General features: G+C 39.7%; 1 pseudogene; it reads left to right on the top strand.

Moving 5' to 3' along the window:
- Nucleotides 1-12,277: 12,277 nt before the first annotated feature.
- LOC149170645 (protein argonaute 4B-like) lies at nt 12,278-112,333 on the top strand (annotated as a pseudogene).
- Nucleotides 112,334-144,179: the final 31,846 nt, after the last annotated feature.

The following is a 144,179-nucleotide window of genomic DNA, read 5'->3' on the forward strand; positions in this document are numbered from 1 at the left end:
TGGCATAAGGTTATGTGAAGCTCCTGAATCAAACATACAATTGTGCAAGAGGAAATCATGAATTAATAGAGGAATGTAGAAAGGAGGGGTTGAAGAATCCACCTCCTCCACATGTGGACCAAAAACCACTATTGGTTTATCTTCTTGCAACATCACAGTGTCATTTACACTCACATTCTCTCTAATACTGATAAACTCACCAATCTCTCTCTGATAAACTGGTGTTTTGACCAACTTTGAGAGGGGCGCTTGAATTCTGATTTTCTCTAATTCTTTAGTTAGTCTAAACACATGACCCTGTTTAGTATTCCTTTCATTTTCATCTTCACCTCTCTTCATGACTGAAATATCTTGTGGTATGGAAACAAGTTTTTCTAAAGCAATTTTTTCACTTTTGTCTTGAGAAGACTCACCTTGAAGCATTTGAGTCTTGCTACTTGTATTCTGCTTCTGCTTTCCTTTATTCATTTGAGTCTTGCTACTTGTATTCAGGCTGTGGTTTTTGTGGAGTCGTCTTCTGTAAGGGAGCTAGAACTTGATGCTCACCTTCATCTTCTTGACTTCTAGACCTCTTCCTTAATCACAAGTCATATTTCTTATGTAGTTCTGCCTACATAAAATCAAAAAACTGCTTCCAATACTCATCAATTTCATTCTCATCATAAATGGCACCTGTTTCAACATATTCATATTCTTCTCCCTCAAAACCTAATTTATCTTCATCTACTGCATACAATGTGGAAATATGATCATCATGGTCCTTGGAATGCTCTGGTATTTCATCAGGATATGCTTCTATATACAGTGGTCCTTGAATCTGATCTTGATCTTTTCTCTCCTTTTGCAAAATTTGCAGAGGTTGTCTTCTATATTGAGGAATAAAATTTCTATTCTATTGTGCTTGCCTTTGAGAATTCTTACTCTTCAACTCTAATTTAATCAATTATTCGTCAAAGTTTTAATTACATAACTCATATCCTCTAATGTTTGACTTGGAGAGGACTCTACTTTAGCATTTCCCTTATCTTGGATACGATGTGTCTCTAGTGTTTTACTTACAGCCACCAAATTTTCTTCTATCTCTAATGCATCAGTTTGGATCTAATAGAGGGTTGCAGATATTCTCTCCCTCACTGTAAATCCAAAATTTGACTCAAAAGCCCTGCAAAAGTTATTTTTGCACCAGCAGGAGGGGGCTTAATCTCCATTGGAAGACTGTTGTACAATTTATTAAACCTTAATTCAACAACACTTTCATCATACTTATTCTTGATAGCATTAAACTCTGTGAGTGAATACCCATCGTCTCTTTTCTCTCCCCACCTCTGGGTGAACACGCACTCCATCTCTTCCCATGTAGGAATAGATTTATTAGGAATCCCTTTAAGACATTTTCTTGCTTCTCCATCCAAGGATTGGAGAAAAAGTCTTAGAACAACATCCAGGTGTTCAACATTTAGGTTTTCTGCAAAATTACAAAATACCGATATATGATTATGTTAGGTCCCTATAATACTAGTGATTACACCATTACTATTGTAATTGTATCCCTTATTAATATTGTTGTGCCCCTATTGTCCCCATATTGTTATTACTATGCCCCATAGAATCTCTCTATTGTTTTTTTTGTGCCTTTATATTATTATTGTTAGGTCGGCTGGGTTATATTGTGACTCCTTAGACTCCCATATATAGAAAGGAGGTTTTGCCATTTGAATCATCAAAGAATCATTCATTTGTGTAATGTAAAGGAGGTTTCCCCCTTGAAGATGCTGAATTCTAAGGCGTTGATCTATATTTTCTATCTTTTTGTGAGTTGGTTTCATAACATTTGGTATCAGAGCTTTGAATTCTAGGGTTTCGCTGCTCCAAACAGGTCATCGTGGAATTTGCGCTATAAATTTTTTTCTATGACGTTTCAGATGCTAAAAACAAAACCCATTTGGGCCAAAATCATTCTGAACCGTAGGTCCAAATTTCAGAGCCTTTCACACTATATTTGCAGAGATATGATCTGAGGAAGTTGGCATTTTTGCAGACTCACGAATTACATTCCAAACAGGTGACCTGGGGAAAATAGTCATAACTTTTGTTTTGTGCATCAGATTGAAATTTCGTAAGAAGTTATAGAAAGATGATGGACTTTAGTTTCCTGTGTATATTTTTCAGATCATAAGGTCAAAACAGTGACACATGGAACTTCCTACAAGTTCACTCTTTTGAAAAGGTCTATAATCAGGTCATCTTGGGAGATTGTGCATAACTATGCCTTGGAGAATCTAAATTCGATCCGAATGGTGGCATTGGAAATAGGACATAGAGGGCTACTGTAGATCATAATTTCAGAACTGGATGATCTGAAATAATAGAGATACATCAGAGGCAATATCGAGCTCCTACAAAGTGAAAAAATGTGTGTAGATTTTTTTAAATTTTTGCTTAAGCTTGGTTTGAAAAATTATTTTGAAGGAATTCAAAGGGAATAGTAGAGCATTATTATCAGTAACTAATGCCCCGAGGAAATCAAATGCAAACACCTAGTAAGCAACCTAAAAGCTCTATCATGACTTATGAAGAAGAGGAAGAAATGCAACATGATATATCAAAATTACGAGACCAAGTGCAAAAAATGTCACTGGCACAAAAAGTAACAGAATCTAAGATGGATGGTTTAAATAAAGATGTAGAAGCTAAGATGAATGACGTGGAAGCTAAGATGGATGATTTGAAGATAGATTTGAAGACAAATTTGAAGACAGGCATGACAGATTTGAAGACAAATTTGACAAATTTTCGACAAGAAATACTTACTAATGGTGAAAGGGTAGTAAAGGAAACTCATGATGAGAACAAAAGAAATGTTAATCATGATTTCATAGACTCTAATGTTGGATCGACCCACCATATTCCAAAAATCGATATGAGGAAGTTTGATGGCAAGGATCCCGCAACATGGATATTACAGATGGAACAATTTTTCAATCTCAATAATGTGCAAAACACATAAAAGGTACGTATTGCAACTTTATATTTGGAACCAAATCAATTTGTATGGTATCAATGGCTTTGTTGTCGTAAACAAATTATCACTTGGGCAATTTTTATGGAAGAATTGACAACACATTATGAGGATACAAAAAGCAACACTTTTTTTAGCCAATTGATAAGTCTCAAACAAAAGGGTTCAATAATGGATCACATTGAGGAGTTCCAAAAATTGAACATAAGGGTAAAAAATATTCCAGAGGAGCATATGATCGATGTGTTCATAGGGACTTTAAAGGATAATATCCAACATGATTTTCTCCTTTGGGAACCTGATTCATTAGAGAAGGCATTCAGGTTAGCAAGAAAAATGGAAAGCAAAATTATGGCAACCAGGAAGCATACCACTCACAACTATAAAGATGGAAGTGTTGTTGCCCCTAGTATTCCACAACCTATAAGGCTGAAACCACAACAATTGGAAGAAAAAACAGCAAAATGGCTTTGTTACAGTTGTGATAGCAAATACACCAAAGGTCATAAGTGTGTTGAGAAGAAATTATTCTACATAGATTGTGAAGAGGAAGAAGAGAAGGAGCAAGAAAGGTCAAAAGAAGAGGATATACTCCAGGAACAAAGCCTAGATAAAGAAGAAATGAATCCGACCATATCTTGTAATGCATTGGCTGGAATTACCACTCCTCAAACCATCAAGATAGAAGGACAAATCAAGAAGAAAAAGGTAATAGTGTTGATTGATTCAGGAAGTACCCACAATTTTATTTATTGTAAGATAGAAAAAGAATTGAATTGCTTCCTATATCCAGCACTAGAGTGTCAAGTGATGGTTGCAAATGGAGGAACGATAAATTGCTCTGGAAAGTGCCATAATATCAAGATATCCAAGGGAGAATATGTATTTATTAGCCCAATGCTTTCCATTCCAATGGGAGGTGCTGATGTTGTACTAGTAGTCCAATGGCTACAATCCTTGGGTACAATAGCTTTTAATTTTCAAGAAAATTTCATGAAATTTTTTGCGGAAGGAAAGGAAGTTGAATTAAGGGGTATTGTAGGGAAACTGAGAAAGATAATCAGCGCTAACGGTATGACAAAGCTTCTAAAAAAGGAACAAAGAGGTGTAATTGCACAATTATGTTCGCTAGATGTTTCCACATCGAAATCATCTATTTCTCCAGATATCCAAAAAGTCTTGGACAATCATTCCAAGGTATTTGAGACTCCCAAAGGTCTCCCACCTATTCGTGATCATCACCATGCTATTCATCTGATTCTAGGAAGTGTTCCTCCAAACATCAGGCTGTACAGATATCCCTATGCCCAAAAGAGTGAAATTGAACATATGGTTGCAGAAATGCTAGAGGATGGTATAATTCAACCTAGTCAAAGTTCTTTCTCTGCTCCAGTAGTGTTGGTGCACAAGAAGGATGGATCATGGTGCATGTGTCTGGATTATAGGGAGCTCAACAAGCTCACTATTAAAGATAAGTTTCCCATTCCTGTCATTGATGAATTACCGGATGAATTGCATGGATAAATTTACTTCACCAAGTTGGATCTTTGTTCAGGATATCATCAAATCAGAATGAAGACTGAAGACATTATGAAAAGAACATTTAGAACTCATTAGGGTCACTATGAATTTTTGGTCATGCCTTTTGGCCTTACCAATGCACATTCTACATTTCAAGGTTTGATGAATTCCATTTTCAAACCCTTCCTTAGAAAATTTGTGTTAGTATTTTTTGATGATATACTAATCTATAGCAAGTCTTGGAAGGATCATGTTGAACATGTTGACAGGGTGCTACAACTATTGGAGGAGAAACAATTATATGCAAAAAGATCCAAATGTTTCTTTGGAGTACAAGAGGTGGAATATCTGGGTCATATTGTATCTCATGAAGGAGTTAAGGTAGACCCTAGCAAAATTAAAGCCATTAAGGAATGGAAAATCCCCACATCCATAAAGCATTTGTGAGGATTTCTCAGGTTGATAGGTTATTATCGCAAGTTTGTTAAGAATTATGGGAGAATAGCAGCACCTCTAACAACATTATTGAAGAAAGATGCATTTTCATGGACTCTAGAAGCAACAAAGGCCTTCGAACATCTTAAAGAGGCAATGTGCCAAGCACCGGTCTTAGCTACACCAGACTTCACAAAAACCTTTATTATGGAATGTGATGCTTCAGGAAATGGAATTGGTGCTGTTTTAATGCAATATGAAAGACCCATTGCTTTTGAAAGTCGTCCAATCAAGGGAAAGTTTTTACACAAAACTATTTATGAGAAGGAAATGTTGGCAATACTACATGCACTTAAGAAATGGCGACCCTACCTAATGGGAAGACACTTCAAGGTAAAAATGGATCATGATAGCCTTAAATACTTTTTAGAACAAAGATTATCCTCTGAAGAGCAACAAAAGTGGGTCACAAAGATGTTGGATTATGAATTTGAAATCATCTACAAAAAAGGGAAGCAAAATGTTGTGGCAGATGCACTCTCAAGAAAGGATGAGGATGTGGAAGCATTGTTGTGCGCCATTTATATTATCCAACCAGATTGGATAAACGAAGCAAGGGAGGAATGGAAGAATGATGAAGAAGTGTGGGCACTTATTCGAAAGTTACAACAAGATTCTAGTACATCTGATACATTTAGCTGGAAAAATGATTCATTATGGTACAAAGATCGCTTATACCTCTGTAAGAATTCCCAACTCAAACAAAATATTCTTATGGAATTGCACACTTCTCCCTTAGGAGGGCACTCAAGATTTTTAAAAACTTACCATAGGGTTAAGAAGGAAATTTTTTGAGATGGCCTTAAATCAGATATTCAAGAGTTTGTGGTGGAATGTTTGGTTTGCCAACAAAATAAAGTTGAAACAATTAAGACCCCGGGTCTATTACAAGACTTATCCATTCCAAGCCAACATTGGGAGGAGGTTTCAATGGATTTTATCACAAGTTTACCCAAGTATGAGGGAAAGAATGTCATCATAGTGGTAGTTGAAAGACTTACCAAGTATGCACACTTTTGTGCATTATCACATCCATTTAAAGCCAGTATAGTTTCTACTGCATTTATGGAAACAATTCAAAAGCTACATGGAAACCCAAAGATTATTGTAAGTGACAAAGATCCCATTTTCACTGGAAATTTTTGGACAAAATTATTTTCTTGTCCTTGTACTCAGTTAGCTCATAGCTCATCTTATCATCCTCAATCTGATGGGCAAACTGAGATAGTAAACAAATGTTTGGAAGGATATCTTCGTTGCTTTGTATTTGATAAACATACACAATGGGTCAAATGGTTGCCTCTGGCTGAATGGTGGTATAACACTTCCTTCCATATAGCAATAAAAATGACCCCATTTATGGCACTTTATGGATATTAGCCACCATCCATCACATCATATTTAAGAGAAAATTCTAAGGTTCAAGCAGTGGAACATCACATCGAGCATCAACAACAAGTACTACAACTCTTAAAGGATAACCTCATGTTGGCACAAAATAGAATGAAACAAAAGGCAGATCAACATCGCAGCGAAAGAAGTTTTGATGTAGGTGATTGGGTATTCCTACAGCTACAACCATATAAACAAATGTCCCTCAATCAAGCTAAGAAGGATAATAAATTATCACCAAAGTATTATGGTCTGTACAAGGTGTTGCAAAAGATTGCTACTATGGCATACAAATTGGAGCTTCCTGCAGCTTCTCGAGTGCACCCAGTTTTCCATGTTTCATGTTTAAAGAAGGTTATAGGTGATAAGCTCCCAGTTCAAACAATATTGCCAGAACTTGACGAGGAAGGAAAAATTATATTGGAACCGGAAGCAGTCACAGAAACAAGAACTCGACAGCTATGAAATCGATCAATTTCGGAGTATCTCATCAAGTGGAAGAACTTATCCGCTGAAGATTCCACATGGGAGGATGAGAATTTTATACAGAAGCATCCAGAACTACTCAAGCGTTGAGGACACCACTTTTTTGAAGGAGAAGGGCATGTTAGGTCCCTATAATACTAGTGATTACCCCATTACTATTGTAGTTTTATCCCTTATTAATATTGTTATGCCCATATTGTCCCCATATTATTATTACTATGCCCCATAGAATCCTTCTATTGTCATTTTTGTGCCTTTATATTATTATTGTTAGGTTGGATTGGTTATATTGTGACTCCTTCGACTCCTATATAAAAAGGAGGTTTTGTCATTTGAATCATAAAAGAATCATTCATTTGTGTAATGTAAAGGAGGTTGCCCCCTCGAAGAGGCTGAATTCTAATTCGTTGATCTATCTTTTCTATCTTTTTGTGAGCTGGTTTCATAACAGATTCTCTGCTGTCTATTCATCCTCCCCTGTGAAATGAGGAAGAATCTTCAAGTATTCTTGTGGCATTTGATTCAACTGTTGTGGAAATTGAATAGGTGCATACTTATTCATCAAGAATGCAAGTGTTACCATGTTTTCTCTTGAATTTACTGAACCATGATTACCAGCAGATGTGGAACCTGACTAATGGATTGTGCAGAGGTGGTAATGTAGTTATAGGTTTAGGTTGAATAACTATAGCAAATATTGAAAAAGAAACAGAATCTAAAGACTATTCTTGATAGTTGGGTTCTTGAAATGAATTGGATGTAATAGGTGACACTTGGTCAATAAAAGATGAATATGAAAGATGTGATGAACTACTACCTGATGCAAACAGTGTAGGACTTGGTGTAAGTGGAGTTTTAGGCCTTCCAACCCTCTTGGAAGCTAGCCTCTCAGGATCTGAAAGGGCTTGAACTTTTTGTTGTGAGGTATATGACCTTGTATGGGGTCTCTTTGGAGCTAGATTTATTATAGTTTGTTCAATACAGAAAAATATTTCCTCCTCATCGAACAACCAGAGGAAAATATTAAAAGCCCAGGGGAAAGTATTCTTGTCTTCTCTCCCCGGCAACGATGCCAATTAATGTTGTCCCTTAAGAAACCAATTCCCTGGTTGTGTAGAAATTGTGCTTAAGACATTAATGTTTTTGATTATTGTCACTTGTTTGTCACTTAATTGTATGTTGTATTCTCAAATGAAGGACCTGAAAGACTTGTTTTTAACCCTTACTACTTAGGTGACATGAAAATCTCAAAATCCCATTTGATTGCTGAATATAAATGATGAATGAAGAAAGCTTGAAGAAGTTAGAGACAATATGATGTTTTACACAGAATCTACTATCTTTGACACTTGGAGAAGTTAAATATAATATGTTGTCTTACACAATAACTACTATCTGTAACTTAGAAAAATTGCAGAGGTAGGAACTTCAAATATAGGAGCACTCTTTTAAGGGATTTTAACTTCATTTACATAAGCAAATAAAGACCTGCAACTTCATTACCATACTTAAAGGAAGAAAACATATGATGACACATAATAGAGAAATAAAAAAATCATACCCAACAATGTGTGGAAAACTTCTGATTCTTTCATTAATCAACAATTTTATCAAGAATACAATGGCCTAGTCTTCAGGTTCTCCAAAGTTCGAACCCTTTCTTTGTAAATTTTCCTCTTTTTATACATTATGAGACAGTTGGTAATCACCAAAACTGTCAAACTGCTTAACTATCTACTAACTGTCTAAAGTAAAAATCACTATAGAATATTACATTAGAGGGTAAAAGACACCTCATTCTCAAGAAAATAAAATAACAAGAAGTAACAAAATTTAGAATGGTTGTTCGCTGTTCAGATCTATGACTTGGCTGCTGATGAAGTTTCTTTGTAGATGTTCTGATAATGGTTAAACTATTTTAACACAACAAACTACATTTTGACAAAACTCCATGTGTGGACTTGGGCCCACGTATGTATCGGGAGTGTTCCGATTGGTGGAAACACAAAGAAACCCGACCAATTACCATTGCCTTTGGAATTTTAGTCGTTCGTCTCTAACTTTGGTTATTTTGCTAAAACAACAAAATTGGTTGATTTATGTGAAATATGGCAAATCACGGAACTGAAAAGGATTTAGACTCTAGTTCATAAACTTATCACGTCCACTTGAGATGTGCGCAATCACCATCTGATCACCTAGTCAATGGATGGTCCGATCCTTCAGAATTCAACGAAACTTTAAACCTATTGAACAAAACCTTATCGCATCCATTTTTTCAACAACCCTTTGACTCTCACACAAACCTAATAAGAAATAAAATTGCCAATTAAAGATTTATCGGGTCCGATTTCAAAAATAAAACCTGATTACTTTTCGACCCAATATCCATCGGATCTTGTCCCTTTCGATGGACGACTACGATTGATCCGGACTTTAATGGATTAAACTGCATTTCGTACACCATCGCGTCCGATTTCCAAAATAAACTTCATTCTAGTTACTCACGCGATTTCCATCGGATCTGTTGCCTTTCGAGCTGATAGATCAGATCTTCTCGCGGGTTTCTCACATTCAAAATCCATTAATAATATAAAATAAGTCGTTTCTTTCAAATTTCCGCATTTCCTCTTATTTCCACTATAACATAATATTTGATTTTTTTTCCATCTTTGCAATAAAACTGAGAATAAAATTAAAAGGACAATAGATGCTACAAAAATACCAACGCACATGGGATGAAAGTCTCCCTTATGTCTAATACAGCTACAATAGAGCTCTCCACAGCTCAACAGGCCACAAACCCTTTCAGGTAGGGTTGGGATTTCAACCATTATACCCCATTGATATGGCCATACCATTTGCAGCCACTCACGTAGATTCGACTCACGTGCAGTCCGAAGCTGAAAGGGCTAACAGCTTCATTGAGTGCATTCAACACATCTGCAAAAGGTCCATGATATATTAGACATATCCAATGCTAAGTACAAGCAAGCGTCATGATCAACATCGAGTGCCACACGATTTCTAGGTGGGCGACAAAGTTTGGTTACATTTGAAAAAGGAGCGCCTTGATGGACCCCACCGCAAGCTTCTCTCGCTCTGATATGGGCCATACACCATCACCAATGCCGTCGGTGAAAATGCCATCAAGCTCAGCATCCCACCATTCCTTGGTCTGCACCCAGTGTTCAGTGTAGATCGCCTTCGGCCATACTTTCCACCATTGTTGGACACATCTTACATTGTAGAACAATTCAAACCAGTAGAGCTCAACTCGGAATGCATGGAACATGGCACAACTGATCAGATCATGGAAACATAGATCAAGAACAATCGGAAACAGAGGATACAAATATATCGAGTTGTCAAAGGAGGCCAACTCCACCAAGGCAAATGGCTCACTAGAGACCAAGTTCAGCAGAAGTTTCCTCATCTCATGGAGGAACTCAATGCAATAGGGACCATTGCTTCCTAAGGGGGGAGGACTGATCCAGGTGGATATTGGTGGCCACCTAGCTATTCCACTTGGACCCCCACCATTGTTTTTTTCAGTTTTTTAGTTTCATTAATTATAGCACAATTTACTATTTTTGGCAGTTTTTCGGGTCGTGAACTTCCAAAGCTGTTTTGAGGCCCTAAACAACGTTTTTTGGCAAAATTCCAGCAAGAATTTTTTGGGTAATCAGGTTAATATTTGTAGTTCTCGGAGAGATATTTCCAACAAGGTATCATACGTGTCAAATAAAGATAATATGACCAAGTTATGACCCCGGGAATTTGGCTACCCAACTAATCCCAACGTGGCCCATAAACTCTTGGTGTTACATCTCCTCTGGTTAGGGTTTTGGTTGTTTAGGGTTTTCTCTTATTGCTTAATAAAAAAAGGCCCTTGAGCCTCATTGTAACTTAGTTCAGAGGCATGTAGCCGCCACAACTCTTCTCCGAGATAAGCTATCATCGCCCGATCTATGTTATTTCCATTTTGTTTGTAAGCATAGTTCAATATTTTTCTATTAATGAAATGAAGTATTTTTCTGGTGTATCTCTATGTTTATGAGTATATCTGTAAGTTGTTGCATTCTTGTTTAAGTTCAGATCATCTTCATACATGAATGTCCTTGAATTTTTCCATTCTCCAACCAACAAAACAATGGCGCCCTTCTTGTTTTTCTTCTCCATGGCTACTTTCAGGTCCACAACAAGTCCGCAAGATTCAAAATATGACAGATGATATATCCTCAAAAGTTACAAAGTATTTATACATGAATGTCTACTTAAATTTTCCATTCTCTAACAAAGTAGTGGCGCCCTTCTTGTTTTTCTTCTCCATTTCTACTTTTAGGTCCGCAAGATTCACAGTATGACAAATGATATATCCTCGAAAGTTACAATGGATTTCAAGGTTATGCCGGATGCAGGTTCAAATCCCAGAGCCACCACAATGGTAAGGAAAAGGTGCAATTTTGATCTCATTCCTCATTCGTTACAAGGTTTTTCCTTCCTCTATACGGGTCCATTTATTCCATTTAGAAGAATAATAGGGTTTTGATGAGTTCTTTAAATTAAATTTAGGCTTTTGCGAGTTTTAAAAATTAAATTTAGGATTTCTATGAGCTTGTTTGTCTCACTTTTTTGATGGGTTGAGAATTTTATGGAAGTTTGATGTGTAAAGAATCATTGCCAGGCCGATATCCTTTTGCAACAAGATCATTTGTTTAATTTGCACGGCGGCTGTCAGAAAAGAAAACATGTACTAAGTAGCTATTGCCAGAAGTTTTCAGAAAAGTTATCCTTGCAATTATCTTTAGGAAATTATCAACACTTGCAATTATACTTAAGCATGCATCCTTCCAAAGATCCGCCTTGCTTAACTTAGATTGAAATCCTCATGCATGAGTGTTTAGGGAAATATCCCCTTTAATAGTGCATGCAAAACTAATTAAAGAAAAAACTCAGAATTAGGAATGAATTGATGATTTAGGAAAACATATAGTCTGGAAATTAAAAAAGGATGGCATGTTCATGCCAAAACAATGCATGCCCCCTCCATCTGTCTATCTCCTTTATAATTTCTAGTGTGCCTTCGTAACTGCTCTATGAACTGCTAAAAGGATGATTGTTTTACTACAATTCAATACTCTGCTGGAACAAGAAAGGTTTTTTAAGCTACAGACAGCTAAACTAACACTCTGGTGGTGGAAGTCCAAAAGCAATTTTGAATTTGTGAATTAGCACTACAAATCAAGCTTATAACAACTCTGAATCAACACTTGATCTACTAAGGAACACATTCAAATCATCTTTAAGAATCACTTTAAATTAATCCCAAGATCACCTTAAAAAATCAATTCAAGAAGTATTATGGATCCCAATCAGTCAAGAAACAATCCAAATCAGCCCAAGAAACACTTCAAATCAGAGCTCCTGATTGCCATTATAAGAGCTCCTGTTAAAAACTCTCAGGTATTTTCCATAACTACAATTTTTTCATAAGCTAACAAACGTTCTATGAGAAGCCAAAAGGATGTGATCCAAACTAAAAGGTGCAGTTGTTCATAAATAGGTTAGGATTAAGGTTTAGAAAGGGTCAATCACTCCTTTTTTTAATTTTTTTTGGGAGGAAGTGTGGATCGAATAAATTAAAACAAAAAAAAGATGATGCCCAGTCTCTAATGTAAAAGAAATGCTAGTGTAAAGATAAACTAGTGTAGATCCATCTTAATATCAGATATATAAGTGTTGAGAGGTTATCACATGTTTTTATTTTTATCCCTTGCAGTTCAAATAGATTCGAGTTTAAGAAGGTTCTATTCTAGATTTCAAAAATTTGTAAGCATCCGATGTTGACCTCCCTAGCTATAGTGAGAATGCGGGTGCCTAATAAGCATGGAGTTACTTCTGTGCCCTGTGCTTAGCCCCAAAAAAACCCATATTAATATAGGGCTTGCATTTGGAATTTGAGCCCTAAAAATTAATAAAAAATATCTTACAAGAATTATATTAAAAATAACACTTGTGGTGATCTAGGCCCTAGGGTACATGATTTTGTTTTGTAACTAATTTTGTAGGAAAGATATGCGTGTGTATACAAACACACACACACACACACACACACACACACGTATATATACGTATATATGTATATGTATATTTTTTTACCATGTAACAAAGCACCCCACCCTCAAGCTCATGGGCAAGGGTGAGATATTATTTAGGGCTCACGATCATACAACAAGAAGGATTGAAGTCATTCCAATAATATACTCTATATGAGCTCAATATGTCACCTGTGGGAATTGAACATGGGGTGAGGAAGATAACAATCATTCATTAGAACCACCTATATCTCTCTGGGAATTGAACATGGGGTGAGTAAGATAACAATCATTCATTAGAACCACCTATATATCGAGAGAGAGAGAGAGAGAGAGAATGTCACCTGTGGGAATTGAACATGGGGTGAGGAAGATAACAATCATTCATTAGAACCACCTATATCTCTCTGGGAATTGAACATGGGGTGAGTAAGATAACAATCATTTATTAGAACCACCTATATATCGAGAGAGAGAGAGAGAGAGAGAGAGAGAGAGAGAGAGAGAGAGAGAGAGAGAGAACAATCATTCATTAGAACCACCTATATCTCTCTGGGAATTGAACAGAGAGAGAGAGAGAGAGAACAATCATTCATTAGAACCACCTATATCTCTCTGGGAATTGAACATGGGGTGAGGAAGATAACAATCATTCATTAGAACCACCTATATATTGAGAGAGAGAGAGAGAGAGAGATGTCAATTGTAGGAATTGAATTGGTGGTGGGGAAGATAAAAATCATTCCTCCCAACCACCTGAGATGAACCCAATTAACACAGTATGTCATATATCTATTTATCTATCTTTATTCCCAAGGAAAATATCATGGGGAAATCAAAGGGATTCTTCCCCACCTTTACGCATTGTATCCTTAGTAAAGTCATTGGCATAGACTAGTCCACCTTTCTAAAGTGAATTCTATGTGAACACTTGTTGGCAGGGAAGTAACCAAATGATCAATTCTGGCAACAACTAGTTGAGAAAATGCCTTGGGCTTACACATACACATGAATGATGAAATAGAACTAAGTTACTGAATAGGTATGAACTTTTAGGAATAATAATGTGCCAAGTGATGTAATATGTGAGACTCTGAGAATTAGGGAAGAATGGCGTCACAAAAGGAATTTGTGCATAGATATATGTCACCAAAGGAATTTGTGCATAGGTATACTTGAGATTCTCAATGAGAGTGAAATGAAGCATGAAATGATAGGATTAACTTAGGTTAGGATTTATTACTTAGGTCTTGCTTCTTAGATGAATGGGATCCATGTTACACAAGTGGCATTATTCATTTTTTTGCCATTTTTTAACCCAATTAGAAAGCTACAACATGAGGGATGTCTATGAATTTGTGCATAGGTATACTTGAGATTCTCATTGAGAGTAAAATGAAGCATGAAATGAGAGAATTAACTTAGGTTAGGATTTATTACTTAGGCCTTGCTCCTTAGTGAATGGGATCCATGTTATACAAGTGGAATTATTTATTTTTTTTCCAGTTTTTAACCCAATTAGAAAGCTACAACAGGAGGGATATCTTTGAGTTGAAAAATTGAGGGATGTTGGGGTAGTCCCCAAAAATCCTTTGACTCCATAATAGCATCCCCACTTATTTCAAGATGTTTGCAATGAGTACCAAAGTTCGTGCAATGCTGGCTTAGTTGGGACCCAAGGTTTAAATGTAGGGACACATACTTGTGCAACATAGAAAAATAGTTATTATCTTTGGCTAGACATGACTAAGGTCAAATCCTAAACTTCTTGGATGGGTTGATTAGGTACCCAAAAATTCCCTTAAATTTCACCATGAATGTGGGGATGGTCCCCTAAAAGTGCTCGGGTCCTAGACAGTATCCCCACCCATTTTTGGGATGTTTTCAAGGAATACAGAAGTCCTCAAATCACTGGATTGATTGGGACATGAGGTGTAAAGGTGCTAACCCTCCATTTTGCAACATAGAAACATAGTTGCTATCTCCGGCGAGACATGTCTCAGATCATATCTGAACCTCTTGGATGGGTCAAGTTGGTTTGGGCCTAACCTCTGAACCTTCCCTTGAAAATGCAAGAAAGAAGTCTAAAATATTTGATTTAAAAGCAAGGAAACCTACTTTTGAGTCCCACATTTAATACTGAGGCATTAGATGAAAATCTTGACACATGTTATGATTTTGAAGCAGGTCTTGGTGTCACAAATGTTTAAATATTCGTAACTCTTAGTTTAAACTATAAACTATGGATAATGCTATTATGTTATTGAGAGTTATGTATCTCTTTTTGGAATTATTGTTTTTGTGTGTTCATATATTATGTTGTGATTATTTGAATTACTGTGTAATTTATATAATTTTATTTGTTCCATATTTTTGAAAATTTTATTCAATTTTTGTGAAGTTCTTTCAAAATCTTGAACTTTTTTGAACATGCTCCACTTGACTTACCAAACTTTTTGAACCTTGTAATGTTGCTTCATGTAAACATCTCCTTGTAAATTTCTTAGACAACAAATCAAGCATGTTTTCAATCCTTGGCAGAATAGCTATCCATTGTTTGAAACCTTGTGGTCAGGGCTTTGCTGATGATTAAATTTCTTATTAGCTCTTTCTTTCTAAGGAGGATAAAGTTGCATTTTTTTCTTCCTGATGTATTTTGTCTTAGTTGGAATGATATTAAGGTCTATTTAGTATCTTCTGTAAAGATTGAGATTAATCTAACTTTATACATCCAACTCTCAAGAATATCTCATAGGAAAACTTTATTTTCTCTGCCATCAAGACACCATGTTTTGTTGCTTGTAGTAGAACCAATTATAGTTAATGGTTTGTTGTATATGCTATTTAAATGTTGAGTGAGTGTAATATTGCAGGAAGAAGAGAAAATGGGACCGCCAGGTAGAATCATTGATATCTGCTGGATTAGGCTGTCCCAATAATGCTACCATTTGTTGGGGCTGGAGCTTTGCCTGGAATTGGACTGCTAGGCATGGTGTCTCCACTTGTTGGGATGATTCCATCAGCTACCATGCAGTCTTCTTTCATGTCAACACCCCAGGTTTCACTATTAATGATGGGTGAAATGGGTGCAAAGTGTTGGTGTGATAATTTATTATTTCAAGTCCTAGCATTAGTTGCAGTTATAGGACTAAGGATCATACATGATTTTTTGAATGCCATACTTCTGTGCTCTAGTGTTAAATTTCGGGTAGGTTGGGATGACAGTGTAATGTTGATGCATTTTGTTCATTTTAATTGCCGTGGTTAATTAATTAAGCCTATAGGAAATGGACGCTCCAGTAAGATTAAGCAGTAAAAAAGAAAAGAGAAGATATAGGGGAGAAATTCAAGGTAGAAATCACATTTTCTGCAAAGATCTCAGCGAAAGCCTTGTAGGCTGTTATTCAAGGAGAGGTTTTTGATAAAGCCCAAAATGCATTGAGGGTTTTAGATATAGTTTTGAGACAACATGTCTCTAGGAAGTATGCACTTGTTCATCTTCATTTGATTAAATAGGTTGAAGGGTTTGCTTTATGTGTGCCTTGTTTTGAACTGATGTTGGTATGCCAAATTTTTTGCATTTCATATTCATAAGGGGATTTAACATGCACATTTCAAATTGGAACCTTCTGTTGTGCTCTACAACAACCCCCCATTTCATAACATTTTCATTCACAAAAAATTAACATATGGAATGGGTCCCTTTTAAAATTTAATTGGCATCAATGCTTTTGTGTTCAAAAAGGTATGACAATCAAATGAGTTTATGTATTTAAGCCTTTTTGAATAATAGTGTTCCAATAATAAAACAATCTTTTGTTATTTTTATAAAGCGATCGCAAGATCACATATCGCAATGACATGAGAAATGCATTAGAATGGCACCTTGGTCTCCACCGATGCGATATCGCTGTCGGCGATCGGCGATATTCCATGCACACCTAATAAGGGAACATAACTCACGCCCCGACGCGACGCGATATCGGTGATCGGCTATCGGCGCTACCGCTTGTGGGAAAAAACGCTTTAAGTTATAAACCCCGACCCGATGCGATATCGCTATCGGCCGTCGGCAGAATCCCATGCACTTTGATAAGGTGCTCGGGTCTAACCCCCGATGCGATGCGATATCGCTCATCGGCGATCGACATTCTCAAAAAGTCATCGCTTGAAGCCTTAAAGTTATATTGATATCCGGTTGATAAAGCACAAATTTCAAAATGCCGTTAAATGCAGGGATAAGGTAATGCATGCGTATTTAAAACTTTGCCCCTTCGATTAACGAACACTTGCGTTTAACCACCAAAATATCTGTTGCATGCTTAAGGGGGTCATTCAGCCAGATAACGGTGTAATAGTCATTTAATGGGTAGCAGGCCTTAAATCACCATTAATGCATCTGCAATATCTTCCTAGTGATTGGATCCGCAGCCACTTTTGAGAATTAATCTCACCACGCTTCAAATGATATATCTTTCCCGTTATGAATTGTCATTGTTATTTCCTTGTTACGATTTCTCTTGCATTTGTGTAGAATTCATCTGTTGAGAGAAGCCTGAGCATGATGGTGAAGAAATCCAAGAGGATTACGGGCTACGCTGATACATCTGTTGCAGGACAAGCTGCCACAGATAAGAAGAAAGGCCTAATTTCAGACACTACGTGCACTGGTCTCACTAGGACTTCATGGTAGGGCACATATAATCTATTAGAGGCTGAGCAACCGAAAGTGACAGTGACAGAGGCTAGTGTGGATGTACTAAGGAAGTCCGATGCTACTCTCAAAGACTTGGCCGACTCCTTTCTGCACAAGATAGCAGCCAGAGAGCAGGTCCTTCCCTACACTGATGTAGTGCGCTGGGCAATCGAAGAAATTCCAATCGTTGATAGAACGTTTCACACAAGGGATGGAAGGATTTTCGGGTCGTTCAAGCCAGATAACCTAAGGCAAATGTACCATTTGCCTGAACTAGAGCAAATCTATAACAAAGCCTTTGTGGAGAAATTTGCAGCAGAAAAAGAAGTACCATCTGAACCCATCCGGGATTGGAGGCAGAATCCGGCCAAACACAAGCACGAAAGCTCGGGTAAGTACTCCGTCGATTCTTTGGCTTCTCCCTATTGCTATGCGGGGATTATGATGTGTAGACTATGGGGGTTGCATGACTCTGCTAATTTCAACATTGAAATGGTTCCCCTAATGGAAGCAGCTGTTAATAGTATAATCATGGATTGGGCCACCATTCTTTCTGATAAGTTGGTCGTAGCTGTTCGTGACTTTAGAGCTAAATCCGTAGTCACCGAAAGGAAAATCCCACCATTTTATTATACTGCTTACATTATGGATACCTTGTGCTTTAATTCTGAGTTTCCCATCCTCGGTTGGAGGTGGACCACACAAGACCCTTCACCCATTCATTTGTACCATCAGAAATTGTGGAAGTCCTCTTACAAGGACCATTTGTATCAAATTTGCAATGGTTTCATGGTGCCCATTTACTATTCCATTTATGACAAACCCATCCCAAGAATTTCCTATGAAGCTTCTTTTGACTTACCAGCTGTAGCAAGTTGGTTCGGGGAAGAACATTTCACCTATATCAGAGTTTTTGGGAGCCAGGCCAGGCCGCATGTTCTCCCTTTATATGTTCCAGACAAATTGTTGGCCCGAGAAATCTCCTACCAGATTATGGCCGAGAGTGTCACACAAACTCTCAAGGAAGAAAAGAAGAGGGGCTGGCCCTCTTTTCCCTTGAGAATTGGTATTTTTAGTCTGCATAATCTCAAGCATGCAGAAAAAGAGGCAATAAAGATGCAAGCTTTATCCCTAGCCACTATCCCAAGTAGACTATATGATCCAAACAAAACTGCCTACACTGCCCTAGAACAGGCCAAATTAACAAAAGTTGACCATCAAGAGGATATGTTTGATGACCTGTTCGTCGCCGCCGATACATTAGGCCATGCCAAAGAGCTTGCTAGAATGAAATACAATGATGAGACGTTAACTGAGTTCAATAAACTTAGAGAGGTTCAATAAACTTAGAGAGCAGAGGTTGCAAACTCTGCCTCTAGATTTATTATCAACAACCCTAGCGTCTTCCTCAAGTGAACCTGGTCGGCAACAGACGAGCCAACCTCCTGTTACAACTAAGGAACAAAAGAAACAACAGGAGGAAAGGCAAAAGAAGCTGCAAGCAGAAAAGCAAAGAAAAGAGCAAGCTTAGAGGCAGAAGAAGGAGCAGATAGAAAGACAGCAAAAGGCGCAGAAGGATCAAGAACAGAGAAAGCAGAAAGAGATAGAGGAACAGAGGAAAAAGGAATTGGCAGATAGGCAGAAAAAGGAATTGGCAGATAGGCAGAAAAGGGAGCAAGAAGAGAGACAAAGAAAAGAGATAGAGGAGCAGCAGAGGTTAGAACAAGAAAAAGAGCGGAGCAAATCCGACACAGAGCAACATAAACAGACCTCCATTGATCCTGAATTGATTAAACAATGGAACCAATTCGATTCCATTATCAGTGGAAAGGAAGGCTCCAAGGACACAAAAACCTCTAAAACAAGTGATGCACCAGATACCACTTCTTCTCAGGTTCTAAGCGGAGCCAGCGGCCCACCCATTTCAAAGGATGTCGAAGTAATTACTAAAGACCCTTCTGATCAAATTGTTCTCCAGGTGGAAGATATTCCTCCCCTGGATGTTTTCTACAGCCCAAAGCATAAAGCCGTTGTTAAGCGCTCAAAGAAGAGACGAAGGCTTGATCAACCTTCTATCTTTCCTGAGCAAACAGTCACGGGCAATGTAGTCTGGAAGGAGGAATTGGACCCCTCCGATGATCTAACAAAGCTGTCGCAGTTTGCGGGAGCTTATTCTGCAGCGACTATTGACAAGGCATCGGAGGTAAGTCTTCTATTGAAGACTAAGGACCAGGAGATTTATGCATTACAGGCAGAAGTAACCGAGGCGAAAAATAAGGCAGCGCAGGTTTAATGCCAGATTTAATAAACTCCTGAATAAAATCCCTACCGCTTCTAAACCAAGTGAACAAATCCGAAGCGAATGGTATATTACTACCCTACCTGCCAACATAGCTATTTTTGTAGACAGGGCTGGGAAACCTACCTTAGCTGAAAACATGAAAGAAGCACTTGCTGTTGAAAAGCGCATCAATGCTCTAGAAAAGAAAGCTGCTTTGGAGGATAGAAAAGCTAAAAAAGTCTCGTTTAAAGAAGATTCCAGAAGAAAAACCCAAAGGACCCGTATGACATGGAAGGTTTGCAAAAGGTCCATAAAACATTGTCTAACGAAATGGTTGAGAGAAAGAAGCAGGTGGCCAAAACCTCAAACAAAAGACCATTTAGAACTTATAAGAAAACTGAATCAAAGCCGCCCAATGTTATATCTAACGCAGATTCAGAGCAAGAAGAAGAGGAAGAGGAAACAACTTCACAAACCGATGATGAAGAAGAAGTAGCTGAATGCCATGGAATGTGGGATTTTATACTCCCAAACTCTGATACCGAGAATGAAGAAGAAGCCTTTCCGGTTACTACAAGAAGTAAAAGTACTTCTGAACCCGCCCAGGCAACTTCAAAGAAGAGGAGCGCAGGTGCTGCTACAGCAAAGGAAAAAGTTCCCCCTAAGAAGTTGCCTGTAGTAGTTCCCCAAAACCAGCCTTCAACTTCTAATTCTCCTTCAACATCCAAGACATTAGTGATATCTGATTCAATGGAGTATAACATTGTTGATGACATGAAGAAAACTAAGGCAAATATAACCATGTTTGAGCTTAGCAAATTAAAGCATCAACAAAAATTGCTTCTTAAAGAATTAAATGTTGTTCCCTCTACTCCCCTTCCTAGTGCAAGAGCTGCCAACGATTTAGGCCAGCCTCCTGCAGGTATGGTTGAAGCTACCGATTCAGTTCTAATTGGAGATAAATCAAATTCTCACACTCCACCCTTCCTGCTGACTTATGAGATTTATAATAGAAACCTGCACAACTGTTTAATTGATTCAGGGGCTTCATCTAATATAATGCCAGCTTCAGTTTGCTCTAAGCTGAACATTGAACCCCAGAAGTCTGCCACTCATATTGTACAGTTGGATAGGAATAAAGTGCAGGTTGTGGGAGAAATTAATTCTGTAACCATCAGGTTGTCTGCCGACCCTAGGGTTGTACAGATAATTGACATTTTAATTGCCGACATACTTGAATTTTATGGTTTAATTTTGAGCAGAGATTGGTCCGAAAAACTGCATGGGTATATTTCCACAGATTGGTCACATATGTGGCTTCCCTACAAGGGAAAGCCAAATCAAATAAGGATCGATCGAGAGAAGCATATGACCCACACAGTTACTGAATTTGAGCAAGAAAACCAACCTGTGGCATTCAACAACAACATTTTGGGGAACTATTCGTCAGAATCATTCTTTGGCAACTTTGTTGCCCAACCATCTCCTTTTTCAGTCAATCATTTTACATCTCAAATCGAAATTTTTTCACAAACTGATAAGTCCAGATGTTTTAATGATGCTGAGAAAAATGTAGATATTTTTGTTAATACTCCTTTATTTTGGTCTTTATATTTTGATGGCTCTAAGTCCACTAAAGGCTCAGGAGCAGGTTGCATTTTGGTTAGTCCGCAAGGAGAAAAGACAATGCTGTCTTGTAGGTTAGAATTTGAGTGCACTAATAATACAGCCGAATATGAAGCTTTAATCCAGGGATTATATAAAGCAATCGGCCTTGAGGTGCGATATCTAAAAGTATTCGGCGATTCAGAAATCATTGTCAAACAAGTTAGAAATGCAATTCATTGCCTTTCGACTCACCTTAAACATTACCAATCGTTAGTCCAAGAGCTTACCTCACACTTTTTGGCATTCAACATTTCCTCCATTCCTCGATCCCAAAATTCGGCAGCCGACCTACTAGTCAATGTAGCTTCTAAGCTTCTACCTTCTGAAGACTACAGCCCTGATAGATTTTCTGTAGAATTACTTTTTAGGCCTTCAATTCCTAACAATGTCACTAATTGGAGAGTATTTAATCATGATGATGATATTTTACAATTTTTAACTTCTGAGAAGTCTTATGATAATCAAGTTATTGAGGAAGATGATCATGATTCCCAAATGAAAGAAGCGCCCCAAGAAAATTCGATCCCTAAACCAGTGGTAAAGCTAGAAGATCTTTATGATATCAAAGACAGGTTTAAACCTGTAATTAATGCAAAGCTTCAAAGTTCTACCCTTAGGTTTGAATTAATAAATCTAGGCACCAACAATGCTCCTCAAAACATCAACTTAGGAATAGGACTTTCCCAGGAAGAAAAGGAAGCATTTATTAAACTGTTAAGAAAAAACAAACAGGTCTTTGCGTGGAAATATGATGACTTAAAGACATATGACACATCTATTATCCAGCATACCATTCCTATGCTTCCTGATCAGAAACCAATTCAGCAAAAGTTAAGAAAAATACATCCAAATTTGGAGAGCCAGATTAAGTCAGAGCTTAACAAGCTCTTGAAAGCCAAGATTATTTTTCCGGTCCGACATTCAAACTGGGTCTCTAATATGGTGCCAGTCAGAAAGAAAAATGGCGACATTCGAATCTGTATTGATTTCAGGAACTTGAATAAAGCGAGCTTAAAAGACAATTTCCCATTGCCTACTATGGAGCAAATTCTCCAATCAGTGGCAGGCTCTGAATTGATGTCCTTTCTAGATGGTTTTTCAGGGTACAATCAAGTTCTGGTTCATCCTGATGACCAGCTTAAAACTACATTTAGAACAAAATGGGGAACCTATGCATATCAGAAAATGCCTTTTGGACTCATAAATGCGGGAGCGACATTCCAGAGAGCCATGGATATAGCCTTTAAAGGGTTGATTAATCGATCAGTAGTCATCTATCTAGACGATATTACTGTGTATTCTAAGAAGAGAAATAATCATTTGCATGACTTAAATCAAATCTTTCAGCGATGCAAAAGATATGGTATTTCTCTGAACCCAAAGAAGTCTTTCTTTGCTCTTGATCAAGGAAAACTCTTAGGCTTTATAGTATCCAAAGATGGCATTTATATTGATCCTGATCGGATTAAGGAAATTTCTGAAATCCCTTTCCCACACAATAAAAAATCAATGCAGTCATTTTTGGGTCAGATTAATTTTGTCAAACGATTTGTTCCAGATTTTTCTCAAATTGTATTACCACTTCAGACAATGATCAAGAAGAATTCAGTCTTCAAGTGGGGATCAGAAGAATAGAAAGCTTTTGATGTTATCAAACAATCAATAATCAATGCCCCAGCCTTGAATACTCCAAATTTTTCTAATCATTTTACATTGTATACTATCGCATCCAACTCTTCATATGCTGCAGTACTCACACAACTGAATGATAACAACTTAGAAGCACCCATATCATTTTTTAGCTCAAATCTTCAGGGTGCCGAATTGAATTATTCCGATGTGGAGAAACAAGCCTTTGCTGTGTTCAAAGCAGTCAAACATTACAAACCCTTCCTTTTGAAAACTCACACAAAAGTCATAGTCCCTTTCCCAACGGTAAGGCAACTATTAATTCAGAAAGAATTGGGTGAAATAAGGGCTAACTGGGTTACAGCGCTTCAAGAGTATGACTTAGAAATAAAGCCATCAAAGATTGTTAGGGGCCAAGGTTTTTGCAGGATATTGGCAGGAGCATCAAACATCCCTGAATCAAGCGATATGGATCAGACTGAATCAATCAATCAGATAAGTGTCACTGATTCTGAATCTCAATATGCAGATTTAATATTTTATTTGAAGAACGGTTATGCTCCTCCAAATTTATCTTACAAAAATAAAAGGGCCATTAGGTTAAAAGCAAAGAATTTCACTCTCATTGATGATGTGCTTTTTAAACAAAATTATGATTCTATCCTGTTAAGATGTCTTGAGAAACCTGAAGCTCAAAAGGTTTTGCAGGAGCTACATGATGGACCAGCAGGAGGACATTTTGGAGCAGACACAATAGCTCACAAGATTATTCATGCTGGATATTATTGGCCCACTCTATTTAGAGATTGCCACGAGTATGTAAGGAAATGCCTTAATTGCCAAACATCTAGTGGAAGACAACGGAAATCAGCTTTCCCTCTGCAACCTGTCAACATTGAACAACCATTTGAACAATGGGGATTAGATATCATCGGGGAAATTACTCCACCATCTTCCAAACAACATAGGTATATCCTCACTGCTACCGATTATTTTACTAAATGGGTAGAGGCTATTCCTTTGAAGGCAGCGAATTCAGAGGCAATCATCGAGTTCATAGACCAATTCATCATTACCAGGTTTGGTGTCCCAAACACTCTCGTTTTTTATAATGCTTCCTATTTCTCAGGAAATGCTATATATGATTTCGCTATTAAGAGGGGGTTTAAACTGAAGTATTCTGCTAATTATTATCCCCAGGGAAATGGTTTAGCCGAATCTACTAATAAGAATCTCATCAAAATCATTAAGCGAACTGTTGAACAGAATCATAGAAACTGGCACAAATCTTTAGTATTTGCATTATGGGCTGATAGAATAACACAAAAGGCTTCTATAGGAACCTCTCCTTTCAATCTGGTGTATGGAAAAGAAGCCGTATTGCCTACGAATCTTGTTCTTCCCTCTTTAGCCCTAGTACAGTACATTGAAGAGACTCCTTCTTCTTCTATCCAACTTAGACATGACCAAATTCTCAAATTAGAAGAAGAAAGGGAAAAAGCCAGAATCACTCATGCCAAACATCAACAAATCATCAAAGCATCCTTTGACTCAGCATCATCCGGTTCCAAACAGCTTCAAGTTGGTGACTTAGTTCTCAAATGGGACAAGGCCCATGAAGATAAAGGTAAGCATACCAAATTTCAGAAAATGTGGCTTGGACCATTTCAGATCTGTGAGAAGATAGGCCATTCAACCTTTATATTGCAAGACTTATCAGGGTTGAGAGATTCTCTCCCTGTTAATGGCCTGATCCTGAAGAAATTCTTTAATTGAGAAGGTAATCCCTTCTCCTCTTTGTAGATTTGCGTAGTTTGTAGGATCGGTAGGAAATAAAACTGTAAAGTATCCCCATTGACCTTTTGCTGTGTTTGATGAAGCTGTCTCACAAAAATAATATGAATATTTGCTTTTAGATAATAGAACCCTCAATCAAAAGGAATAATTTTTAGGAAATTAGATATCCTTGTGTTCTGAAACTACAATCTAACTTTTGAAGACTCTTCTCAAAAGGTAAAAGTTCTGTGAATCATTTTCTGTTTTCAAAACTGGTCTCCAAAGGTTATCCATTTTAAGATAGAAACTAACCCATTTTCAGCATCTTCAACTCTTCACCTATCATCCATTTGCTCTTAAGGAGAAGATTGTTCACCCCATTCACTAAAGTTTATGGTTACTCAGAGTGTAATTCTAAAATATAAAAGATTAAAGATAAGAGGTCTTATTACAAGCCTGCTTACCATGTTCATAGGAAAATAGGTTGACTGACATTACCAATACTGCCTACCAAAACAGGGTAATGGCTTGAAATTTCAAGACAAGAGGTCTCATCACGAGCCATCTTGCTCAGTTAAATTATTACCAGTGAATGGCATTGTCAATAGCTGGCCACCAAACCAGGACAATGGCTTTTTATCTTATCAATAACAAAGAAAAACAGATGAAAAATAAAATATGGGAACATATTTTGGATTCATTCTGTTAATCACACTCTTATGTGAATGGAAAAGTGGACAATACTATGGTTAAAAGGTATCCCTGTCGAGACTATAAACGTTTGCTGGCAACAGAGGCTCTACCTATGACAGAGGGGTTAATTATAAAAGCTGATTTGGGAAAGTTTTCTGTTTTATCATTATAAACCAATAAAAGCCTATTTTAAAAACTTAGAATGTATTTATTTTCTTGAAACTAAATGGGAAGAAGTTAACAGAATAAGTTCACTTTGGTCAGAACGCATGAATATCCAGTTATATTAGAAGTTTCCCCTTCTGATTGAGTTTCTATTTTGGAAAAGCTTAAGTGTTTGTATTAGTTTCAGAGATATCTGGTCCTTCCAGCGAATCGCCAATTGTTGTGCTCTACAACAACCCCCCATTTCATAACATTTTCATTCACAAAAAATTAACATATGGAATGGGTCCCTTTTAAAATTTAATTGGCATCAATGCTTTTGTGTTCAAAAAGGTATGAAAATCAAATGAGTTTATGTATTTAAGCCTTTTTGAATAATAGTGTTCCAATAATAAAACAATCTTTTGTTATTGCGATAAAGCGATCGCAAGATCGCATATCGCAATGACATGAGAAATGCATTAGAATGGCACCTTGGTCTCCACCGATGCGATATCGCTGTCGGCGATCGGCAATATTCCATGCACACCTAATAAGGGAACATAACTCACGCCCCGACGCGACGCGATATCGGCGATCGGCTATCGGCGCTGCCGCTTGTGGGAAAAAACGCTTTAAGTTATAAACCCCGACCCGATGCGATATCGCTATCGGCCGTCGGCAGAATCCCATGCACTTTGATAAGGCGCTCGGGTCTAACCCCCGATGCGATGCGATATCGCTCATCGGCGATAGGCATTCTCAAAAAGTCATCGCTTGAATCCTTAAAGTTATATTGATATCCGGTTGATAAAGCGCAAATTTCAAAATGCCGTTAAATGCAGGGATAAGGTAATGCATGCGCATTTAAAACTTTTCCCCTTCGATTAAGGAACACTTGCGTTTAACCACAAAATATCTGTTGCACGCTTAAGGGGGTCATTCAGCCGGATAACGGTGTAATAGTCATTTAATGGGTAGCAGGCCTTAAATCACCATTAATGCATCTGCAATATCTTCCCAGTGATTGGATCCGCAGCCACTTTTGAGAATTAATCTCACCACGCTTCAAATGATATATCTTTCCCGTTATGAATTGTCATTGTTATTTCCTTGTTACGATTTCTCTTGCATTTGTGTAGAATTCATCTGTTGAGAGAAGCCTGAGCATGATGGGGAAGAAATCCAAGAGGACTGCGGGCTCCGCTGCTACATCTGTTGCAGGACAAGCTGCCACAGATAAGAAGAAAGGCCTAATTTCAGACACTACGTGCACTGGTCTCACTAGGACTTCATGGCAGGGCACATATAATCTATTAGAGGCTGAGCAACCGAAAGTGACAGTAACAGAGGCTAGTGTGGATGTACAAAGGAAGTCCGATGCTACTCTCAAAGACTTGGCTGACTCCTTTCTGCACAGGATAGCAGCCAGGGAGCAGGTCCTTCCCTACACTGATGTAGTGCGCTGGGCAATCGAAGAAATTCCAATCACTGATAGAACGTTTCACACAAGGGATGGAAGGATTTTCGGGTCGTTCAAGCCAGATAACCTAAGGCAAATGTACCATTTGCCTGAACCAGAGAAAATCTATAACAAAGCCTTTGTGGAGAAATTTGTAGCCGAAAATGAAGTACCATCTGAACCCATCCGGGATTGGAGGCAGAATCCGGCCAAACACAAGCACGAAAGCTCGGGTAAGTACTCCGTCGATTCTTTGGCTTCTCCCTATTGCTATGCGGGGATTATGATGTGTAGACTATGGGGGTTACATGACTCTGCTAATTTCAACATTGAAATGGTTCCCCTAATGGAAGCAGCTATTAATAGTATAATCATGGATTGGGCCACCATTCTTTCTGATAAGTTGGTCGTAGCTGTTCGTGACTTTAGAGCTAAATCCGTAGTCACCGAAAGGAAAATCCCACCATTTTATTATACTGCTTACATTATGGATACCTTGTGCTTTAATTCTAAGTTTCCCATCCTCCGTTGGAGGTGGACCACCCAAGACCCTTCACCCATTCATTTGTACCATCAGAAATTGTGGAAGTCCTCTTACAAGGACCATTTGTATCAAATTTGCAATGGTTTCATGGTGCCCATTTACTATTCCATCTATGACAAACCCATCCCAAGAATTTCCTATGAAGCTTCTTTTGACTTACCAGCTGTAGCAAGTTGGTTCGGGGAAGAACATTTCACCTATATCAGAGTTTTTGGGAGCCAGGCCAGGCCGCATGTTCTCCCTTTATATGTTCCAGACAAATTGTTGGCCCGAGAAATCTCCTACCAGATTATGGCCGAGAGTGTCACACAAACTCTCAAGGAAGAAAAGAAGAGGGGCTGGCCCTCTTTTCCCTTGAGAATTGGTATTTTTAGTCTGCATAATCTCAAGCATGCAGAAAAAGAGGCAATAAAGATGCAAGCTTTATCCCTAGCCACTATCCCAAGTAGACTATATGATCCAAACAAAACTGCCTACACTGCCCTAGAACAGGCCAAATTAACAAAAGTTGACCATCAAGAGGATATGTTTGATGACCTGTTCGTCGCCGCTGATACATTAGGCCATGCCAAAGAGCTTGCTAGAATGAAATACAATGATGAGACGTTAACTGAGTTCAATAAAATTAGAGAGGTTCAATAAACTTAGAGAGCAGAGGTTGCAAACTCTGCCTCTAGATTTATTATCAACAACCCCAGCGTCTTCCTCAAGCGAGCCTGGTCGGCAACAGACGAGCCAACCTCCTGTTACAACTAAGGAACAAAAGAAACAACAGGAGGAAAGGCAAAAGAAGCTGCAGGCAGAAAAGCAAAGAAAAGAGCAAGCTTAGAGGGAGAAGAAGGAGCAGATAGAAAGACAGCAAAAGGCGCAGAAGGATCAAGAACAGAGAAAGCAGAAAGAGATAGAGGAACAGAGGAAAAAGGAATTGGCAGATAGGCAGAAAAAGGAATTGGCAGATAGGCAGAAAAGGGAGCAAGAAGAGAGACAAAGAAAAGAGATAGAGGAGCAGCAGAGGTTAGAACAAGAAAAAGAGCGGAGCAAATCCGACACAGAGCAACATAAACAGACCTCCATTGATCCTGAATTGATTAAACAATGGAACCAATTCGATTCCATTATCAGTGGAAAGGAAGGCTCCAAGGACACAGAAACCTCTAAAACAAGTGATGCACCAGATACCACTTCTTCTCAGGTTCTAAGCGGAGCCAGCGGCCCACCCATTTCAAAGGATGTCGAAGTAATTACTAAAGACCCTTCTGATCAAATTGTTCTCCAGGTGGAAGATATTCCTCCCCTGGATGTTTTCTATAGCCCAAAGCATAAAGCCGTTGTTAAGTGCTCAAAGAAGAGACGAAGGCTTGATCAACCTTTTATCTTTCCTTAGCAAACAGTCACGGGCAATGTAGTCTGGAAGGAGGAATTGGACCCCTCCGATGATCTAACAAAGCTGTCGCAGTTTGCGGGAGCTTATTCTGCAGCGACTATTGACAAGGCATCGGAGGTAAGTCTTCTATTGAAGACTAAGGACCAGGAGATTTATGCATTACAGGCAGAAGTAACCGAGGCGAAAAACAAGGCAGCGCAGGTAGAAGAGCAGTTGCTGGCACAACAGCAAGAAAACAATGTATTAACCCAGCAACTGCAGGCCGAAAAGCAAAGGATAGACCAGAGCGCAATCCAGAAGCAGAAAGAATTGTCGGAGGCATTGTCACAGTTGAAAATGACAATGAGCTGATGATGAAATCAAAAGATGAGCGAATAGCTCAACTATCAGCACAGCTCGAAGATATCAAGGGCACCCAGAATGTGAAGGATTTCAGAGTAGAGGCAGCTCAAATAAATAGCGCATTAATATCTCAGATCAGACTCCTATGCCGACAACTTACTGAGGCTGAGCCATTATGCGAAATATCTACAGCAGTATGTCAGCAGATAGAGAAAGCCAGAAATGAGCTAGATCAGGCCGAAGAAACCATATCCGAATATCTTGAGTGGCAAGATTCTGATGAGGGGAAAGCGGCGAATTTGCCCCGAATCTATGAAACGTACAAGGACATACTCTTCACGGAATGGAACACTCAGGTGATGAAAGCGGAAAGGGCAGCTTCAAGGTGTAAAATGATTGCCAGCAATATGATCGATCTAGTCAACGACACACTCTATTTGGCAAACATGATCTCCCAGTGCACACCTGGAAGCATAACAACAGCAAACATGATTGAACAAACAAGTTATCATGACTTGGAGGAACAGGGAAGGTTAATCACTGGAGTAAATACTTTAACCTCCGATGCATATTGGCTCTTTCTAATCAAGCCACACACTCAAAGGTCGGCCCTGAAATGTTTGACAAATGCTCTCGGATGCCTGATCCCCGACATTCAGGATGCCACATATGATGCCCAGCTCACTTCGCGTCTCAACACTCCACCAGAAGTAGAGCCAATGCTGGCGATATGTCAGCTAAGGTTTAAAGGCAAAGAGGCCACCTAATGAAGCATTGCCGCCGACTGCCAGATCGCCAAGGAAGATGGAAAAAATATTTATTGATGCCAATTTAATAGCTTTTCAGTTTCTTAGATATTTAGATTAGCTTAGTATTTATAGACCCTTTCATTGTTTTGGAAAGGGTCGTAAAATTTTGTAATAGACTTAAAGGTTGAAGTTTGCACTACTGTGCTTCAGCCTATATTATTTTGTGAAACTCGACCGATGGTTCTTAATTTAACTAGAAGGCTGTTTTATACAATTGCGCACGATTGTCTCTTGTTTGGAATGCTTTCTGGTTTGAAGGAAGGACTGCGACATAGCGATTGATATACTGGATTGTTAAGCAGCTTACATGGTACTTTTATCTGCATCTGTATTCTTTCCTCTTATATGAATTGCTGTGTTATTATTTTTGCTATTGTTGAATACATGTATGCGCTATAACAGCAAATCTTCATTTCGTTCCACTATTGGATGTTTTGTGATATGCCCTCTCTTTTAATCATGCATGTAGCAATGATATGAATGAATAAGTGTAGTAATTCGCTATTATCGCTCTGCATAACTAATTATGCAGAGCAATCTTAAATGGTTTAAACATCTATGCTTTAGCGTTAGAGTCATCTATATGCCTGCCTTAAAGCACAGATTATCAAACGCTACGCTTTAAAAATTGATAAGTCCCGGGATTAGACTATAGTTAGTATATTTCGCCGATAGTTTTAGTTGTTCGCTTATCACCATCCTATATCATAAGTTACTCATCCATCCCGTTTACTTATAATTCTTGGGAAACTGGTCCCATTATCCCCAGTCGAAGCCACTATTCCAAACGGAAAAGGAGCTGTACTAAGGTCCGGACCGGGTGATTTCCCCAATGTTGTTGCAACGATTTTCGGGGCATCAACACCTTCCTAGACCCCTAATAGCTAGTTGACTCCCTTAAAACTTTGACTAGAAACGTTCCCTTTCCTTTGGCCATGTCTTGCTTGATTGGAGTGTTTTTCTTGGAGAGGCTACTTTTCAGCTCGCAGATGCCCACAAGTTGTTGTTTGATTATGTTTGATTTAGGGAGTTACAACTACGACACCTTACTAGTCACTCATGTTGGCTAGGAGAGTTCAAATTGCTTGCATGGAGCTTGAGATTACCACAGGGCCTCCACTGGGGGAGCAATACCATACCACGTGGGTTCATATTGGGGGATATTTATTGAGGAAAAAATGACATAATATATTGGGGGATATATAGGGGGTTGAGGGTTTTTATATTGGCATGTATAAAATGGAGTCCAAAGTTAATGAAAATATATAAAGGAGTATAAAAAATGTTAATGAAAAAATGAATACCTACAATATCTTGTGAAAGTAGGGGTTTTTAAATTGGGAAAGTGTATTGGGTTTGTATTGGTAGGGGGTTAAATAATGTGATTTTTAGAGGTATTTTCCAATATGTAGTCAAATTAAGGGTATTATTTAATATGCCACGAACGTACGTGATATGTCAGAGGTTCATTGACTGAAGCCCCCATGGAGATTACCAACACCCCTATTCTTTTGAGGTTGAAAAGGTTTGCATGCTTGATAGGAGGCCTTATGAGCTACATTCAATTTAGAATACAATGCATGCAATGTCTACTTTATTTGCCACCTTTATTCCCATGGAATATATTATGCCCCTACTCCCATTTAGATCTATTGGATTAGGCTATGAATTGGGTGCAAAGCGTTGGCGTGATAATTTATTATTTCAAGTCCTAGCATTAGTTGTAGTTGTAGGACTAAGGATCATCCATGAGTCTTTGAATGCCACACTTCTATGCTCCAGTGTTAAATTTCAGGTAGGTTGGGATGACAGTGTAACGCTGATGCATTTTTTTCATTTTAGTTACTGTGGTTAATTAATTAAGCCTATTTGAAATGGAAGCTCCAGTTAGATTAAGTAGTCAAAAAGGAGAAGAGAAGATATAGGGGAGAAATTCAAGGTAGAAATCACATTTTCTGCAAATATCTCAATGAAAGCCCTGTAGGCTTTTATTCAAGGGGAGGTTTCTAATAAATCCCAAAATGCATTGAGGGTTTTAGATATAGTTCTGAGGCAACATGCCTGTTGGAGAGGTAAATCCCCTCTACGGATAGAGGCGATCCCTACTAGCCCAGAAAGGGTCTAGCAACAATCAGTCAATGCTACTACGCAAGTTCCTAATTGCAAATAAAAGGTAGGCAAAGAAGACCTACTTGGATTCCAACGCTTATGTTTGGTGAAGAGACGTTGTCCTCGCTCCTTCGCTTTGGCGGGTCACAATCCTCCACGATCCTTGTGAATAGATACCTGCACACACGAAGAGAGATACAAATACAAGCGTGAAATCTAATAAATGCAATTATACATCAGTCAGAAAGGACATAACTCACATTAACCATTGCAAAGACAAATGAGAGTGGAACCATAATAGTAGTCATCTATTATTAATAATCAACAAAAGAGAATACAACCAATGTTCTGACGTTGAGTCCTCCTTTGGCTGGGTGCTCAGCTACACAAGTCTTGCAAAGCATGAGGGGATGGGGAACAAGCCTCTCTCTCTCTCTTTGGTAACAAGATCTCCTTGCTTAGATTAAGCTTTATGGACACAAGGAAAGCTCTTGCAACTCTTCTTGATATCTTGATATCTTCCTTACAGCATGAGTATCACCAGTACTATTACCTCTACCACTACTGTAACTAGCTTGCTCAAGGCATGGAGACAAGCTTTTATAGATGAAGGAGGAAGAGATAAGATCAATCACATTAATCATGGATTTGGCTTTATCATTTGGAAACTTCCATGGAAAGGTGGCAAACTACTTCCCATTCAAGGAGATTCAAAGCCAAACCATCTCCACTTAACATGGCTTTAGTTGGTGAATGACTTGGAGAGAACTTTCGGAAGTTGTTTTGTTAAAAACTTTGCCCAAGTAGGTTGGCGCAATTGCGACTCTGGGATAGAGCGCCAATTGGCGCGCCCTCTTTAGAGGATTTCCCTCATTGGCACGAGCAGTACACAAGGGACCCGCGCCAATGCAAAAAGGGCTATTTTTATGGGAAAGCTGCAGGAGATGTCTTCAGGTCACATGAAGCTTGTATTCAGAGGGGAACAATGCAAATGGTTTCAAGTCTTGTCACTTCTCACAAGTCCCGGGATGAGTCCTCCAAGGTGCAGGAGAGAGATAATGGGGACGGTGACAAACGGTGACAAATTACTGTGTAACAGATGCCCCCTAAAGCATGAGGCCCGAGAGTGAGAGAGGGGTGAAGTGCTTTACAAGAACATGCGTGACTGAAACACGGCCGCCGGAGAACCTGCATGGAGAAGTACAACTGATATCTCATGATACATGATATAAGTGGTATGGGCACAGCCATCCATCGCAGAGTACATAATAAGCTAGATCCAAGTCATGGGCGCAGCCATCCAGTGAGGATCAGTAAAAAGACTCAGGCATGGTCGCAGCCATCCAGTGAGGATCAGTAAAAAGACTCAGGCATGGTCGCAACCATCCAGTGAATGAGTCATGTAATGATCATAATAATCCACAAATAGCAACCTGGATCAAAACAGACTGAATCCAGGGTCTTGCGCTCCATCTCGACCCGAACAGAGTACAAGTTCAAGCATGCGAATACATGAGTTGAAGTCGAACATGCATGAACATCGTCTGATTACCAGTCAATGATGAAAACTATTAACATACGCGAGAGGTACCACCAATAATGACAATGGTCCTCAAGGTACAATCCATGGCGTGCGAATCAATGAGCTGGCGTCGAACACCCGTAGAATCATCCGATCGAAGGCCAATGACGAAAACCTCTCGTCGAACGCGAAGAACCTGCCATTAAGGCATGCAGGCTCTAAGGTACCTGAAGGGAGTCTCTAGATCAGCTTCTTGGATAATGAGCTGAAGTCGACAGGAAGTGACCTTGATCGAAGGTGGGCCATAATGTTTCCCACATCATCGACATGAGACAGAGGTAAAATTTTTTGTGTGAGATATCAGAGGAGGTTGCACTGTTGCAGAGGTCAACTTCTCTTGAACATATCGGCGGCACGACAGTGGACTTTGGCAGTATTTGACATCAACGGATCAGAGGTCATGATGACGAGGCAATGAGCATATGAGAGGTCAAAACGGGATCACCCAAACCCACGGAGGCCAGTGAAAAGCAAGATGAGATATCCCCACCCAGACACGAAAGCAGAGAAGTGCCATGTTTAAGAGCGACATACTAATGACTCGACAATGATTACGGTTCCGTTTCCCCACCATTTCTGGCGAGTACCCCGGTTATTTTTAACAAGCTTGACGGGGATAGCATATGCTTATGAAGATCCGATGTCATCAGAGTTTAACGAGTCTGACAAAGGAAGAACTCGGCGTCTTTTCATGTTTAGAGAGTTTGAAAAGACAGTGGAAAAGAAAATACCAGGGGGGTCCTTTTTCGTAAAGTTGTGTCTCTCGAGCCTGAAAAAGTATAAAACAATGCTCGAAAGAACTGCCCGACCATTACGATCGAGGAGTACTTTTCATGAGTAGTGACATCGACCTGAAAAAGTAAAAAAGCGATTGGTATCACGTCGTTTCAGAACCGTTAATGAGCCGGAAACGACAAGGGCTCGACAATCTTTTTGCGTTTATACGGTCGTAAAAAGAGTTTTAAAAGCGACCGCCCCTTATTAACTTTTAACGAGTCAAGAGGAATAACTCGGCAATCTTTTCGTCTTTAATCGGTCAGAAAAGAGCTGAAAGGCGACCGCCTCTTATTCCATTTAACGAGTTAAAAGGGAAAACTCGGCAATATTTTCATCTTTAAACGGTCGGAAAAGAGCTGAAAGCAGACCTCCATTTTTATTCTCTTTAACGAGTCAAAAAGGGAAAAATACTCGGCAATCTTTTCATTTTTTATGAGTCAGAAAAGAGCTTAAAGGTGACTCATCCTAGAGGAACGAGTGGTATAAAGGGTAGCAACTGGTTCCGGCAATGGTGGAACTGCTCAAAACATGTAATGGTCAAGAGGATGGCTAACAAAACCACTCATAACTGTGGTCCCTCAGGAAAGGTAAAACAACCAAGTGAAAGCATATGATCGGCCAAAGAGATGGTGGCGAGGAATGAAAACAACCAAGGCTCATGTAGCAGAATTTGGCAGATAAAGACAACAATCACGAGATGTAAAATGGGTATGGGTTCATTTTTACACAAGCTTGAACCATGGAGAACTTTGCTTGGATTCAGTTTCATGTTTACACAAGCTTGAAATGAAAAACTATGCTTGTTATGAGTTCGCATGCCCCCAGCATAATGACGCAAATCGAGGTACATGCCCCCCAAGCTTCATTGCATTCAACGAGGTGGATGGAATGAAGGTTCACTCTCGAGATCGATGAAAGACTCGACTTGTATTTTACGAGATCTTAATCAAAAGACTCGATTTGGAAAGGGAGTTGTTTCATTTTTTAACGAGGTTGACACAGTAAAAGAACTATCCTCATAACCCTTGTTTCATTTTTTAATGAGCTTGACACAAGACAAGGAACTGTGCTCTAGACTCTTTGTTTCATTTTTTAACGAGCTTGACACAAGACAAGGAACTGTGCTCCGACCAAACCTAGTTTCATTTTTTAAGGAGCTTGACATAGGAAAGTGAACTATGCTCCAACCGAACTTCATCATAATGAACAGGAAGTCGGGGCTTCCAAGCTTACCACTCCCGGTGGAAGGGAAACATCTTGGAAGTCAGGACCCAATGCCCCTAGGACACTATGCACGACGGCGGCATCACTGGATCTAGGCACGGGATAGGTGGCCACGTAGTTGATCTGTGGTGGGGCAGATACAACTGGTGGATGAAAACTAGGAGGGGACGACAATTACACAGGAGGCATCGGGGGACTAACGAATGACACTTGATCGATAGTGACAATTCTTCCATCGTGTGGAAAGAAAACCACACGGAAAAGTGAAGAGACAAGGGCCCCCATAGCATAAATGTAGTCGCGACCAAGGAGAAGACTGAAATCTAAAACACCTTGGGTAACCAAGACGTCTATATAGATGGTTTTGCCTCCCAAAGTAATAGGGAACTGCGGGAGAACTCCTAGAGATGGACAGGCTCCTCCGTCGAAGGCCAACCGATTCTGAGTGACGGGCCCAAGCTGCGGGGAACCTAAAGCTTGCCAAGTAGTGTATGGCATAAGACTGACAGACGCCCCTTCATCCAGAACAGTGCCAGGTACTACCTTAGCACAGGCATGTACTGTGATCTGGAAAGGCATATGGGATGGAAGGCGACCCACGATTAGGCGATTCCAATCAAAGGAAGCAACCAAACTACTTGGTGGGGGAATCGTATGATTGCCCCCATGTGCTAAAGGAACCGAAGGAGAACCTTCGGGAGCAGCTGGGTTAGGAGAGTCATTTCGGGACTCAGGAGAATCTGAAGAGACGAGAAGAACATGGGCGTGATGCTCTTCCGAAACAGAGTGGTCGACGAGTGGTGAACTCGAGTCGACACTCTTTCCGACCAATCGTTGGTCTGGAACAGGTTTGGTAGAGCCAGGTTCAGGAAGAGGAGGCTGGACAAGAGAGAAACTTGAAGCAATCTCTTTGTCACCAGGGGGACGATCTACAGCTGCAGAGAGACGTTGATAACCAATGGGAAGTTGGGGTGAAGGGGCTGTAAGACTTTCCAAGACACTAGAGGCTTTATCCATGAACGGACAAAGGTGAAGGGGATGATGGCCTTCACAAAGTCGACAGGGGAATCGAATCTTCCCTTTTCCTTTACCATCTCCAACGAACAGGGTAGCATCATCGTGAGATCCAGAGGACGATGAGAGACGAGCCGGATCGCGGGACCATACCTCTAGGACCCTGGGAATGCCAGGACAATCGCGAAGAAGATGGTCTTCCTTGCATAATCGACAAGGAAACTTAACCTTCCGCGGAGGAGCAGAAGGTGGCCCGAATTCAGGGGGACTCGAAGGAGTAAGAGGTGCACTTGCAACCTCCCCCTTAGGAGACTTCTTCTTCTTGGTCTTCTTCTTCTTCTTCTTAGCCACCTGGTTACTCGAAATGAGACTCTCACTAGGCGAAGTACAAGAGGAAGATGTAGAAGTAGGCGTCGAAGGGGAGAGATCGACCTTAGGATCAACATGATGTTGTTCAGGTGGAGGGACTGATGGACTAGCAGCCGATACGGCAGGGACCAATGAGGTTGAAAACAACCAAACAGGCAACCCGACAGTTAACCCCGGAAGGGATAACGTTGCCATATAAGGAGCACCAACATTCCCGAGAGGAGGGAAATGACCAGGATTCCTGTCAGGAGGGGAACTTGGGTTGGTGAACCCCGGAAAAGTTGCCATGGAAAACGAAAAGAAACCTACTCAAGCTAACGCACACAAGATCGAACCAGGTAATGTTTATCGTGGCCAAATGAATTTTAAGACGCAAAGACACAACTTGACCTTTTCATGTTTTAAGAGTCGAGAAAAGGACAAAAAGGTGAATCTAGTCACCTTCGAATGTTTTGTGAGCCCGAAGTGACAAACTGCTCAAGTGAGCCTTTTCTTTTAAGGAGTCCGAAAAGGATCAAAAGTGACTACTCTGGAGACTCTAGGCAAAGGGTTTACCAGACAATCCGTAAAACTGCTTATACACCTTGGCAATCATATGAAAACCAAGCAATTTCCGTATTGCAGTCAATCTTCCCGAATGTTGTGTTCGGTGCGTTACGGCTTGCAAGGCGGTAGACACGGCTTCCTATGGATAAAGGATGATAACCTAGTGGGGTCTCCCCTATATATGTGACGGTACGTGGGAGCTCAAGTCCGTGCTAGACAACTATCGAGTCACAAGAGGAGGAATCACCCAACCGTAATGTGAAACAACAGTGACTAGGTTTAACGACGCTGGAGCACATTTCTAGCCTAGACCTCTAAAATATGAGCGTTATGTTCCAATGCATTTTTAAGTTCATTCAGTTCATTTTAGGGTTGATCTTGAATTAAGTTTCGGTTTCAGGTCCTACCATATGATCTCTCACAATTGCTTAGATGCAAACTACATGCCAAAGAATACCATTTCGTTTGATGAATTCTAACTATGAGAGGGTTAAGAATTTTCAATCAAACAAAATGAACACAATCAATCAAACAATCCAATGCAGCTAATGGCAAGGGAATGAAACTTTTTCTTTTGAGAACACAAATCAATGAAAATCTCTTTTTCCCATTAACTATTGAATGCAAAAGGTATTAGTTTGATTTCCTTTCCAATGGCACAATGCACTTAAAATGAATTTTGAGAGACAGCAACACCGAGTAAAAAGAAGTAAAATCACTCAATGAAAAGCACGACAAAATCCCAAAACACTACAACAGTTCTCCAAATCAAAGGAAAACAAAGGCTTGTAAGGGCTATGTGATCTAAGCCCAACAAGGAAAAATGAAATCCAAGCAAAAAGAAACAAATCACTCGGAAATCAACTAAAAATACTTCAACAATCGCTGAGCAAGTGTAAAAAGCAATCACAAAGTTGGCTGGGCAATCGAGAAAAACCCAAGACTCCCGCGGAAGGCTTGACACACACGGCCACTAGATGACCTAGGGCTAAGGTGTGAAATCAATAGAGAAAAGCAAACACCCGGAGGATAGGGGTTAAAACCAGTCAAACACGGATCAAACACACTCCAACAACTGTAAAAATGTGGCAAGATACAAACCAAGCAGGCAAACAAGTGTACTGGCGAGGTTTACAGGCCTGGCGCAACTGTCAGGCGGAAACTTGCGCTATAAATGAATTGGCGCGGGTTGTAAGTTAGCAACATGCGCCAATTGGTGCGACTGTCTGAGAAAAAGTCGCGCTAATAAAGTTTGCCTAATTAAAAAGGAAACAGGTGACCCTAAGCTCAGTTTGCAGTACCTGGGTGAGCCAGGAAGGAAGAGACAGCAAGAAACAAGGTCCAGAAAGCTATCTAATCAAGCAAACAAGAAAAGCCAAAGAGACAAGACTCTTCCCCAGCGGATTCGCCAATTTGTTGGAGAGGTAAATCCCCTCTACGGATAGAGGCGATCCCTACTAGCCCAGAAAGGGTCTAGCAACAATCAGTCAATGCTACTACGCAAGTTCCTAATTGCAAATAAAAGGTAGGCAAAGAAGACCTACTTGGATTCCAATGCTTATGTTTGGTGAAGAGACGTTGTCCTCGCTCCTTCGCTTTGGCGGGTCACAATCCTCCACGATCCTTGTGAATAGATACCTGCACACACGAAGAGAGATACAAATACAAGCGTGAAATCTAATAAATGCAATTATACATCAGTCAGAAAGGACATAACTCACATTAACCATTGCAAAGACAAATGAGAGTGGAACCATAATAGTAGTCATCTATTATTAATAATCAACAAAAGAGAATACAACCAATGTTCTGACGTTGAGTCCTCCTTTGGCTGGGTGCTCAGCTACACAAGTCTTGCAAAGCATGAGGGGATGGGGAACAAGCCTCTCTCTCTCTCTCTTTGGTAACAAGATCTCCTTGCTTAGATTAAGCTTTATGGACACGAGGAAAGCTCTTGCAACTCTTCTTGATCTCTTGATATCTTCCTTACAGCATGAGTATCACCAGTACTATTACCTCTACCACTACTGTAACTAGCTTGCTCAAGGCATGGAGACAAGCTTTTATAGATGAAGGAGGAAGAGATAAGATCAATCACATTAATCATGGATTTGGCTTTATCATTTGGAAACTTCCATGGAAAGGTGGCAAACTACTTCCCATTCAAGGAGATTCGAAGCCAAACCATCTCCACTTAACATAGCTTCAGTTGGTGAATGAGTTGGAGAGAACTTTCGGAAGTTGTTTTGTTAAAAAATTTGCCCAAGTAGGTTGGTGCGATTGCGACTCTGGGATAGAGCGCCAATTGGCACGCCCTCTTTAGAGGATTTCCCTCATTGGCGCGAGCAATACACAAGGGACCCGCGCCAATGCAAAAAGGCTATTTTTATGGGCAAGCTGCAGGAGATGTCTTCAGGGCACATGAAGCTTGTATTCAGAGGGGAACAATGCAAATGGTTTCAAGTCTTGTCACTTCTCACAAGTCCCGGGATGAGTCCTCCAAGGTGCAGGAGAGAGATAATGGGGACGGTGACAAACGGTGACAAATTACTGTGTAACAATGCCTCTAGGAAGTACGTACTTATTCATCTTCATTTGATTAAATAGGTTGAAGAGTTTTCTTTATGTGTGCTTTTTTTGAACTGATGTTGGTATGCCATTTTTTTTTGCATTTCATATTTATGGGATGCTTTAACATCAACATAACCCTTGTTTCATTTTTTAATGAGCTTGACACAAGACAAGGAACTGTGCTCTAGACTCTTTGTTTCATTTTTTAACGAGCTTGACACAAGACAAGGAACTGTGCTCCGACCAAAACTAGTTTCATTTTTTAAGGAGCTTGACATAGGAAAGTGAACTATGCTCCAACCGAACTTCATCATAATGAACAGGAAGTCGGGGCTTCCAAGCTTGCCACTCCCGGTGGAAGGGAAACATCTTGGAAGTCAGGACCCAATGCCCCTAGGACACTATGCACGACGGCGACATCACTGGATCTAGGCACGGGATAGGTGGCCACGTAGTTGATCTGTGGTGGGGCAGATACAACTGGTGGATGAAAACTAGGAGGGGACGACAATTACACAGGAGGCATCGGGGGACTAACGAATGACACTTGATCGATAGTGACAATTCTTCCATCGTGTGGAAAGCAAACCACACGGAAAAGTGAAGAGACAAGGGCCCCTATAGCATAAATGTAGTCGCGACCAAGGAGAAGACTGAAATCTAAAACACCTTGGGTAACCAAGACGTCTATATAGATGGTTTTTCCTCCCAAAGTAATAGGGAACTACGGGAGAACTCCTAGAGATGGACAGGCTCCTCCGTCGAAGGCCAACAGATTCTGAGTGACGGGCCCAAGCTGCGGGGAACCTAAAGCTTGCCAAGTAGTGTATGGCATAAGACTGACAGACGCCCCTTCATCCAAAACAGTGCCAGGTACTGCCTTAGCACAGGCATGTACTGTGATCTGGAAAGGCATATGGGATGGAAGGCGACCCGCGATTAGGTGATTCCAATCAAAGGAAGCGACCAGACTACTTGGTGGGGGAATCGTATGATTGCCCCCATGTGCTAAAGGAACCGAAGGAGAACCTTCGGGAGCAGCTGGGTTAGGAGAGTCATTTCGGGACTCAGGAGAATCTGAAGAGACGAGAAGAACATGGGCGTGATGCTCTTCCGAAACAGAGTGGTCGACGAGTGGTGAACTCGAGTCGACACTCTTTCCGACCAATGGTTGGTCTGGAATAGGTTTGGCAGAGCCAGGTTCAGGAAGAGGAGGCTGGACAAGAGAGAAATTTGAAGCAATCTCTTTGTCACCAGGGGGACGATCTGCAGCTGCAGAGAGACGTTGATAACCAATGGGAAGTTGGGGTGAAGGAGCTGTAAGACTTTCCAAGACACTAGAGGCTTTATCCATGAACGGACAAAGGTGAAGGGGATGATGGCCTTCACAAAGTCGACAGGGGAATCAAATCTTCCCTTTTCCTTTACCATCTCCAACGAATAGGGTAGCATCGTCGTGAGATCCAGAGGACGATGAGAGACGAGCCGGATCGCGGGACCATACCTCTAGGACCCTGGGAATACCAGGACAATCGCGAAGAAGATGGTCTTCCTTGCATAATCGACAAGGAAACTTAACCTTCCGCGGAGGAGCAGAAGGTGGCCCGAATTCAGGGGGACTCGAAGGAGTAAGAGGTGCACTTGCAACCTCCCCCTTAGGAGACTTCTTCTTCTTGGTCTTCTTCTTCTTCTTCTTAGCCACCTGGTTACTCGAAACGAGACTCTCACTAGGCGAAGTACAAGAGGAAGACGTAGAAGTAGGCGTCGAAGGGGAGAGATCGACCTTAGGATCAACATGATGTTGTTCAGGTGGAGGGACTGATGGACTAGAAGCCGATACGGCAGGGACCAATGAGGTTGAAAACAACCAAACAGGCAACCCGGCAGTTAACCCCGGAAGGGATAATGTTGCCATATAAGGAGCACCAACATTCCCGAGAGGAGGGAAATGACCAGGATTCCCGTCAGGAGGGGAACTTGGGTTGGTGAACCCCGGAAAAGTTGCCATGGAAAACGAAAAGAAACCTACTCAAGCTAACGCACACAAGATCGAACCAGGTAATGTTTATCGTGGCCAAATGAATTTTAAGACGCAAAGACACAACTTGACCTTTTCATGTTTTAAGAGTCGCGAAAAGGACAAAAAGGTGACTCTAGTCACCTTCGAATGTTTTGTGAGCCCGAAGTGACAAACTGCTCAAGTGAGCCTTTTCTTTTAAGGAGTCCGAAAAGGATCAAAAGTGACTACTCTGGAGACTCTAGGCAAAGGGTTTACCAGACAATCCGTAAAACTGCTTATAAACCTTGGCAATCATATGAAAACCAAGGAATTTCCGTATTGCAGTCAATCTTCCCGAATGTTGTGTTCGGTGCGTTACGGCTTGCAAGGCGGCAGACACGGCTTCCTATGGATAAAGGATGATAACCTAGTGGGGTCTCCCCTATATATGTGACGGTACGTGGGAGCTCAAGTCCGTGCTAGACCACTATCGAGTCACAAGAGGAGGAATCACCCAACCGTAATGTGAAACAACAGTGACTAGGTTTAACGACGCTGGAGCACGTTTCTAGCCTAGACCTCTAAAATATGAGCGTTATGTTCCAATGCATTTTTAAGTTCATTCAGTTCATTTTAGGGTTGATCTTGAATTAAGTTTCGGTTTCAGGTCCTACCATATGATATCTCACAATTGCTTAGATGAAAACTACATGCCAAAGAATACCATTTCGTTCGATGAATTCTAACTATGAGAGGGTTAAGAATTTTCAATCAAACAAAATGAACATAATCAATCAAACGATCCAATGCAGCTAATGGCAAGGGAATGAAACTTTTTCTTTTGAGAACACAAATCAATGAAAAGCTCTTTTTCCCATTAACTATTGAATGCAAAAGGTATTAGTTTGATTTCCTTTCCAATGGCACAATGCACTTAAAATGAATTTTGAGAGACAGCAACATCGAGTAAAAAGAAGTAAAATCACTCAATGAAAAGCACGACAAAATCCCAAAACACTACAACAGTTCTCCAAATCAAAGGAAAACAAAGGCTTGTAAGGGCTATGTGATCTAAGCCCAACAAGGAAAAATGAAATCCAAGCAAAAAGAAACAAATCACTCGGAAATCAACTAAAAATACTTCAACAATCGCTGAGCAAGTGTAAAAAGCAATCACAAAGTTGGCTGGGCAATCGAGAAAAACCCAAGACTCCCGCGGAAGGCTTGACACACACGGCCACTAGATGACCTAGGGCTAAGGTGTGAAATCAATAGAGAAAAGCAAACACCCGGAGGATAGGGGTTAAAACCAGTCAAACACGGATCAAACACACTCCAACAACTGTAAAAATGTGGCAAGATACAAACCAAGCAGGCAAACAAGTGTACTGGCGAGGTTTACAGGCCTGGTGCGACTGTCAGGCGGAAACTTGCGCTATAAATGAATTGGCGCGGGTTGTAAGTTAGCAACATGCGCCAATTGGTGCGACTGTCTGAGAAAAAGTCACGCTAATAAAGTTTGCCTAATAAAAAAGGAAACAGGTGACCCTAAGCTCGGTTTGCAGTACCTGGGTGAGCCAGGAAGCAAGAGACAACAAGAAACAAGGTCCAGAAAGCTATCTAATCAAGCAAACAAGAAAAGCCAAAGAGACAAGACTCTTCCCCAGCGGAGTCGCCAAATTGTTGGAGAGGTAAATCCCCTCTACGGATAGAGGCGATCCCTACTAGCCCAGAAAGGGTCTAGCAACAATCAGTCAATGCTACTACGCAAGTTCCTAATTGCAAATAAAAGGTAGGCAAAGAAGACCTACTTGGATTCCAACGCTTATGTTTGGTAAAGAGACGTTGTCCTCGCTCCTTCGCTTTGGTGGGTCACAATCCTCCACGATCCTTGTGAATAGATACCTGCACACACGAAGAGAGATACAAATACAAGCGTGAAATCTAATAAATGCAATTATACATCAGTCAGAAAGGACATAACTCACATTAACCATTGCAAAGACAAATGAGAGTGGAACCATAATAGTAGTCATCTATTATTAATAATCAACAAAAGAGAATACAACCAATGTTCTGACGTTGAGTCCTCCTTTGGCTGGGTGCTCAGCTACACAAGTCTTGCAAAGCATGAGGGGATGGGGAACAAGCCTCTCTCTCTCTCTTTGGTAACAAGATCTCCTTGCTTAGATTAAGCTTTATGGACACAAGGAAAGCTCTTGCAACTCTTCTTGATATCTTGATATCTTCCTTACAGCATGAGTATCACCAGTACTATTACCTCTACCACTACTGTAACTAGCTTGCTCAAGGCATGGAGACAAGCTTTTATAGATGAAGGAGGAAGAGATAAGATCAATCACATTAATCATGGATTTGGCTTTATCATTTGGAAACTTCCATGGAAAGGTGGCAAACTACTTCCCATTCAAGGAGATTCGAAGCCAAACCATCTCCACTTAACATAGCTTCAGTTGGTGAATGAGTTGGAGAGAACTTTCGGAAGTTGTTTTGTTAAAAACTTTGCCCAAGTAGGTTGGTGCGATTGCGACTCTGGGATAGAGCGCCAATTGGCACGCCCTCTTTAGAGGATTTCCCTCATTGGCGCGAGCAATACACAAGGGACCCGCACCAATGCAAAAAGGGCTATTTTTATGGGCAAGCTGCAGGAGATGTCTTCAGGGCACATGAAGCTTGTATTCAGAGGGGAACAATGCAAATGGTTTCAAGTCTTGTCACTTCTCACAAGTCCCGAGATGAGTCCTCCAAGGTTCAGGAGAGAGATAATGGGGACGGTGACAAACGGTGACAAATTACTGTGTAACAATGCCTCTAGGAAGTACGTACTTATTCATCTTCATTTGATTAAATAGGTTGAGGGTTTTCTTTATGTGTGCTTTTTTTGAACTGATGTTGGTATGCCATTTTTTTTTGCATTTCATATTTATGGGATGCTTTAACATCAACATTTCAAATTGGAACCTTCTTGGACCCCTAATAGCTAGTTTACTCCCTTAAACCTTTGACTAGCAATATTCCCTTTCCTTTGGCCATGTCTTGCTTGATTAGAGTGTTGAAAATAACAAGAAGAAATGCTAAAGATAACATTGCTATAGATAGCATTTCGGGATACATTCCAATTTTAATTAGTCCCTAAATTAAAATTGTGAATTAAAATTCGAATTTGAGCTCAACAACAGTTTGTAAAATAATTAATTAATTCATCTTGAGTTAATTAGTTGGAGAAAATCAAACATGAAGTCTATGTGAAGACATGCACCAATTATCCCTTTGATTGAGGAAGTTATCCCTTAATTAAGTGATCAGGATGTGTTATACTTTGAGTTGTAATTAGTTAGCTCAGTTAACTGAGTTAAGTCCAGTTAGATTAGTTCCAACAGTTTGTGGAACTGATTGTGAGTTCAGTTAGTCAATGCATGCATGCATGCAACTAGTGTACTTCATATAACTAAATATTCTCTCATAAATAACTCATGCATGTCAGTTCAGACAGAGACCCAACTGAGATCAAAGGATGGGACAGCGTACTATCAGTTGCAGATATATTCTCATGAGGATATCTCTTGCATGCAGAAGGAATTCTTTCCTTGAGGATTGCGCAATTATTTTAGAGGTTAGTGTGTAGTGTGTGAGGTAATTACACACAGGTGGCAGCTTGAGGACCCAGGAGAAACTGCACAAGGAAATAGGAGGCTTGGAGGACTGAAGGAAGGCATATGTGTTGTCTATTCTATCTATGAGCAGTAGTGAGGGATTGTACTGAGAACTGGATAGCTTATGAGCTAAAGCTTTGTGTAATCCTGAGATATTTTCACTTGTATGATAATAAAGATAGCGCTTTTTTTTAGCTGAAGCTTTCCCTAGAGTATTCTTTTGTGTTCATGTGTGATTGATTTCTTCTTCATCTGTTATATGTGTTCTATTTGATTTTTCTCAAAATCGATTAAGCTTCCACAAGTTTGATTGTAGAAGTAGATTAAGTATTTTGCTTTAGTACATTGCATAATTAGTTAATCTACAGTGAAATTTCTACATGGAATTGGAGCAAAGGTGATCAAAGTAGAGAACAATATACAAAGAAGTTCGAAGTTCGAAGTTTGAAGTTCTTGATTGTAGAAATCGAATTCTTATCACATCTTAAAGTTCACCAATGGCGTTCAATGGTTTGAGACTCGAGTATGCCCTGGATGGCAGCTCGAATTATATAGCATAGAAGGATGACATGGAAGTGGTATTAGAGGAAAACGGTTTGAAGGAATTCATTGATTAAGAAGTCCCCAAGCCAGTAGTAGCTAATGCCCAAGAATTGGTGGAATGGAAGAAATGTGTGGCTAGAGCGAGGAGGATTCTTCTGGAGGGAGTTCGAGACCATATTGTCTCAAGTCTCCATGGGAAGGAGACACCATTTTCAATGTGGAAGACATTGAAGGATCTATATCAGAACAACAACGATCAGAGGAAGCTAGTGCTGAAAGACAAGCTTCGGAAAATCAAGTGTGAAAAGGGTGACATGATCTATACATACATTAACAAGCTCACCACCTTATGAGCTTGGAAGTGTAGGAATCACGAAACACGATGATGACATGGTGAGTCTTGCTCTCCTCGGTCTTCCTCAGAGCTGGCATATCTACCAAGACTCAATGAATGGAAAAGAGAAATTTCCAGATTGGGAACGACTGTGGTTAGTGATCTAAAATGAGGGTTTGAACATCTTGTCATGCTTACAAAAACCTCCCACTCCAAAGCTTAAACAAAAATGATCTAGCTTATGTTGACAATTGTGGAATTATGTACTTGAAACATGTGTATGTGTTAGTTTGTTTTCATCTTTTTAAGTGCTTTAACTTGATTTGTTTCAGCTAATATTAAACATATATATCAGACATATAATGCAGCAAATAAACATCACACATAACAAGAAATTTAATAAGGAGTTCACCACGATCTAGTGGGCTACATCTTCGTGAGCTCTTGTCAACTTGACTTGGCTCTTTGGGATTATGGCTTGAATTCTTTTACAAGTTCCACACTCAACTCTAGAGGTTACTGAACTGAACCAATGGGCTCAGAAAACCATCTACATCCCTATCATGGATGTCCTCATTGTGCAAGCAGATCTAGGCTCCCTTGGACATGATTCCTTCAGCAGGTGCATTGAGCTTCCCTGGTCTTCATAATGGAACAAACTCCTTCAGAATGCTTCAAATGTCTCTGAAACCTCTACTACTATCTCCAACACATATTTGACATCAACAAATGACTGTTCATTTGCTCAAAATGAGCACTGCATCCCCGATCTAGGCCTTCCTCCACGGATGGCACTCGGCTGCCTGAAACTTCCCTTCAGCATATCGACATTTAGAAGTCTCCAAATACTTTTGAAAACACCTTAATTAGATTCAAAAGGTTCATTACAGTCGGGAACGACTATTTGTTTGATGAGAATGGATACTGGTAGCCCTACAATAGCCTCCAACCCCTGGTGGCCCTGAGCTCCAAAATCTCCCTGGATGAAAATCTCCTTGAAGATGGCTTCTTCAACTTCAATGGACTGTTCCAATGGCTTTAGAAGGCCCAAATTAGTCTAGATATACTCTTTTTTTCCTCTCTTGCCTCAATGCCTTTGATCAGCCTCTCCTAGGAATCCTCCACTAACTTTGGCAAACTGGCAGTTAACTGCAGTTAAAATTGGCATATTCCGCTAATTTTGGAGGTCTGCCAGTGAAACCGCCGGGTTAACTGACCATGAACGCTGGTGGATTGGCACGCATGTGACTATATTTTCTGGGCGGTTAACATTAAACGCTGGTGGGTTAACTAACCATTTCGGTCGGCGGTTTTGCTAGCATGTGAACACGTGGACCGCTAGCGGTCCTTACCCCCACACCACAAATAGTTACAGTTTAAATAAAACACATGGCCATTGCATGTTAAGAACCACTCGTAGCACAGATGGTTAAGGCGCCTGGCTTGCCCGCGGGAGGTCACGGGTTCGATCCTGCTCGACCTCAACAAAATTTTATAATACCAATCCAGGGAACATGGCGGCCTCCGGGCTTGCCATGTGTTAGCTCCTGATTGGTCAACCTAGAAGGAATATTAAAAAGAATATTCTATGGAATATTCCTCGAAATATTCTTTTTTTAATATTTCCAAAAATCAAAAATTTCTTGAAAATTGCAATTTACTGGGCATTTTTAAAATGCAATAACTCCTCCATACAGTGTCAATTTTTCGAACCGTTCGTGGCGCCGGAATTAGGAAGACAAGATCTATCCACTAATTCAAGTTTGAAACACTTCTGAAAACTTTGAAATTTGAGCTATCATTGAAGTCTTGGATCAATATCTGATCAATCCTCCCCATTAGGAATCTTTTGGACCCCAAAATACTCATATATTGATTTGAATAGTAGATGAGAGTACAACGCCCTCTTCTTTCAGCCTCCATACACTTGCCCTGCATAGCTAGTGCCTTTCAACAAAAACTCGAGGTAGTCAACACTTCCCTTCCTGTATGCGCTTGTCCCCCTGTCAAGAAATGTTTTCCTTGAACTCATTCAGAATTTACAGAAGTTAGATGAACATCGCTTCCAAGCCACTTCCATGAAAAGTCACAAACTTAACCATGGCGACTTTTGCTGCTGCAATATTCGTCTATAGATGATGTCGAAAGAAGAAAAGAACTTGACGAAATAAACTGTTGTTTCAACAAAAAAAACAACTTTCACATCCTATGAATCATCATCGGGTCTTTACATCATGTTTACAAATGATCGACTAAATCACAAGTCGACAAAATCATGCCTTTCCAACATTTGACTCTTCAAGTCAAGCATGTACAAAAAGAATTTAAACGATGCTTTTACAAAAATGAAACACTTCATCATTACCTCCCTTTTACATTCTTGGAGATCAAATCAACTTTTCCCAGTCAATATTACATTACATGCATGTTTAAAATAAAGTAATCAACCCTTCAATTTAATCACACATACATGTTCAAAATACTACGAAATCATCATCCTTGTGCTCATGCATATCATTCTCATGCATGCATTTCATCCTTCAACTTTCTCTTAAGTACAATCATAAGTAGAAGATCCTTGATCACATGTACATGTACTTTCAAATTTGAAATGAATATAACTTTCGTTGCAATAAAGAGAGTCTCATACTCAACTTTTCCATCCTGCAACTTGCATTCCCTTAGCAAAGAAATGCATTTAATCAAAAGACATGAAACTTTAATTGGATAAGAATTCTAACCATTTATTACCAAACCATTTCAAAGGCGCTTCATTTAACTGCACATCAACATCAACATGTGGATCACCCTGACACATAATGATGGAAACTTCCTTCCCATTCTTGTCATATTCTTTCTCCACTTTCTGCAAATTTCGTGGAAGCATTGTTGGATTCACAGTCCAACACCTTTCAGCAGTATGTCCTTGCTTATGGCAATAACTACAACACATGTGCATCTTCTTGACAGCATGATTTGCATTGTTCAATGGAACTTTGGCTTCTTGCCTCCTTTCCTTCAAAAGTTTCTTGTCTGTGGCCATTGTTTTCCAACATCTAGAAATACTATGGTTAAACAAACCAAAAAAAAGAACATGCAATTATTTTCCCATGCTTATGTGGAAATCCACCATGCTTTACATGATCAAAGGAAATATGATTAAAATCAGATTTATACCTTTCTCTTTCACCTTTATTACCTTCATGAGGAGGTGAATCGAATGAAGAAGAAGCTCCCTTTGGAACACCATCAACTCCTTTAATGGTTTTAGAGCTTTCACAAATCTCTTGTTCAAGTGCATGCTTATGCACACCTTCTTCCTGCAAGGTATGTTTCAAACTATTGCATTCCCCAAGAATACAATATTTACCAACTTGAGGTAGGGAACTTGAAATGAAACTCCTTCTAGGAACTGTTTCAATTGCCTTCATGGCTGCTTTGGAACTTTCTCCATAAGATTGTCCATAGCCAAGACCCAAATACTTAGGCCTTTCCTCAACCATTATTGGCTCAACAATACCCTGTGCATGTTTGCCCAATCCTTTTCCTTCATATCCCATTTTGGACATTAACTTGGACCCTATGCCTCTTGTATGTTTCTTAAAAGAACCAACATAAACATTCTTATAAGAATTTGAAGACGAACTAGAATTGTTTACCTCTTCTTCAAGCTGATACTTGGCTAAGGCTTCTTTGGCAACAAGGAGTTGTGTCTCCAACTCATGCATCCTTTCTAGATTCATGTTTGCAATATGAAGTTGGCTTTCCATTTCCTGCAATTGGTTGGAAAGAAACTATTTCTCTTCCCTTATGGAATTCAACTACTCTCGAAGTCTAGTGCTCTTCCTTTCATCCTCGTGCATTTCTCTCACCATATTCAGTGTGATGAAAAATTCTTGCTTCAAGCCTTCATAAAATAATCTTGTGAAGGAGGATGATTTTGAAAACGCACTTGTGGAAGTTTTCATTATCAAAATGAACAAAAGAACTTCAACAAAATTTAGAATCTATTAACAAATTCCCAAATCAAATGATTGCACAGTCAATCCCTTATTCAAACAACCTGTTTTGCATCAAACCTCTTGTGCTTCAAGGATTTCCTTGAGGTCCTTGGGGTAAGGAGAATGCCTTCAGCCCTTCTTCCTTCTTGTCCTCTCCTGGACTTAGCTAAAAATAGCTTTCACTTCACCTTTGCAAACTCAAACAATAGTCAGTTTACAAATAATCAATCAATAGAATTTGATTGTCCTGCTTAAACACCTTTCAAGTCAAACAAGCAAATAGATTTCTTTGTCAATCAAGCATCCTACTCTGATACCATCTGATCTGAAATGAGGGTTTGAACATCTTGTCATGCTTACAAGAACCTCCCACTCCAAAGCTTAAACAAAAATGATCTAGCTTGTGTTGACAATTTTGGAATTATGTACTTGAAACAGGTGTATGTGTTAGTTTGTTTTCATATGTTTAATTGCTTTAAATTGATTTGTTTTAGCTAATATTAAACATATATATCAAAAATATAATGCAGCAAATAAAAATCACACATAACAACAAATTTAATAAGGATTTCACCCTGATCTAGTGGTCTACATCTCCGTGAGCTCTTGTCAACTTGACTTGGCTCTTTGGGATTATGGCTTGAATTATTTTACAAGTTCCACACTCAACTCTAGAGGTTACTGAACTGAACCAATGGGCTTAGAAAACCATCTACATCCCTGTCATGGTTGTCCTCATTGTGCAAGCAGATCTAGGCTCCCTTGGACTTGATTCCTTCAGCAGGTGCACTGAGCTTCCCTGAGATTCTTAATGGCAAAAACTCCTTCAGAATGCTTCAAATGTCTTTGAAAACTCTACTAATATCTCTATTACATATCTGACATCATCAAATGACTATTCATTTTCTCAAAATGAGCACTGCATCCCCGATCTAGGCCTTCCTCCACGGATGGCACTAGGCTGCTTGAAACTTCCCTTCAGCATCTCGGCCTTTGGAAGTCTCCAAATGATTTTGAAAACACCTTCATTGGATTCAGAAGGTTCATTACAGTTAGGAAAAACTATTAGTTTGCTGAGAATGGATACTGGTAGCTCCTGCAACAGCCTCCAACCCTTGGTGGCCCTGAGCTCCAAAATATCATTGGATGAAAATATCCTTGAAGATGGCTTCTTCAGCTTCTCTGGACTATTCCAATGGCTTCGGAAGGCCCAAATTAGTCTATATAGACTCTTTTTTTCCTCTCTTAGGTCAAAAATTGCCTCCTCAATGCCTTTGATTTGCCTCTCCTAGGAATCCTCCACTAACTTTAGCAAACTTGCAGTTAACTGCAGTTAAAATTGGCATATTCCGCCAAGTTTGGAGGTCCACCACCGAAACTGTTGGGTTAATTGACCATGACCGCCAGTGGATTGGCGTGAATGTGACCGGATTTTCTGGGCGGTTAACGTTAAATGCTGGCGGGTTGACTAACTGTTTCGGTCGGCGGTTTTACTAGCATGTGAACACGTGGACCGCTGGTGGTCCTTACCCCCACACTGCAAACAATTAAAATTTAAATAAAACCCGCAACCATTGTATGTTAATAACAACTTGTAGCGTAGACGGTTAAGGTGCTTGGCTTGCCCGCGGAAGGTCACAGGTTTGATCCCACTCGACCTCAACAAAATTTTATAATACCAATCCAGGGCCACGTGGTGGCCTCCAAGCTTGCCACATGTCAGCGCTTGATTGGTCAACTTAGAAGGAATATTCTAGAGAATATTCTAGAGAATATTCTAGGGAATATTCCAAGGAATATTCTCCAGACAATAATTTTTTTTAATATTTCAAAAAATAAAAAATTTCTAGAAAATTTCAATTTACTAGTCATTTTTAAAATGCAATAACTCCTCCATACAGTGTCGGTTTTTCGAACCGTTTGCGGCATCAGAATCAAGAAGAAAATATCTATCTAGTAATTTAGGTTCGACACACTTCTAAACATTTTGAAATTTGAGCTATCATTGAAGTCCTAGATCAATATCTGATCAGTCAGATCTGATGCAGGAGGAGATCAAGAGAAGCACTAGAGATGGTTCTTCATCAAAGCATGATTATGAAGAAAATCTAGCCTTAGAAAGTAAGGCGAGGAAAGGGAAAGGGAAGGCTTCCCATTCCAAATCGATTTCTTCCCATGGTGAGAAGAAGGTTGACAAATCTAAAGTGCGATGCTTTAATTGTCATGAGGTGGGCCATTATGCAACAAATTGTCCACAGAAGAAATCCAAGAAGGGATCCTCGAAAGGATCAGATGGTGAGGCACTGGCCTCACAGTTTGAATTGGATTTTACCCTCATCGCATGCATGGTTTCATCGATAGTGGGTTGTGCTTGGTACTTGGATAGTGGAGCCTCATTCCACATGACCGACGACAAAAGTTTATTCAGTACCTTGGAGGAGAAGGACCTCCAGATGTGCATAGAGATGGGCGATGATGGAAAGTACCATGTTTTAGGTGAAGGCACGGTTGTGTTTTAGAGGGAGCATGGAGCTCCTCTCACCCTGACTAATGTAAAGTATGTGCCTAGATTGAAGAAGAACCTGGTATCCATCGCAATGTTGGAAGACAAAGGCTATGACGTATCTTTAGTAAAGGAAAGGCATTCCTGAGACACATTGCCATCGGTCAGACCAAGAGGATTGGGATTCGAGTAAAGAATCTCTACAAGCTGGAGGTAGATGACTGTGCTACATTGAGTTCCAAAGCAGAGTTGGTGCAAAGCCAAGATATTTGCAACTTATGGCATAGAAGATTGGGTCACTTGCATCATGGGGCCTTGAAGATCATGCAACATATTTCTACCGGACTTCCCAAGGGTAAACTTGAGCAAGTAGATACATGCAAAGGTTGTACCTTGGGTAAGTATGCAAAATATTCCTTTTAGGATCGAGACAGTCAAGCTGAAGCAATCTTGGAGCGAGTTCATACAGATGTGTGTGGACCATTCTCGACAGCCTCCACCACTAAACAAAGGTACTATGTTATTTTTATTGATGATTTTTCTCGTAGATGCTAGATCTATTTCATGCAGAAGAAGGATCAAACCTTCTCAAGGTTTTGTGAGTTCAAAGCCTTGGTTGAGAAAGAATCAGGAAAGAAGATCACGGCCTTGTGAAGCGATAATGGTGGAGAGTGTATCTCTCAAGAGTTTAAGGACTTTTGTGCAGCAGAAGGAATTAAACGGGAGTTGACGACACCCCATAACCCACAACAGAATGGGGTGGCCGAAAGGAAGAACATAACGATTGTGGGAGCATCTCGGGCGATGCTGCATGACCAAGGCCTACCACTTCACTTGTGGGCTGAGGCATGCAACACAATGGTTTACTTGCATAAAGAAGCCTGCATCACATACTTGGGATGAAGACACCAGATGAGGCTTTCTCCGGGAAGAAACCAGATGTGAGTCACTTTAGGATTTTTGGCTCATTAGTTTATTGCCATGTGACCAAGGATGCCCGGAAGAACCTAGAGCCAACAACAGAGTTGGGGATACTTGTGGGGTACACTGATACTCCCCACAACTATCGGGTGTATTTGCCTACCAGTCAGAGGATAGTGGTTTGCAGAGATCTTAATTTTGATGGGCTGAAGGCCATGCAAGTTTCCCTTGAGAGGGAGCTCAAGTTACATGCATAGGAGGAACTTTTGGTTCCTAAGGAGGAGGAGCCTCAGACTAATGTGGAGCAGCCACATATAGAGGATCCAGGAGTGGAGACATCCACTCATGTAGAGTCTTCCAGAGATGGGCGGAAACGCTCAAGGGAAGCTGATAGATTGTTGATGGATGCGAGAGAGAATGTGGGAGAGACATCTTCTCAGCACAGACAGAGGAGGTCACCTGAGCGGTACACTGGTTACATGGCCCTTGTTGGGGCTTGTATGGAGACCGAACCATCTTCCTTCAAGGAAGTAGTGCAATAACCAGTCTGGGTTGATGCTATGGTGGAGGAGTATGATTCCATAGTTTGGAACAATGTTTGGGTTGTTGTTCCAAGACCAGAGAACAAGTCAGTGGTGATTTCCTGTTGGCTTTACAAGGTAATGCAAACAATTGATGGTAGTGTGGAGAAACATAAGGCAAGGTTTGTTGCCCGTGGTTTCTCACAGGTCGAGGGGATCGACTATGATGAGAATTTTGCTCCTGTAGCAAGGTACTCATCTATCAGATCAACGTTGGCACTATCAACACAGATGGGTTGGAAGATCCATCATATGGATGTGAAGACTGCATTCCTCCATGTCAAGATTGAAGAATATGTATACATAGAGTAGCCGGAAGGATTTCAGACCTTCGATCATGAGTCGCATGTGTGCCGACTCAAGAGAGCTTTGTACGGGCTGAAGTAAGCACCTTGTGCTTGGTACACTAGGAGTGACAGATATTTCATCAGGTTGGGCTTCACAAAGAGTCAAGCGGATGTGAACCTATACCACATCATGCTAGAAGGTAAGCCATTGATCATTTTTCTTTATGTTGATGATCTAATATTAACAGGTGATGATCAATTGATCAAGTCTTGCAAGGAGGACCTTGCAAGAGAGTTCGAGATGAAAGACATGGGTCTCATGCACTACTTTCTAGGCATGGAAGTGTGGCAGAAGGATGGGGAAGTGTTTGTGTCTCAAGGCAAGTATGCCAATGAGATACTCAGGAGATTCCACATGGAGAAGTGCAAGCCCATGCAGACTCCTCTAGCAGGTAACTGGAGGAAGGAGGATGCTACTTCAGGTGAAGTAGTAGCTGCTACTGTGTATCGAAAACTTGTGGGTTCATTGATGTATTTAGTGAACACACGACCAGATTTGTGCTTTGCGGTGAACCAACTGAGTCAAGCTATGGTTCAGCCTACCAAGCTGTTTTGGAAGGCAGCTAAGCATGTGCTGAGATACCTCAGAGGCACATCTCAGTATGGATTATGGTACAGACGGATAGAGGGAGTGAAGCTTCAGGGCTTCACAGATGCAGATTGGGCAAGGAGTCCATTAGATTGGAAGAGAACTTCAGGAGGAATTTTCAACCTTGGTTCAGCTGCAGTTTCTTGGTACAATAGGAAACAGAGGTCAGTTGCACTTAGCTCAGCAGAGGCTGAATACATGGCTGCAAGCCAGGCAGCATGTGAGGCCATTTGGATGCGGAAAATTCTAGTTGGATTGTTTGATCAGAGGATGGATCCAACTGTGATCTATTGCGATAATCAGAGTTGTATCAAACTCTCTGAGAATCCAGTATTTCATGATAGGTCGAAGCACATCGATTTCCGATATCATCATCTTTGAGACTATGTGGTGAAGAGGATCATGTTGTTGCAGTATGTTTTGACCGAGGAGCAGGATGCAGACATTTTGACTAAGGCATTGTCAAAATGAAAATTTGAGTTCCACAGAGACAGGATCGGGGTGACAGATAATCCCTTTCTTGTTGAGAGGGAGTGTTGAAAATAACAACAAGAAATGCTAAAAATAGCATTGATATAGATAGCATTTCAGGATACATTCCAATTTTTATTTAGTCCCAAAATTAAATTTGTGAATTAAAATTCGAATTTGAGCTTAGCAGCTGTTTGTAAAATGATTAATTAATTCATCTTGAGTTAATTAGTCGGAGAAAATCAAACATAAAGTCTATGTGAAGACATGTAACAGTTATCCCTTTGATTGAGGAAGTTATACCTTAATTAAGGAGATCAGGATGAGTTGTACTTTGAGTTGTAAATAGTTAGCTCAGTTAACTGAGTTAAGTCCAGTTAGATTAGTTCCAACAGTTTGTGGAATTGATTGTGAGTTCAGTTAGTCAATGCATGCATGCATGCAACTAGTGTACTTCAGATAACTGAATATTCTCTCATAAATAACTCATGCATGTTAGTTCAGACATAGACCCAGTTTAGATCAAAGGATGGGACAATGTACTATCAGTTGTAGGAATATTCTCATGAGGATATATCTTGCATGCAGAAGGAATTCTTTCCTTGAGGATTGCACAATTATTTCAGAGGTTAGTGAGCAGTGTGTGAGGTACACACATAGGTGGCAGTTTGAGGAGCCAGGAGAAACTTCGCAAGGAAATAGGAGGCTTGGCGAACTGAAGGAAGGCATATGTGTTGTCTATTCTATCTATGAGCAGCAGTGAGGGATTGTACTGAGAGCTGGATAGCTTGTGAGCTAAAGCTTTGTGTAATCATGAGATATTTCCAGTTGTATGATAATACAAATAGCGAGGTTTTTTAATTGAGGCTTTCCCCAGAGTATTCTTCTGTGTTCATGTGTGATTGATTTCTTCTTCACCTGTTATATGTGTTCTATTTGATCTTGCTCAAAATTGATTAAGCTTCTGCAAGTTTGATTGTAGAAGTAGATTAAGAATTTTGCTTTAGTACATTGCATAATCAGTTTAATCTACGACGAAATTCTACATGGAGTGTTTTCCTTGGAGAGGCTACATTTTAGCTCGAGGATGCCCACAAGGAATTGTTTGATCTTGTTTGATTTAGGGAAATACACCTATGCCACCTTACTACTCCCTCATGTTGGCTAGGAGAGTTCAATTTGCTTGCATGGGGCTTGCGATTACCAGTGCCCCTCTTCTTTTGAGGTTGAAAAGGTTTGCATGCTTGATAGGACGCCTTATGAGCTACACGCAATGTATAATACAGTGCATGCAATGTCTATTTGATTTTCCACCTTCATTTCTATGGAATATACTATGCCCTTGTTCCCATTTAGATCTTCTGGATTAGGCTATGAAATGGGTGCAGAGTGTTGACATGATAATTTATTATTTCAAGTCCTAACATTAGTTGTAGTTGTAGGAGTAATGATCATACATGAGTCTTTGAATGCCATACTTCTATGCTCTAGTGTTAAATTTTGGGTAGGTTGGGATGACAGTGTAATACTGATGCATTTTGTTCATTTTAATTGTTGTGGTTAATTAATTAAGCCTATTAGAAATGGAATCTCCAGTCAGATTAAGTAGTCAAAAAAGAGAAGAGAAGATAGAGGGGAAAAATTCGAGGTAGAAATCACATTTGCTGCAAAGATCTCAATGAAATCCCTGCAGACCATTATTCAAGGGGAGGTTTCTGATAAAGCCCAAAATGAATTGAGGGTTTTAGATATAGTTCTGAGACAACATGCCTTTAGGAAGTATGCACTTGTTCATTTTCATTTTATTAAATAGGTTGAAGGGTTTGCCTTATGTGTGCTTTTTTTTGAACTAATGTTGGTATGCCATCTTTTTTTCATTTCATATTCATGGGATGATTTAACATGCACATTTCAAATTGGAACCTTCTTGGACCCCCAATAGCTAGTTGATTCCCTTAAACCTTTGACTAGAAACTGATCCAAGTGGCTCCAGAGACACACAGGGTTTATGAACGCTCAAAAATCAAAGTGTTTAGAAGGATGTTGACCACAGACCAGAGCGTAGATCTCGTCATCCTGATCGCGGATGTGTGAACGGTTCATCAATCCAAGCTCGTATGAGGGAGAACGAGCCAGCCAAAGTTTTTGTCAAAGTTGGGCTATGGGCCAGGTTTAAGTGTCCTACAATTTGACCGACCCCGAGGCATGAAACCTAGCTCCCGAAATCGGTCAAAATTGTGGTCTCGTTAATTTTCCCAATAGCCTTTATGTTATAAAGATTTGAAAATTTCTCTGTGTTATATATATATATATATATATATATATATATATATATATATATATATATATATATATATATATATATATATATATATATATATATATATATATATATATGCTATGGTGGTGGGCCACCACCCCTGCCACCCCCAAATCTATCACATAGAAAAATCAAAATTTTTGGGCTGACGGGCCATCACCCCTACTAGCCCTCCCACAACCACCTTAAAAAATTAAAATTAAGTTTGGCTCGACGGCCATCACCTCGCCTAACCCTCCACCATACACATAATCATTATTTTAATTATGGGGTGGGCACGAGTCACCTCTAGTGGACCTGGCCTACACCCCCACACTTTACAACGCCATATAACATGTAATACGGGATCGACGAGGGTCGAACCTGCTTGGCCCACGTGGCTGGCCCCCAAGTGGGCGGCCCCAAAAACCAAACACTCCCCATTAATACGTAACCACACCGAAACTTAATGCGCCTCCAATGCACCATTAATAACGCATGTTACGGGGTTATGGGGGTGGGCCGCCCAATGCGAACCCGACCCCCCATTCACACATATTTTGCGTTTTGAAACTATAATGTGGAAAAAAATAGGAGGGGTGGGGTTTGACCACTCAACCCCTCCTCAACTAATGCCTCAATTTACCACAATGCCAAAACCAATTTCTTGTTTAATCCGCCCTCCAAACTTTAAAAGAACCCAATTTTCTCAGTGCATGGGTAGATGGAGGAACCAGGAGCGGGCACGAATTTCAAGACAGAGGAGGTAGAATCTTGGCACGTAGTTCGAGGCAGCGTTTTGCAGGAGGGGTGAAATTTCACTTTGTCAGATTTTGACAAATTTTATATGGTTTCAGCACTTCTCGATGCCACGAACGCAATGGTGCTGTCCGTGTCTCCATCAAAGTTCTACATTTTTCGGCCATTTTCAGTATGAGGGTGGAACCATGATCGCTGCAAAAACAGGGAGCGGAACCATGATCCTTGCAATTTTCTTGAGGAGGTAATTTTTCTCCATGTCGGAATATAGTCAAGTTTATAGTCATTTTTCATGGTTTTCTGGAGGGATCGCAATGACAAAGTCAGATCTTCCTTTGGAGTTGCAGATTTCCAGTCCACCCATGGAGCAAAATCTTTGATGAATCTAGGGGGAATTTAAAAGATTTCTTGAGACCCAGATTCTCAACTTCTCAGAATTCAGATTTTGGACAATCGATTTTGCACTATTCGACACCACAAATTTGATGGTGCACTTAGATTTCTCATTTTCTCATTCTATTCTTCAGCTGCTTTTCTAAGTGGAATGCAGGTGTCAACATTTATGTGTGAGCAACCATTTCCATGCGATTGATACCGTGAGATCAATGGCACAAACAACTTCAGCAGTTTGACATCCACTTCTTTAGATAGCCCTTGGTTGTGAGGCATATGCAGTGTTCGTGTACTTATTTTGCTATGAACTATGCTGCATAGGTCCTTGATTGATGTTTGATGTGGGATCCTGTTTCTTACTCATTTTATGATTCCTGCTTGATGTGACGTGGAATCACCTATGTGATGTACTTGTTGTCATGATTCATCATGTTGTGTTTTGAGATCCCTTTGTTGTATGTTGATGGGATACTCTTGTGTCACCATGCATGTTTTCTTTGAGATCCCTTTTATGCCATGTTGGTGGGATGCTCATCATGCATGAGTTTTGTGTCATACTGATAGGAGTCTTTTGACTAAGATTTCCTGTAGTGGAACATCTCTTAGAGGCACTCCTACGTGATGGAATTTTCCTTGCATGATCACTACATCATCTCTTGTGTACATCATTACTATTGACAACACTTAATGCAGTGGCCTACACCATCTTAACGCCGGGGCCTGAAGACGTAGTCCCTCCTGGACGAACTCCATTATCAATGTCTTATGTTTTTATGTTGCTGATGATTGACATGTTCCTCTTCTTTACAACATGCACATGTATTCATTTATGTTCTTTTAAAAATGCAATTTAACACATCATGAAAGTAAAATGTCTTGGAAGGGTCCTTCGTCACACCTGGACCTGGATCAAGTGGTATCAGAGTAGTCTTTACATTGATGTGAATTGCAGTGTGAACAATGGAACATGCAGCGACAGAAGATGAAAAAGCGATGTACGAGACCATGCTTAAAATTTCCAAAAGGGTAGAGATAATATATGAAACTCTATAGAAAGGGACAGAGGAAAAGGAGTGATTGCAGCTTCAGTTGCAAGCTATAGAAGAGGCCAGGGCAGAACTAATGCAAAACAAACATAATCTTCAAACAGAGAATGCTGAATTGAAGATGCGTCTACATGAAGAGAAAGAGGAAAAACATAGTCTGCTACGACAACTACAAGCAAAGGACGAGGCCTTGGAAAAGCTGCACCGTGACCCATGTGAGGTAAAATCTAATTCTCCAAATTCATGTATGTGTCCTCGTGACGATTTCACTGTTTTCGAAAATCATACCACAGGAATTAGCTCCAAACTGGTGAAGAAAATGGGGTATGAAGGAAAAGGCTTGGGCGTTAATGGCCAAGGCATTATCAACCCCATCAAAGTAGAAGAATTACCCTGTCAAATAGGACTTGGATATGTCAGGAAAGAAGTTGGGGAATGCGCCATGATAGTTAGCGAACCACCAACAACAGATGATTAGCAACCCTCATCAGTTCTTTCCAAATCGACAGAGGAGGTAAAAGATGTTGATTTCCTTTCAGTTTTGTCATCACATAGTATGATTTCTGTTGGAGATTTGGAGATCCAAATTATAGGGACAAACATGAGGCTCCTTACCAGGACGAGGCACAGGGAGGAAAAAGAACTTGGTGTTAATAACCATGGCATAGCTCAACCTTTGGAGGTTGTGCATAAACATCAATTTGCGGGCTCGAGATACACTAAAGGAGAATGCTCAAAGGTGTCAGAGTTGTCCGAGACATCATCGAGGAAGGAGAATGATGGGAAAAAATCCCCATCATCCCATGGCAGTTTCCATTGCAGGGAAAGAGCTGAGGCAAGCTATCATCGCCATACTTACACCAGAGACAACAAGGAAAGGTATAACCACTTTCGACATGCGAATGTTCATTTCGATTTTGATCATGTGTTTAATGATGAACATAAAACATGGCATCGAAAAAAATGTACCTTTTGTGGATTACATAACCATACATTTTCTAAGTGTTGGAAAATAATGGAAGCACACAAAAGGATGAGGCATGAAAGATCCTCTCAACAGCAGGTAAAGAAAAATGTTAAGAATATTTGGAGGAATAAAATCTATTGCAGCCATTACGACAGAAATGACCATTAAATAGCCACTTGTTCGAGGGTCCATCCAAAGTAACGCCTTAAAGACAAAGTGTTAGTGCATGAACCAGGTGAAGCAGTCGTTCGACAAGCAAAACTGCCACAGGGAGGTGACCCATTCACATTGATAAGTGAAAAATGGTTTCTAGACATGTTATCATTTCATTATCATGCTTTTGTAAATCATTTGTTGCATTTTAAGATGTAAAAGTGATGATGTGTTTTCAATCACTTGTTCGACAACAATGATGTCTGGTCTTATTTGGTGTTGCATGTTAAACTGTAAAAGTGATGTTATGTTTCCATCACTTGTCAAAACAATAGTGTTTGGTCTTATGTTTGTAAATCATGTGTTGTAGTGATGATGTGTTTTCCATCACTTGTTGAAGCAACAATGATAGGTTGGCCTTGTTGTCATAGCTGAGGTCTTGTGTCCATCTTAATGTACACTTGATCACCGAGTATGCATTATAAACTCGTGGCAAGTGTGGGACGTTTGGGTCATTAGTTGGTCATGAAATTCAAGCATATAATTTGCAAAACAATTTACTACAGGTTGCAGAGGTGGCAGGTGTTGGCTCATTGCTTAAGGCTTTGAAGAACAAAGGTGAAAGAGATGGAAGTGAGGCCTTTTCAGGATGCTTGTGTTGCAGACAAGGTACAAAGAAAGTTACAAATTATTTTTCATGCTTTTGGAGGACCAAATGCTCCTTAGTGGGGAGGATTGATCCAGGTGGCTCTAGAGACACACATGGTTTATGAACACTCAAAAATAAAAGTGTTCAGAATGATGTCAACCAAGGACAAGAGCGCAGACCTCGTCGTCCTAATTGCGGAGGTGTGAATGGCTTGTCAATCCGAGCTCAAATGAGGGAGAACGAGTCAGTCAAAGTTTTGGTCAAAGTTCGGCTGTGGGCTAGGTTTAAGTGTCCTACAATTTGACCGACCCCGAGGCATGAAGCCTAGCTCCCGAAATCGGTCGAAATTGTGGCCTCGTTAATTCGCCCAATATCCCTTATGTTCTAAAGATTTGAAAACTGCTCTATAGGTTATAATATATATATATATATATATATATATATATATATATATATGTTATGGTGGCGGGCCACCACCCCCGCCACCCCCAAATCTATAACATAGAAAAATCAAAATTTTTGGGCCGATGGGCCATCACCCCTGCCGGCCCTCCCGCAACCACCTTACAAAATTAAAATTAAGTTTGGCTTGGCGGCCATCACCCCGTCGAGCCCTCCACCATACACATAACAATTATGTTAATTATGGGGTGGGCACGGGTCCGGACCACACCCCCACACTTTACAACGCCATATAACATGTAATACGGGACCGACGGGGGTCGAACCCACCCGGCCCACATGGTCAGCTCCCAAGCGGGCGGCCCCAAAAACCAGACACTCCCCATTAATACGTAACCACACCGAAACTTAATGCGCCTCTAATGCACCATTAATAATGCATGTTACGGGGATTATGGGGGCGGGCCGCCTAATGCGGACCCGACCCCCCATTCACACATATTTTGGGTTTTGAAACTATAATGTGGAAAAAAATAGGAGGGGCGAGGTTTGACCACTCGACCCCTCCTCAACTAATGCCTCAATTTACCACAATGCCAAAACCAATTTCTTGTTTAATCTGCCCTCCAAACTTTAAAAGAACCCAATTTTCTCAGTGCACGGGCAGATGGAGGAACCAGGAGTGGGCATGAATTTTGAGATAGAGGAGGCAGAATCTTGGCATGCAATTCGAGGCAGCATTTTGCAGGAGGGGTGAAATTTCACTTTGTCAGAATTTGACAAATTTTATATGGTTTCAGCACTTCTCAATGCCACGAATGCAATGGCACTGTCCATGTCTCCATCAAATTTCTACATTTTTCGGCCATTTTCAGTATGAGGGTGGAACCATGATTGCTGCAAAAATAGGGAGCAAAACCATGATCCTTGCAATTTTCCTAAGGAGGTAATTTTTCTCCATGTCGGAATATAGTCAAGTTTACAGTCGTTTTTCATGGTTTTCCACAGGGATCGCAATGGAAAAGTTAGATTCACCTTTGGAGTTGCAGATTTCCAATCCACCCATGGAGCAGAATCTTTGAGGAATCTAGGGGGAATCTAAAAGATTCCTTGAGCCCCAGATTCTCAACTTCTCATAATTCAGATTTTGGACAGTCGATTTTGCACTATTCGACACCATAAATCTGATGGTGCGTTCAGATTTCTCATTTTCTCATTCTATTCTTCAGCCACTTTTCTAAGTGGAATGCAGGTGTCAGCATTTATGTGTGAGCAGCCATTTCCATGTGATTGATGCCGTGAGATCGATGGCACGAATAGATTCAACAATTTGACATCCACTTCTTTAGATGGCCCTTGGTTGCGAGGCATATGCAGTGTTCATGTACTTCTTTTTATATGCATTGTGCTGCACAGGTCCTTGATTGATGTTTGATGTGGGATCATGTTTCTTACTCATTTTTATGTTTCCTGCTTGATGTGACGTGGAATCACCTATGTGATGTACTTGTTGTCGTGACTCATCATGTTGTGTTTTGAGATCCCTTTGTTGTATGTTGATGGGATACTCATGTGCCACCATGCATGTTTTCTTTGAGATCCCTTTTATGCCATGTTGGCGGGTTTCTCATCATGCATGAGTTTTGTGTCATACTAATATGAGTCTTTTGACTGAGAGTTCCTGTAGTGGAACATCTCTTAGAGCCACTCTTGCGTGATGGCATTTTCCTTGTATGATTGCGCCATCATCTCTTGTGTACATCGTCACTATTAACAACACTTAATGCAGCGACCTACACCATCTTGACACTGGGGCTCGGAGATGTAGTCCCTCCTGGACGAACTCCGTTATCAACGTCTTATGTTTTTATGTTGCTAATGATTGACATGTTCCTCTTCTTTACAACATGCACATGTATTCATTTATGTTCTTTTAAAAATTCAATTTAATACATCATGAAAGTAAAAGGTCTTGGAAGGGTCCTTCGTCACACCTAGACCTAGATCAGCAATGTTCCCTTTCCTTTGGCCATGTCTTGCTTGATTGGAGTGTTTTGCTTGGAGAGGCTACTTTTCAGCTCGGGGATGCCCACAAGCCATTGTTTGATCATGTTTGATTTAGGGTGTTATACCTATGCCACCTTACTACTCCCTCATGTTGGCTAGGAGAGTTCAAATTGCTTGCATGGGGCTTGAGATTACCAATGCCCCTCTTTTTTTGAGGTTGAAAAGGTATGCATGCATGATAGGAGGCATTATGAGCTACATGAAATGTAGAATACAATGCATGCAATGTCTATTTTCCTTGCCACCTTTATGCCCATGGAATATACTATGCCCTCATTCCCATTTAGATCGACTGGATTAGGTTGTGAAATGGGTGCAAAGTGTTGGCGTGATAATTTATTATTTCATGTTATAGAATTAGTTGCAGTTATAGGACTAAGGATCATACACGAGTCTTTGAATTCCATATTTCTATGCTCTAGTGTTAAATTTCGGGTAGGTTGGGATGCCAGTGTAATGCTGATGCATTTTGTTCATTTTAATTGCTGTGGTTAATTAATTAAGCCTATTGGAAATGGAAGCTCCAGTCAGATTAAGCAGTGAAAAAAGAGAAGAGAAGATAGAGGGGAGAAATTCAAGGTAGAAATCACATTTGCTGCAAAGATCTCAATGAAAGCCCTGTAGGTTGTTATTCAAGGGGAGGTTTCTGATAAAGCCCAAGATGCATTGAGGGTTTTAGATATAGTTCTGAGACAACATGCCTCTAGGAAGTACACATTTTTTCATCTTCATTTGATTAAATAGGTTGAAGGGTTTGCTTTATGTGTGTTTTGTTTTGAACTGATGTTGGTATGCCAACTTTTTTGCATTTCATATTCATGGGATGCTTTAACATGCACATTTCAAATTGGAACCTTCCTGGACCCCTAATATCTAGTTGACTCCCTTAAACCTTTGACTAGCAATGTTCCCTTTCCTTTGGCCATGTCTTGCTTGATTGGAGTGTTTTGCTTGGAGAGGCTACTTTTCAGCTTGGGGATGCCCACAAGCCATTGTTTGATCATGTTTGATTTAGGGCGTTATACCTAGGCCACCTTACTACTCCCTCATGTTGGCTAGGAGAGTTCAAATTTCTTGCATGGGGCTTGAGATTACCAACACCCCTCTTCTTTTGAGGTTGAAAAGGTTTGCATGCTTGATAGGAGGCCTTATGAGCTACATGCAATGTAGAATACAATGCATGCAATGTCTATTTGCTTTGCCACCTTTATGCCCATGGAATATACTATGCCCTTGTTCCCATTAGAGATGAAATTCACCTTGAAATATCATCCTTTTGCTAAAATTTAAATGTGGTGTGTCAAGTATGCCTCTTGCTGATCACAAGGAGCCCTTATTGAATTTTGGAGTGGGGACCCTATGCATTGGGATCCATGAAGTGCCTTGGGAAATGTGAAAATGGAAAAAAATAGTCCTATCTCTAGTCTGGACTCTGATTTGCTAAATAAAAGTGAAGAATTTGACTATAGGTACCCCTGCTGGAAGGAGGGGTAACATGTAGCATGAAGAAAGAGTCTAGTGGGCATCCTAGCAGAGATAATGTTTTAGGGTTCAATGATGGTTGCTTAGGCAAGTTATACATCAAGCTACAAATTCTACTTTCGATGTGAAAGTGATGGAAGACCATTAGAGTGAATGAAAAAGAAGAGTTCTGGAATTGCAAGATAAGCTGTAATCAACTCGAGATTGTTATCCATCACAAGTAAGAAAAATTTTGGGAGCTTTCGTGTGATAAAATTTGTGTGTTGAGGGGGATGTTAGAATTTAGAATAGTATCAACCTTCAAATAAATATGCAGATATGTATATGTTGGCCAATATGTGGAGTCTATTACATAGAGTCACAATAACTTCCACATATTTGTATAAATATATGTATTCAAAAATCTGTAAATACTAAACATCACTGCACATTAACAAAGCACATTTTATTATATGCCTTCTTTCTGTTTGATAGTCTCTTCTTTTAAAATCCAACAGTTATGCAGGTGCTAGCAAAAAATCCATTTCTATTCAGCAATTTGTTTGTTTTGTTTTGTTTTTTTGTTTTTGTTTTTGTTTTTTTGTTTTTCGTTTTTGTTTTTGCTTTTTTTTTTTGTTTTTGTTTTTGTTTTTTTGTTTTGTTTTGTTTTGTTTTTTGTTTTTGTTTTATTTTGTTTTTGTTTTTGTTTTTTTGGTTTTTTTTTTCTCCTTTTTTTGTTTTGTTTTGTTTTTTGATGAAATTATTCTTTGTATAATTTTCCATAAATTTTGTCAGCCTTCAATAATTCTATGTCTTATAAATAAGCACACAGCAAACTATTGGTACAATCTCTGACTTCTGCAAGAGTTAATAAACCACTTTTATCTGATAAACATACTAGTCTCACCAGTGATGTTTTTGTCACCATTGTTCCAATAGAAAAAATGCTCTTTGTTTGAACTTGGATCTTTCACAACAAGGCCTAAAACTAGAAGCCATAATCCAATAAAGATCTAAAGAATATAATTTTACATGTGCATGACCTAGATATTTATATGTTATCTTCTTTCCCAATGTTAATATTTAGTCCACCTACGTCACAAAAGTTTTTGTCTGATGGGAGATGCTTACTTCTGTCTATATTTTACATGAGATACAGTTAAACATTGGAAGTACGCTATCCTGGAAAGGTGGTTCTTTCAAATTCTTTCATGGATGGTTTGAATGCCCATTCGTAGCTTCTGCATAGTCATGTGATTATTTTGTTTAAACTTATGCTGAGGAAATTTGTTATTTTTAAATGTAATAGGATGAAGGATAATGTTGTTGGCATGGGGACTAATATGGAACAACTTCTGGAGAAGGTAAACTGAAATGATAGAATTGAAATTTGATTTCCTGTTAGTGCTTCTAAGTTTTGATAACATTGTCAGTAATGGTCATTTCATGCTAAACACGTACAGACAGCTATAGGCATTACTTATGCACAAACTCCCTGATATTTCATGTGATTTCTTACTGCAAGTAACATTTGTTCAGTCAAAAAGTGATAGTGTGGACACATCTGTGTGTGAGAGATGAGAACACATAGAAGATCTGAATCGTACTAACAATCTTCTTTGTAAAGGGAAGGTATGTTGGCATTTCAATGGAAGTATAGATTCTATGCTTGGACTTGCATGATACCTGCATGATGTTGCTATTGTTTATCTCCAAAGAAATTCCAATCATCCTTTACTTCGCAAATCCCAAAGAAATTGTACCCACAGTTGAATGCACTACATCACATCTTTGTGCTTTGAATGCTGGGAATCTGCATATTGTTATGAAATCAATAATATTTTAGTTACTGGATTCAACAGTTTGATAGATACTTTTCAAAACTCTTTGATCAAGTAGACATGAATTATCTCTATTTGTGAATTATTTTTAAACAAAGAATTTATGTCGTTTAAGAATAAAGTAACTTTTTACTTGAGCTTTTGAGTCATGCACCTGTGTTCACAAGTAGAGCTGTTTGTTTTATATTTCTTGAAAGATAGAATTTAGCAGTCATCTTTGTAGTTTGTGGCATATGGTCATATGTTTGTCAAAGCGTTTATTAGTACTGTGGTTTTGAACTTTTTAATTTATAGTAGGTATACAAAATGGTATTACAAACAAAACTTTACACTGATTCCCTTACAGGTACAGTTCCTTGGTTTTTGTTTGTTTGTTTCTTTTGATTCTATAATGTCTATCACTCTTATGTGTAGGTGTATGGATAATCATCTTTTGAGACGTGCAGAAAGGAATCTGAGGAAGCTATTGGTACAGTCATAAAGCTCCTTCAGGTGTGTTCTTGCTTTCGAGATGTGAACCTAAGCATTTGGATGAGTAAACATAGAGTCATGTACATGGAGGGTTTTAATGTTCATGCATTGGCATTCAGGATCTCTATATTTTAAATATTTTCACATGTTCTCAAAATATTGAAATTTTCCATGCTAAATGTATCTGTTCGTTTTGCAAAAAGTTGTGGAATGCAGCTGCAAATCTGACATTAATAATAATATATTTTTAAATGGTAGAGCTAGATTTTTTTTTTGCATTTCCAAATTAAAATATACTTAAAATATAATAGAAAATGTATTAAGAAATCACATATCTTTCTGATTCAAAATGCATCATATATTTCAGTAAAAATCAATAAAGATGTGCATGAATATCAACATATCCAGTAAACAAATAATTGACACAACAGAATCCCTGGCCTGAGCTCCAACATTTCTGCTCTGGCTCCAAGTGACAGTCTATATCCTTCTTGAACATGTCAAGCCTTGCTGAAACCTGGAGAGACAAATATTATAGGAATGTGGAAACTTCTCTCAAACTGAATGGGGATAATGGCTCATGAAATTTTGTGCGACACCAAGTTTGATGTGAGAAAAATAAGTGTATTTATGGGACCTTATCACACATGTCCCTCGGAGTATATTAGACCATCCATTTATTAATTATTTATGAGCAAAACTCCCTTCCAATAAAGCAGAGCAACAAAAAGGATTATGGTAACTGTATCCAATAGAAATCAAAGCCCCAAATGTGTGGGAAATTGAATAATTCCACATCATATGCATAACCATTTTAGGCTTGTGATGAAATAAATGATGTCCAAGTAAAACGAGAGTGTTGTGACCAGTTCTTGATTGTGAAACTATCATGGAGAATGAGCCATCCCAATATGTGTGTCTGAAAAGGAAGAATGAGACTTTTAGATGCCTTGGCAGTGTTGGATCCACCCAACCTCAAAACTATTGACATGAAGTTCCACTTCATATTTAGATGCTTTGCTATAAAACCAGATGGAGTGATACTCCATAGGTATCCATAAAATCATTGTCTTTTCAAATGGGTAAGCGATGGAAATTAAAATTCAACTTAAACTAACTTCTTTCTGGAATTAGTTGACATAATGCAGTAAATGAAGGGTGATAAATAGTTTGAATCTGATAAGACCAATGCAGCTACTGCCAGGATAGCCACTCACCTTTCCCTTTATCCTACAAAACACTCCTAGGTGTGAAATCCTTTTTTTGCCAAGTGTTTGCTTGTAAAAGGGGAAAGTAATGAATAATTTTTCCTGATAAATAAATTTCTTTGGGACAAACAAGGTGGAAAACATGAAGCCTCATCTCCTTACCAAGAAAGTAAGGCTAACTAGGCTTGATTGATATCCATGCCTGAGGAACTATATTAGTGGTAAAATGGGTTGCTTACACTGTGATTGGTAACGAACCTTGGAAGTCACATGTGCCATCATCTTCAAAATATTAATAGCTACACACATCCATGGAATCTCTGTTTCTTCCTGTTGAAGAAGAGTGTGATTAGGCTCGGTATTCGTCAAAGTAATTTTGATCTTTTTACTTGTCAAAATAAATAAATAAATATTATTTTTGTAAATTATATGAATGAGTTTCTTGCTCATTCCATAGGTCTAGGAAAGTCAAAGAGTCAAAATCATGTTAAAGAGCTCTTCTTGAGCATATTTGTAAATGTATATGAAGCTACCTAGTGTCTAGAACAACCCTCCAAGACTAGCACAATCGTCTTGAAGACAAGCAAGCAGAACAATGAAAGACTCTGTCACGTCGGCCAGCAAAATAATGTAAATTGAAGTCATGTACGCTAGCTAAAGAGACACAACAAATCACTTGGTTATGTCGGCTCATTATGGAGGCATGACCACTATATATACCCACCTAGGGTCACCGCAAATAAGATGAACAGAAACTCACACTTCTCTCTGAAGCAATTCGTTTGGGTATAGGAATTTTGGAAGTCTGATACAAGGCAATGTTTCGTATGGATCTGCATTATAGGAGGAAGACACCTCTATTTCTTTGATGAAAATTACAGTGAAGTATCTCGGCCTCCTCATATTACAATGATCTCGGCATACCTCTGAAGTTTCAGATGAAGACACAGTTAAGAAAGATACCTGAAGCTTTTCGGGTGGCATAATAACTTAGAATTTTGAGTGAGTAAAGTAATCATGTGTTTCTCGGATGGTTATCATGTCCTGTAGCAGTTCCACAGAGATGAAAGTTTTGGCACATTGATAATTATGATCTCAATGGAAGAAAAACACAGTCATAGTCTCAATGAAAGGAAGAAGAGGGATCATGGTGATCATTGTTATGAAAAGGATCTAATTAATCCTACAGTGATACTCTGTCTCGAGATGCAACACCAGTCAAGATCTCGGTGGTGCAAGCATAGTGATGATTTCAGAAAAGGCGCCGTGATAATGATGATCTCAACAGTATGAAGAAGAGGTATGAAGAAGAGGATTGGTGTCTTTGTTTTGGAGTGGCTCAATCAATTAAGGGTCATGGTCTTGGTGTTCATCGATTGGAATTTCTATAAGAAGAATTGTGTATGGGTTTTCCTCTCCAAGAGAGAGGTTTTGGCCCTGGTAGAATGCCAACATATTTTGTTCTTCTCTCTTTATTATGATAGCTATTTAATGGTCTAAAGAAGACACACTAATGTTAAATAATATGATAACAAGTTAAACATTAATAGTTATGATGTAAAAGAAGAATCTCATTAACCTCGTGCCTGAGATTCTTCAACACTTCCAACTTCATAATCAATGTAGTTGAAGCCTTCAAGATTTCTGGATCTAGTGTTCTTAGAAGAATGTGGTAGGCTTAGAAGTTGGTGTCCAAGAAGTTAATCACCTTTATCACTGACCAATTGGTTTTCCTATTTTAGATTACTTTCAAGATTTGCTTACACGCCACAAACAAAAGAAGGGATTGTAAAGACAATCTCTCTCTGTTTCTAAAGGAAAATAATTTATAGATAAATTTTGATATTTTTGTAACAGTTTCCTTGAGAACATTGCCAGAGAACTCATAATCCATTGCAGCATTTGCAAATGACGCATGGCACTGATTCTGAAGTATTTCTTATTTGTTAGAATGACCTAGGTCCTATAAAAGGTAGGTCTGTCAACTCAAAATTTCCTTACACAACTGGAGGGTTAATGCAGCTAGATTCCATCATGCTGGTTCCATTACATTAGAGGCTATGTTGCACGGGTTCCCGCACCCGGGGGTGGGGTTCTCGAACCCGTCCCGGGTTCCCGCACCCAAGTACCAGATTCTGGTACGGGTTCTTCTCAGAAGAACCCAAAAGAACCGGGTTCTTACATGAAGAACCGAGTTCTTCAAAAAAAAAAATTGGGTTCTTGCGTTCTCGGGTTCTTCTGGTTCTTGGGTTCTTGGGTTCTTTGGGTTTTTTGGGTTCTTCAGGTTGGGTTCTTTGGGTTCTTCATAAAAAAAACTATATTCTTAATTTAATGATTTATAACTTGCAACATCGGACAGGGCATAGCTCAGTTATTTGATTGCCCTAGAAACAAATATATGCACATTTCAGCTACAGGAAACCACATTCAAATGAATCCAACTATACTCTTCTTGAGTACCTTTAGTGCCTCATTGTTAAATCGAACCATATCACTGTTAAAATAAGATCAGTGACCTTAATACTACATCTATAAATCAGACATTTGTTGAATAAGCATTCTTAAATTGCTGAAATTACTGAACTTAGGATAGTAGACCGTTTTACAAGCTTGCTGTGGTGGAATGGGAGCCTCAAGAGCGTATTACTGCCCCTAACTATGTATATGACATATGTAGTGTGCCTGGTTATCAATACCATGATATATAACGTCCTAATCTAAAAGGTTGGTAGGAACAGGGCTCAGAATGAGTGACTAAGGGTTACATAAATATAGATATGATATAAATACCTGTCTAGATGGAGGAGATAAAAACCAAGTGACTGACAGAAACTAAGAAATATAAAGATACGTAAATATTCCTGCATAAGGATCAGCAGATAAATTTACTGGGTGCATGGACCTTGAGTTTGGTTAACTCCTGTGTTAAGTGTAACTAAGGCACCGAGTAAGTTGGCCTTAATGAAATTATTGAGCGGTATTATTCATTGTGTGGATTTTACTTAACCAGATAGGTGCTGGCTTGATACCTCACGTGTTAGATTTTACATTGTTAAAAAGGAATGGGAATGGTAATTATAACTCTGCCTTCACTGCATGGAAGAGTTTCAAAGTTGGAGAAAGTGGCTCCATCCCTGGCGATGTGAACAGGGTTCTTATGCATAATGAAGTAATGTGCTCCTGACCAGCAGCGCCATGCTGCAGTGCGCAGGTAAATGACAGAGCATAGATTAATGGCAGGATAATTCAAAGTTCAAAGTTATTCAGTTATTCACAACTAAAACAGTTCCTTCATGAAAATCTTCACAGCTAGCCATAGGAAGGGATAGCAGAAAAATAAACATTACTTCATCCAATTAGTTTGATAGCCACTACCATGGCCAATGAGAGAAATAGATTGAGGCATTTTGAATGCCTTTTGAACCTGCAGTAGAGCTAAAACACTTTTTAAAATCATGAATCTATGAAGCTTACTTTGAGACATATGTAGGCAGTGGGCAAGGTAACTTCCAGGTGCATTTTGAATTTTCAGTTTTAGTAGTAGCCTTGAGCTCTCTCACATAGCTGTCATGGTTACATAGAAAAGATTCAAAAGAATGTTATGCTGTCATAAAATATAGCTTAGTCTCTCATTAATATTTATTATTAGCATCTATTAACATAACTTTTACTTTGAATTTTGTTAAACAGATTCAAATTGTCTTCCAAAATTTGCAAAATAAAAAATGTCTTCAGCAAGTCCACACTATCCACTTTGGAAATATGTGGATAGGCATTTTGAAATTTCATATATGTTATTAATTATAATTTATAAATTTATAATTTATAAAATATATTATTAAAATTTAATATTATTATATTACCCGACGAACCCACGCACCCTGTTTCCAAAAATGCCGTCCCCGTCCCCGTCCCCGTCCCCGAACCCACGTTTCCTGGCAACATAGATTAGAGGTGTATCTATGTCTTCATAGTGATAAGGTCTTACTACAGAGTCAGTTTCAATATATTCCCATAAACTGCTATTTTTTGTAGTTTTCGTTTTACTAGGAATAAGAGTTCGAGGGCTCACATGGCAGAGATACTGGTATTTACAACAATTTTCTTTTCATGGCTTGCATGTAATTTCTAAGCATGCATTTGGTTATGTACAAAAAAGTGTGTCTATTGAGATTGGTTTCATCAACATACGAGAATTTTCTCTTTTGAACAATGTTTATTTTAAAACTTGCTATGTTTGCAGTAATCTCACAGTTGTTACCTTCCTTTTCAGTCTTCCTATTTTTTTTCACTTTTTGGGAGCTAGACTGCTTTTTTGGCTTGTCTATATTTAGCAATTTTTATTTGTGGCAGGTACAAGGTGTGATGTCATGGTTCCAAGTGTGGAATGTTAGAGTAGTTTCAAGGATTTCGGTGGGTGAAGGGTGATGAGTCAAGTACAATATTGAGCTGGTGGATGTGTGTTTTTATTGTGACAAATGGAAACTAGTTGGAAGGTTTCTATGAGTGAGAGATTCTAAAATTATCTTATGCCAAAACCTTAAATTTCTTTCCAAAGCCTTACTTTGAATTGTTGGTTTAGTTGTCATTCTTGCTGAGTTTGAATTTTCAAAAGCCCTAATTCACCTTGCCAATTTGGTCTAGACAAAAATCCTAAAGTGATTTGTTAACTTAGGCAAGTCGAAAACCCTAATTCATATTGCTACCCATTCCAAACTAGTTGAATTGCTACTTGCTAATTCCACCGAGTAAAACAACCTAAATCAATGTTTTGCACATAATTAGTAATTTAATAGTTGTGCTAAGTTTATCAAGCCTAAAAACTAACTGATTTCTTTCTCCTACCCTTGCATAGTAACTAACCTTATCTTCTTGTGTTCTTTCCCATGATTGGAATACAAATTACCTTCAAGGAGAATTCATGGTGTTATGGTATGGGGTTGAATTTGCTGCAATTTGTCCTCTTCAAGAATCATACAATTTTTGAATCATATGGCTATGGATTTTAGTGATGGTGCATTGTTTATAGGGTGTTTTCATCAAGTTATTTGATTCTTACAATGGTAAATTTCATGTGGTATTTGAAGGATTTTAGTGATGGTGGATTGTTTACAGGGTGTTTGCATCGAGTTATTTGGTGCTTGGAATGGTAAATTTCATGTGGTATTTGAAGGAAGGTGGTTGTGAATTTTCAATTACTCGTGGTATTTATTTTTAGAGAGGCTATTTGTTGGCGAGGCAAAGTTTCTTCCATTTGAGTTTTGCTCCTTTGGTTGATCTAGGAGGAGGTGTTACTGGGTGCAGGGGATATCATATTAGCTTCAGGCCTATGCAAAGTGGGCTTTCTCTTAATATGGGTAAGGGTTCAATTTCTTCCTATTTTTCTTTGGGTGCTAATTTGATGTGTATACTACCATCCATTTTTAACAAATATGTAAAATTTAAATAACATTTAATTAATTATATTCGTTTCCTTTTATACTTATCCTTTCGAGAATAATGGTCTGCTACAACATTTCTTTTTAATTGGTTATAGAGACATAAGCTACTAAATGCACATACAGATATACCTATCTAATACATACTAACACTTGTGTAGGTTTTAGGTTATATATATACACACACACATAATAACACTTGTGTAGGTTATATACACACACACATACACAAACAAAATATTGAATTTAATCTCAATTGAGTTAGGAGGAATTATCCTTTGCACCTAATTTCAATTTAATCTCAATTGAATCAGGAGGAATTATCCTTTGCACCTAATTTCATTCATTCAATATATGTATACAAACACACAATTGGGTTTATCTTAGTTGGGTTGGGAAGACTGATTGTTATCCTCCCCTAGTTTATTCAAATTATTCTTGTAAGTGACATGTTGAGCTTGTATTGAGTGTATTGTGGTAATAGCTGTGAGCCTACAATACAAACCAAAAAGCTTGCACCCAAATCTCATAGTTTACAAGTAAAACTTCGTTTTCTACATCACCCCTTTCCTGTGTAGGTAGAAACCCAAAAAAGTACAACCCAAATTTGAAGAGCTCCATATACTCCACCCAGAGTTATTCTTAAATCATGAGTCAATCTTGCAAGTTCACTCAAAGAATTACTTGTCGTAAAGTTTAAGTTGTAATAACATACTTAGAATTGACTTCTGTTGACTTGCATTTCTAATGGACTTTTAAAATATAACCTTTGGTGTTATAGTTGAGGACAAGAAGACCTAGTACTTTGTTTTCATTTCCTATCATGTTGATTTTAATCTGTCAATAAGGTGATTGAGTGTGTCCAATCCCAAAATGATACTTGTAGTTCTTAATGTACTGGTCTTTAAATACAATATTCAAGCATTGGCCCTAGATTGACTGAGATGCATAACCTAGTTGACCTTCAACAAATGATGCATAGCCCAGTTGACCTTCAACAATATCCATAGCCCCTAAATTTTTTAACTCTTTGGATAAGGAATGGTAGATCTTTATTTATCATCTATCTAGTTAGTGTATCATTTTTATTTTTTAAGTTGTGGTGCATTCAGTTTTGTTAATATGAGTTATTATGCTGTACACCATTTCCAGTCACATTAAGTTTTTTATCAAAAATTGTATTTAAGGTTTTACTTCATTATTTCCATTTTGTGTTGATGTGTACAATGATGGTCATCGAAGAAAGTGTTGTCGTTAATATTATGTTAGCAAACAAAAGTGCTAACTTTCCACAGAAGATTAATTTGTCTAAGGTAAAATGCGACACAAAATATGTGTACCTTGGATTTTTGTCTTGTAATATTTCTTTCAAGGTTTGGTTTGTCACATTATGTGACTTTCTTGTAGGCAAAGTTGGTGCTGAAAGGAGTGTGTATTGCAACAATGCACACTAAAATGGAGTCTAAGATCATAATTGAAAATGTGTGATTGGTTTAATTGAAAATCCCTGCAAAGAACAACTGAATTTCTACATGTCCTTTATGATTTGTTCTTTTTCGTTTCTCTCTATTTTGGGTTACATTTTAAAAAGTTAATGTTTTGCATTAATGCTATTGATTGGGATTCTGAAATGAATTATGTGGGTTGCTTCTTTGTAAATCTTTTCAATGAAAGTACGAAACCAAGGAAACCAAGAAGAGCCGCTTCAAACAGTGGATGGCGGTGTATGATTACTTTGTAAATATGAAACAAACTCATTTGCAGTTTTAAGGTGATCTTCCATGCTTGGATATAGGGAGAAAAAAAACCCATTTATCTTCTGATAGAGGTTAGTAATATAATGTTTCTGGGTGTTTAGCCTTGAAGTGAACATTTCTGGAGAAAAACATTTTTATCTAATGGGTGTGTTTTCTCCATCCGTTAGCTTTGTGAAATGCTCCTAGGATAGAGATATACTAAATATGTTTCCATTAAACAATGCACATCGCTTGTGGAGCAATCCAGACAAAACCTAGATGAACGAATAAAAGTGTTACTGAAAGCAACTATGGTTTTGTTTGGAATCTGGAGTTGACTTGGTTTCTTGAACTTGCCAAATAGAACATGACAAAATGTTTGATGGTGTAGGCAATGAAGGTCAATAGTTACAATGGTGACCCATTATTAAAGGTTTGCAATATCAATATGGATAATCAGGTGGTACGTTTAGAAGGTTAAATTCTTGTTCCACCAATTGTAAGCCATTATTTCTCTTTTGTCTTAAATGTTATCATAATGTAAACTATATTATAATCTATGTTGAATATTTTGTTACAAACCCACATGTTGATTAACTAGGTGATGATTATGGATAAAATGTACATATTCTGTGTTCTGTAATCAGTTTGTTTGATTTTCTCTCCCAACCTTGTATGTGTTCTATAATTGGTTTGTTTGAATACCTGTTTTTCCCTACCTTATGGGGCAACCCAAAGGATGCTTCCCCACATTTGTGGATGGCATTCTTGGTAAACCTGGTCTGGAATAGTGTTGTGTCTTATCCAAGGTGGTCTTGAATAGGACACCTGATGGTGCAAGGCTTTTTAAGTACTTAGAAACATTCGCCATCGCCAGTTCAGTAAAACCATCGGGTTTGGTGTTGGTATTATGACATAGGCTTGGCACTATGGCACAGATATTGTCCTTGATGGAAACTCTTGGCAAATCACTCAGATGATAGTTTAGGCTCACAGGCTCTCAGAAAAAAGGACAAGGAGGTATGTGTAGGTTTCATTGACCAAGCCACGTACACACGCGGATTCACAGACCAAAAGGTGCGTATGCATATACACGCACTTTCATGCACAGAAAAGCACGTACAGTTTGGAAATCTTGGTTTTTTGTCCTTGGTATTTGGACCTATGGTTTTGGACCATGGTATCTCGTCCGAAGAGTTGAACCCAGGTATTGGTTCTAAGTGGTTTTTGACCATGGTATTGAGTAAGGCCTAAGACTATAAAAAGGGAGGGAGATCATTAGGAAAGGTCACTCAATGATTGAATATCTTATGAAGAGCAAGATCTAGAATACTCGTCATTGGGTTATGGTGCATAGCTGGATCTGAATCAAGGAGGAACTTGAGCACTAGAAGAAGGATAAGTTCTACTGATGGGTCAAGATCTTAAGGCTTGAAGAGAAGTATCTTTGTGTGATTTTGATCTTTTATATTTGGCACATGACTTGATCTATAAATCTGATGATCTGGGTATAATTGATGTTTGAATAGTTGAAAAGGGTAAATTATCTCTTACAGATCTATACGCAGGTTCAGCATAGCAAAGGCGCGTATCCACGCTGGTTTGGAAATTCAAAACAGCATATACGCAGGTTTGCCTTAATATAACTGTGTATGCACACAAGTTCTACATATTGAAGTAGCGTACATCTCATAAAATATGTTTTAGATACTTCTGTTTATTGCTGCAGTGTTCTGGGTTCAGGATTGGTTTTTCGTTACTATTATTGTATTATGGCTATAGAATTCAGAGAAGTGATTGTTTGATTCAGTTTTTGGTTGGTGCAAAGGAGATTGGTTGATGCAGATATATTTGATGTTTGATTGATGTTATTGATGGATCTAGTTTGAAAATTTATGAAACGTGGTCCCTGGAAGAAAAGAGAAGGTTGTAGCCTTTTGTAGGTCAACACCTACATACTAGTACATCAGCTAGTACAAGAGTTAAGGGGGTTGTAGCTCCCTTCCAGAAGAAGCTGGAGGACGAGAGAAGGTTGTAGCCTTCTGCAAGTAGAAGCCTGCGTACTGGTATAAGACTACACCAGTACAAAAACATTGTAAAAAGAGGTTTCTTATCAACAGAAGATAGAGACGAATTGCAGCAGGTGGTTTTCACCCACATTAGGTTTCCACCTTATATCTTGTGTTCATGTGTGTGATTTCCTGTACTATTTATTGCACTTGATTAATATTTTATGGTTCTGATACACAGATTAAGATTAGCTAACTAAATTAGAAGTCTGCAAGATATACGCATTTTTCTCTAAACACAATTGCGTATATACGCAGATTGAATTAAAAAAAGTAGCGTATATCAATTTGTTTATGGAAATGAAAAATTGTTAAATTGCTAATACTGATTCACCCCCCTTTCTCAGTATTATTTCCAACAATTGGTATCAGAGCAGGTGCTTCATAAGAAGCTTGATCGCTTGAAGGAAGATCTATCATCATGAGAAACTACGAAAAAGAGGTATCCATTAGGCCACCAATCTTTGATGGGAGCAACTTCGTCTATTGGAAGGTAAGAACCACAACCTATCTTCAATCTCTTGGTACAGAAGTTTGGGATATTGTGGAAGGAGGATACACATTTCCATTAGCAACTCCTACAGATACGGCTGGTAAAAAGTAGTATGAAACAAATGCAAAGGCTGTCAATACTCTATTGGGGAGTTTATCTCAATCAGAATTCGTCAAGGTTATGCAACTCAAAACGGCCAAAGAAATATGGGACAATATCATTCTAAGATATGAAGTAGACGATCAGGTGAAACGTGCAAAACTACAATCTCTCAGAATTCAATATGAAACTCTCAGAATGCACAATGATGAAAGTGTGGCTAATTATTTCTTACGTATAGATGAGATTGTTAATCGCATGAAAAACTTGGGTGAAGAGATAAAAGAAGTTACTTTATTTGAAAAGGTTCTAAGATATTTATCTTCTAAGTTTGAATCAAAAGTTTCTGCCATAGAAGAAAAGCAGAATATTCAAAGTATTACTATGTCACAGCTGCACAGAATCCTAACTGCTTTCGAAATGAGAGAAGGGGATCCATCAGACATGAGAGAAGCCACATTCAAAGCTTAAGGAAAAGGAGAATACAATGAGTCAGGGCATACGTCAGAAGGAGAGGAAGAATCAAACTTTGTCAAGAACCTTCAACGGGGTTCTAGAGGATTTAGAGGTAAGCTACCTTTCAAATGCTTTGCTTGTGGAAGAGTCAGTCACTATGTAGCCAAATGTCCTCATAAAGATAAGCTTGATAAAGGTAAGGAACCAGTTACATGGAATAGAAAACAGAACGTAAGTAAGAAGAGCTATTATACACATGAAGACAACGATGGATTTTCAAATACTGATGAAGATGAACATGGTAATGATTATAGACTTTTGATGGCTCTTGAAGATGATGATTTATTGCATGCTATAGATGAAGATGGTCCCTATGAAGAAATTTCTAAACTTAAAATCTGTTTAGAAGAGAAGAGTATGATTATAGATACTCTGATATTCCAACTTGCTGAAAGGGAAAAACACAATGAAAAGTTAGAATGTGAAATTGTGGGACTCAGAAAATATATTGAGAAAACATAGGCTCTTAATCTTAGATTTTCTAAAGGATCTAAAACTTTAGATGAGATTATCAAAGTATAGCGTTCTCCTCTAATCAAGACAGGCCTTGGATACAATGAAGAAGCATCTCAAGCGCATAAAACATCCACCTCCAAAAGTTATCTTGATGCAACAAGGAGAAGTGAACAGGTTGAAAATCGTCAGCAAAGGCCTAAAACGGATCACCAGGTAAATCGGGGTCAGGATACTTCAAGGATTAACAAAAGATACAACCAACCACAGGTAAATCATTCTCAATTTGCCTCAAGAATGAATGTCAATGGAAACTACAATCACCTGGTCGGTAGATTTGATAATCGCAGGAATTTCTTTAACGGCCAATGTTTCTCATGTCATAACTTTGGACACAAAGATGCTCAATGTGTTGCCTACAAGACTATCATGACTAGAGAAGCACAAAATCAAAGGAGTGTGGCTGGGATCATGAAGAGGACCTAAAATAGCTTTTCTACTCTTGAAAATGAAATACAATGCTCTATTTGTAACAACTTTGGTCATGAAGATTTTGAATGCAGGAGTAAGTTTTGGCAAAAGGAGCAAGCTTCATTGGATCCCAAAACATGGAGAAAGAAAGAACCACAAATAGAAAGATGTGGTATAGCCTTATATGCGTAAGGACAGGAAAATCAGTGGTACATCGACAGTGGATGCTCGAAACATATGACAGGTGATAAAGAAAAACTTCAGTCATATAGTGCCTTAGAAAAGGAAAGGAAGGTCTCATTTGGAAATGACACCCTTGCACTCATAAAAGGTAAAGGCTCTGTTCTTTTAAAAGAAAAGGTAAAAGTTGGAAATGTTATGTATGTTGATGGTTTAAAGCATAATCTATTGAGTGTTAGTCAAATGTGTGATCAAGGAAATGAGGTAGTATCTCGAACAAATGGATGTATTGTTCATGAGCTTGATACAGGAGAAATAGTGTTCAAAGGCATAAGAACTCCAAATAATTTATACATACTCAAGGGAGGACAGCAACAATACTATCTAAGAAAAAATGATGAACAATGGCTATGGCACAAAAGATTGGGGCATCTAAGCTTCCCTCAGTGTTGGAGAGAAATGTTCCCCTATGGATTTTTGGGTTGAAACCCTAACAGACTGAAAGTTATCTATTCAAAGAAACACACATTCACACAGCCATTATGCTATTATAAGCAAATTCTATTGTAAAGGGTACATACCTTAGGTCCTATGTTTGAGAAGGCCCTTAGGGTCCAAACCCTTCTTGGAGTTCCCTTCTTCTCTTTTGTCCTGCACAACAACCGATTCCAAAGAACACAACAGTATATGGACAATACTTTATAAAGAAACCATCTTCATGTTATAAATAAAGGTAGTTAGTTATGAAATCCAAACAACCATTTACATATGAATTCTAAACATGAATATCATAAACATAAAGAAGATTTATATCGGGAACCAAGACATGTGTTTCTTTTATTATAGACAAATAAAGTACATAAAAAGGAATAATTTCACTTGAGTCACCTTCAGCAGGCTCCAAGCAAAGCTTCCTTCCGGATCCGTTCTAGCCTCAAGCCTCTAACAAACTCCTTCCATGACTCACTCCATGATGTCATAAATGGTGGATGAACATCAACACACAAGGAAACAAGGGTTTCCTGTACAAATGGGGGAAGTGCAGAAGGCACAAGGGACTTCAGACCTGGTCAAGGGAAAAATCTCAGCATAATAACCTTTCTCTTTCTTCTCTCCTCCCTTAGGCCTTCCCTTTGAGGTCTTTTTATACCTCTCCCAAAGTAGTTTTTAGTTGGGAGTTGGTTGGGAACAGTTGGGCCACAGGCACTAATAGGTGATTAGCAGGTAAAACCTGCGATCTCCGCCTGAAAATAAGGAGTGTTATATTTTTTTAAGTGTTTTAATACATATATGCGGGTTGGGTATACACAGATCCGCGTATACACACATTTAACTCAGGGCAATGTCGCGTATAAGGGATAAAACCCTGTTTTTTTAAATTTTAGGACCAGGTCTAGAAGGAGGGGTTGCCTTAGGCCATGAGTGCAGCATCACAAACCATAAGAGATGCCCCCTAATATATGAGGTCAAAAGGGGTACATGATGGCTGAAATGTATTATGAAAGTACATGGAAAGGAAGTCTGTCAAAAACCGAGGAGGACTTCACCAGAATTCAGTCTGCCAAGCCACCAAAGGAGATCAGAAAGAAACACTGTCTGAGGCGGGCATACCCATGCTCAGAAAAATTAAAGCATGTCCGCATATCAAGTAAAAGCGGATCCACTAAGTATACAAGTATAAATGACTAGAAAATACATAATGGATCATCTGATCATGATGAACAAGTACATATCTGAATATCACATATAATACTGTCAATGATGCTGAAAGATGCAATGGATCACTGATATCAAAGACTGATCCCAAAAGGCACCAACTAAACATGATGGAATAGGATGGTACTACACTGCAAACTCAGGTGCCAACATATAGAATGTCGCCATGACTGATTGCAACATATAAGGTGGAGTGGTATCAACTAGCAGCAATAGAAGCAACTGTCAAGTGAACCAATGAATGCTGATACAACCTGAGGTCTTCACCGACCGCCGTGGTACATTTCTACACCATGGGAATAAATGATTTGAAGTTGACCATGTGAGAAATCGTTTGATTACTGGTCATTGATGCATACCGTTAACAAATGCGAGACTACTCACCGATAATGATAATGAGCGTCAAGCTACCCAGTACAATCTAACAAGTGTGAATAGATGAGCTGGAGTCGAACACCTGTAAGAATCTATCGATCAAGAGACAATGATGGCTTCCCACTGTCGATAGTGAAGGCTTTGCCACTAATGACTGCAAACCCCAAGGTACTGCCAAATGGACTCTAGATCTTTGCCACAGAGCGATGAGTCGGAGTCGATAGGGAAAGATCCACTAGAAGGAAGGCATTAAGGAATCCTTCATCAATCTAGCGCGAGTGTAACCCGTAGGCCAATAATGTGGAAGGAATCGGATGAAAGAGATGTAGTAACTGAACCGAAGTACATTTCCGACGTACACAATATGTAGCTAGCGCACGACAGAAACCCTCTAAACCAACCAATAATGAAAGCTGACACAGAGGCGAGGTATCCACCAATAGGGTCAAATGGAAAGCAAGGTACTGCATGAATCCCAATGTGTGATAATGTAAGCTGATGTCGAACACAAGGGAAACCACTCAGTCAAAGACCCATGATACTGATCGATGCTGAGCACAAGGTGACCTATCAATAATGAAAATAGGGCCAGGGTGCAACTCTAGGACTGTCCTCAGAGCAAGATGTCGTCGTCGATAAGGACAAGACTTGCCAGCAAGAAGTCAATGGGGACCTTCTCAAACCAGCACGAGTAAAGGACCAATATAGCTAATGTGATGATAGACATGATACTGACAACCAGGGATGGCCGACTGAAAAATGAGTCAAGAGACACCGTAGAAAGGCCGAATCAGGCTAACTTCCCTTGAATAAAAGCACGACTCAATGTGACTATGTGGCAACATATGATGACTCTGTATAAGTTTGTCATGCAGGAGGCACGAACGAACCCTCCATATGATTGGAAGAGATAACCAATCGGGGGAGAACTGACTCAATAACAAGGTTAAGGCGTACCTAAGTCAAACTAAATCCCGCCCAAACGGAGGAGACTTTGTTTTGAGTGCTTTGTTCAAGGGCGACACGACTGACTCTAGTTGCCAACAATAAAATGGAAATAATGTCCCGTTCCCTCTCTTTTTTTGGAATATTTAATTTTTTTGTCTTTTTCTGTTAAGCTTGAAAAAGAATAAAAGAATGCTATGGTATAGTGGAAAGAACGATTGTCAGTGAAACAGATGATCTAGTTCTTGGGAATGGAACATTCCTATGCTCAATGTAGGGAGGTGAAAACTGGTCAATGACACTCAAAGGTGTGTTCCTTCCACGGGTTAAGGTGTGTCAAGTTGCAGAAGTCAAAGTTATGCAAGGTTTATTTTGCAGTTGTCATGGTCAAAAGTTGGCTTAAAGACGAGTCCAAGTGAAGTCGGCTCTAGGCCAAAAGGTGCAAGTGGTCAACATGCAATGCGGTAGTGCAACTCAACACGAAGGAGCCTCTAGGGTATAAGGCTAGAACGAAGCGAAGAAGCAAAGAGGAATGAGTCTTCAATGCATAAGTCATGGCGGGACTACAGAGGACTCCCGAGCCTACACAAATTGGAGCAGCATGGGCAAAAAATGTCAGTGAGGTGCTAACTACGATGCCCATGTAAAGGATGGCTCTACCATCGTGTCATGATTTAAAGAATCGGCGAGTGAAGATGGCTTACAAACCATAACATGATGGGGTCAACCCTATGGCAAATGTATCGGCAAATGGAGGCTAGTATGCATAATGCAACGGAAAAATGGTGTCCCTAACCTATATGCCAGTGAGAAAACGATACCTGCCATGACGAGTCAGCAGTCATGGAACTGTCTCGAAACTGAAAAACGTCCAAAATGTCCTGAAAAACAAACCAATCTCGACATTCCAAGCTCCCAAGTTAAAAGTCACATGAGGCAAAAAAAAATAAAATTTTGAAAAAATTTTGCATTTTCAAAACTTATAAAAGAGATTTTGGACTCACCATTTTTACCATTTGAGTTTGAGAGCAAAGGATTTGGAGCAAAAGGAGCAAACTTCCCATAGCCAGATTCAACCGTTCAAATTCGTCAAAAACCTCCAGGTAACTCTTATACTTAGCTTGCAATTGATTGTGATTGGTTTTAAGATTTTTGATTAATGTTTCACCGTTGAATTTTTTGCCCAAAACTTCTCCGCGGCGTATATGCGGGTTGGTAATATGAAAAACTCATACACACGGGCCCTATACGCGTCTGTGGGCACAGGGACCCGCGTATACGCCGCGAACAATTCTTAAACAAAAAACGGTTAGAAATCATTTTTTCCTCAGGATGCCTGTCACGTGGCGTGAAAGAGAGCACGCAACGGTGGATAATGAAGTTATGAACAGTCCAGAAGCTTTAGCCGCCCTACGGGGATGCGGTTTGCTTAAATTCTTCAAGTTGCCAAATATGAAAGCAAACACACGTCTGCTTGAGATGCTCATTGATTATTGGGATGTTGAGGAGGAAGCTTTATGTTCGATCAGATGCCACTCCGGGTAGAAGTGGAGGATATCCATTTCATCACGGGCCTTTCCCGAAGGGGAGAGGTAGTACATTCCCAGGGTAGGACATGGAGTAGTCTCACAATAGAGGACTATGTACAGATGTATTGCCTGGGACATCCCAAGAAGGTTGGGAGCCAGATTTCCATCACACATGTGGCGAGTTTATCGTTGGGGATAATCCTGTTCACCATAGCTCGAGTGAATGGATCGTCCTCTCTACATCAGGCTTCACAGCTGACCATGAGTGTGGCAGTTGACTGTCTCACTACTATGTTTGACTGGTGTACTCCTCTTCTGGCCAACATGAAGAGCCAGCTCACTTCTATCAGGAGGGGACAGACCAAAAACTTCGGATATGGGACTATCCTGTGCACTTTCGTTTTCGAGAAGGTTCCCGCACTCCACCCCATGGTAGAAGTTTCCATTAGCACCCCATGTGATCCACGCATGGGTCGGTGGGCTGATCTGATGAAACGTCTGGGGGGTGGGGAGTGTAGAGCCTCTACTTTGCACTTGATTATCCATCATTACCTACAGTTTTCCCTCACTCATCCCTCTCTTTTGCTCATTTTCCTTGCAAACCAACCCAGATCATTACATTTAATGTCTTTAAGCATGATTAAGTGAACTTTGCTAATGTGTGACTGTTTTGTTTAGATTTTGACATATTTACAGAGATTCCGCAGCTGTCTGGCAATTCCGCAGCCATTCAGCGATTCCGCAGCCTTTTTGTTAATCTCAAGGTTCCACGTGTCATTTTGCAAAACGAGCCACATGGGCATGAAGGAATAAAGGTGCTCAAGGTTCCTGTGCCATTGGTTCGATCAGCCACATCATCTACACCTCTGGTCAACGAGGGTCAAGCCACGGTCAACAAAGGCAGCTTAAACGGTGTTACGTAAGCTGTTGGGTCACGTCAGTGCAACTGGTGATTTGTCTGTGTTACGCAGGTTGTGGGAAACATAATCCAACTCTGGATTCAATTCCCATAACGACCAGAACCTCCAGCTCATCCACGAGGCTTATGACGTGTTGTTGAACCTTTATTACGCATGACAGATTAGTTAATTTTCAGTTTCTAGCTTTACGCATTAGGCAATCGTTTAGATGCCTATAAAAACTAGCGTTTGCATACGCTTAATGTTACTTTTTGATTGCTGTGTTTTATGAACTTGATATAATTTTAGTGCATTTCAAGACTCTGTTTTAATAGTGCTGTTCTAGCACTCTTGACTGTAATTTTCTGCATATGGAGTAATAGAAGACAGCGCTGTTCTGACGTTTTCAAATCCTTGAGTCTTCTTTGGGTTGTATGAATGGAGGGCCCCCGTTCATGATTGCCCTTGTATAGTATTTTATGTTCAGCATTTCCTTATTTTCCATTCAGCATTTCCTTTTCTTTGAAACATGTACAGCTTGATTCACTTTCATGTTATTTCATTTCCAGCCTTTATTTTAAGCTGATCAGTATTGTTCTTTTGCAGGTTTTTAACCCGGGATTGTTTTTGTGTTTATGTATTTGCTTTATATCTAGTGGTAGTTTCAGTTGACAGATTCAAAGTTGCTGCCTTTACTTTATTTTCATAGCTGATTTTTAGTTTAATTTCTCAAAGTTGTCTGCTAACATATGAATGGTCTCTTTATCACAAATTGTCTATCTTTTATAGATCAGAATACTAATAAATTACAGCTAGCTTTGAGTACTTTTTAGACTAATCTTTAACTACTTTCTAATCGTGCTTTACATAGTACCATATGATAGAAGCAGAGAGTTAGAAAGAGCTGAACATTATAACTAGTCTTTAAAGTAGATTTTTCTCATTTTTGATCACTTTTTAAACTCATCTTTAGCTACTTCCTAATCATGTTTTACACAGTACTATGTGTTAGAAGCAGAGAGTTAGGAAGAGATAAACATTATCATTGGTTTTAAAGTGATTTTCTTACCTTTTATTTGCAGCAGCATGGATGGTGTCTAATGCCATTAGAAAGTGGTTCTTTGCTTTCAGTTCATTTCAAGTTATTCATTTCTTTCAAGCTTTTCCTTTTCAGCAAGTAGTTAAAAACCACTAATCACACACTCTCACTCATCTAGAATTCACCTTACACACACTATCACTCATCTGTTTATAAAATCACCACTCCATCTTAGGAAGATAAATTAACCACAAACAACACCCCAAACGAAAAAAAGCTCTAAGAGGTTGCTTAAGTACATATAGTACACCTTCACTTCATCAGCTTACGAGCCCCGGGTTGACAATTAATGACATCAATTTAGGAACACTAAATTGACTAAACAGGGAGGTCCCAAGGACTGCCTTCGACGATGACTTCTTCACCTGGTGGGATCAGCAGATCATCGCTGTGGATGACTACCCCTATGTTGGGCTGGATTTCCAAGGAGATCCTGATCTAGCGTTACCACCGAACGCAGCATGGGGCGAGATTGGTAAGAATTTTTTGATTTTATGATTTTTTTTGGATTTTTCAAATATAATGATGAATTTTGAAAAATATTTTTGATGAGATTCAAATGACTGATATGATGATCATGTTCCAAACATTGGGCCGGTACGACCAGATGGGTTCCCGCGGCATGGACGGCGTGACCAAGGAGCAGAAGAGGTGGTTGCTGATACAGAATGGACTCTAAACAACGTCCAACGACACTTGGCGAGACTGAGCTGCCGAGTACCGATGGCTGCCATAGAGGACCTTCCTGAGGATATGCAGCGTCATGTGGTTGGCATGCCACGTGACTGGGTTCGCACTTTTCGGCGTGTGGCCAATGCGATAGTTACATACTTAGCCGCTCATCCTGAGCCGGGGCATTAGATATGCCAGACATGATTATGGGAATTTGAGTCCCAATTTTGTATATTTTTGGACACACATATGTACACTCGAGACACTTTATGATATATATGTGTCCCAATTTTGTATATTTTTGGACACACATATGTACACTCGAGACACTTTATGATATATATATATATATATATATATATATATATATATATATATATATATATATATATATATATATATATATACAGTTTGACTTTTTGATGCTTGATTTTATTGTGATGAATGATTGATGTGCCAGTCTAATGCCTGATTAGCGATAGAATCAGCTAACCAATTATGAGATCTTGGAATGTGAAAATAATTAATATAAGTAAATTATCTTTGAAACAACCTCACCCTTAAATACTGGCAATATAAATATGGATCCCTTACCCGATAAATGTTATTTAATTGAGACACTATCAATTGAGAATCAAGATACACTACCAACAAGTCGATCCCATGAGAGATTGCCTCGGATAATAAATTAATAACGACAGTATACTCAGCCATATTGTTTGAAGCAGGACCGATGCATATGCCTCTTGATACCATCAATTGACCAGTTGGATAATAAAGTACCCAAGCTGCGGAAGCGAGATTTTGAGTGTGCCGACTAGCACCATCAGCGAACCCAAAATAAACCAAGTCATCCATCAACACCTGCCACAGCAGACCAAAAAGTGCTGATATCAAAAAAACTCGATGATATATGTACAAATATACATAAAATACAAAGAAGCCATTGCCTGGCGAAAACTAAGCAAATTACTTCTTTAAGTAGAGCCCGTTTCGGGGCTCCGCTAGCTTGTTTCCCTCAAAATCGATTAACTCATACGACCCTTTTTCTAAAACTCGTTTAATAATGAAAGGACCGTACCACATAGGCTTAAACTTGCCTGCCCCCCAAGGTGTCTTTATCTTGGTCATAGACCAGGACAAGGTCGCCTTCAGAAATGACTCGAGCACAGACAGATTTATCATACTGCGTTTTAACCCTTTTCTTATGAGCCTCATTCACTATGGCGGCATCTCGACGCTGCTCATCGAGATGTTCCAAGTGAAGTAGGCGCTCTTCGAGACTCGAAGTCTCTGGAAGGAGCTCAACAGCTAATTTAAGAGATGGAATTTCACATTCAACCGGAAAGATAGATTCCATCCCATAAACCAACTGAAAAGGTGTAAAACCAGTAGCCGTTTTCACGGAGGTTCGGTATGCCCAAAGAGCTGAATACAACATAACGTGCCAATTGGATCGATTTTTGTCGATTATCCGTTGGAGGATCGTCTTAAGAGTTTTATTGACTGCCTCGACCTGTCCATTGGCTTGAGGATAATAAGGAGACGAATGCTCCTGCTGGAAACCTAATTTGAGGGCCAATTCAGACATCAGTTGATTTTGGAAATGACTGCCATGATCAGTGACAATCTCTCTCAGGATACTGAATCTTGAGATAACCTGATTGAAAAGAAACAATGCTGCCGTGTCACTATCGTTCTTATAAGTAGGCATGGCTTCAGCCCACTTCCTAAAGTAGTCTACAACCACGATAATGTACCTGTGATTCGTTGCTGAAGGTGGATTACAAGTCGTAAAATCAATGCCCCACTTAGTAAAGGGTTCGATGGTGACAACGGGAAAAAGAGTAGCTGGATGCGTGTGCACCTTCTGAGTAAAAATTTGACAAGGGTGACAACGTTTGACCACTTCCACACAGTCTTTAAAGAGTGAAGGCCAAAAATAGCCGGCACGTAAGATGCGCTGGGCTATAGCAAGCCCTGACAGATGACCACCACAAACTCCACTGTGGCAGTCATTGAGCATAGACTCCGCTTCCTCTAAGGTTAAACATTGTCGAAGGATTGAATCAACCCCTCGCCGGTATAATGTGTCACCAATGATAACATAGTTTTTAGCCAGGTGACGTAATTTGCGACGTTCATCCTTGGAGAAAAGAGAGGGAAACTTCGAAGTCTGGATATAGACAATGATATCTCCATACCAAGGGTCGAGTGAAGAGATGAGGAATAAATGTTCGTCGGGAAAACTTTCCTCATAAACAGTGTCCTCTCCACAAGGTAGCTTATAAATTAGCTCTGCGAAAACCATGGATTTCTTAGACTTTGCAGACAAGAACTCGAGATCGAATTCTTGAAATGTTACTATCCATCGATTATATTTGCCCCCAATCACTTTCCCACTAAGGACAAATTGAAATGGATTGACTGCCGCTAAGACAAAAGTTTTGCATAGCAGAATATAATGACGGAGCAGCTGGACAACATGGACAGCTGCCAAGGCCAACTTCTCAACCAGAGAATAGCGAAGTTCAGGACCTATTAAGCCTCGGCTCAAATAATAAATCACATGCTTGGTGAGAGCATCATCTTCCTGAATGAGAACCATACCAATGGTTGATTCTGCTGCAACGAGATATAAAAGGAAGTCTCTACCATAATCCGGTGGACTCAAAAGCAGGGCAGAGACTAATGCCTTTTTCAAAGCATCAAACGATCACTGTGCAAAGTCGTCCCATACAAATGGAATTCCTTTCTGTAGCAAACGCATGAACCCTTTAGTGATCTCGGCATAGTTTGCTATAAACCGTCTTAAGAAATTAGCCTTCCCTTGAAGACTTTGAAGTTGTCGGATCGAGGATGGGGGAGGCAACTGAACTATTGCCTCAACCTTGAAGGGATCAACCCGAATCCCTTCATTAGACATGATGAACCCTAACAACCGACCGGACGTAACCGCGAAAACGCATTTGTTGGGATTCAACCGGATTTTATAAAAATGACATCGCTCGAGAACCAATTGAATATGACTAGGGTGATCAGTTCTCTTTTGAGAATGAGCAGCGAGATCATCCAAGTATGCCTCGATGACATGTTTGATGTCGTGGAAAGCATATGACATGGCCCGCTGAAAAGTGGCTCCAGCATTTTTAAGACCAAAAGGCATCTTTCTATATGCAAAGGTACCCAGGGACATATAAAGGCTGTCTTATGTTGATCTTTAGGACGGATAGAAATTTGATTATAACCCGAAAAACCATCCATGAAGGAAAAAATCTCATTACCCGCACACTCGTCGATAATTTGATCAATGAATGGCGTGGGGTAATTATCTTTTAGACAAGCCTTGTTTAAGTCCCTAAAATCGATGCATACTCGGATTGTTCCTTGCTTTTTATCCACAAGGACTAAATTAGAAACCCAATCAGTAAGAGGAATAGGGTATATGAAACCCGCCTTTAGCAGCTTCTCAACTTCAGCCTTGATAGCTACTGCTTTCCTAGGGTTAACCGGTCGAAGCCTTTGACGAACTGGTTTGGTGTTCTCATACGTCTTGATCTCATGTTGAAATATAGAAGGATCAATGCTAGGCATTTCCTCATAAGACCAAGTAAATACATCTCGAAATTCCTTAAATAGGTCGGTGTAAATTTGAATTTCTTCAAGGGAACATTCAATTCCGATGAAGAGATTCTCAATTACGTTAGGGTCCCTAGAGATGTTTATAAGTATCATTTTTGAAATCGCCGACATATTACCTTCGGCACGAATGTGTGCAGGAGCCAAAGGATTTGACACCGTACAAACATCACTAGTATAGAGCTCGGAGAATCTAGATTCTACTTCCTGCAATGGAGGAAGAAAGTATGAACGATGGTGTAAGTCTTCCCAAGGTCGATCTATACCCATCATTACTTCGAGGATTGCTTCTTTAGAAGGTAAAACTGAATCTAAGCAGTCCAAAGCAGAGGTAGAATCAAGGCTTCAACCCAGGGCCACATCACCATCTAACTCCTCTTCGAAAAAAGGAGCAGAGTGGTTGTCTGTAGAGTCTATGATAGACTGATATCTAAGCTCAGCTGCAGATATAGGGAATGCCATTCCATTTACTTGTCCTTCAACTAATGTGGTCGTAGGTGAAGGCAAGGTCCAAGGGTCTGAAAAATAACGAGTTCGGAAGAACTCTTCTCGAGGAGACTCCTTAGATGATGAAACAACATTGATTTTAGCGAAAGGAGAGGGAAGATCAAAGGTACCCATCAATGAGGAATACATTCCCACTCCTAAATTCTCAGTAGGCGGGTGAGGGTTATCCACTAAAGGAACAGTAGAGTCAGAGCTTGCTTGAGGATCGACTGGACAATAATCCATTTGATCAACCTTAACGATTTTCCCCTCATGAGGAAAGCAAATGACACGAAACAGAGTCGAAACAATGACATCCATTTCGTATACCCAGTTCCTTCCTAATAGGAGATTATAGTCTAGGTTAGCATCTATGACTTCTACTTCAATATTGACGACCTTCCCCCCAACACATATAGGAAAGGCTGGGATAATCCCATGCAGCTTATGAGAATGACCATCAAATGCAGCCAAGACGGTGGGTAAAGGAATAGCCGAAGGCGATCCAATAGCCTTCCAGCATGACATCAACATGATGCACATGGAAGCTCCTTCATCTATAACGGTATGAAAAATGTTGATTTTCTGGTATGTAGACTTTATTTGGAAAGCCATATGATGAGGGAGTTGCTTTTTGACATTTAACATGTCAAAAGTGAGCACTAAAGAATTAGTTGGATCGACTGCTCCATTTGCGGAAAGTAAAGCACTTCACTGAGCCGGACACAACTGGAGAACCTCTAAAGCAGACATGGCGCATGGACTCTGAGCCAGATCCTCCACAATGGAGTAATTCTGGGCGGCCCTGGCATTAGGATTAATAGTCGCGCGTTTAGCGGAACCTTTCAGTATCCGTGGTATAGTCTCAACAGTGTGTCGCTCAATATGAAGGTCAGTATTTCTGGGAATAGTCTTGTCCTTGGAAGTCTCAGCTTCACCATAATCACGTGACTGAGTAGTCACATGGACGTTAGAACCCATCATGAAAACATTCAATGATTTTTCCCCTTCCTGGTTGCCTCGTGCGGAGGTACCAGGATTTGAATTCGCGCCAACAAGAAGTTACTGCCCCTGGGGAAAAGGGTTTGTTAACATAGGCTGAGAACTAGAAGTCCCTTGCTGTCCTAACAAGCGCTGAGCATCTTTAATCTTAGGGCAGAGATGAGTTAAATGGTCTCCACTGCAAAACTTGCATGGAAACTTGACTTTCTTTCTAGACTCATTTCTACCACCACCAGCGTTGTTGCCGGACTTATTTGCATCAGGCTTCCCATCTTGGTTCTTTTTCTTACCTTGTCCTTTATTTTTCCCATTGGAATTTTGATTTCCTTTGGGGTTATCAAATTGGACGACATTAATTGAAGAAGTTTGGGAAGCCGGAGGATTAGACGATGTGACTTGGTTGTTAGAAGCAATTTGTAAGGACAACTGCTGCAATTGGTTCAACAAGTTCACGGTAGTTGTGTCTACCGACCCAACGATACCATCCGCGTGGGGACTTGGCTTCGACTTAGCTATGTCAACCTTAGACCCAGGAGCATCTGGCAAGCATTTTTGAAGGATCCTAGACTGAGAGTAGATTAGTTCTAATTGTTGGGCCCAAAAAATGGCTTGCTCCTCAGAATAGACTCCGGACATGGAGACATCCTTGGAGATCTCGGGTTGTAAAGATTTCAAAAACCATTCGAGACGGTACTCCAAAGGGATTTCAGCTTTAATGAGCCTCTTTCTCCGTCTCCATTCCTGAATATGGTCAGAAATGTGAGTTGCCTTATCCTGACGAAAAGTGGCCAGAAGTTCAGTTCCGGCATCATAACGGATAGGCAACTGGAAATGATTTAAGAAAATATTGGCTAAGTCAGCGAAAGATGTAAAGCTGCCCCCTGGCAACTCTATATACCATTTGGCCACATTACCAGTCAAGGTGCATTGAAAAAGTCTCAACCTGATCGAGTCATCGATAAGGGAGTTAGATGAGCACCACAAATGGAATGTGGTTACATGGTCGCCTGGGTCCTCACCACTCTTCCCTTCGAATTTTGGAATGTCCGAAGGGAGTTTGGTTGGGACCGGAGGCCAGGCCGGATTGTACTTGATTGGATCATTTGTTAACTTAGTGAGATCTGGCAAGTTCAACGTTGCCAGAAACGGAAGCCTAGGAGGACCTTGGGGATTCCACCCAGACTGGGCGGAACTCCCAAAGTTCTGAAAAGATTGTCCTGGGTTTTGGAAGGCACCAGGCTGCCCGAAGTAACCAGTAGAACCAGCTGAACCAAAAGGTAAGCCTTGTGATCCAGCAAAATTCGGAGTTTGACCAACTTCGGCCGCAAAGCCTCCATAACCAGCAAAGTTTCCTCCTAAAGGATTATAAGGAGTTGATAACCCCTGATACGGATTCCAAGCCGAAGCTAAGGGAGGAATACTTTGAAACGAACTAACCATGGAGTACGGCCTATTCCCTTGTTGGCCGATAAACGGATTCCCAGTTCCTGCGCCACTAACCCCAGGGTTAGTCCAACCTTGGAAAGGATTACTACTTTGTCCTACAGAAGAAAAAGGCATGGATCCTATCGTCGGGTTGGAATGTGGTATATGACCACTTCCTAAAGGAAAACCCAAGAATGAAGCCGATTCGCCCATCATGGATGTAGCGGCACTAAATGGAACCGATGAAATACCCTGTGAGTGGGTGACAAATGGGAAGAATCCAGTACCAAAAGCATTGGTTTGGGCATTTCCACTCATGGACGGAATGGAGGTAGACCCAACTAAAGATGTGCTAGCAAAAGATCCAAACAAGGAAGTAGAGGAGATGGAAATCGTTCCTCCCCATTGCACCGATGTTGGAGTTTGCATAGTCGTAGCACTTGTAGAAGCCATGCTTCCAGTAGTGGTCATCGATGGTAAGCGCGTAGCGTAACTTAGACTTGACGGTCTATGCGTTGGAGTCCCAACGTATTGTAATACATCTGAATGACTAGATGGTAGTGGAGAATTCAGAGCCGCTAACGACTCTGAGAGTTCTTTTACCTCTATGTTATTCTATGCTTGAAAGAGAACTCGAGAAAGGATTGGAGTGTCCCTCTCTTGTTCGGAAGTGCCAGGCCTTGCTTGAACACTAATGCCCCCGAGAGGAGGATCAATCCCCGATGCGTCAATTGCCATGGGACGAAACCCACCAGTAGTATTACCTCTGCGCCTTCTAGGAGAAGGCTCTAAACTTGGTGGTGAAAGACCACGAAGTCTTCGAGACCGTCTGGGAGATCGGTCAGCCACTTTGAATTTTTTGTTATGATCTAACTAAAGACTCAAAAAATTGAAAGCTAGGCCAACTAAGAGCACAGAGCACACACTATAAAGTCCCTAAAGATAACAGCCAGTCAAACAACTTCCAAGTATTTCTGCTCTGGGTGATTAGGACCGGACACCAAAATACAAGAAAGTGAATTAAGGGGCCTTCCGAAGATAGTCTGGGATGATGAGGGCCCAGTCCTATCAGCGAAGGTATCAGAGGAAGTTACGCTGACCTCCTAATAACAGCTTGCGCTGGTGCAAGCCCCCAAGCTTCGCAAGGGTGCCCTCCAGTAGTACTATCGAGAGTGATGCAACGTCGACCTCAGGTCCCACGGGATTCCCCTCCGCAGCCACTTGTGTAGATCCCTAGGAGTAGCAACTATGGATACCAAATCGTCGCAGAAGCCAGGCGGAACAGTCGTGAGGTAAGTTCAGACAAGTAGGAGAGGGGGTATCTCTCTTCCTTGTCTTCACAGACCCTCGTGCTTAACTCCCAGATCCAGAGCTTTCCTGGTCTTCCTAACGCTATTGGATTTTCTCTCGTTATTCAGTCTCCTATGTTTGATGTTTAAATGGCCTTGGAGAGTTAACTCTCCACTCGCCTAATCCAAGGCCCTAAAATCATAAACTTGTTGGTGTAACTGACTTAAACAAAAAGTTCTAGTGAATTTTAGTTAGCGCTTGATTTTAAAATAGGCTTTTGTTTAAGTCACAAGGTAATGGAAGTGAAACTAGTGGTGTTTTTTGACGCAAAAGAAATTAATAAAAAATTAACTACATGCACATGCACTTTTTTCGTTTTTCGATGAAGAGCAATTTTTACAGGGTTCAGAGGAACTTCTAATAAAACAAAATTTTCTTTTCATTAATTCACGCTTCACACTCACAAAAGTTAACAAAACTATGTAGGCCTAAAAAGGTATGCAAATCTATCCTAATGCAACAAATATATGCCAATGCAAGATTCGAAACTACTCTAAAAACAAAAAATGAAAGTTGCTTGCTTATCAATCTTTATCTTGCCACTTAAAATGTCTAGATGGAATATGAGATGCTACCATTCATTTCATCTAAACACTAAAAACAAGTTCTAAGACAAACATAAAGCACTTTCATTCACTAAAAGGAAACCAAATGAAAACTAAGTTCAAGAAAGAAAAACTAAGTTTTTCAAAAAGATTTTATCCAAACGCAACAACAAAAAAGTCTTTACAAAAATGCTCTCAACAACACTGAAACTTGTGATTGAAGAATAGGCAAAAAACACTTTTGCAAATTGACACCACACAATGGATGAAAACTCAACAAAAATAGATGTGTTTAAGGATGCTCTTAACAATCAAAAGCAGCAATGAAAGCTTTGGCAACAATAACCAAAAAGATCAAAAAGACAAATTTCAAGAAAGTGTCAATCAACAACTTTCATGAAACAAAGAAGCGGATGGTCACAAAAGCGGTTTTGCCAAGCAAACAAAAAGTCACCAAAAGCAAGATTTGACACAAAGATTGAGAACAATCTCTCTATCTTGATGAATCAGAGCAGCTAAGATTGCAAACAAGAAATCTTGCGTGTTTGAACAAGAAAAGATGACGCTCGCAATAACAAAAACAAGACCAATACTCCTTATAATCAGAGAGAATTCGGAACAAGATGCTCACTGTAAAAACAAAAACTGATACTGGAAAGTGACTGTTTCAGACTGACTCAAACTACCAGACAAACCTTCAGAGACAAAAAGATTTACCAATCTTGACAATTGCGAGATATACGCGATTGTACTTATGTACAGATTGCGTGTATACACTACTGTAACTAAGGAAACCTGTGTATACGTGGTTTCACTTAAAGAAACATGCGTACATACGCTTCTGTAACTAAGAAAAACAACGTATATAAAAGGTTTCAAGAAAAATAAAAAACAAACTGAAGAAACTGGAAAAACTTCAAATTCAAGAACAGACCAGACAGTAACAGCAAGCAGACAAGGTAGTTGAGCCCTGATTGGCTTGAAAACACCCAAACTAGGAACAACAAGTATGTTGTCCCTAGTGGAGTCGCCAATTCTGTTGGAGGGAAATGTTCCCCTAGGGCTTTTTGGGTTGAAACCCTAGCAGACTGAAAGTTATCTATTCAAAGAAACACACATTCGCAAAGCCATTATGCTATTATAAGCAAATTATATTGTAAAGGGTACATACCTTAGGTCCTACGTTTGAGAAGGCCCTTAGGGTCCAAACCCTTCTTGGAGTTCCCTTCTTCTCTTTTGTTCTGCACAACAACCGATTCCAAAGAACACAACAATATATGGACAATACTTTATAAAGACACCATCTTCATGTTATAAATAAAGGTAGTTAGTTATGAAATCCAAACAACCATTTACATATGAATTCTAAACATGAATATCATAAACATAAAGAATATTTATATCGAGAACCAAGACATGTGTTTCTTTTATTATAGACAAATAAAGTACATAAAAAGGAATAATTTCACCTAAGTCACCTTCAGCAGGCTCCAAGCAAAGCTTCCTTCCGGATCCATTCCAGCCTCAAGCCTCTAACAAACTCCTTCCATGACTCACTCCATGATGTCATAAATGGTGGATGAACATCAACACACAAGGAAACAAGGGTTTCCTGTACGAATGGGGGAAGTGCAGAAGGCACAAGGGACTTCAAACCTGGTCAAGGGAAAAATCTCAGCATAATAACCTTTCTCTCTCTTCTCTCCTCCCTTAGGCCTTCCCTTTGAGGTCTTTTTATAGCTCTCCCAAAGTAGTTTTTTAGTTGGGAGCTGGTTGGGAACAGCTGGGCCACGGGCACTAACAGGTGATCAGCAGGTAAAACCCGCGATCTCCGCTCGAAAATAAGGAGTGTTATATTTTTTTAAGTGTTTTAATACATATACGCGGGTTGGGTATACACAGACCCGCGTATACACACGTTTAACTCAGGGCAATGTCGCGTATAAGGGATAAAACATTGTTTTTTAAATTTTAGGACCAGGTCTGGAAGGAGGGGTTGCCCTAGGCCATGAGTGCAGCATCACGAACCATAAGAGTGAGATTTGGAGCTATAACACTCAGATAAGGAAAGCATGCAAATATCAGGCTGTTCGCGATCTTCCTAACATCAGAATTCCAAACAATACAATATGCAAATCATGTCAGTTTGGTAAGAAAACCAGAACACATTTCCCTGAGAAGGAAAGATCAGCTAGTAAGCCACTTGAACCTATCCATACTGATTTATGTGGTCCATCAAGGAAAAAGTAACCTCGTGGAGAAGAATACTTTATATTGTTCATTGATGACTTTTCCAGGATGTGTTGGATAGGACTTCTAAAGCATAAAGACGAACCTTTCGAAAAGTTCAAGGCTTTCAAAGCCTTGGTTGAAAATGAATCAGATCACAAAATCAAATGCCTTAGGTCTGATCGAGGAGGGGAATTTACCTTGGATGAATTTTTACACTTTTGTGAGGAACATGGAATAAGAAGGGAATTCTCTACTGCAAGGACTCCTCAACAAAATGGAGTGGTAGAAAGGATGAATATAATAGTTAAACAAATGGCTCGTGCTATGCTTGATGAATCTAAAACTCCTGCAACCTTCTGGGGTGAAACTGTATTCGCTGCCATTACTATTCTCAACAAAACAAACATCTGGGTAAACAACACTAAAACTCCTCATGAACTTTGGTATGGTAAGACTCCTACTGTAAAATATTTCAAAGTTTTTGGAAGCAAATGTTACATCAAAATGACTGATGAAAAGATTGGCAAGTTTGAACCTAGAGCAGATGAAGGCATTCTCCTTGGTCACTCTTCCCAAAGTAAAGGATATAAGTGTTACAATAAAAGACTTGGAAAAATTGTTGAAAGTATTGATGTGGTGGTTGATGAAGCAGGCAACAATCCAAAGCAGATAAAAACTGAAGATTTTGAAGATGATGAGGACTATCCTTCAACATCAAATCAGACTAATGTTGAAGAAGAAACTTATGAGGCACCAGAAGAACAGATAAGGGTAGAAGAAAAGACTCCATCTAGGTATGTCTAGAAGAACCATCCAGAGACTCAAATTTTGGGGTAGAAAGAGGCAGGTGTACAAACAAGAAGAACTATTACAGAAGCTTCAAGCTATCTAGCATTGCTCTCCTCTGTCGAACCACGAAATATAAGTGAAGCATGCAAAGATGAATGCTGGGTCAAGGCCATGAATGAAGAACTTGAGCAGATTGAAAAGAATAACACTTGGGAATTGGTTCCTAGAACTAATGATAAGAATGTCATAGGGACCAAATGGATATTCAAAAACAAGCTAAATGATAATGGAGATGTTATTAGAAACAAGGATAGACTTGTTTGTAAAGGGTATGCTCAACAAGAAGCTATAGACTTTGAAGAAACTTTTGGACCAGTTGCCAGACTTGAAGCCATAAGAATGTTCCTTGCTGTTTCTAGCTTTTAGAAGTTCAAAGTATATCAAATGGATGTGAAATCTGCCTTTCTAAATGGAGACTTAGAAGAAGAAGTGTATATTGAGCAACCAGATGGATTTATCCTTGGAAATGATCCAAAACTTGTATGCAGACTTAGAAAGGCTCTCTATGGTCTTAAACAAGCTCCAAGGGCTTGGTATTATTGTCTGGACAAATACCTCCATCAACAAGGTTTTTCAAAAGGATTAGCATATAGCAATATATATATATAAATTAATTATGATACATTGCTAATACTTGTTGTGTATGTTGATGATACCATCTTTGGTAGAAATGAAGAAGCCATGAGTCAAAATTTTGCTTTAGTGATGCAAAAAGAATTTGAAATGTACCTGCTTGGTGAGCTCACATACTTTCTTGGTTTGCAAGTCCAACAAAACAAAGACGATATCTTTCTATCACAAACCAAGTACCTCAAGTAGATCTGGAAGAAATATGGCATAGAAGATTCGAAACCAGTATGTACCCCTACCATAACAGGATGCAGCCTCAGCGCAAATGATGAATCAGCAGTAGTACATCAACCAACCTATAGATCCTTGATTGGTAGTTTGCTCTATTTGATAGGTATCCGACCAGACATCATGCACGCAGTGGTAATAGTTGGAAGATTCTAGGAAAATCCAAAAGAAGCACACCTTCAGGCAGTTAAAAGGATTTTCAAATATCTTCAAGGAACACAAAATTGTGGCTTATGGTATCCTAGAGATATAGATCTCACACTTCATGCATATACATATGCAGATTGGGTAGGAAGCGTGGATGACAGAAAAAGCACTAGTGGTGGTGCATTCTTTACGGGTTCCAGGTTAGTTTCTTGGTTCAACAATAAACAAAGTTCAATTGCATTATCGACAATTGAAGTAGAATATGTGGCTGCTGCATCTTGCTGCATACAACTCCTTTGGATGATGCAAACATTGCAAGACATTCAAATCACTTGTACTCCACCTATCTCCATTTTATGTGATAATACAAGTGCAATCAGTATTTCAAAGAATTCAGTCATGCATTCAAAGACCAAGCACATACCTATCAAATATCATTTTCTCCAGGAACAAGTGCTTGAACAAAAGGTCAAATTGGAGTATGTTCCCTCCAAGGAATAGGTTGCTGATATATTCACCAAACCACTGTCCAGGGAGACATTTTAATACCTCAGACAGAAGCTGGGAGTAGTTGATGCATCATCTTGCTGTTGACACTTATCTGTTTCAGAGAAAAGTGGTTGTTCGCGAGTTTGATGAAGAGCATCCGCCTACATGTTGGCATTATGATTCTGGTATGGCTTTATGATACATATGTTGTACTTGATGGCAACCCACTCATCTCAGATGATAAATTATAGTGTAGAAAATTTCTCGCACTTATATTGAGAGAAAAGTTTATTCTATGTAGAAAAACGTTCATGCACTTATATGCAGAGAAAAGTTTATTTCATGTAGAGAAAATTTCACGCACTTTTATGCAGAGAAAAGTTTATTTCATGTAGAGAAAAGTTTATTTCATGTAGAGAAAAAGTTCACGCACTTTCATGTTGAAGAACTTACCTTTGGTCCATGGTGGTTAGTCCTTGGTATTATTGAGCCCCATGTTTTTGGGCCCCTTGTATTGGTTATCTATGGTATTGATCCATGATTTTAGGAAGAAGCTTGCCTATATAAAGCAAAGGAGATCACTTGGCTTATTCATCCTTGCAATTGAATATCCTAAGATCTGAAATATTGGGTTATTGTTTTGAAAGTTTGATCTATGAAAGTGAAGTTGAAAGCTAATCTGTGAAGGGTGATCTCTCGAGCGCTGCAGCTGCGGAAGTGCGGAGGCGCCACAGAAGGCATAGTGCGGAGGTGCCACAGAAGGCGCAGTGCAGAGGCACCACAGAAGACGCAGTGCGGAGACGCCACAGAAGGCGCAGTGCAGAGGCGCCATAGAAGGTGCAGTGCGGAGGCGCCACAGAAGGTGCAGTGCGGAGATGCCACAGAAGGCGGAGTGCAGAGGCACCATAGAAGGCGAAGTGCGGAGGCGCCACAGAAGGCGCAGTGCGGAGGCGCCACAGAAGGCGCAGTGCGGAGACGCCACAGAAGGTGCAGTGCGGAGGCGCCACAGAAGGCGCAGTGCGGAGACGCCACAGAGGCGCCATAGAAAGTGCAGTGCGGAGGCGCCACAGAAGGCGCAATGCGGAGACGGCATAGAGGCTCCACAGAAGGCGCAGTGCGGAGGCGCCACAGAAGGCGCAGGTGCGGTGGTCGCGGCGCCACAGAAGGCGCAAGTGCGGAGGTAGTACAAATATCCGCAGATCTATACCAGTGAAGTTGCGATCCCTGCTTAAAATTTGTTTTAATTGCCTTTGACTATTCTGTAGGGTTTTGGGTGCATAACTGATGTTTGGTTACTGGTATTGAGTTCAGATAACAACATGATTAATGAATTATCTTTATGTACTAGATCTGGTTGATAACTCTCATAATATCATTGTATATGTATGGATCTAGTGATTGGGTGATTCAGAAGGTTGTTTGATTATGAGCTTAAATGTTGTTGTTGGGTCCAGTATGAAAATTGGATGAAGAGTGGCCTTTCAGATTATGTGTTGTGCTTCAGTGTATCCAGTCTGAAAATTGATGAAACGTGGTACCTGGAGGAGAGAAGATTGTAGGCCAGCGCCTACGTACTAGTATCTAAGCTAGTACAAAAGCTAAGGGAGATCTTTGGAGCATTGTAGCAGGTAACAGCCTGCGTACTAGTAAATGGATCGGCTAGTACAAGAGCAAAGGGGGTTGTAGCTCCCGTACTGGTATAAGACTGCACCAGTACAAATATTGTAAAAGGGTTTTCTTATTAAGAAGAAGATTGAGATGACTTGCAGCAGGTGGTTTTTCTCCCGCATTAGGTTTCCACCTTATATCATGGTGTTCATGTGTGTGCCTTATGTGTGATGATCTATTCTCAATTAGTGCATCTGTTATCTGATAATATGGTTGATAATGTTCTAATGCACTCATTAAAGATCAATTAACTTAATCATAAGAAGTTGTGGAAGTAGCATATATGAATCTGATTATGGAAATGAAAAAGTTTTATTAATGTGATAATACTGATTCACCCCCCCCTCTCAGTATTATTTCCAACAATTGGTATCAGAGCAGGTCCTTTGATAGAAGCTTGATCGCTTGAAGGAGATCCGTGGAACAATGGGAAAGAAGCTTAAGAAGAAAGCACCTAAGAAAAAGAAGTCATCTCAGAAGAACTATGACAGTGGGAGAATCGATTGGGGATTAGGTATAAGAAGCTCTTTAGATTCAGAATCAGATTCAGAATCATTATCAGGTATGAATACATTATCCTCTGATGTTCCAGCTATCTTTCCTTTTGGAAGAGATGAAAGTGATAACGAAACTACTGAATTTGCTCTTATGGGTGAACAAGAAAGATATCAAATAGAGGCAGAATTTAAAAGGCTGACAGACAAAATTAGAGGTCAACAAGATCTATTGAACAAAAGGGAATGTGATTTCAAAGAAGAAGCTACCAAACTAAAGGCCCAACTAGAAGAAGAAAACAAGGTAAGAAAGCTACTCAAGGACAAGGAAGACCAATGTCAAAAATTGCAGCATGAAGTGACATCATTAAGAAAAGAAGTCAACGAAAGAAGCACAACCATCAAGAAACTCAAAGATAGATCCAGCTACTATGAAAATCTTGAAGCTACAATCCTCTCACTAAAAGGATATCTTGAAGAATGAAAGAAGCAGAATACAGATCTACTCCAAGCTATTGCAAAACAAGAAAATGAAGTCACCAGCTTAAAATCTCAACTAGAATGTGCCTTCCGAGTTCGTCAAATGCAGCAGGATCTGAATGAAGAACAAGAAAAGGAGATTCTCAAACTAAGGGAACAAATGGAAGAAGGAAGGAAAGCTGAAGAAGATTTGAAAAAGCAATCTCTTGAAAAGGAAGAACAGCTTCAGGTTGAGGTAAATATCTTGAAAGGTAAACTAGAAGAAAAGGATAAGCTTTTACGATTTCAAGATAGTTCTAGAGTCTTGGATGCTATTCTTAGTAGTCAAAGGTCTCCTGCTATAAAGACTGGTCTTGGTTTCCATGAATCTGTTGAAGGTGAATCTAGTTCACAAGGTGAGGCAAGGAACTCTAAAGAGAAATCTAAAGTGATCAACGAAGAAATGAAAGATCAATCTCATCATCAACCAAGAAAAGAGATTCCTCAAAGCAAATCCTTTACTCCTCCTATGAATAATGTTGAATGTTATGTATGTCATAATCTTGGACATGTTGCAGCTAGATGTAGAAGAAGAAGGGTTCAAGACCATTATGTAGAAAGATCATCACATTCAAGGTACTTTTATGGATATTGCTTTGCTTGCAATATGTTTGGTCACAAAGCTGCTGATTGTTACAGGAGGAATATGAAACATGTAAGATGTTATGCATGTAACAAGCTTGGACATATAGCTAAAGAATGCAGGAACAAAGTGTGGGCACCATATCAAAAGGAGAAAATGTCATCATCAAGCTTGAAGATATGGAGGAAAAAGGAAGTACAGTCAGAAAAAGGCGGCACTGCACAATGTACAGACATACCAGAATCAGAGGGAGCTGGAAGTACAAAACTTAAGTGTCCTGAATCTCATATGCAAACTCCATAAAGGAAAGTTGCATATATACGCGAGTTAGTTACTGCACAGTCGCGTATATGATTGTTTGAAGAAAGGCAGTAGGGAAAGATTCAAGAGAAGGATCAATTTTGCTCTAGTTAATAATAATGATGTGTGGATATGATGGTTAGAAGTGTTTTGGTTCTAACTTGATATTGATGATGTCTTGATACTTCTTATTGATATGCATGATCAGACAGATGGCACAGGTTTAGAGGGAGCATATGGACTTAATGCATTATTGGCATTATGGTTAATAGTCCTTGGTGATGATACTTATATGGATAAATGATTCATCTTGCCATGGTTATGAGTTGTTCACATGGTTCTTGGATCAGATTTATGGTTGATTCTCTAATGATGCTTGCATGGGAAGCACTTAGCTTGAATTCACATCTTCTTGATGTTGAGTCACTCGTATGCTGCTATCGTCATATGCACAAAGATCATATATTACAGTTATGATTCCTTTCATTCTTGGCACAAATGGATGAGGATTGTTGGCTGGATACAGGGATGATTATTCAAAGTTGCATTGTTGGAGACATGATGATAATGAGCTCTTATCTATATGATGATAGGATTGTTTCATAAATATGTTGATTAATGCAGATATTCCCAATTGATGATACTTGATTCATGTAGATTTGGATGGCTATGATGTTTCTCACATAGAATGTGAAATTCTGTTGATGCAGACATACCTTGATGATTCATGCACTAATACAAGTTGCTGGTCTAGTTGTTGTTGACAGATACTATGGAGCAGATCATAAAGTGTTGTTGCTGATGTTCATCTTATTTAGACCTTGCTTACAGTCAGGGGGAGCCTGAGCATGAACAACACTATATAGCAGAGCAGACATTTCAGCTTGTTCTCAGAAAGAGCATGATCAGATTGGTGCACCATGACATATACAAAGGGGGATCTCATTCAGAGATTTCACCAGGTACTCAGGGGGAGCTTATAATGCATTGTTGGCATTATGGAGGACGTACAGAAGGAGATCTTGGATGCTGGTCTGATTATTGCTGCAATCTATCTCTTTCATGGTCATTTATGGTGTTTGGTGGATTATGTTTCTTCTTTATAGATTTGGTTCATATTCAGGGGGAGCATAACCCTTTGCCCTTGATGTCAAAGGGGGAGAATGAGCTGAAGATTTTGAGGTTGCCATCAAGTACAAAGGGGGAGATTGTTGGCATTATGATTCTGGTATGGCTTTATGATACATATGTTGTACTTGATGGCAACCCACTCATCTCAGATGATAAATTATAGTGCAGAAAAGTTCACGCACTTATATGCAGAGAAAAGTTTATTCTATGTAGAAAAAAGTTCACGCACTTATATGCAGAGAAAAGTTTATTTCATGTAGAGAAAAGTTCACGCACTTTTATGCAGAGAAAAGTTTATTTCATGTAGAGAAAAGTTTATTTCATGTAGAGAAAAAGTTCACGCACTTTCATGTTGGAGAACTTACCTTTGGTCCATGGTGGTTAGTCCTTGGTATTATTGAGCCCCATGTTTTTGGGCCCCTTGTATTGGTTATCTATGGTATTGATCCATGATTTTAGGAAGAAGCTTGCCTATATAAAGCAAAGGAGATCACTTGGCTTATTCATCCTTGCAATTGAATATCTTAAGATCTGAAATATTGGGTTATTGTTTTGAAAGTTTGATCTATGAAAGTGAAGTTGAAAGCGAATCTGTGAAGGGTGATCTCTCGAGCGCTGCAGCTGTGGAAGTGCGGAGGCGCCACAGAAGGCACAGTGCGGAGGCGCCATAGAAGGCGCAGTGCGAAGACGCCACAAAGGCACCACAGAAGGCGCAGTGCGGAGGCGCCATAGAAGGTGCAGTGCGGAGGCGCCACAGAAGGCGCAGTGCGGAGACGCCACAGAAGGCGGAGTGCGGAGGCGCCATAGAAGGCGCAGTGTGGAGGCGCAATAGAAGGCACAGTGCGGAGGCGCCACAGAAGGCGCAATGCGGAGATGCCACAGAGGCGCCACAGAAGGCGCAGTGCGGAGGTGCCATAGAAGGCGCAGTGCGGAGACGCCACAGAAGGCGCAATGCGGAGGTGCCACAGAAGGCGCAGTGTGGAGACGCCACAGAGGCGCCACAGAAGGCGCAGTGCGGAGGCACCACAGAAGGCGCAGGTGCGGTGGTCGCGGCGCCACAGAAGGCGCATTTGTGGAGGTAGTACAGATATCCGCAGATCTATACCAGTGAAGTTGCGATCCTTGCTTAAAATTTGTTTTAACTGCCTTTGACTATTCTGCAGGGTTTTGGGTGCATAACTGATGTTTGGTTACTGGTATTGAGTTCAGATAACAACATGATTAATGACTTATCTTTATGTACTAGATCTGGTTGATAACTCTCATAATATCATTGTATATGTATGGATCTGGTGATTGGGTGATTCAAAAGGTTGTTTGATTATGAGCTTCAATGTTGTTGTTTGGTCCAGTATGAAAATTGGATGAAAAGTGGCCTTTCAGATTATGTGTTGTGCTTCAGTGTATCCAGTCTGAAAATTGATGAAACGTGGTACCTGGAGGAGAGAAGATTGTAGGCCAGCGCCTACGTACTAGTATCTAAGCTAGTACAAAAGCTAAGGGAGATCTTTGGAGCATTGTAGCAGGTAGCAGCCTGTGTACTAGTAAATGGATCAGCTAGTACAAGAGTAAAGGGGGTTGTAGCTCCCGTACTGGTATAAGACTGCACCATTACAAATATTGTAAAAGGATTTTCTTATTAAGAAGAAGATTGAGATGACTTGCAGCAGGTGGTTTTTCTCCCGCATTGGGTTTCCACCTTATATCATGGTGTTCATGTGTGTGCCTTATGTGTGATGATCTATTCTCAATTAGTGCATCTGTTATCTGATAATATGGTTGATAATGTTCTAATGCACTCATTGAAGATCAATTAACTTAATCATAAGAAGTTGTGGAAGTAGCATATATGAATCTGATTATGGAAATGAAATTTTTTTATTAATGTGATAATACTGATTCACCCCCCCTCTCACTATTATTTCCAACACTACATACGCCAGTTTCTATGGATACAGTCGCGTATATGTTGGTTTGAAGAAAAATAGTGGGCTAGAATCAGGATGAAGAGAGTCTGATATGGGTCTAATAGAGACCATCTGGCACAGGTTCAGGGAGAGCATATACTTCTAATAATGCATTGTTGGCATTACATTAGAAGATTTGGTACACTTCACAGTTGTTTTTGATTCAGATGGAGAGGGAGATCATGGATGATGGTCCGGATGGTGATTGACAGATGCTGTTGATGATAGTTGCTGATGACTATCATAGTCTTGTCTTAGATAATTGGTCTTTATGTCATGTATTTCTTTTATTATGAAGGTCATGTAACGACCTATTTTTTTCCCCCATTATGCTTGGGATGGATGATGTAATATTCTTGGTTTATCATGTATAAATTTTTGGTATATCCCCACTTGGTTGGTTGAATGAGTCAATTATGGTATATCCCCATTTAGTTGGGAGATGGATGTATGTATGAGTCTATGGCAATAGGAAGGTCATTTATGATGTATGGAGTCATGTTCTTCTTGTAGAACATCTTTTTACAGACACTGCCTACAGTCAGGGGGAGCATGGACAGCACAACAGAGTAGAGATTTCATCATGTACTCAGGGGGAGCATAACCCTTTGCTTTTGATGACAAAGGGGGAGAGTGATTTGGGGTTGCCATCAAGTCCAAAGGGGGAGATTGTTGGCATTATGACATAGGCTTGGCACTATGGCACAGGTATTGTCCTTGATGGCAACTCACTCGAAAAATCTCTCAGATGACAATTCAGGCTCATAGGCTCTCAGAATAAAGGAAAAGGAGGTATACGCAGGTTCCCGTTGACCAAGCTGCGTATACACACAGGTTCACAGACCAAAAGGCGTGTATGCGTATACACACACTTTGGAAATCTTGGTTTTTGGTCCTTGGTATTTGGACCTATGGTTTTGGACCATGGTATCTCGTCCGAAGTGTTGAACCCAGGTATTGGTTCTAAGTGGTTTTGGACCATGGTATTGAGTAAGGCCTAAGACTATAAAAGGGGAAGGAGATCATTAGGCAAGGGTGCTCAAGGATTGAATATCTTATGAAGAGCAAGATCTAGAATATTGGTCATTAGGTTATGGTGCATAGATGGATGTGAATCAAGGAGGAACCTAAGCGCTAGAAGAAGGATAAGTTCTATTGATGGGTCAAGATCTTAAGGCTTGAAGAGAAATATCTTTATGTGATTTCTATCTTTTATATTTGGCGCATGACTTGATCTGTAAATCTGATGATTTGGGTATAAATGATGTCTGAATAGTTGAAAAGGGTAAATTATCTTTTACAGATCTGCACGCAGATTCAACATAGCAAAGGCGTGTATACACGCTGGTTCTGAAATTCAAAACAACATATACGCAGGTTTGCCTTAATGTAGCAGCGTATGCACGTAGGTTCTACATATTGAAGTAGTGTACGCCTCATAAAATATGTTTTATCTACTTCTGTTTATTGCTGTAGTGTTCTGGATTCAGGATTGGTTTATGGTTACTGTTATTGTATTTTGGCTATAGCATTTAGAGAAGTGATTGTTTGATTCATTTTTTGGTTGGTGCAAAGGAGATTGGTTGATGCAGATATATTTGATGTTTGATTGATGTTATTGATGGATCCAGTCTAAAAATTTATGAAACGTGGTCCCCGGAAGAAAAGAGAAGGTTGTAGCCTTCTGTAGGTCAACACCTATGTACTACTATATGAGCTGGTACAAGAGCTAAGGGGGTTATAGTACCCTTCCAGGAGAAGCTGGAGAATGAGAGAAGGTTGTAGCCTTCTACACGTAGAAGCCTGCGTACTGATATAAGACTGCACCAGTACATAAATATTGTAAAAAGAAGTTTCTTTTCAAAAGAAGATAGAGACGAATTGTAGCATGTGGTTTTTACCCACATTGGGTTTCCACCTTATATCTTGTGTTCATGTGTGTGATTTCCTGTACTATTTACTGCACTTGATTACTATTTTATGGTTCTGATACATAGATTAATATCAACTAACTAAATTAGAATTCTGCAAGATATACGCAGTTTTCTCTAAACATAGTTGCGTATATATGTAGGTTGAATTAATAGAAGTAGCGTATATCAATTTGTTTATGGAAATGATTTTTTTTTAAATTGCTAATACTGATTCAATCCCCCCCGCCCCTCTCAGTATTATTTCCAACATTTGGTGTGTTAAAATCATAAGTTGTACCACAATAATCTACCAAGAAATTTCATTTATGAATTGACTTTGTTCTAAGAGTATACTGTTTTTCTTCCATAAATATGTACTTTTTGATTTGTTAGTGAAAATATGGTTTGTTATATTTAAAGCCTTGAGATATTTCTATGGTTTCTTGAGATTTGTCGTGGATTGGTTAGAATTTCCCCTTGGGCTGCTTTCCATCATGGTTAGAATGCTGCTTCTTGTTCTCAATGAACTGAGCCAATTATAAAAGAGCTATATGCATTATAAGAAGAGTTTCGGTGAAAATCACATGAAGAAAACCTTTGTTGATGCGTTTTTAACCAACCAGTGTGGTTCATCGTCAACTTGTCTTGATGATGAACCACACTGGCTGGTTCGAAACACGTCGACAAAGGTTTTCTTCATGTGATTTTTGTTGAAACTCTTCTTATAATTGATATGGATCATAGAAGCCTCAATTCAATAATTGATTCCCTGCACGGTAAAGCTATATACATTTCATGTTTTGAATGTTGGCTTATAGTTAAAATGTTTTTGTTTCATTATGGTTTGACAAAGAAAAGTACTGGCAAAGAAACAAGGACACAAGGATTGCATAGGGATGTATATTTCCTTTCCTCTATTCAATAGAAGTGTGCTTGTTTTTTTGTGTGTTGAAGTAATATTTTGGCCTTGAACTCATGGAGAATTTTATGGAATCAAACCATTTTTAGTGTGAAGGAAAAAGAGGATTTATGGATTATGTTTTTGTTTGGTGCTTATTATTATTTGACCAACTTATGTTTCAACCCTTTTATATATCCTTATCCAGATCATATCTCTTATAATTGGAGACCAATTTCCTTTCTAACCATTATTTCTTGCTTGGTTTCCTAACAACTAAAGTTTGGGAAGATGGAAGAGGTTGCAAGGATTGGTCATTAGAACTTTAACAACAAGGCATTTGTCTTTTAAGAAGTTTTGCAAAATTTGATTTCAAACAAGCTCACTCTAGACTTATTTTATCCCATTCACCTATTCTGAGACTATGGTTTATGTAGCGAAAATTGGATAATGGGCAATTGCATGTTTCAATTCAAGAATTCATTCAAACGAAATAATAGACATGGTACGTGAGATTCAACAATGTTGTGCTAGAAGAGGATTGGTATGTAAAGATACATTAAACAATTAAAGTACCATTTCATTTTGGGACTTTACATAATTAAAATATCTACTGTAGGAAATGGTCAATTGTTTGGGAGTTTTGGAAGAAAGTCTGCAAGACAAAAACAAGAACCTTGTTGAAAGGGTTGAAAGAATGCTAAGTCAGATGAAGTCTATACTTCCAAAGATGTGTCATTTCCAACTCTACATCTTACCAAAGAGGAAGAACAATGAACTTTATGGTGATTGTGTAATTTTTGTGTTAATGAATGTTTCAATTTTTAAATTTTTATGATGCTAAACTAGGTTTTGCGACTTTGTAACATCTCACACACACCCCCCACCCCCCCAACACACACACACACACACACACACACACACACACACACACACACATATAAATATATATATTTCCCGAGGAAAAATTGTAACTTTTCATTAATTTTGAAAAATTACATGTAGTAGATGCCCTCGGCACATGCATAATAGTTGGACGAAGCCATTCAAGTAGTGTTCAAAAATAAGTTATGGCTGAGGCCATTCAAAAAAGAGCTGTACATAAATCACCACGTAGGGTGTACTTGATATGTCTAGTAACAGAAAAACAAAAATATATATACATAATTAAGCATAATGCAACTGTTAACTGCTATTAATAAACAAAAATTAGGGCCTGTCCACCCTAGGATATGCCCTATTAATGTAGGGTCAATGATAGTATTGGTATTGTTCTTCACTAATCTATTCATGTATCATCCACAAGCCTCTAGTATGTGCCGTAGCCTCCTTGGATAATTTTTCAGCAGCTATTGGCTTGATGGGCCCTGATCTAGGTTTAGCGTTAAGTAGCCAAGAAAATCCCTACACTACTGGCCCTTTCGGCATCAATCCACGGAATGCGGACTGAAGTTTCACTCGGAGCAGTATGGGGGGATGTAGGAACCAAGTTTTCACACCCTGAGATGGTTGTGATGTCGGTTATATGCCCTAACCTTCCTTTGTGTAGACCGATAAGCCCTTTAGGGCTTATCAAAGTACTTCTCCTGAAGCCTCCGCGAAAGTTTCCGATCATCCTTTGCGGACCCTAGATAGATAGATCAGGCACTTACACGCCTCTGTAATTATTCTTACTTATGTATTTACTCAGATTCCCTTAAGCATTGGTTAACTTTAACATGCATTACAATTATCTTCATGTAAACATATATTCGTACTTGCATTCATATGACAAAGTAAAAGACATAGATTCATGCATCAATATAGCATTAATTCATAACCCCTGTATTCAACATAACATGATCACAACATTCATAATAGAATTAAATTAATGCATGCATAGATAAGTCTAGAATACTTCTCTTTATTATTGATTCAAATCTCTAGTACAAACTATGACTACCCTGCACACACAGCTATAGGGGTTAGCGCACTCAGCTAAAGACTTCTACCCTAGGCCTTTGCGCACTTAGCTGCAGAGCCTCTTCCTATGCTAAGCTTCTTCGCTCTTAGCTCTCATAGACCCATAAACTTACTCATAACTCTACTTGTGACTTCGCTGCCTTAGACTCTTCTAAGACTCCCTTTTTATACAATCCCATGGTCCGCTGACCAAGGGTAAATCTCATCAAGCCGACACAACTATCTAAACTAAGGGTGGAAAACCCTTTTTGACTGCTTACATCTTCACGCTCCGTGGTAAAAAAAATCGGAGACTTTACATTATTTCCTACAAAATTTGGGCTTTATGCCCCAAAGCTTGGGCTTTTAACCCCAAAATTGACCCCAGGGGACCCGTTCCCAACAGGCCCCCAACAAAAATATGGTGACTTGCCCTCGGGTCACTCTGTTGGCGTGAAGATATTGTCACAAAGACCTCCTAGCTCGACTTGTGCCACTGTGACTTTGGTGGTGCACTGTGTTTCCGCCTGCTTCATCTACTTGACCAGCTGCTCCATCGCTGGCCCTATGCCATCTACCTATACCTTCTACTGCGTTTCCTGCAGACTAGCTAGTTTGCCTTCAATGGTGGCTGTGAGCACATATGCTTCATCTAGCCAAGGCTTCAATCAAGCCTTCAATAATGCTTCCCTGTGCTGTGTTGCGTCCACCTACTCTTTCAGCGCCTTTGCTTCCTGCAGCTTCGCTAGCCTTTGGGTAATGGCGACAGTGCGCGCTGTCGCTTTAACCTCATCATATTGCTGCTACAACTCCCACGCCTCTGTTTCCAGCCTCTGCACATTGGGATCCTCCTGTAAGCTGGTGACTACTTCGAGCGACTACTCGAAGAGCGCAGTGCAATCCTTTACTGCGCTATCTATTGCTGCAATGACGTCCTTAACAACTGCCTCGTGCTGCTCTCTGAATTTTGGCGGAGTTGAAGGTTGGGCCTTCAACTCAAGTTTTGCAATCTTAAAGTTTAGTTCAAACTGAAAATTTTCCAATTCTATTCTCGCTTTGTGCACTCAGGTAGCGAGCTTCCGAATTCTCACATCCTCTGGCTCATCTTCGGGAATATCCAGTTCTGGGACAGACCTACATGCCTCAGCCACTACCTTGTCCATGCACTCATTCTTGTCCATGATGGCCTTAAAGAGATTAATAGTAGAGTTCTTCTGTGTAGCCATTTGAGTGTTATTCACCCTCCGCTCACTGATAACGTGTAGTGCGTGTTGTTCGTAGGCCCGAAGTTCCACGATCACACCATCTTGCAAAGTGTGAAGGGATTCACTTGGAAGTGCAGACAAATTGAGTCCAACCTCCTTGAGGGCACTAATAGTGGCCTTGTCAGCCTCTGCTTCTATAGTCAGTGCTTCGTTCAACAACACTATTGCCCGAGGATCCAGTGTGCGCACCATCCCTACTTCTTCTAAGGTGTTAGGCACCAAACTAATTGACGCCGTGCTGCTCTGTCCCACACTGGTTTGTACCTGTAACACCTGGATCTACATCTCACGTAGACCATATGAATGGCACCCAAGGACAATTTTTGTTGCTGCTTGAACTGCTACAGTAGTTCCGCGGTCACATCCCTTACAACATCACCAATGTCATTCAAATCACCTTCAATCAAGGTGATTGGGTCGAGGGAAGTCTTTCTAGCCTTGGATTTTTTCCTTGGCCCTACTTTCTCCTGTTCCCTGGTGCACTTAATTCGGAATGGAGTAGTCTCCGGGTTTGCTCCTCCTTGCTCTGATTGCTGTTCTTCCTCCTTTTTCTCTGGGGAGGGTGACTTCTCACTCCTTTTAGAGCCATGATCCTCCTCTTCTTCATGTCCTCCTTTTTTCTTCACAACAACACACTCCACCTTGGTTTTATCCTCAACCTCATTCTTTCTTTTCTTAGCTAATTGTTCCATTTTCAACCTGGCCTCTTCCTTTTTTCGCTTTGCTGCAGACTTGCTAGACCCAGCTATCAAGTCTAAAGTGGTGTGCCAATTTGATTGCTAGTGGTTGAGGACCACCGTGATCATTTCATCTGTGGCCAGGTATGGAAGGTCATACCACTTTTGTTCAGGATCCTTCCACATGCACATGGAGACATGGTGGAAGTATGCCTTAAACTCCACATACTCTGTCAGCTGATCAAAAGCTGTTGGTGACAACCGCAGCGTGCCGTTGATGGACATGTGGATACTCATCTCCATCAAGATCCAAAAGAACTTGTTGTCCTTGACCCTTTGGGGGTCCTTCGGAGCCCATAGTGAAGGGAACTTCGCTGCTTCCAGTAGGTCCTGCGCGAACAGAGGAAATTTACTATCCTCTAGTAACTCCCATGTGACCAACACTATAAACAACAACAACCATGCATAGTGAAACATTTTGCTATGATCCTGCACCTCTCAGCAGTTCGTGAGGAAATCGTTGTAGAAGTAGTGCGCCTAGTTGAATTGTACACCCTTTGTGCATTGGGATGCTAATGACACTACCGGTGTCAGCACTTCACCTGCCCAACACTTGCTCATAATCTTTCCTGCCAGGATTTGAGCGACTACCTTGACCGCGGGGTTGGTTATGCCAGTGATGGAGTAGCCGCACGACTTCTTAGCAAGCTTAAATTTATCCTTCATTTCTTCGGCGAGGTTGCGCTCACCTGTCTTTCCACAAAATGCCATGGCCATATTTTCTCCTACATGCGACAACCAAGTGATCCTATGGTTTAGCATGTCAGTGATTAGTATCGACTCCTCTAGCCACAAGCACCCATTGTGCACCAAGCACAGCAGCTGCTTGATCACTATCATGGTTATGGTCATGCGGTTGTAATGTAGTACCCACAACAAGTTTAATAGACCAGCCTTATCCACTCCTTTTACCCACTTGGCTCCCGCGTGGTCACACAAGAGTCTTTATAGAAGACGCGGTGCATGAGTTGATTTGTTGCTAAGTGGGGAAAGCACTTCGTATCAGCCAAATCCCAATCCTCCAATTTTAAATGGGGCATGTGCCCCAGGTGCGGTCCTTCAAAGATGATTTTTTCCAGCAACAAGGGTGTATGCAGCGTGACCTTGCTTTCATCAATGTCCTTTGGAACCTTTGTCTTGCCTTTGCGCGGAGGAATGTACTTGGGCAATTTAGAGATAGGGTCAGACCCCTCAACATCAACATCCTCTGCCCCCATGTCAATGTCTTCCTCATTCACATGGATTTCTTCAATGTCCTCTTCAGGCTCCAGGTCAACTACCTTGCCCTTCTCCTACATGGTGGGCTTTTCCTTTTGTGGGTTCTTTCTAGGTGATGCGCGCACCGGCTGTGGCACTTTCTTCTTATCTTTCTTTGTTTTTGGACCCTCTTTGGTCGGTGTAGGCCTCGGCTTAGGTGACCTTGGTGATTTAGGCACTTCTGCTGGTACTTCGATGCTCATAACCTTCGGGGTAGCTCCCTCAGCTGCCATTGCTACTTTTGGGGAAGTTCCCTTAGCTTCCATTACTTCTCCATTGGTCGTGGTTTCTGCAGGCACCGACATGATACTAGACAACAACTCCTATATTTCCTTTGGCAACTTCTCAAACGCTGAACTCGCTATTAAAGCTTCAAAGTACTCATGATTCATATTCACCTGCGAGCTCAACACCTCAATTCTCAAAATGCTAAGTGTTTTTCGCTGGACAACCAGCTATAATCTATAGGCATTTTTGAACTCAAATCCAACCATTCCCCCCAAAATTCATTCATAAATGCTGGATAGCCAATAGATTTCCACAGATATTGACCTTAAATTCCAACTTAGATCTTCCTCCATTTAGCCGTTTTTCCACTGTCAAGTCATGAACAATGACCATAATGGTCACTTTCCGGCTGCCCTATGCAGCCCCTTCTTGGATAACGCAGCTCCCTGCGCGTTTCTGCTGACACCGTGACATTCCTTTATTCCGCATAGTTCCCCAATCGCATAGCTCCCTAACCTGGGTAGTGTAGTTTATAGTCCCGCACCTCCTCTCAACTACCTAGAGCGCTAAGACTATGCTTCATCATGTAGTCATCTAGTTGGATCACAGGTGTATGGCTTCAATTAGCTGCCATTCACTCACCCTGGGAATGGTTCTCCATTCAACTTTACCAACTAAACTACTCCACCATCAGTAATCTCCTTGATGACATATGGCCCCAACCAATGCATCTAAAATTTTCCTGGAAATTTACCAAACTTGTTGTCATGCAATAGAACTAAATCATTTACCTTGAAGGTGTGCAGTCTGATGTGTTGATCATGCCATGCCTTTTCACGCTCGTTTTGAACTTGTTGATGGAATCCAGCTAGAAATATATCCTCCTTAAGCTCTATTAACTTCACAAGCCTGTCTTCCAGGGCTCCATGATCCTCCATTCCTATGAATGCCACCATGTGCAGACTAGGTATAATGTACTCCATTGGCATCACAAATTCTATGCCATAAACTAGCCTGAACGACGTTTGTCCAATCAGCTTCTTGCAAGTCGTTCTATAAGCCCATAGTACCACAGGTACGTGCACATCCCAGTCGTTATTTTGAGCATTGCAAACATTTGTTAGCATGTTCTCCAGTATATTATTAAACGCTTCTACCATTCCATTAGCCTACAGGTGATTGGGTGTGCTCTTCTGATGGTAAACCTAAAAATCTTTCGTCATCGTGTTGATCGTCTCATTAAGAAAGTGTGTACCATGATTGCACTTGTATAGTCCTTCACAAGCTGTGTCTCCACCCATCTAGTTAAGTACTTAGTATTGGTGATGATGTACCGCACACCCGTCTTCTTCCCTAGAGGCTGAATTGGTCCTACAAAGTCAATGGCCCACTCCTTGAAGGGTTGTAGTGATATTTGAAATTCAACAATAACTCATGCTTGTGTGAGGGTCTACCAGTCCTTTGGCATGCGTCACATGCGTTATAATACACTTTTGAATCCTTATGCAAGTTCGGCCACCACAACCCAGTGCGTAGAATCTTCTGTGCTATTTATTTTCCTGCATAATGACCTCTCGTAGCTCCACCATGAGCCTTAGTGAGGATGTTGTTTCGTTCAAACTCTGGTACATAATGTCACAATATTTCAACTAATTCCATTTTGTACAAGTGCTCTGCAATGACAAAAAAGTCTGCAGCACGCACCACCAGTTCCTTCTTTTGTTCACTTGTATATCCTTCCGGAGCCATTCCTATCATTAGGAAGTGTATAATATCTTCAAAGTGGCTGTCCGTGATGTGCACTACAAAGAGATATGTGTTAGATATTCCTTCCTCAAAATTAGTAGGCTCTTTGCCAGTTTTAATGCATGAAAGATGATCAGGTCCTGCATTCAATCGTCCTGGTTTCACAATGACTTCAAAATCATATTCTTGGAACAAAAACAACCACCTGCATATATTTCCCCCCAACACAGGCCAGTTTTAATGCATGAAAGATGATCAGGTCCTGTATTCAATCGTCCTGGTTTCACAATGACTTCAAAATCATATTCTTGGAACAAAAACAACCACCTGCATATCTTTCCCCCCCACACAGGCTTGTTGACCAGGTATTTCAATGCAGAATGGTATGTATACATCTTAAAATGTCCACCCAACAGATAATACCTAAACTTCTGGAGCGCATACACCATAGATAATCCTTCGCACTCTGTCGTGGAATCATTTTTCTCAGCTTTGGACAACTTCCTACTTGCAAACATTATGGGGTGATCCAAGTCCCCTTCACCGGCTTATGTCAGTACTACTACCAACGTAATACATGACATGTCCACATGCGCACAAAATTCCTTCTTCTAATCTGGAAAGACTAGGATCGGCGTGGTGACCATTTTCTCCTTTAGCACATCCAAGCTCTTGGCTGTTAACATTATCCAGGACCTCATTGATGAATGGAGTTGGGAAGGGACCATGCATGCAGGCATCATTCAACTTCCTGGGATCTACACATATCCTTATTTTGTCCTTCTGCTTCTTTTCTTGAACCACTATTGGGCTCATGCAATCAGATTCTTCCATCGGTTCAATAATACCTGTTGCAAGCATCTTGTATAACTCTAAGTGGATGCTTTTTTTGTACTTTAGATTGAGGTGGTAAGGTCTTTGATTCAGAGGTTTTGCATCCAGTTTTAGGGTGATCTTCATGACACCCAAGTCCCCTATTATCCCTTTCAGATCTGGAAACTTCGTGGGAAACAGATCCTGATATTCGTGAAGGAGTTCAACGACCTTATCTAATGTCGTGTCATCCCTGTAGTCCCCAATCTTTGAAAACTTTGGCTCTGCCTCCATGACGATGTTCACCTATCTAGTTTTGAGTGGCTTGGTTATGTTTGGGTTCTCTAGCTGCGGTCCTTCAACTTCGCAGTGACCTTAAGCCTTTGGAATATTAATATTCTTTGGGTCTTCGTCTTCTTCTTCCACTATTACATTGTAGCACTCCAACGCATGGCTCAGCCGGGTAGTCCAATCACGTTGAATCAAATCTAGAGGATCCTACGGTATCCTGAAAATTTTTGTCTTAACCTCCTGCAACACTTCATCGATAGATTCAAATCCATCCTTAAAACTGAACGTCATCAAGAATCCTTGGCGCAAAATATCCCATTATTTGGTGCCATCACGAAGTTTTGTCTCCAAGTACCAATTCATTGGTATAACATCCAAGGTATGACAAAACAGATGGACCCACTCTGACTGAGGCTTCGCTTCGTATACTTCAGTCCATTTGGCCAAGTGGTCACGCATATCATTTCTTCCATCATACTTTTCTATTAATCACACCTTTAGATGACCAATGAGTACCTTCATCATCCTCCTATATTCGCGCCAATCATCAAAACTACCCTTGTGTGTACCCCACCACCTTGTGGGCATAGCGCACAATGCCCAATCCAATGCCTTGAAGCGATGCTTCTCTGGTACTTCCTTTTCAAATGCATCCAAAAAGTGATCAACATCAGTTAACCCATCATAGTGAGGCAGATTTCTTACCTCTGATGATACACAACACAACGAATTGGTCATCATATTACAGTGCAACATAGCTACTTCACGCAGTCGATTCTTCTAGTGTTCCAGTTCTTCGTCTGAATCTGATGTGCAAGAGCTCTCGCGGTCCCATGCAATACGTCCATCCGCTGTTAGATTCAACCAATCTTAATCCTACGCCATTATTTTGTAAATCTGGTCCAAATCGTCTTCACTTTCATAATTATTGGGCATGGAATCCCCCCAAGGCATGTTTTGGGGCTCAAAGCCCAAGTTTTGACTCGATATTGTTGTAAAGACTCCATGAATTGTGGGCGCGGAGCGCGAAATGTATGATAGAGTCACAGGGTTGTCTGCCCTAGTTTTGTAATGTAATGTTGGCCTACCCATGGTCTGCAAACCATGGGATTGTATAAATAGAACAAGGCTCTAAGTGAAAAACATAACTAAGGAGAGCGAAGTAGAAGCAAAGAGCAAGAGTCTAAGTGTCTAAGGGTGTGTAGAGTCCTAGGGTAGGAGAAGGCTCTGCATCTAAGTGTGCAGAGGCCTAGTAATCTGCAGCTGAGTGCGTGGACCCCTGTAGCTGAGTGCGCAGGGCGGATTTGAGTCTGTATTTGAGGAAGACAATAATAAAGAGATTTTTTATCTTAATTTTGTGTATCTGTTCTTGGGTTATTGCATGTTTGATATAAATTGCAAATATACTATTAATTTACTGCGCGCACCTGTATGAATGGTTTATATTGTTAAGTATACCTTAATGCATGCAAGTAGACTAAGATAATCAACTAACATTGGAATATCAGTAAGGACTTGGGTAATAACAACATTCAGCCCCCAAGTAGGGCTGCGCAGAGGTAGCATCTCAGGCTACAAGGTACGAGAAAGTGTGCATAGCGATGTGTGCGCAGGGTCGAACTGCAGACCACTTGAATTCATCAGACATCTCCGGGGTGTGGAGACCTGGTTCTAGCACCCTCCCATACTACTTTGGGTGAGACCTCAATCTGCGTTCCGCGGACTGTTGCCAAAAGGGCCAGTAGTACCAGGATTTGTTTGGCTAAATTATCTTTGAACCTGGGTCAGGCCCCAACAAGCCAACAAATGGTTCCATTACCGAGACCTAGATCTGCATAAGAGATGTCTGATGTCGTTTCACTGGAATCCAATAAAGAAAGAAATTGAAGAGTGGCTGGATGGAAAGATTCACGCATTCACAGTGCAAGAAAGCAGGAATCCCTGAGTATCGAAGGAAGAGTGGCTAGAGCACTACTTATATATGGAAATCCATGAAATTTTCTTTGCATCCTTCCCCTCTGTTGTGGGGAAAAGTGTCTATTCAGAATGACCCTATCCCACTAAGGTGTGACAATGCCTTAGCAACAAACAGAGAAAACTACTTTTGTATTCTTCTTTATGAACTATAAACGAAGAGGAATAGGATGAACCAACCTGTGTCTTGCGCTAGTCCTTTGATCCAATCTCTCTCCCCTTTGACAGCTTCCAGCTACCTGCTCCCTTACTTGCCCAGCTTCACCAAGTTCCTGTAAGATCACAGAAGAAGAAAACTACACAAAGACATGGATTTATATTCATAAATAGCTTAGGATCAGATTTAAGCTAAACATACAAATGTAACAAGCATCAATGATACACAAGCATGTAGGAGAAACTCAAATAGTTTTATTGATATAACAAGAAGATCCAGGAGGAGATACAACCAATGATTCCCGATCCAGCATCAACCTCCCAGCAAAGGAATCCCTTCTTCACCTCCAACAAAGCATAAATCACCCAATACTCTGATATCAATCTGAAAACCAACAACAATTCTCTGCAATGTACAAAATTCCAGCCTCTGGATCTCTGGGATGAGGGATCCATATATAGATGTATGCAAAGAAGATGAGTCAGCTTGTCTTTTGACTAGTGTCTTCTCTCTGTCAGTTCTTGCTTCCACTTGGAGGCTGAGAGCCTCTTACTCATCCTTGGTCGAACTCACTAAGGCAAGTGTCATGGGGGAAGATTCTGGAAGCTTCCATTGTCTTTCCACCTCGCAGAATGGCACTGCCATTTTTCATTTCCCGCTCAGCACACCCTAGTAGTGCATTTAGGTGCGTTGCAACGCACCTAGCTAGTGTACTGGGGTGCTATGCAACGCAGGTAGCTAGTGGAGCAGCTGAAATGATCCTGATTTGACTGATTCTGAGCAGTTTCTGGTGGAGAACTTCTGGGAGAAGCTGTAATTTGTTGACCTTGTTCCTTTAGGGGCAGGAACAACACTTTTAGGGACTTAGGATCCCTTGGTTTATGGAAATTTCATGCTTAGAGCTGTAAGGCACAAAAATGTCTATAACACCCTCTGAGTTGTACGAGTGGATCGCAAAGTTAGCAGACAGTCAAGGAAGGTGTAAGCTCGAAAAACCTATTGTGTGGACTCCAGAGTTGATGCACAGACTAGAAGCATTAGAAGATAAGATCGCGTGTGCTATGGACCATTGGCTCAATTGAATTATAGGAAGGTTTATCACCGAGTTCGTGATAGACACTTCAGTTAGCTACAACGAGGCGGAACGACGCTTCGTCAAAGGACCCCGAGGTAAGTACATTAAATATTTGAACACTTGGATTAAGATGCTACTATGTGAAAATCGGGTTATGTGAATCAATTGATGTTTGGGGCTATGAGAAGTGGGATGATCTATAGAAATGAAGGTAGCGCAGAGATAGAAACGAGCCCCTTGACTTCACCTCGATGAGAAAGCGAGGAAGAGCTTGTGAAAGTTTCGCCAAGAAGTGCGATCAGTCTAATAAGGCAACGAATTCCGTGCATACCACCCCCACCTACACCACCAACAGTTTCACCATCTTCACCCCCATCTCCGCCCACACCACGTCCGCCACCACCATAGTTCAATATGGTGAGCGCAACAAAGTTTCCGGTGTTCAAAGGAGTAGGGAATGAAGATCCAGACCAATTTTGGTTCATGGTAAAGGCCGTATGGGAAGCATAAGGGGTCGCAGATGACAACATAAAGAAAGCAATGATGGTCAGCACCTTGTAGGATCGCACACTGACATGGTACATTAAGAATTCCAACAAGAATGCAAACGCAGGAATCAAGATATCCAAGCTACGCTAAACAAGGAATTTAGCAGGCCAAAATCAGAGACACGGTCCATTATCGGGTTTAAGGAAATCACGATGCTTCTAGGTGAGAACCCCTGGGATCTGGATCAGAGATTGAAGGGTATGATTCATGAAGCCAATATGACCTTAACGGAAGGGCAGCACCGCGCATGGTTCGTAGTGTCATTAATGCCACATCTAAGAGACCTTGATACAAGATCCTAACCTGGGAGTCCAACAGATCGACGCGTAGTTGAATAAATTGTGTCTGGAGATGCAGAGCTTGAAACAAGATAGGACAGCCCGCCCAGAAGCGCACAAGGAGGTATGGTGCATAAAGTGCAAAGGCCAAGGACATGACAAGGACCATTGTCTAGTCTTCGCAAACTAATTGGCAGGAGGAGGACCGATGCCATTGAGACCAGAGGCACAAGCAGGACCAAGCATGGCGCCTGCATTATGGTTTGCGATTTGTCAGATAGGAGGGAAGCATGCTACAAATAACTGCCACCTATTGCAAAAGTATACGCAGATGTCCCAACAGTTGTTCTGTAATTTCTGCAGGTCAGTAGGCCATGATGAGCGCACCTGTAGAAGTTATAAACTAATGATGGATCAGACTCCTACCTATAGAGTTCAGATCGAAACACGAGTCCTCAATCAAAATGCAGGGATGACGCGCACTGGATTTCAGGGGTGCGGACGAGGTCGAGGTAGAATGGGATCAAGAAGGGGTCACGAACAATTGATTTGTTACAATTGCGGAGGGCTAGGGCTTTACACGTGTGATTGTACCAATCTGAAGAAAGCATCATGTTTATATTGTACCTAGTTTGATCATGAGACAATGGACTACCCCACACTGATAGCCAGGTTGCACGATAAAGGAACACTCCAGCCTCCCCTGACTCAGAACCTGCAAATGATGAGGTCTGAACTGTGAGAGGAGGGCCCAAATGTAAACATCGTGCTCCGAAGCGGTATCATGATAGGAGAGACAAGGGAAAGTAGCTTGAAGGAAGTGCCTAGGTTCGCAAGGCTTCACCAAAGGAACCAAAGTTTTATTTGGAGCAGGCGAAGGAGACATTCATGGAAGCTAAGAAGAGCTTCACAGAGGCCTCCACTTCGAGTAGTAAAGACAAACTAGAACCGGAGATGGACCCATCAATGCTCACTACCTTTCGGGAGACATGCATGAAGCTGCTGCGTGACAACAAAGCGATGAAGGGGCTGCAAGAACTCATCACTAGATGTGCTAGATCAGGGGAACTGTGCGTAGTCTGGAAGCTCGGGAAACACGCAACGCGAATAGGAAGGGAGATGAGTTTGACTGAGCAAATCAAGGAATATGAAATGGATCAAGTGATTTTAGACCTAGGATCGAATGCGAACATCCTACCAAAGCAAACATGGGAGCGCATGGGCAAGCTTACGTTGCAATGGTCTCCTCTTCAATTGTGAATGGCGAACCAACAAAAGATCCTACAGATGGGAAGATTGCAGGGAATAACAGTAGATATTGAAGGTGCAAGTGTGCTTGCACATTTCAAAGTGATAGATATTGTTGATGACAAAAATCCCTATCCTGCACTACTGGGAGTAGATTGGGCCACTAACATGAATGGAGTGATAAATCTAAAGAAGCGCAAGATGATTTTTGAGAAAAAGTCACTACTTGTAGTGGTACCTTTAGACCCCGCGGAAGGATTGTGCTACACAGAGCCAGTGCGAGACGACGAGAGCGATGATGATCTAGACTGTATCTACAAGATAACCACTCGAGAACAGGATTGGGTGAATCCTACTGATCCGAATTGGATCCATGAAAAATTACCATGACTATATCAGATCAGGACAAACTTTGAATTTAAGAGCATAAAGCAATTAGGAAGACCTCTGGATAGTGGCAGTTTGTAGCTAGCGAGGAACGACGAGGACCTTGGTCAAAGTGTGCTGAACGAGGCCCATGGAGACCACGCAAGAGGTGAAACTGGCACCAGGGAAGCTTGGATTAGGAAACAGAGGGAATTTCTAATGCGTGATCCAAGCTTCCCAGGTGCCAGTTTCACCTCTTGCGCGGTCTCCATGGGCCTCAGTCAGCGCACTTTGACCGAGGTCCTCGTCGTTCCTCACTGGTTGCAAACTACCACTGTCCAGAGGTCTTCCTGATTGCTCTGTGCTCTTAAATTTGAAGTTTGTCCCGATCTGATACAGTCATGGTAATTTTTCATGGATCCAATTTGGATCACGGCCTTCCCACTGAAATGCTTTTGGACCACCAAAAGTTGGTGTTCAAGCATCGACTAAGTGAGGGTACAATTGTCTCACTTGTCCAATCTCTATCCACTTTGCACTGCTCGACTTTGAACCTTTGAGCCCAATTCTGAGGTACTCAACATCTCCTCTACGTGTCGTCCTCACCTTCCTGTCCAGAACTATGTCTTCTTGCAATTCATTAAGATATTCAATTAGCAGGTCATCAATAGAAGGCAATTGACTCTGCTCTTCAGGATCCTCAATCAGTGAGGGTTCAAACAATCTCAAGCAATCTGCATTTATGACTGAGTAGATGTGCATGTAAGCTAGTATATCAAGGTGAAAAGCATTCTCGCCAATTTTCTCAAGTATCTTGAAGGGTCCATACCTGATAGGCTTTAGCTTTTTACCTTCACCTTGCATCCTGTCCTTGCTGATATGCAACCAGACTTGGTCACCAACTTGGAAACTATGCTCCATCTGATGCTTGTCATGCCTTGCCTTGTCTTTGGCTTGGCTCTTTTCCAACTGTTCCTGTACTGCCTGGTGGATCTCCTGGATTTGTTCAATGAACCTAGTTGCCCTGTCCACATCACTGTGTCCCTCAACTGTGGTATCTTTAACAAAGACAAAATCCAAAGGAGACCTTGATGTGAAACCAAAACAGGTCTCAAAAGGAGATCTCTGTGTAGAAGAGTGTTTTTATTTGTTGTAAGCATGCTGCACATAACACAAATGTTCATCCCAAAGCTTAGGATGGTTGCTACAATATCTTCTGAGTAACTGGATCACCGTCCTGTTAACTACTTCTGTTTGGCCATGAGTTTGTGGATGAAAAGATGTGCTTTTCTCAAGTTTGGTGTCCATTATTTCCCATAGACTTGACCAAAACTTCCCCACAAATCGGGTGTCTCGATAAGATACAATGGAAATGGGTAATCGAAAATGAACCTGTACATGTTCAAAGAACAATTTTACAGTTTGTTCAATTGTAATCTGTTTATTACAAGGTATCAAAATACACATTTCGCTGAACCTATCCACAACAACATACAAATAATCATGACCTTTCCTAGATTTAGGTAGTCCTCCAACAAAATCCATGGAAACACTTTCCCAAGGGTGAGAAGGAACTGGTAATGGAGTGTACAAGCCTAGTTTTCTATTGCTGGGCTTGCTTTTAGCACACATAGTACACCCTTTTACATATCTAGAAACTGTCTCGTTCATTTTTGGCCAATAACAAAGCCTTTGCAGTTGTGAAACTGTTTTACTTACCCCAAAGTGACCTGATATCAAGGAAGTGTGTGCTTCTCTAATTATCTTTACTCTTTCTGTTTGTGGAATGCATAACTTCCCACAATGGTATAAGAGTCGGTCCCTTACATGATAATCCAATTCTTCTACTCGTTTGCCTTGACTTAAAGTTGCATATACATCTTTAAAGTCTATATCTTGAGCATATTGTTCAATGTAGCTTTCATGTAACACATAATGATGCTTAAGTATAGTAGATGCATTTATAATGGGTCTAGACAACATGTCTGCAATTTTATTATGTATGCCCTTTTTATATCTGATGACTAGATGAAACTGTTGTAGAAACCCCATCCATCTATAGTGTCTTGATTGCTGCAACTTAGTTTGGGAGTGTAGATATTGAAGTGGTTGATGATTAGTATGTATTACTGTTTCTTTTTCCATTAGGTAATGTTTCCACTTTTTCACACTCTGAACTAATGCATACAATTCTTTATCATATGTAGGATAGTTAACTACTGCAGAATTAAAAGTCTCAGAATGATAACATATGGGTTTACCGTGCTGTGTCAGCACTGCTCCCATGGCATAGTTACTGGCATCTATTTGGATCTAAAATGGTCTTTGAAAATCAAGCAGTGCTAGTACAGGTGTTGTACTAATATTTTCTTTCAAGGTGTCGAAGACTTTCTAATGTTTTCCTCCCCACTGAAACACCTTGTTCAATCCTGTTAAAGCATGTAAGGGAGCTGCAATTAGGGAAAAGTTAGAAATAAACTTCCTCCAATATTGTGCTTCTCCTAAGAAGCTTCTCACTTTTGTAGCAGACTTGGGTTTTGGCCAGTTTACAATGACTTCCACTTTAGAGGGTTCTATCTTCAATTCACCACCCCCTACTATATGACCCAAATAATTCAGAGATGTTTTGCCAAATTCACATTTTGAGAGTTTAACATGAAGTTTTTCTCTTTTCAAAACATCTAGTGTCTGCTTAACATGCTTTAAGTGTTCTTCCCACGTTTTACTAAAAATCAGAATGTCATCCAGATACACAATAACAAAATCATCAAGAAAAGGTTTGAGTACATCATTCATTAATCTCATGAAAATAGCAGGAGCATTAGTTAAGCCAAAAGACATAACCAACCACTCATACAATCCCTGCTTTGTTTTGAAAGCAGTCTTCCATGCATATTGTTTTGCAACTCTGACTTGATGGTATCTACTGTGCAAGTCTAGCTTGGTGAAATAAATAGCTTCCTTGAATTGATCTAAAAGATCATCTATGCGAGGAAGGAGATAACGATTTTTGATTGTTATCTTATTTAGTGCTTGGTAGTCAATGCACATTCTCCACGAGCCATCTTTCTTTCTCACCAAAATGATTGGTGACCCACATGGAGATGTGCTAGCTCTGATGAACCATTTCTCAAGCAACTCCTGCACCTACTTCTTGATTTCAGCATTCTCTAAAGCAGACAACTTGTACATTCCAATGTTAGGCAATGGAGCATCTTGCTGCAAAATAATATCATGTACTATTTCCTTTTTGGGTGGTAGACCATTAGGTTCTTGAAACAAGATATCATACTCTGAAACAACCTTTTCTAAATCAACTTGCTTTTTAGCATTACATCCCTCAAATGCATTGGTTTTGATCAAGTTTCTTTTCTTTTACAACCATTAGTAAGAATTGTTTGCATGAATTTATCATTCTTTTCATCTGCCTTGAGTTTATGAGAGTATAATTATTCTTGAGCTTACGGGCTCTTACAAATTATTTGATTCCATATTTAACAAGTAGATACTTGTTCTCAGCTCTATAGAAGATAAATTTTCTATCATACAAGTAAGGACTTCCTAAAACAATTCCACATATATCCAAAGGAATTATGTCTAACTCAACCTCATCTACAAATGCTGACCTAAAAGAAAACTTGAGTTTGCACTGTCTAGTCACTTGTAGTTGTGCTTTATCATTCAACCATCCTAATGGGTATGGTTTCTTGTGAGGTGTAGTTTCTAATCCCAACTTCTTTACAATTGCTTCAGAAATTAAATTTACTTGTGAGCCACTATCAAACAAAGTATCAATCTTTTGATGTTTGGAAATAACTCGAATATGGAAAAGCTCATGTCTTTTTCTCTCATTTTCTTCATCAGTAATAGATTGTGCAGAATTACAAGTAGATGCTTTAGAATTCTTACCTTTTATACCTGTGGTTGCAATGGTTGTTTCATCTCCCGAGTCTGACCCCAAATCTTTCTGAATAGCTGCAACAGTCTTCTTCTTCTTCTTTCCCTCGAACTTCTTAGGTCTCAGCTCTGGATGCAGAATCCAACAATGCTCATCATCATGCCCTTCCTTTTTACAGTGAGTGCATGAAGCATTGCTCTTCTGTGTAGTGTTAGCCTTCCTTGCCTTCCACTTCTACTTTCTTTTCTCCTTGCTCTTGCTTGCAGTGGGTTGGGATAGTCCCCCAACTTCTGGATTTCCATTCTTTCTCTAGCTTCTAGATGAGTAGCTTGCACAAATACCTCATCTATACTAGTGGGATTAAACATGAGGATGGTGTGCCTCATGTAGCTATGTAGACCACCAATTTACTTCAAAAGAGTTTCAGGTGAGTCTAATGAGATTCCTAGAATCAATGCTCTCTTTCTAAATTCTTGAGTGTACCCTTGCACACTTTTCCCTTTCAATTGTCGAAGAGTCTGCCAACTCATCATGGCTTGTTGCATGTAGGCCAATGGATAGAACTATTTTTTGATTGCAGAAACAAATTCACTCCAGACAGAGATAGTCTTACCATGTATTTTCATGTCATCTTGGGTTCTTCCTTCCCACCAAACCAAGGCGGTGCCTCCAAGGCATAGGCTTACCAGCTGAATCTTGCTCTTGTTTGAATAAATGTTCTGTACTCAGCAATAAACATCAATTTGTCTAATCCAGTTGTCCAACTTTTCTGCATTTAACTCTCCATCATATATAGGTAGATCAAATTTAACATCTAGTTTGATCAAAGATGCTTTCTTTTTGTGTTCAGGGATGTTAGGAGGTGTGAGAAAGCTTTCCTCTTTCCCTTTTCCTTTTGAGTGGTCATGCAAGTGAGACTCATCTTCTCCTTTGTCTTGCTTAGAGCCTGGTGAATCTTCATCCTTATGTTTTCCAAAGTCCCTATACATTTCTTCTACCATGGACTTTATGGCTAGGAAACTTTCTATGAATTGAGGGTCTCGCCCCACAGAACCTTCCTTTGACATTGTCTTCTGAGGATAGACTCTCCCAATTTCAAGATTAGTTTCGACCAACTCTCCTTCTCCTAATTTGAGCTTTGATCTAGTGAGCATTCAATAGCTAAACCAACACAAGCTTGTCTAACCTTTATAGCCTAGAGCTCTGATACCACTTGATCTGAAAATCACCCTTGAGTGATCTCAGTTAAAGAATTATTGAATGAAGGTATTACAGACTCATGTGCTAGTGTGTGTCTATGTTATTTTAGGCAACAGATCGATCGGATTTCAAACTACACAGACACAAGAAAATGGAAAGCAACAGAGAAACAAAGTAAGCAATTACAAGAACACAACAAATTAATAAGGAGTTCACCCTATCCTCCAAGGCTACGTCTTCGGTCTAGCTTTCAATGGTGGCCTTCTTTTATTGTGTCTTTCAAGCAGAGAATTACATTGAGGAGGTCAATCTGAGTCTCCTGAAACAGATAGTGTTTGGTAGGGTGGTTTCTAGATCCCCCAAGCCACTAGAGTACACAGACTCTTTCCCTTACCAAAACTTGACCCCTCTGGTCTTTAATGGAAGGAGCCCATTGTGGTGCTCAATTATCAATAGATCCTCTCAGGGATTTCTTGAACCTTTCAAGCTTACTGTCTGCTCGATGCTGCCTTAGGTCAGCTGAGCTCTGTGTCTTTCTTGCTTCATTGTCTCCTCTTTTCTCTATCTTCGTTCTCTTCTTCTCTTTATGTCTTTTTTTCTATCTGTTCATGGCTTTAAAGCCAATCGATCTCATGACTACTCGCTTCCTCTTCTGCCCCCGTCAGATCGCCTATTGCTGCTCGCTTGGAGTTACCTGTCTCTGCGTCATCATCAATGGCTCACAGGGAGTGGCCACTTTTCCTCCTACGAACTGCGCCAACTCTTCCTTTTCGGTTCGATTTTTTGGTTACATCGTGGAATGAGTCATCCGCCATCTCGGCAGTGAAATCGGACTTTAGAATTCTTTATGCCGCGGCTTAATCCCTTGTTAAATCCGATTTCTCCATTGGGTGTGATCTCCACTGTTAGATCTGGAGCCCCCAGATTCGACGACATTCGCTCATTTCACACGGTTTACTTTCTCGACCGTTAGCGTGCGATGAGCGGCATTTTTCTCTCTCCTCCGCCTGCCATGCGTCGGGCACTAAATGAAATTGCTCATTTTTCTCCAAATTCGCTTACTGCCCAAGGGTGCCCCCGATATACTGCTAGTTTTGGAGTGCGGGTCCCGCCTTTAGCCTTAGCGCCTTCCCCATGGTTTTCCTGACTTCCATGCGACTAAGCGCTCGGGGCATTTTCTTCTTGAGGGGTTTTGCCTAGCGACTTCTTCCTTCTTACGCTACATGATGGACTTATCCATTTCCACCGTGGAGCCTGCTGGAGCGTGCCATTCCTGCGGACAAGACTCAAGGACTGCGAAAATTACATCATCAGGCGCAAGTACTGTACTAGGTTATGCCATGTCTTCATAGGGTCCTTCCATGCCCTGATAAAAACATGGTGGAAATCCACTTTGAATTATGCAAAGATCTGTCAACTGGCCTATATTGTGGGTGACAACCGCAGCTTGAGATTGATCCCCATCTAGATATTCATCTCCATTAGGAACCAAAAGATATTTCTTTCTTTTATTCGCTGCACATCCTTGGTCTCCCACAGTGAAGCGTACTTCGCTGCCTCTGGAAGGCCCGATGTGGCTGAAGGGAATTGGCTGTCTTTGGGTAGCTCCCATGCCATAGTATGATAAAAAATAGGAGCCATGCGTAGTGAAACATTTTTCCTTGCTCTTGTGCTTCGTGAAAATTTTCAAGGAACTCGGCGCATAGATAGTTCACCTAGTGAATTGGACTCCTTCCACACATTGGGCCACTAGTGAAACCACAGGTGTGGAAACCTCATCCGTATGGCACTTCTGCATCAATTTTCCTGCTAGTATTTGTGTCGCAACCTTGACTGTGGGGTTGTTAATACTATAGATAACATATCCTCGCTTCTTCTTCTCCGACTTGAACTTCTTCTTCATTGCTTCCGTGAGGGCCCACTCACCACCTTTCCCTTCTGATATGTTGGTTGGATCCTCCACTGAGTAAGGCAGCCATGTAATTTGATGAATCAAGTGGTCTGTGATGGGAATGGTCTCCTCAAGCCATAAACACCCATCATGCACCAAGAAGAGCAGCTGCCTAATGACGAAGAAAGTAACTAGGGCACGGTGGTAGTGTGGCACCTAGAGCAGGTTTAGCAACCTGACTTTCTCTACACCCTTGAGCCATTTGCGCGGCTCCAATTCAATCATTCCAGCCATCACGTCAACCCGCTGGCGCATTAGCAGCTCAGTTGCTAAATGCGGAAATTTCTCATGATCCGCGAGGTCCCAATCCTTGAATTTTAGTACAGGAACTCATCCTAAGTGCGGCCCCTAAAAAACAATATCATTTGGGAGTAACGGGGTTTGCAGGGAGCTCTTTCTCTCATCTGTCCTTCAGAACCTTGGCTTTACCCTTACGGAGAGGCACATATTCTGGTAACCAAGTAATAGGGTCTGCACCCTGGGTTTCAACTTCCATTTCCTCATCCTCCTCATCCACCAGGATTTCTTCAGATTCCTCCTCGTTGGCCTCCATATTAATGGCCTTCCCCTTTTCCTGCAAGGTGAGCTTGGTCCTCTGTGGGTTTCCTGGTGAGACGCGCACCGGGATCATAACCTGCTTATCCTTCTTAAGTCTCAGTGTTCTGGGTGATTTAGGAACCTCAATTATTATTCTGGCATTCTCTGGGGCTTCTACTACTACTACTACAATTTCCTGTGTGACTTCCTTGACTATCACTACTCCTATGTCCATGGCTTCTGCCGGTGCTGACATAGTGCTATTCCACAATTCTTGCAGTGCCTCTGCTAGTTGCTCAAACAATAAGTTTTTTTTCAGAGTCTTGAATAAGTCTCAGTTCATGTATACTTGAGTGCGCAACAACTCAGTTCTCAAAATGCCAAGTGTTTTTCACTGGACAACCACTTGTAATTTATAGGGCCTTTTGAATTCAAATTCGATTGTTCCCCCCACATTTGGCCCATTAATGCTAGATTGGCGGCAAATTTTTAAGAATCTAACCCATAAATATCACCTTAAATACCTACCGCCCACTCCATTTGGCCTCAAACCAACCATCAAATCGTGAATGGTGACTTTAACGGTCACTTTCCGGCGGACCTGCGTGCCAGCACAGCTGTCTTCACACCGTCGTGGACCTTGTGACTCTTCGCTGCTTCACACAGTCCTGAAATCGTGCAACTCCCCAACCCGGGTAGTGTAGTTTATAGTCCCGTGCTGCCTTTCGGCTGGCTGGAGTGCTAAGACTATGCTTCTGTCAGCTAGTTAGATGGTCGAGCCACCTGTGTATGGCTTCAATTTATTTCCATTCACCTTTCTTGGGAAGGGACCTCCTTTTAGTTTAACCAATTGGACCGTGCCACCGTCGGTAATTTCCTTAATAACATAGGGCCTCAGCCAATGCATTCTGAATTTCCCTGGAAATTTATCAAACTTAATATCATACAACAACACCAAGTCATTTGCCTTAAAGGTGTGCAACTTAATATGTCAGTCATGCCATGCTTTTTCATGCTGTTTTTGGACCTGCTGGTGAAATCCAACCAAAAATATCTCTTCTTTGAGCTCTTCCAATTACACGATCCTCTCTTCCAGGGCTCCACGATTTGTCATGCTTGTGGGTGCTGCTATGCGTAGACTAGGCATGATGTATTCCATAGGCATCATTGCTTCAACACCGTATACCAGCCTAAAGGGTGTCTAACCCGTTAACTTCTTGCATGTCATCCGATAAGCCCACAATACTGCAGGTATGCGTAGGTCCCAATCACTTCGCTGAGAATTGCATACCTTGATGTTGTGCTATGCAACAACCTCGCCCATTTTTATTATGTATAATACAAATAGGGAACCTTTTAAATTGAAATTTTCCCCTCTTTGTGAATATAATTCCAACTTTTAGAAAATTGTCACTTTTCAAAAAGCCCTTTTTAACCTAACTATTAAACATATTAAAGTCCTCATCGCAATCACAAATCGCATGATTCCTTAGTAGAAAAGTTAAGCACATTCAAAAAATACCGATATGCGACTTGCGATTGAACTTTGTATGCGACACCTCAATCACATATCGCACATCGTAGGATATTATGTCATTAGCTTAATTGTTACCTATCAAAACCCCGATATTGCGATATCCCGATATTGTGATCTTGTGATTTGCGATATCGCATGTCAAAGATCGCAAGATCCATCAAACAAAGTTTCATTCACGCTATAGCTTAAATATCTAACATGACAGATTTGACAGATGTTTAATTATGTTTTTAAGCTAGACACGAGTTAGGTCAGAATGATTTAATTTGGTTATCATCCCTATGCATGTAATCATGGTTTTCGTTATGGTTGATTAATGTTGAACTCGCTCCTGGATCTTTCCTTTTGAAAGTGCATTCATTTCATCAAATCTTTTATTTTAAGTAACAATTAATTGCTATTGGTTTTAATAGGAACTCCTCTCAAGCGATGTCCATTCGAAAGGTGATGCAGAAGCATACCAAGTAGTCTATCGTAGAAACTGAAAACACAGAGATGCCGTCCATCTTTACAGATACAGTATGTGCTATAGATGGAGGTTCCACTACATGGAAGACTATCTATACTATGCTCAAGAATGAAAACCCTGAAGTAACAGATGTTCGACCAACAACTGATAGCACAAAACCATCAGGAGTGCAGTTCAGAGATGTTGCGTGCTCTTTCCTTCACTGAATAGCAGCAAGGGCTAGACTCTTGCCATACACAGATATGATAAGATGGGTAGTAGAGAATACAGAAGTCGAAGACAGACTTATCAAGATAGCTAAAAATACAGTCTTGGGTTCTTTCAGAGCCGAAGATTTACAACAAATGTACAAGCTACCCGATGCCCAGGACATCTACGACAAACAGTTTGTTGCAAAGTTTGTAAAGGAAAATGAAGACCCATTTCAAATGATACAGGAATGGAGGAGAAGAGACAATAAATTCAAACAAGATAAAGCGGGTATGTACCCCATTGCTTCTTTGGCCAATCCTTATAATTTTGCAGCCTTTATAGCTATGTAGATGGGATTGTCTCCCTGATAATTCTAAGTTCTAGATCAATTGGGTTCCGTTAATTGACGCTTGTGTTAATTCTCACATTATGAATTGGGCAACCATTCTGTCTGAGAATTTGGCCAAAGTGATTATTGAATATCGCCAAACCAGGGCTGCCTCCTCTAGAGCAGTTCCCCAATTATTCATGTCTGTATATATCTTCGATGCCATTTGTTTCTGCACTCATTTTCCAACCATGGGTTGGAAATGGACTACCAATGATCCTACTCCTATCTTCCTAAGTTATAAGCAAATGAGGGAACAGTACTGTATTCCACATTTTCACCAATTATGCTAGGGAGTTGTTCTTCTATTACATCAGTTAGTTTTCAATAGAAGATGTCTGAGATTCACAAAAGAACCTATCACAGACCTCCAAGAAATCAAAAGGTATTTTCTTGAAGAGCCCTTCTCTTATATTAGGATATTTGGTAGCCAAGCTTTCCCACATGTCCTCCCTATGTATGTATTGGATAAACTATTGGCAAGAGAAGTAGCATACCACACAGTAGGAAATGGCCTCACAAAAACATTGAGGGAAATGAAGAAATCCCTATGGCCAAAATTTCCCCTTCAATGTGGGTAATTTACCCTTATTAATTATGGTCATGTGTATAAAGAGTATCAGAATATGCAGTTATTAAAGCTCCTTGTTCTACCAGCAAGGCCTTTTGATCCACAACAAATAGTAAACAAATTCACCCTTTCAGTTAAGATTAGACCTATAACTCATACAGTAGATGAGTTTGAAGATTTACTGGAATCAACCGAGGACTTTGAGCAGATTCTGAATGCAGCCAAGACAAAGTTCGACCTAGAGAAATTCAGAATATTCCAAGAGTTTAGAGGACATAGGTTAGAATACCTCCCGCAATAATTTTGGATTACTGATCATGTAATTGAAACTAAGTCTCAGAAGTAGAATAAGCTAGGCACGTCACGAGAGTAGGAAGCATAAACAGATGAATTAGAAAAGCTCTGAGATGCATTCAATGAAAAACTACAAGATACTACTAAGGTATCATCAACAAAAGAAACCACAGGATTTTAGACCCCGCTAGGGAAAATCGCAGTGGTGACCACTGAAGGTCCAAAAATGAGTTTCCAAGAAACAGAGGTAATCCTTGCAGATACAACTACTGAAATTGTCTTGAATGTAACAAATATCTCTCCTCTAGACATATTTTACAACCCTCTTCATAAAGTTGTTGTAAAAAGATAGAGAAAGAGGAGGAGAACTGAAACTCCTTGAGAACATGAATTTATGGATGTCCTATGGAAGGACACACAAATAAATCTGACTGAACATTTGACTTGGCTATCTCAATTTGCCAGAGCCTATGCTATAACAACAATCGACAAAGAAACCGAAGTCTCTGTTTTAATTAAAGGAAAGGATGACCAGATCGCATTATTACTGTGAGAGTTAGATGAAGAAAGAGCCAGTGTGAACCGTTAAGTAGAGAAGCAGCTGCATAAGCTACAACATGATATGGAAGTAAAAAAAAACAAATCCAGGAGCTAAAGAGTGACTTAGCAAAGAATAAGGATATTCCTATTGTAGAGGAATTCATTAATGAATCTTTGACACTGAATACTTTATTGACAAAGCAAAAGAAACTCTTCCTCCAACATATATCAAATATCATTCCACCTTTGAATACCAGTAAAAAATTAAAAAACATCATTAGTGATCAAAGAATTGAGTTCAATGAACTCAATTCTAATATCTCTGATTATATTGAGTGTAAGGATTCAGATGAAGGGAAAAGGTCAAGTCTCCTGAAGATCAATGAAATACATAAGGATATTCTATTCACTAATTTGGACTCACTGGTGAAACAAGCTAAACTAGCAATAGCTAGAGCATCGGGTATTTCAAAAAGCATTGTTAAAACAATAAATCACATGTTGCACACATCAAACCTCATAAATGAGAGTGATCCAAAAACATTTCTTGACCTTAAAGCATTAGACGAGAATTGGAAGAATAAGAGTTAGCTACAGAAGGAAACAATTGAAGGGCTATCAAAAATTGACTGGGAAGCAGTATGGAAACTTTTGGTCAAACCACACAGTCAGATCATGACCTTGAATTGCTCCTTGGATTTAGTACAGAGAATTCTGCCACCTTTACATGATGCTATATTTGCAGGGTAGTTGAGAACACAATTCGGGATGCCACCACAAGTTAGGCCAATGTCCTACATTTGTGAGCTGATGGCAAAGCTGGCAGTGATGATTAATCAATGAAGACCTGAGTCATTTTTTAAGAAATTTTATTTTTGGAAAGTTGGATACTAGTAACGAGGAAGGTAGTTTGAAACCTCCTCATGGATATTTTTTATAAGTTATTTTTAGTTAATTAAGGATAGTATTTAAACCCTTCTCATGCATTTCGAGAAGGGTCCAGAATTTTATTAAGAACATTTACAAAGAATGTTCTATTGTAAGTTTGTAGATGCCTTGATGAAATCATGGAACATGGTCTTTTCAATCAAATATCTTTTTGTTGATCATTGTTGATGCACTATTGTATTCTTTGGGATGCTTATTGGTAGAAGATTGATTATGGACTATTGTCACTAGTCAAATGAGTAGAACGACACACATCTGGTACTATTATCATGTTTTCTAAATCTTTGTTCTAGTATTAGTGATAAATTCATGTTTCATGAATTATGTATGAAATCTGTCATCTCTATTTAAAGTATCAGTTGCACTATTGTATGATATCGGAATAGAGAATGGTCTATTTTATATGTGATCATTAGAATATGCGATATGTTTTTCACAATTCTTTTGATTAACTACTTTCTCAAAGGAATTATCTTACAATATATTAACTCTATATAGTTTGTGATTGATCTATATCATCATAGATTACACGACATCTTTTTATATTTCATAAAACCAACAATACCTCGGGTTAGATTAAAATAGATTTAATTCAAAGTTTTGCATCTTATAATAAACTTGTGTTGATTTCTAGTTATTCTTTTGCAAATCATCAGGAAAAATCCCACAAATCATATAAACCCAAAACATTGGAAACTAGTCCCATCATATCCATTTGGAGCCACTATCCCAAACGGAAAAGGAGCTACACTAAGGTATAGACTAGGTGGTTATCCCCCTTGTTGTTGCCACATATTTCTAAGGCCTCAACATTTTTGGTGCTAGAAGGAGGGCCCCCGACTATGAATGGAATATAAATCTAAATCTCAAACTTAAAGCCTTCACAAGAGTTAATCCCCCTCAAAAAATCCTACAGCTTCTTGATCATGTTCTAAGTCACCCACTCAGAAGTCAGAAGTTGTAGAAACTTCCCCCTCATCTCCTGAAGTATCTTGACACTTACCTTCTTCAGAATATACTCCAAAATCTCCTGAAGTTCAGTCCTTAGTTCATAAACTAGAACGAATATCTATTTCTACTGAGAAGCCTGATAAACCTGAAGCTTCTAAAGAAAGTATTACTTCTCTATTCAGAGAAACTGGTATCCTAATGCGATCAAAAAGTGATAAACTTGGAATACCTCCCTTTGAGTTTCCAATACATTCACAGCGTAAGAAAGTTCCTGTGTCTAGATCTAAGTCAGATACAAGTGAGGTCACATCAAATTCCCCTCCATTTACTCCTTCATTCACTACACCTCCATTCACATCCTCTCATCTTTCCATTTCTTCTACTCAAACAATTAGTGCTACCACAAGTAGTACTAGTCCAGTTGTAAGTTCTACATCCATATCCACTACTTCTGGATCTGTTTCTATATCTTCTCAAATTCTAAATCAAGCTATGGCTAATCAACCTTGGACTAATCTTGGTGCCATTTTGTTTGTAAGCCCACATCCTCTTCCTAATCATCCAGAGAAATGGTTACCCAAATACAATCCAGATGATGGTCTTCCTGTCGAGGAACACATCAACAATTTTATGTTGGCCATGAATTTAAATGGGGTTGCGCATGAAGATATTGTAGTAAGATTGTTTCCTTATACTCTTAAAGGATCTATAGGATCCTGATACTTTTCTCTTCCAACAGGAACTATAACAGACTAGGTAAATTTTGAACAACTATTTCTTGCAAAATTTGGAGATGATAGAACTGTGGCATATTTAATCAATGCTCTCTCTAACCTGAAAACAAATTTGGGTGAAAGGATCAAAGATTTCAACTCCAGCTTTAACAAATTATTAAACAAAATCCCAGTTGCTTCTAAACCTATTGTTAATGTACAAATAAAGTGGTACATTTATGTTTTACCTTCTAATATAGCCATTTTTGTAGATAGAGCCGGTAAGGATACTCTCTCAGAAAACATGAAAGAAGCCCTGTTTGTACAAAAGAGAATTTTAACCTTAGAAAAATGATTTGATATGGAAGATAAGAAATTTTAAAAAGTGACTTTTAGCCAAGAATCAATGAAGAAAACCCCAAAGGATCCATTCGATCTTGAAGGTCTTCAAAAAGTCTTGAAAACTATGTCAAATGATATGATTGAAATAAAGAAACAAGTAGCTGAATCTTCAGTTCCTAAGAAACCATATCACCCATACAATAAAAGCAGGGAAAATTTTAAGAACCCCCCCTAAATTTACATGTATAATAAATGGGTGAATCTCCATGGTTATAGGAAAAATGGAAGGCGATTTTATCAATAATATGATATGTATATATAATTTTTTTGGCGAATCTCTCTCCAGACATGGCGAATATTTTACTCAATTATAAAATCTTGTGTTTATTGAATACACAAATGAAATCATTGCATTTCTTTAAAATATCTTTTGAAATCAAAATTACCTAAATTACATATCGATAACCTAGTGGGTGTAGGATAAAATTCACCCGTGCCATTCACAGAAAGCATGAGAAAAAACCTAATACTATATATAAAACCAAGAAAAATTCAAATTCATCACTTCTAGGGACCTCGTAACCACCCTGCCAATACACAAGTATGTTCCTGTTTGCAATTAGAAAAATTACTCAAATTACAATCTGTTTACTCCAGCATATGTTGGAAAGTTATAAAAGGATGATTAGTGCAATAAATCCATTCCTTTTAGCCCTGGATTTGTTTCAGTTTAAAACAGAAGTATACAAATATACTTGTCCAATGTCTATGCTTTAACCATTCATCTTAAGATGTTTTTACAATATAATTTCCTAAGTAACCAACCTATATCCATTTAACTCCACATATACCACTCTTAGGGGGATGAAATCTATTTATCCCTCTGAGCACTTGGTAGACCTAGAATTAAGATGGATCTAAGATGATAGAATTTCCCTTTAAATAGTTTATTCTCACATGAATACCATGGTATTACCATGGGTCAATACCATGGGTTATCATAAACCTGGAGCTTAAAAATTACTATTAGTAATTTATAAAAATTAATAAAATTAATAGTTGATTTTTATTTTATTTTTTATTTTAACCAAGCTAAAATGTTTAACATACATTAAATTACAACATCCATTTTTACTCTTGATCAGATCAAATATTTTTTCACTCTATGCTAGTTTGCATATCACGATATTTGATACCTCTCGGGGGTTAGTAGATCTAGAGTAAAGATGGACCTATGGTGGTTTAATTCCCCCATTTAAATAGGCTACATTCCAGGTGAATACCATGGGTCAATACCATGTGCCATTTTGGTGAATACCATGGGTCAATACCATGTGCCATTTTGGTGAATACCATGGGTCAATACCATGTGCCATTTTTATTTTTATTAATTCTAATATTAGGGTTAATAATGCTTTTTTGCACGGTATTAATAACAATCTAGTCCATGGTATTTTTCCCATAGGTTTCACCTAAATATAAATCATTTTTTGAGTGTTCGTAAATATAAGGTGACTTATGGAGTAAATATAAAAAAATGTTTTATTTGTTTACCATACCTCTCGTTTATTTATATTTTTATTAATTTACCATACCTCTTTTACAAATATGGTATTTGGCCCATAGGATTCACTTAAATAAAACCTTTTTCTTGAGCCTTCATAAATAGAACGAGGGTTATGGACTAAATATAGAAAGAGGTTTTATTTATTTACCATGCGTCTAGTTTATTTATATTTTTATTTATTTACCATACCTTTTGAGTAAGTATAAAAAGACATTTTATTTATTTACCATACCTCCACTTTACTTATATTTTTATTTGTTTACACCCTTGCATGTATATAAGGTGACTTATGGAGTAAATATAAAAAATGTTTTATTTATTTACCATACCTCTTTTATAAATATGGTATTTGGGCCTTTGGCCCATAGGATTCACTTAAATAAAACCTATTCTTGAAAATGGGCGAATGGATTCACTTAAATAAAACCTATTTTTGAAAATGGGCGAATGGAAGGTTGTAACTCCTAATTTCAATGGCTAAATTTACCTTTTCTACCCTCTCCCTTAAAATAAGGTGGGCTATTTGAGGTGATTTGTAAAAATGTACTATGATACAAAATATTCGCCCACTAAAAATTTAAAACCCCTTAATTTTGCCAAAGGGCGAACATTCGCCCCTAAAATTTTCTATGAATAGAAGTCCTGCTTCATCCTCTCAGCCTCTGAATGTGATTTCAAGTGCCGAATCAGATCAATATGTTGAAGACGCCTCAGAAACGAAAGAAGAAACATTGAATGGGTTATGGGACTTTATTCTCCCCACCAAAGAAGAAAGAGAGGCTATGCCCGCATCTACAAGGAGAAAAACATCTACTGACCCAACTGTACCAGTTCAGAAACAAAAATCTCCTCCCACAAAGGAGAAAAAAATGATTAAAAAATCTAAAACGGTTCAAACTGATCCTATTCCCATAGGTACTTCTAAAACTTTGATAGTTTCAGATACAGTGGAATACAATATAGTTGAAGACATGAAAAAGACTAAAACAAACATTTCATTATATGAAATGACCAAACTAAAACAACAGCAGAAAATATTACTGAGAAAACTCAAGGAAGTTACTGTAGATCCCATACCACCATTGATTATAGCCCAAGCTGACAAAGATATGGGAAAACCCCCATCACTTTCAAACAAGGTAAAACCAAATGATCTCATGTTGATTGGTGATAGATCTAAGTCTCGCACTCCTCCTTTCCTTTTGAATTATGATTTTTTTAATAAAAATGTTCATAATTTTCTCATCAATTCAGGAGCTTCTTCGAATATCATGCCAAGATCTATGTGCGTGAGACTTAACGTTACCCCTCAAAAGTCTGTTGTACATATAGTCCAATTAGACAGAACAAAAGTCGAAGTTTTTGGAGAAATGTTATCAATATCAATTAGATTATCATCCAACCCAAAGGTACTGCAAGTGATTGATGTCTTAGTGGTAGACATCCTTGGATTTTATGGTCTAATTCTAAGCAGGGATTGGTCTGAGAAAATACAGGGATATTTTGCAACCGATTTGTCACACATGTGGTTACCATAAATTGGTAAACCAAATCAAATTAGAGTTGATCGTGAAAAATTCATGAAACATACAGTCAATAAATTAGAAGGACCGAACGAGCCTATGATTTTTACTAATAATATTATTGGAATTATTTGGCTGAATCATTCCTTGGCTCATTCAATTCCCAAAAAATATTGTTACTTCTCAAGTTGAATTTTTTTCTCAATTAGACACTTCTAAATGTATTAATTTTAGTAATAAAACTTTAGATCATTCTTTATTCTGGACTCTATACTTTGACGATTCAAAATCATACGATGGTGTAGGAGCAAGTTGCATTTTAATCAATCCGCAAGGAGAGAAAACAATGCTAGCTTGCAGACTCGAATTTCAATGCATGAATAATATTGCCGAATATGAAGCATTGATTCAAGGCCTGTACAAAGCCATTGGATTAAACGTTAAATATTTGCAGGTATATGGGGATTCTAAAATAATTTTTAAGCAAGTCAGGAACACAATCCATTGTATTTCTAGACACCTGAAACATTATCAAGCATTAGCTCAGAACCTCACTTCTCATTTCACTGCATTTAATATTTCAACAATCCCTAGGTTACAAAATGCAAGTGCTGATTTACTTGCTAATGTAGCATCTAAATTGATACCGTTAGAAGAATTTAGTCCAGATAGATTTTCGATTGAGTTGATTTTTAGGCCTTCCATTCCAGATAACATAACAAATTGGAGAGTGTTTAATGATGATACAGATATAATTGACTTTCTTTCATCAGATGGATCTTATGAAGGTCAAATCGTAGACGAACATGAACATGATCTACAGATTCAAAATAAACAGGATGCAAATCCAATTCCCAAATCTGTAGTCAAGATGGAAGATCTCTATGATTTAAAAGATAGGTTTAAAAAGACTACCAATTCAAAAACATAGAATTCTACTCTAATATTTGAGTTGATTAATCTTGGTACACCTGATAAACCTCAAAACATAAACCTAGGTTTGGGCTTAACACCCGATGAAAGGATGTCATTCATTAAATTGCTAAGAAAATATAAAAGTGTCTTTGCCTGGGATTATTCAGATCTCAAAACATATGATACTTCTATAATGCAGCATACTATACCCATGATTTCAAAT

Source organism: Pinus tabuliformis, chromosome 4_2 (assembly GCF_031772625.1).
Source record: "Pinus tabuliformis cultivar Carrire ecotype Pingquan chromosome 4_2, CPIR1, whole genome shotgun sequence".
NCBI classification, from domain to species: Eukaryota; Viridiplantae; Streptophyta; class Pinopsida; order Pinales; family Pinaceae; genus Pinus; species Pinus tabuliformis.